The following is a 137,510-nucleotide window of genomic DNA, read 5'->3' on the forward strand; positions in this document are numbered from 1 at the left end:
AGAAATATTTTTGATGAAACTCCCCCACACTTTCATGTTGAAAAATTTCAAACCTACAGAAAAATTGCAAGAATCAGACAATGAACACCCACACGCTTTCCCTAGATTCACCAACCACTGGCATTTCCCCACATCTGCTTCATCTCTCTTTCCATGGATCGAGCACCGGCCTATAGACTGAAATGTCACTGGTTCAGTTCCCCACCAGGGCACATGCTTGGACTGCAGGCCCAGTCCCAGGCTGGGGGCCTGGGCGAGGCAGCCAATCGATGTTTCTCTCCCACATCGATGTTTTTTTCCCTCTCTTTCTCTCCCCTTTCCCCTCTCTCTAAAAATAAATGAATAAAATTTTTAAAAATACCCCCCCAAAAGAATAGGTGACTATGCCCATCAGATGTGAGGCAGTACAATAAAGAAAAAAAAATGGCTAATATGTATCTCTAAGTAACCAATCGCCATAGTAATTAGAGAAATATAAATTAAAACAACAATGAACTATTTTACTTTTTTGCTTTACTGATTAGTGAAGATTAAAAAAGAGAATACAGTCCAGTATTTTAAGGGTATAGAACAACAAGCAATTTCACACTTCATTTATAAACCTCTTCAGAGGTCAATTTGACCATCAAAAAGGCTTAAAATTTTACATATATTCCTTTGACCCAGTGATTCCACTCTTGGATGTTTATCCTAATAAAATAGCCATATGTGTGTATAAAAATGTTCAGTGCAGAATTTTAATAAAATTCATAGTATTGAAACTGTCTACAGTATCTGACAAGTGGGGTTAGAGTAAACAAATTATGGTACATCCATAGAATGGAATAATACACTTACATTATGAATGATAATGTAGACATAGTAGTACAGGAAGATGCTCATAATTTTAAATGAAGAGAAGGAACTTAAAAACAGCATGTCCAGTATGGTTCCTTTTGTGTAAATATATTTATATACACATAAAAAGGAAGTCTAGAGGGGCATTCTCCAAAATTGAGTGGGTTTTTTTGGAAAAAGATAGATTATAAATTATTTTTTCCTTCTTTTGATTTCTGTACTTTCTAAAGTATTTACAATACAAATAATAGCTACCATAAGTACAATTTTCTTTAAAATTTTTAAAAAGATCACAGTCTAGCCCTGACTAGTATGGCTCAGTGACTTGAGTGCTGGCCTGCAAACCAAAGGGTCTCTGGTTCGATTCCCAGTCAGGGCACATGCCTGGGTTGCAGGCCAAGTCCCAAGCAAGGGGTGTGCAAAAGGCAACCACACATTAATGTTTCTCTCCCTCTCTTTCTCCCTTTCTTCCCCTCTGTCTGAAACTAAACAAAATCTTTTTTTTAATTTAATAAAAAACACAGTCTAACATTCCATACTGTATCCCCTGACCCTGGAAAAATATATGACATATGATAGATCTATAAAAAAAATTTCTTGGATAAATGAATAAAGGAATCTGGTTCAACTCATGGATATAGTTGAAATTTATATTGTATGATAAAACAAACCACAGACTTACAGTCGCAAGACCTGGGTTCGAGTCCTGACTCCTGTCTTAGCTGTGTGGTTATGATTACAATTTCTTCAAAAAAATGTTTGTATGTATGTATGTATATATGTATGAATTTGTTAGAGAGGAGGGAAGAGAGGGAGAGAAACACCAATGTGCAAGAGAAACATTGATCTATAGCCTCTCGTACATCCCCATCCGGGGACCTGGCCTGCAACCCAGGCACGCGCCCTGACTAGGAATCAAACCAGGGGCTTTTTAGTTTGCGGGATGGTGTCCAACCCACTGAGCCACACCAGTAAGAGCAATCTCTTAATCTTTTAGTATCCTCATCTAGGAAATAGGAACACTAAACATACATTCCTTAGGCAATTATGAAAGCTAAGATGACATATATGAAATATTTTGTAAAATGCAAAGGCTTATATGTATATTAGGTATTATGTCTGTACAATGGGACCTATAAGCATAGAGAGGGGTTTAACTGGAGAAGGCTTCTTAGAAGACATGAAATCTCAAAGGACACGATAAATGTGGAAAGCCTACCGAGGCGCTAGGGATGTGACCAATGAGCACCGTTTGGAAAGCAAGACAAAGGTAAGCATTGGAAGGAGCATGGGTCCCCTGCTCAGGGAAGAAGGGCTTCCATTCAGTTCTGAGTACAGGTAAGGCCATGTGCCAGCTGTTGGCTGGTCAAGCAGGGAAGCCTCCTGGAAGGGGGGTTTGAATACCACACCTCTCCAGGGCAGCCCTTCAGGGCCCTGCTTCTGCTCCATAGGTGGCGGGCAGGTGTTGTGTGAGAAAACTGGGGACCAGGAAGGTAAAACTGCTTTCTCTCTTGGGCCACAGAGCAAAGCTGAACTGGCACCCAGACGTCTGATGCCCTTTCCAAACTGTAAACTGCAAAGTGCACCCAAACTGGTTATTATTTCTATCATCATTATCAGGGCTTATAACTTCATTAGTAAGCAAAGACTAAATCAATGTAATATCTGTAGTGAATGCAGCATAGAACTTGCAAAAACAAAAAAAAGCCTTTAAGGCTTTCAGATGGTGAAGATGTCTATAGAATTAACAATTAACCTGTGACAAAGGGCAAATGAGTATCTTTCAGGTGATTGGTGGCCTATCTTGCACTTTTTGCATATTCTTAGAGAGAACTAGGGATTACAGTAGCCCGTTGCCTTGGAGACTCTGAGCCGTGACCTGGTAACAACATGAACTTACCCAGCTGGCTTTGTGAAGTTCAAACAAAGCTTTCTACCCTCCAGCCTTGGATTTTTCTAATTTCTGGATTCCCTTCTCTGAGCCCCTCACTGCAGATGTTACATTCTCATTCCCCACACCTGGAAGAAGCTCCCTTCATATTCAAAGAAAGGCAGTGGCGACGTGAGGCCAACAAATGATGGAAAGAGCTTCTTCACAGGGGTTTGAATAGAAAGAGAGAGAGAGGAACGGGAGCGGGGGTGGCATCTCCAGGAAGGCCTTGCTGGAACTGCCTGCTGCCCAAGGTCCCCTCCCCAAGGCTGGACCCTCACCGGCAGCAACTGTCCCACCACGCCATGCGCCAGCCACGGGTGTTGGCCGCTTCTCCTCCACCTGCTCCACTAGCGTCTGCCCCGCCACGACGTGGTCTAGGCGAGGGGAGGGCATCCAAGCCAAAATACTGGCTATTCAGTCGTTCTTCCTGTTCCCCTGGGATACAGTCAGGACACACACCTCTGTCCCTTCTCCAGGGAAGGTACCCTAAGACCCTCAAAAATACTGAGACCCTAAAAAACACCTCTACTGCCTCCATCCCCTCACCCCCACCCCTCCTATCTCCTCTCTCACCATCCAGGGTAAAAACCAAGACCACAGGGGCAATTTCTGAGAAAGACTGCAGGATGAAAGTCAGGAAGTCCTCCTGGGGGAGGGAGAACTGGGGACTCTGGGGCAGAAGATAAGAGAGTCCCTCTCAGGAAAAACTCCGGCCCATAGACCTGGAGACTGAAGGAGGCCGAGATTCAAAAAGATAAAGTGCTTTGCCTAAGGTGCAGCAAGCTGATGGGAGAGCATGGGACTAGAGCCAGGTTTGGAGGGTGAATCCAGAGTTTGTCGCACTTCCTGTGCTGCCCTAAAGCCTTCTGACCGCTGAGATGCGCTCCCTCCTCTCCACCGTCCCATTGCACTCGCCACCGGTCTCCGCCGCCCCCTTCTCCTGCCCGCGGCACGCCAGTCATCCTGACAACAGCCCCGTCGTCCTCCGTCTGGCCGGTGAGCTGACCTTCAGGTTAAACATGGCATTGTGATCGCCAACGCTAAAGCCATGGACACCTTGGAAATCTGGAAAGTTTAAGAACAGAGAGTGAAGTGATTCTCTTTATAGGAAAGGAAGGTTCTAGGCATGGGGGGATGTCAACAGGGCTGGGAGGAAAAAGGCAAATGGGGTATGAAAAGTAACAAAGGAGCATAGCCAAGCTTGAGCCTGGGAGTTGAGGAATCAAGGGCTGAGCTGGGGTTCAAAGAAGGGAGCATTTGACTGAAGTTCCTATTCAGACAGGGCCAGGCCATTGAATGAGGAACCTCCATGGGCTGGTTGCGAGGAGGAAAGTGTTTGGATAGTAGGCTGACTGATTTGGATCTGGAGGAATCAGGAAGGAAGTGTGAACCAGGGCCCCACCGGCACCAAAGGTGTGGAGGTACTGCCCTCCATCCACAGCGGTGATGATGCCAGGGCCATGCCAGCCAACCAGGCACATGCAGCCTTTCTTCTTCAGGCTGAGAAGGAGCCAGAGTCAGGACATGAGTGGGGAGACCACCATGAAGAAAGGCCAGAGATGAGAGAAAGGTGCACATGGAACAGCACGGGAACAAGCTACAGAAAGCCTACCGTGACCCTCCAACCCACAGACACGGTCCCCTCATTGTGTTAACATGTCTTGAAGAGTCTCCCCTGCTCTCAGGTCATTCTCCATCCAGGCCACTTTTCCCTGCAAACACGTGTGCACACACCTGGTGCTGGCCTGCCTCACCCGGCGGCAATCTTGGGGCTTTGACTATAGGTCACCTGATGAGCCCTCTCAAATGTCTGCAGCATGTCCAGAAGACAACTAGGAGAAAAGGCACAGGGCAGGCCTACGCCCCCTCAGAAAGCCTGGATATCTCCCTCCCTAGGGAAGGCTCAACTCCCTTAAAACCAAGTTCTGCCGGTCCCCAGTGAAGGTGCAGTGAGAAGAGCTGGGCCGTGTTCAGGAGGGTAGAAGGGGCGTCAGTGGGCAGAAAACCAGAAGGGGCGTCATGAGAGCGCTGGGAGGAGGGCGGGATGGGAAAGCGGAGGGGAGGCAAGGGAGCAGGCTGGAGGCCAGGCTAGAGACCTGGTAAGGGAAGGAGGCCCACAGCAGGGTGAGCTCTACTCTGCGTGATCGGGACCATCCCCAAATCAAAGACTCTGAGAAGCTAGGTTACCTTTGGATGTCGAAGGTGGGCACAGGGATTCGGTCCGGACCTGAGGAGTCCAGGGTCCACTGCATACCCGCGTGGTAGGAACAGCAGCACCCCGAGCTGGCTCCTTTCCCAGGAGCGGCAGGGCATCCGTCTTGCTGCCACCACCCAATCTCTAAATTTGGACCTGCCTTTCCCTCACCTACACCATCCCACCCACTGCGTGACTCTGATCTCTCTCTGGTCGAGATCCTTCCTACCTCTGAGAGGCTGCAATGCCCTGGTCCACAGTCCTGCCAGCAACAGGGTTTCCAGCAGGATCTTGGGGCTGCTTCTACCTCTCATCCAGAAGGAGCCGCTGAGGCCCTGGGGCTGCGGAGGTGCTGACAGATGAACTGGGGGAGAAAAGAGGATATTGGAGTTCACTAATTAGTGGCCTCCGGGCATGCATTTGGTAATCCCGGTGGCCTCCAGCGGGCTGTAAGGACGAGCGCAGGACTGAGAATTTAACTAAGGGAAGGGGTTGATATGGGGAAGGGGCCACCTCTGGTCATTTATATGGTACATTCAGCACTCTGAGGGGGAAGCCCCAGCAACTGGGTCTCCTGGTAGCTGGGGATACAGGTTTTTCAGAGAGGATTCCCCCCCTACCGCTGCCTGAGAACTTTTTCTCCTCCCCATCCCCCATTGTTTAATAGCAGTTTGTCACCCTGGACACTGCATTCAAGTTGTCTGAACAGGCTGATGAAGCAGCCACTGTAATGTACTGGTATGTAACAGGACAGATAAAGTGATTACAGTAAAAGGAATGATAAATGCCATGTCTGAGAAAAGGAGATGAAAAGTAAACAACTGCAGACAGGAGAAGCGATGAGTATCTGGGAGATGAAAGACATGGAACTTGTGCATACTGTGGAATTCATGCCTTCCTTTCTCACAAAAGCAGGATCAAGGGGAATGTCACAGGTGTGCCAGTCGCTGGCACAGAGGGGCATGGGCAGGGGTTTGGCTGAGGCCTTTGTAAAGCCAAAGGAAGGGGAGATGATATTGGTGAGACGCATCCACAATCCGGAGAAAGAAAGGAACCGGAGCGCTGGAGGCGTAGAACCACCTTGATTTTTGGAGAGAATTAGAAAGGCAGGAGAATGACACTGCATCCCATTTTTTTAAGTCCATATATGAAATTTAAACATACAAATGAGACATAGGGCTATCCACTGTTCTAGTGAATACTTCCTACACACAGATGCACAAAGCTTCTTTAAACAGAAACTGCCGTAGACCATTTAGGTGTTTTATGATTACTGATTTAAGAGACAGGGTCAGGATGGGAATAACACACTGTAAGGTGAGGAAGGAAATGAGAAAATAGGATTTGATTTATAACATTTTAGTTGACGCACAATGGCAGGAATTTAGAGATGTAACAGAACCTAAAGTCAGAGGCCCCTGTGAAGTGGCAGGAAATCCTGAGGTGGGGGCAGGGGGAGGGGGTGGGGGAAGATCCCACCCCAATAGCAGGACTGAGCACTCAAGCTTCTGTTTCTCTTGCAGTTTCTGCATCCGCTCTGCTATTCGTTGGAATGTTGAATTCTAGTCTTCGATGAGGTCATTTCTGGGCCCAAAGAAAGACAGAGTAGGGGTTGGTCTGTGAAGATCTAAAGGAAGGGCCTCAGAAGAGAGTCAGGATCAAAGACCACATTGGGATTGGGGTCAGAGGTCAACAACTTCCTACAGAGATGAGTTTTGGAGCTTATAGGGGCACTGTGTCCCTGACCCTGAGGACAAGGGTTATGAAAACATTTCACATCTTAATCCCAGAGCAAAGCCAACGCTCAAATGTAAAGTTGCAGCCTGAGACCAAGACTTTATTTTTCCTGGTCCTGGCCCACGTCCCACCGCCATGACCACACTAGCCCTGTGCTCTGGGGCCCTGAGGGGAGGCCAGGCATCAAATGTCAAAGTTACCACCTGATTTTCAGTCTCAGGAGCCATCAGAGGCCCTTTCTATTCCTGGAAATATATTCTGAAAATTTCCCCAAATAGTAAACCCCTCATGACCTGAAGGAGGGATAATATTTCCTACTGAGGGAACCAAACTGAGTAGCATCTAAGAGTTGACAGCTATTCCTTGAATAAATTAATCAAGAACAAAACAATGTGATAAAGACATGAGAACAACGGGCTTGTTATACGCCTAGGTGCAACCATGGGGTCTCAAAGAATGGGGATCTTCTGTAGTTGACCTCCTACTAGCTTTGCTCGGGGATAATTTGTGAATCACCCACTGTGTCTCTGTACATGGAGTCCCTAACTTCCCCTTATAATTCCATCCCTGCAGTTTCCACCCCTTCCTGAACTATTTTTAGACATTTTTTTTTTTATCTGCATTCTAGGGCAAACAAATTTCATATATTACATACTCACTGTGGAAAGTGTTTTCCTGTCATTTGTCCTCAAAGTACTTCTGAAACTTCCTAGAAAGGTAAGACAGAGGTGTTGAGCGGAGAGAGGAGATGGTGTTTACTGTGTGGTTTAAAACCGAGATTTCCAAACTTGGCTTGCCACCAAAACCACCTGGGGAGTTTGTTTTTTAAAAACTACCCATTTCTGGGTACCACGTCCACCCCATCAGCATCAGTAGTTCTGAAGTAGAGCCCCCCCCCAAAAAAATCTATATTTTTAAAATGCTTCCCAGACGACTCTGAAGATCAGCCAAGTTTGGAAGCCACTGATTTAAGGAACAACTGGAAGATCTCCATGCCTACACTATTTGGAATCCTTCATTTCACTTAGTCACGGTGCCTGAAATTAGCATCCACTGCAGCAGATGTATTTTTGGTGAAGGAGAGGCCTCCATTAAAAGGACCAGGGCTAAGGGCACCTCAGATTCACACTTTCCTCTGAATTATACTACAAGCTGGGAATCTGGGAATTGAAAAAAGTACCTCAGAAGGAACCTGGCTCATCCCCGCCCCCAAGACCACCACTAAACCCGCAAAGCTGCTCTTGAGTGATCATCAAGCCATCTCTGGAATGCCTCCAGTGACAGGAAGCCCTCAGCTTCATCAGGTGGCCCACTCCAATGACTTGTTTGGCAGAGTTCCCTCAGCCTGGCTGTACATCAGAATCTTCAGGGTTGCTTTCAAAAAATGGATATTTCAGGGCCTTACCCCAAACCTACAACATCAGAGCTCCCACACAAAGGGCTACAATCTACTCTCCCATTGTTGTTGTTGTTGTTGTTTTTAATACTCCAAAGGCAGTTTACAGAGCCACACGGAGCACTGTTGGTTGACTATGCTGAACTTCTCTGAGATCAGAGTGGCCATTTAGAGAGAGAACAAGATGGAGATGATTTGGAGGCACGGGGCTCTCAGGAAAGGGGAACGTGGCGGGAGGTTTGAATAACCAGAGGGGGCCATGGGCGCCTGGAATGACGGAGAATGAGCACTAACATGAGGGAGCTTGGCAAAGGAGAGGAGGCCACTCAACACCCATCATTCTTTCTATGAAAAGATGCTTGGGACCTGCCTCACATGAAAGGACAGATCTTCGAGGTATGCATTTTCATGACCCTATTCTATCCTTGCCTCTTCAATCCCTGTTTTGAATGTGTGCTTTCTTGTATTTTATGTATCCTTTGTAAACTGCCTTCAACCTTTCTCAAAGGAGAGAGTAATTAAACAAACCAACCGACAAAATAAAAGAAACTCATAAGCTTAGAGACACCCTATTCTTACCTTAGCATTCTGAGGTTTGGTGAACAAAACCATATTCACCCTGCTCCGTCCTTTGCAACTGTACTCTGTTTTGACAGGTTCCCCGCCCCCCCCCCCCTTGGTAATGAAAGGTGTCACCGTCAAAGACTCACCTGGCCATGCTCACTGGGCTGAAACCAGCCGGGACTGGCAAGAAGATGGCCAGGTTACCCATGCCATAGTCCATCTGGCCTGCCACGGGAGGGGCCTGCTGGCAGGGAGAGAGGACGGCATGACGAGTGGGGGGTTACTCTAGTGTTCCCCAAGGTCCATAGGCATCAGAATCCCCCAGAATGCGTGTTAGAAATAAATGCAGGTTCCCAGGCCCAGTTACCATCTACTGGATCCACATTTGAAGAGGGGAGCCCATGGACCAACATTGTTAACAAGTACCCCCAGTGGAGGCTTCTGCACAGTAACATCTGAAAACTGCTGAACTAAATCGTAAGCTCCTTGAGCTCAGTGTCCTGATCTCCTTATGTGTGTCCCTCCACATCTAGTTTCTGCTCAAGGAAATCTTAGAATCAGAGAGCTGAGAGGAAACTTGGGGTCGCCTAGCCCGGAGCTTCTCAAACAAATTACTTGGGAATCTTGCTAAAACGCAGATTCAGACTCCGCGTAGGTCTGTGGTGGAGCTTGAGATTCTGCATTTCTAACAAATCGCTGATATCGCTGCTGCAAGGCCTGCACTTTCAGTAGCAGGGGACTAGTCCAGGGGTCAACTTTTCCTGTAAAGAGCCGGAGAGTGACTATCTTAGGCTTTGGGGGCCCTGTGAACTCAGCTATCCCTGTAACATGGAAGTAGCCATAGACGATATGTAAACACAAATGGCTGTGTTCCAATAAAACTTCATTTACAAAAACAGGCAGCAGCTGGACTGACCTGCCAGTACAGCGTGTTGATCCCTGGTCTAGCCTGTCTATCTTGATTGTTGAATGGATTCATACACAGTTATTCTGAGATGGGATCCCTTCCTCCTCGTCCCACATTCATTCAGGTGGATCCTAATTAGTGAGAGTGAAATCAAAATTCCTTGTGCGAACCCCTTCTGTTTTCTAGAACTTACCTTGTCAATCTGTCTTTCATGTGATTCTATTCCCAGCCACCACCCTGTAAAACTGACCCACCCAGCCCACGTTCACACTCAGAGCCCCAATGAAATGCCAGTGACACCCTCTTCTTCCCAGCAGCCACCTAGGAGAGCAGAGTAGGTGAGGTAATGCCACCAGGAAGAGTCTAGGGTACAAATCTATTATGTGGGGATGTCAGGGCCAGGACCAGGGGAGGGAAGGGCCTGTTGCTGGATGTTGGAGAGTTCATGTCCCCATAAGAAGGAAGAGACAGAGGTCTCTGGACATATGTCGGTAGAAAACACAGACCTTCGTCATTTCCTCAGTCCCTTGCAGGAACTGTCCCCTCCCCAGAGGCCACCCAGAGGACAGACTAAAGGTCAGTGGTACTGGTGACAAAGCAGCAGGCTATGGTTTATTAGGGCATGCTGCTGTGAGAGAAGGGAATGAAGGGGAAATTGTCATCGAACGAGCACCTACCATTTGTTGGGCACCATGATAGACACTCTGTCAGGCTGAAAAGCTCAAATACCCACAGGGGCTAGTCAGGCAGCATAAACAGGAGAAGTGGGCCAAGTGTGAGGCACTGAGGAATGGCAGGGACCAAAGCAAACTGGGCACAATCTCCATCTACAAGCATTCAAATTCAATTTCTTAAAAAAACCACTCTTCCTGCCAAGCAAAATATTCATAGGCCAACCTGACTTACCTGTCACCTCCTACAATGACATAGGTGTAAAGAGATTTCAGTCCTAGGCCTTTTATCAGCTGGTTAAAGGAGACGCGTCAAGGGGGAGAGGATGTAAAGCAGTAATGATAGTGAAGGAACAATTATCGTGGACTTTTAACACCTAGAGGTTAGATAGAGGCTGTATGATGATTCTCTTAGGCCAGTGCTTAAGCCAGTACTGCTTAAAATCTGGCGCTTGAAGATGTCACTTGGAGATGATCCCTTGGGGGTACACGGGATGAAGAGATCTTGGCAGTAGACTGGTGGGGCTCAGATGCGCTCAGAAGAAATGGGACTCCATGGTAAGATCTGGCTTTTGAAAGAGGAGAGAGGGCTGGAGGGGTCCACCGAGGCATTTAGCAATGATGACCTTTCTGGTCCCAAGGGTCAGCCCCAGAAGGCGAGGGAGGAGAACCAGGGAATAGCGCACTCCTCAACATGAGTAATGCCAGATGTGCCTTCTCCACTCAGGACCATCAGCCCCACCTCAAGGTCCCGAAGAAGGAAAAAGGCTCAGGTCACCGGGGTCCAGCTCAGATCAGAGGAAGCATATTCTTTTCTTTGTCAGGAACAGAAGAAGAATTGGGGAGACCCCTTAACCCTCCTCTATGGCAAAAGTGAACAGAGCAGAGACAGTGTGGTATAGCAAAGGGAATATCAGACTCGAGAGAGAAATTTCAGTCCAACTCCAAATGCTGGCTTAGCTATTTATTCAAACCCTTACTCGTTCCAGAAAAGACTGAAAGCAGCTTTGTTCTCTAAATGTAAATAAATAAGCAAATAAATAAGTAAATAAATACACAAAAGCAGCATTATCTAGCAATTATCAGCTGGGTATATTTGGGTAAGCTACTGTGGTTATCCTCAGTTTTCATTTTGCCATCCCCAAAAAAGAAACTGGACAATAACACCAACTTCACAGATTTTTTTTTTTTAAGGCAGTGGGTATGAAAGCACACTGTCAATTATAAAGTATTATGCAGGTGATAATTATTATTAAAATTATTTTTGGTTAATAAGATGACAACAAGGATCCAAGAAGGAGGCCTGGGAGAAGGGAGAACTGAGGTCTTTAAAAGAGAAATGGAGACTAACGAAAGAGCGAAGTAGAGGGAAAAAGAAGTTTAGGCAGAGCGCAAATGGAGGGTTAGCACCTTCCCCAGTTCCTGAACCCTTCCAGCCACTTGTACCCTGGTGGTCAGAACTGACTCACTGTAGAGTCACTGTAGGAACAAGCAGGAATAAAAAGACAAGAAGAGGACAGTAGATTGGAGGTGAGGTGGAGGGGCCCTCTGGGTTTCCAAAATTAGGGACTGTGGTCGGAGAGGGCATAGGTTGAGGTGGGGTTGGGGTCGGCATCTTTATTTGCAGTGCCACGGGGATGGGTCTGGGTCACGTGGTGTGTGGGCATGGCTTGCCCCTCCTCCTGGAAGATCTCAGCATCACATTGCCCCAGCAATAGACCAATTTGTTCAGCATTTGCTTTGCCCAAGTCCTGGGTCAGTGGGTTTGGCCTCTCTGTGATTGGCAGGACTGCCTCCTACCCAGACAACTAGAGGGAAGAGGGGACAGGGTAGACAGAAAGCCGAGGCCCCATTCACTGCAGCTGAACTGGAGGTGCGAGGGGCGGCAGTCACAGTGTTTGTACACACACCGCCCCCCGCCCGCCCCGCCCCAAGGACTTAGCCCGCACTTGGTACTCTGGGCTTATTAGTGAAAGAAGATCCGGAGGGAAGGTGGGAAGGTAGAAAGGAGGAGAAGAAGAGCAGAAACCCAAGGTGGAAGAAGTCTGGATGAGAAATGATTCTAGGAATCAGTGCAGAAGGCCAACATGAAGAAAGGTCTCAACTCCCATTTTCCAGGTTCCGGGGCCTCAGTCACATGTGGAAACCGTTTTGTGTCCGGCACGGTCCCACACTGTGGACACACTGTCCTGCCAGCCTCTTCCCCCACACAAATCTTTCTGTCACGCTGCGTCTGCTCCCAGCTGTCAGGGCTTTATCTGTGCTGCAATAACGATGAAACCAGGTGCTGTGGCCCCTCTGAGTACCACTCCCTCTGAGCCTTCTACCTGTACACTCTTCCTGATCTTTAGGCCAGCTAGTAACCTCAGGGAAGCTTCTGGAGTCCCTCTCTATATGCACTGAGACTCCCTAGCCGCTGCGTTTCCCCTGAAGAGGTTCATTACTCTTGCCCTTTGGTACAATAACCTCTTTCTCAATGGCCTGGGGCCTAGAAGTGCAGGACCAGACCCAGACCCAGACCCAGGGCAGTGAGAGTCTCTGGGCAAGATGCTCAGGGGTTCTCAGGGTCCTCCGGGCCTCAGGGTCAGCAGAGGTCAGAGGGCCTGGGGCCTATGGCTTGATCACATGCTCAACCCATCCAGTGGTCCAGTTGTCTGTGCCCCACTTGCCCCGTTTCACTCTCCTTTCAGAAGGAAGACAACAAAAGCTTCAGAACCCCAGGGGTGTGCACACTGAACCAGGTATTACAGATGAAAGCACCACAGAAATAGAAATACTGCAATCAGGATCCGAAAACAAAGTATCTGCCCTAAAGATGTTAGCCAACCTTTATTTACATTGAACAATGCACCTTTCTCATCCAGTATCTCCTTTGATACATTAACACTAAGAACAACACTGACACCTCCTTTATCAGACGATGAGATTGAGGCTCAGAAGTTGTTGGTTGCTGATAATCACACTGCTGACAGAATCGCACCCCACCCCCACCCCCGTCCAGGCTCTGACTCCGGGTTCCACGCTCACCCGAAGCACGACAAAAGTGAGGATCTATTAGATGTTTATTGAATGAATAAAGTAACTAACAAATTGGTGCGAATTAATAATCTCTCACTCACACAGTGTTCTAAGACTTGTAAAGATCGTTCCTGACATCGTCTCATTTGATCTTCACAACAGTCCTGTGACATTTTGGACTCTGATTTACAGGTGGGAAACCTGAGACATAGATTAACCAGTTTCCCCAAGGCCACACAGTACATTGAAAAGGTAAGACAAGACACCCAAGTCATTGCTGTTTAAATGTCCTCCTAAAAACTCAGAAATCTTAGAGGTGGGGGTTGGGGGTGGGGTGGGAAGTGGGTGGAGGAGGGCAAAGGGTGAAAAATTGAGAAAACTTTAATAGAATAAACATGATTTAAAAAAATAAAATAAAAAGCATAAAGCTTCTTTTTAAAAAAACCAACTCAGTACTCTTAATAATCGCTGTATCTCAGGCACATAGGTGACCCTCGGTAAATATTTGATTAATAAATAAAAGAATGAATGAGAGGCTGAAGGGAATGAATATCACATTATGAATGGGGAAAAAGACTTAAAAGCTGACGCAGTCTACAAGTAGGAGATTGTTAAGACAATTATATCTCGACCACCCTGTCCCCTTCTGCACTGGAGGTAGAATTTCTCCGCCCAACCGGCTAATTTCAGCGCGGAGGGATGGGGCCCTCCCAGGTGCCAGGGACCCTCGCACCTGTGCCTCTACTATCGCCCCCGCGGCCTCGTGGGTCTGAGCCCGGGGTTGGGGCGGGGAGCAGGTGTCTGGAGGAATGACGGCGCGTGGGGGTGCCACCCGTGGGGGGGTCGTGGGAGGAGCCCTGAGAGAAGGGGGTGAGGGCGGGAGGGGGTGGGGGATGACGGCGGCAGGAACCCCAGCAGGGAGGGGCGGGGCGGGACCGGCAAGTCCCCGCCAGGCTGCGGCGGAGCGAGCGGGGCCAGCTCTGCAGAAGGAGGCGGCTGGCTCGCAGGAACGGTCACATCCCGCTGCAGGAGCCAGCGGGGACAGCCGCACAGCCTCTCGTGCCGGGGACCCAGGCCGCCGCTCGCCCACCCACGGACTACGCCTTCGCCGCCGCCGCGAGCTCTGGGGGCCCCGCAGCCCCGCAACCCGCGCCCGCTACGCCTCCGCCCTCTGCCCGCTGCGCGGCCCCGTGCTCCCCGCCTCGCCGGGCCCGCGCCGGGATGGGGTAGGGGCAGCACGACCAGCGCGGGCGATGGGTCGCCCACTGGGCACCGAGCAGCCCCCCGAGGCCTGACCGACCGCGAGGACCGGCGGAGGTGGGTGTGGGCAGGGCAGACCCGCGCGCTGGTGATGCAGGGGCGGGGAAGGCGTGGGCAAAGGGTAGCTCTGGGGCTGCTGTGGGCCGTGGGGAGCCCGGGACAGTTGCTGCCCACTCGTGGGCTCTGGGCAGTCCTTGACCACCTCCCTCGTCTCCCCCGCCCCCCAACTCCTACCATTCTCAGGAGCCCCGCCTGGATGCCGAGCGGATGCCCCAGTGCCTCCTAGCGGACTCGGTGGGGACCATGGCTTCGCTGATGCCCCTCTCCCCGTATCTAAGCCCCACGGTTCTCCTGCTGGTCAGCTGTGACCTGGGCTTTGTCCGAGCAGGTGAGTAAAGGAGAGCAGGGTGGGGATTAACCAGAGCTAGTCTGTGGATGGAACCTGTTAACCTGTTAACATACTGGCACTCACAGACCGGCCTCCATCTCCTGTGAATGTGACAGTCACTCACCTCAGAGCCAACTCGGCCACTGTGTCCTGGGACGTCCCAGAAGGCAACATCGTCATTGGCTACTCCATTTCCCAGCAAGTATGAATCAGCCTTCTGGTCCCCTAACTTGTGTCCTTGGATCTCTGAATATTCCTTCAGTAACCTTCCTCCCCCCACCCCCAACCTCCCTCCCAGCAGTAGGAGAATCTGGGAGCTGGTGTTCCCTGCCTCAAGCCGCCCTATTCCTCTCTCTCCCTCGGAGTGCTTGGATGTGCAAGAGTCCTGGGTTGAGCCTGTGGCCTGAGACTGGGGTGAGGACGCCCTCCTTTCTCATTGTCTCCTTGCAGCGACAGAATGGCCCCGGACAGCGTGTCATCCGGGAGGTGAACACCACCACTCGAGCCTGTGCCCTCTGGGGCCTGGCCGAGGACAGCGACTACACAGTGCAGGTCAGGAGCATCGGCCTTCGGGGAGAGAGCCCCCCGGGGCCCCGGGTGCACTTTCGAACTCTCAAGGGTTCTGACCGGCTGCCTTCAAACAGCTCGAGCCCAGGTGAGGGTCTCAGCTATTCCCCAGGCCCTAAAGCTTTGCTTTCTCTGGCTTTTTATCTGGACTTTAGCCTCCTGTTTACTTCTCCAAAGCAAGCAACAGTCTAGCTTAGATGAATAGAAGGATGATTTAATCTGTTGTACTGCCAGGAAAGGAAGGAAAGCAGGTTGGCAGGCGACTCAGTATAGACAGGCTGGCAATGAATCGTTTGGAGGAAGGGCTTTTAAGCTTCCTTTTACCCAACAGAGGTTCACAGCAGCTGCAGCCTGCGTGAGCAAGTACCCGACCTGTAGCCCTCTGGGTTTTTGGCCTCTGAGCCCCTGTCCATCGACAGCTTCCCAGAGAAGGGCTACCGGGGGCAACCGTGTGATGGTCTAGACCGACTCTAATCCCCAGTATCTCCATCCCCAACACTCTGCATAGACATAGCTCTCTAGCTACTCCCCACAACGCAGGATCTGTCTCCTTCCTTTTCAGGTGACATCACAGTGGAGGGTCTGGATGGAGAGCGACCGTTACAGACGGGGGAAGTGGTCATCATTGTGGTGGTGTTGCTCATGTGGGCTGGTGAGTAAGCAGCCGGACAGGGGACCAATAATTGAGGGAACGGGGCTCCGTGAAGGTGGGAGGTGGTGAAGGTTGTTGGGAGAAAAGGGGGTGGGAGAAAGGGAGTGGGAAGACGCTTAGTTGAGAAGGACGAGCAGAAGTTTGAAGAGGAGAGGAGACTATGGGCAGCTGGAAGAGAAAGATTAAGAGGATGGTGCTTGTGCATGGGCACCAGGAACTGAAGGATTTTCTTCTCAGATTCTCTTTAAACTGGGGGTGTCTCACTGCCCTTTGAGGCCGTGTGTGGGGAGGTCGGGATCAAGGCTCAGATTGTATTGTTATGTTTCAGCTGTAATCGGGCTGTTCTGCCGTCAGTATGATATCATCAAGGACAATGACTCCAACAACAACCCCAAGGAGAAGGGCAAGGGGCCAGAGCAGAGTCCTCAGGGAAGGCCAGTGGGGACAAGACAGGTGATGTGGGGCCAGTGAGGGAGGGAAGGGTGATTTTGCCTCTAGGAGCAGCCAGGGAAAAGGGAGAAGGCCAAGGAGGGGCCAGAAAAGGGAGAATGAAAAGTTGGGATAGAAGAGGCTATTTCCTTTCTGAAATTAGAGACTCAAGCCATTTTAATTCACAGAAAAAGTCACCATCCATCAACACCATAGACGTATGAGTGAAGAAACAAAACAAGAAGAGAGATGCCCTAACAACCTGGGGATGGGGATGGGGTCAGGGAGAGCCTAAGATGATGACCTGCCCAGGACTGAAGGATCCCACAGTCTCCCCGAAGATACTGACACTCCCAGTCTCAGGCCTGGTACCCATCCTCTTTCCACTGTGAACAGGGCTAGAAGGTAGGTATGTTAGGGTCTGTGCCCCTGGACCCGGGGAGTGGCTATCAGATGGGATATGTCTTTCCACCCCCCAAGTTCAGGGGAGAATCACTTGTTCAACCCTATCCCACTAGGTCCCACATGGGGCCCCGATTTCACCTGCATCAGGACTCTCAGCATCCCCAGCTACCCCTACATTTTGCCTCTGGGTCTCAGAGAGGGGTTTCTGTGGGTACTCCCCCTTCCCCAGCAAATAAAAAAAAAGACAGACACTGCACTGCACTACTCCAATGTCTTCCATGGAGCCTCAGGTGCTCCCCCTCTTACCTGGCAGCACCCCCAGCTGCTGGTGATCTCATCCCTTGGACATTTTCCAATAAAGGTTCTTGGGCAAACCGGAGCTGACTGTATAGTATACTGTATAGTAGGCTGAAGACATTTCCCCAAGACATTCCTTCTCTCCTCTCGCTACAAGGACCCCTCATACCACTACCCACTTGACAGGAGCAAACTCTCATTTTAAGGTGTTTGCTTTGATTCTCCAGCCTGGAATGGGTGGAGAGGAGTTAGAGAGGGGTATAGAAAACTAGAGCCCTAGTTACTTTTGCTTTGTTGGGTTAGAAAGGGGGGAAGGAAAGAAGAGAATAGAAATTCTTCCTGCACCAGTGGAAACTAATGTTATGTCACATGAGAGGGCCAGTAGCCTTTTTATCTTCACATCAGCAGCCCAGCTCATCATTTATTCTTCTGACTCCTCCATCAACCCTGAGCTCATTTTCAGAAAAGGACTGAACAGTGTCTTGGGACAAATGAAAGAGCAGCTATACTTATGGATCCCTCAGTGCCACGTGCTCCTCCTGTGCATTCTTGTACCTATTCTTCCATGCCCTTGCCTTCCCTTTTGTCTCTGTCTCTGTTCTTTCAGTCAAGGTCAATGATAATTGTAAAGCATAAATGATTTTATGTTCACTCTCTGCCACTATATCCAGAGGAGGATTCTGGAAATAAAGATGAAGGGTTCAAACGCCCCTGTCAAAAGAATTATAATTTGGGCCCTCCGGCCTATTTGTTTTCTGTAAAAATAGGGGCTGTCTTCTACTCTTTCCTAAGTTCCAAGCGTGGTTGGTGCCAGTGAAATACCAGTTGACGTTTGCAGCCACTGTGGGGGCAAAGCTTCAGAACCCAGAACCTGTCTGGACAGCACATGCTCCACTTTCTGGAGTGTTACAGGTCTTCTCAGCTACAGACCTTTCCAGAGGAAGCTTGTGAATAATTCTTGTTTTCTGAATCTTGATCTCTCTGGTATGTTACAAAATTAAACCAATAATTCTGAGAGACTCCAATCCAAACAAAGGTCAAGAAGTATCTTTTCTACTTAATTGATCAAGCCCCAAACCCAAGTATCACAAGACAACCTTAACCTATCAGGTTTCTGATGAGCCAATTTCTGATTTGCCCTCTACCCTGAACCATGAAAGTATCTGGACCTAATCAGCAGTCTTTAAAACACCATTACCCAATTTGGAAACAGGTTACCTTACCTCTCGCTGGCTACTGGTTCCAAAACACTCATCTCTCAGACTGGACACATTTCTTGGGATGGGAGTGTCACAGGGTACAGTGGCATGGAGATAGGGAGGTGGGAATTGAGTATAAAGGGTGGTCGAATGTGCCAGCTCTGGATTAAACCCCAGTTCCATCCTTAACTGACTGTTAGCTTGGGCTAATGACCCCTCTAATCCTGACTCTCCTGTTATGTAAAATGATAACGCTATCCCCTTCAAAAGGTGGCTTTGAGCCCTAACTGGTTTGGCTCAATTGGTTGGGTGTCATCCCACAAAGCAAAACGTCGCCATTTCAATTCCTAGTCAGGGCAAGTGCCTGGGTTGCAGCACGTTCCCCGGTTGAGGCACATGCATTAGGCAACCAATCCACGTTTCTTTCCCTCTCTTTCTCCCTCCCGTACCCTCTCTCTAAAAAAAACAAATAAGTAAAATAAAAAAAAACAAAAACAAAAACCGGCTTTGAGAGCAAATGAGATAATGTACGTGCAACACTTTGCACAGTAAATCTGGCAGGCACATACTGAGTATTCACTCTTAGCTATCATTATTAGCCTTGTGATCCCACGCAAGTCATAGAACTGATTTGGATTCAATTCCGTCAACTGTAAAAGGTCTAGAATAGCAACTGCCCTGCTTTCCCTCGGGGCTGCTAGGATTAAAAGAATGCACTCAGCTACGCTTACGTACATCAAAGAGCGAGAAAGACTGCGATTACTCTGACGCCGGGTTTGCAGCAGAATCCTGAGCGTGGTTTGAGCTTGAGTTTGCGAGCAGCAACGGGATTGGTCAAGGAGAGGATTCATCAAGTCCTACCCAGGTCCCGCCCTCAATCTCACAGCGCCTGCGCACGTTCTGTTTGCTTCGCCGACAACCTACGTGATGACCTTGCGACGTGTGTCGCTCTCCGGTCACATCTGCGTCAGGGCGTTGCTGCGGCTGCGTGGCGGGTTGTCCAGGTAACCACGGGAGTTGTCGCTGTCTGGTGGCATCTGAGAGACAGGTATTCGTCATGCAGTTGAAGCACCTAAGAACCCTGCTGAGCCCTCAGGTGAGGAGTTGCGTGCCTTTTCCCTCCCCCGCCCTCCTTAACGTTCCAAGAAAAGTGGGGAACTGAAGTTTAACAATGTTGAGCGCCTACTGGGTGCAGAAGGCTAAAGGCTATAGCGATTCTGCTGCGTCCATAGTGTTCAGTAGGCTGGATGGACCGCTAACCACTGCAGCTTTCACTGCGTTTCACTGAGCATCAGTTTTGTACCAGGCCCCGTGCTGGGGCTAGGAGGGATCCAGAACTAGCGGTTACTGTCCTGCCTTCAAAAGGCTCGGACTAAAGGGAGAGGCGCGCACGTGAACGACGAACAGAACCTACACCGAATTAAATAAGCGTATTGAGTGCAAGCCCCCAAAGAGGGAGTGGCAGGACCGCACCGTTCGTCCCGACGGTGAAGATCTCTGAGTCAGAAGAGGCTGGGCACTGGGGGAGGAAGCCAGAGGTTGAAGGAAGGCAGGGTTTTGGAGTTAGGGAACTAGAAATCCAGTCCTAGCGCCACCACTCCTTTAAATATATAAATGACCTGATACCTCAGGCCTGAGCCCACATCGCACGGTCTCTCTCAGCGCTCGCCCTAATGGCAACCTTAGGGAATTTGGGAAGAGCCGAAGGAGGTACGATAGCATACACAAAAGAACATTGTAAGCTGAAAAACAGTGTGAAAAAACGGATAGAAAAGAGAGAACAACACTCAAAATTCAAAGAACAGAATAATACAAAGCTAATTATACTTTCTCTCATAACTGAATGTTTAATAGCATAAGTAAAGTTAGGGTTGTGGTTTAGGAAGTCAGACACTCATGGATTTAAATCTTGGTTCTGTCACTTCACAAATTGTATATGTAAACTTGAGCAAATTACTTAACCTCTGCATACCTCAGACTCCCTACCTGTAAAAGATGCATAATAATAACACCTACCTGTTCTGAGATAAAACAAGAAAATGCATATCAAACACTCATCAAAATGCCTAGTCTAGCCCTGCCCTGGGAGATTCAGTTGGTTGGAGCGCCATCCTGTACACCAGAATGTTGCAGGGTCGAACCCCGGTCATGACAACATATTTCGGTTGAGGGTTCGCTCCCCGGTTGGGGCGCGGGCGGGAGGCAACCAATGGGTGTCTCTCTCACACGTCGATGTGTCTCTCTCATTTCCTCTCTAAAATCAATCAATATATCCTCTGCTGAGTATTAAAGAAAAAAAATGCCTAGTCTATGGTAATGATAAGCACTTGTTAAAAGGATAGCTGTTATTGTTCTACTTCCTACCTCATTTAATCCTCACAACAGTCTTGTGAGGTGATATTGGGACGAAAGGAGAACTGATTGATTATAGAAATCAGGAAGGCTTAGCAAAGGATGTGGCATTAGGAGAATAGAAGGAAATTAGAACAAAAGAGAGATGTGCCCATTGCTCAGTAAACTGCCCCCTGAATCTGTAATTTAAAAATTCCTTTTCCCTAATGGAATAATTGGAAGTGAAATCTTCCTTCAGCCTTTCAAAAATAAGATGATGTCATTATGCAGGAAAGGGCCAAATGCCCAGGACTGGGGGGGAAAAAAAAAAAAAAACAATGAAGGGAGATGATTGGCAATTACTGTTGAGCCCTCAGCCTTTCTAATGTGACTTAAGAGGTGGAGAGTGAGCCCTGATCGTGCAGCTCAGTTGGTGGATGTCATCCTGCAGGGCTAAAGGTTGCAGGTTCGATTCCTGGTCAGGGCATATGCCTGGGTTGTGGACTGATCCCTGGTTGGGGGCATGTGAGAGGCATCGATGTTCCTCTCCCTCTCTTTTTCCTTCTCTTCCTCTCTCTAAAAAATAAATAAATAAAATCTTTTTTTAAGGTAACAGGCACCTTTGAAAAAAGTTGGAGGGTGATACTAGTGGTGGTATGGCTATTTTCTGACTCTGGTTTGAGGATTTTGATGAAAAAAGCCTTTTTTGAAACCTCTGACTTTAGAGATAACTGGGTTAGAATGAAAAGTAACTGTTTTAAGCCAGCTCTCCAGAGCCCAAGTAATTAATCAAACAATTGAAGCAGAAACTAAATTTTTTATTTCAAGGAGGGAAATCAGCAGAACCATAGAGGACCAGGGCTGGTGGTCGAGGGGACAGACATGCAAGAATAATTCACTGGGAGATGATCCCTTCTAACTTCGGCTTTTGTGAAGTGAATAGTGAAGGAAGAAAAAAACAGCAAGGTGCCTTGTTCATCCTGAGTCTCAAATCTGATTAGTTTACTCCCTATTTCAGAACTTGTACTGTATCTCCCTTTCCTACCAAATAAACCTGAAGTCCTAGCTCTGAAGATCCTTCTTGAACTGGCCTCAGTCTGATTTTCTTGCCTTACCTTGAGCTAAATTAAATTATTATTTCTTGACCACACTTGCTTTTGCTCATACCATTCCATCTACCTCAGAAAATTTCCCCACTCAGCTGCATTCATTCTTCAAAGCTTAATGTTGATCATGCAAACATAAATGATCTCAGGCTTCTCCAAACTATTATAGTGCTTTGTATATACCTCACTTATGGGACTTTTCTCTTTTTTTGCACCACCTTATTAGCTCCTGGGGCAGGGACCATGTTTTGCTCTTTGTCTGCCTCTCAGCCCCTGGCCAAGTGCCTTTCTCAGTAAGGTACTCAAAAAATATTAATTGAATAAATGGCTAAAGACCAAAAAACTTAGATCAATGACTTTATTTCAGTAATAGACCTAGGATATGAGAAGACAAGGCCGTTGCAGGAACACATTGATACAGTTGAAGCCTGTGACTTCTTAGTACATTTGCCTTATGCGTTTCTAGAAGCACTTTGTCATCATAGTGGATCATGGATGCATGGATCCATCAGGATGGATCATGGGCATCTCTTTGTTTAAAGGAAAACTGACAAAAGTCACACTAGAAGTAATAGAACTTGAAATGCTGTTGGCATTTTTGCCCCCTTTGCCTCTGCAGGATGGAGCTGCAAAGGTGATGTGCATGGCTTGGTCCCAGAACAATGCCAAATTTGCTGTCTGCACAGTGGACCGAGTGGTGTTGCTATATGATGAACATGGAGAGCGGAGAGATAAATTCTCCACCAAGCCTGCTGACACGAAGGTGAAGAGCACTCCCGTGTTCCTTAACCTGTCATGGGGCCCGGGGAGCCTGAGAACCTTTCCAGCCCACTTCCTAGCCGCAGGCATGGAAATGGCCTCCATTTCTCAGTATAACCCCCTCAAGCTCATTACAGTCACTCAGACACCTTTTCTTCTCTTTTCCCTTTCACATATTCTCATTCCTTTTTTTTTTTTTTTTTTTTAACTCCTAGTACGGCAGAAAGAGCTATATGGTGAAGGGCATGGCTTTTTCTCCGGATTCCACTAAAATTGCCATAGGACAGACTGACAACATCATCTATGTGTACAAGATCGGAGAAGATTGGTAAGGATAGAGATTGGGAGACGGGGGTGACTCAGAGGGGACAGGGAAGGCGGGAGGAAATGCCTCACTGGGGAGGGAGAATAGAGAGGATGGGGAGCCAGGCTGGGGGATGGGAGGCAGAGCCCGTTTTTTGCTTACCTCTGCCTGCCCAGTTGTACTGTGGTCCTGTCCTGGGAGGGATCAGTCTAAGCCACCAAGGAGGCCCTGGGAGGCCCTGGGCGGGGGGAGGGGGGAGCATTTTTGATGCTGTTCTCGAGCTACTCGGGCTCCCTCTTAGATCTCCTTTCAGAGCGCCTGCGGCATAGGAGGAAGGCGTCTGCTCTTTCTTCCCTTCCTTTAGCATTATTTGTGTCAACTTATTTATGAAAATTGTTTTTAAGGTGCTTTTTCCCTCCTTTTATTTGGCAGGGGCGACAAGAAAGTCATCTGTAACAAGTTCATTCAGACGGTAAAGTTCAGACAAGTCCCTGGGAGATTAGGAAGAACGAACATGTATCAGTATACTTGCTTATAAATGCAACCAGGAGTTGCACTTTAGAGCATCCGTATCTGACTCTTTCTACCGCAAGGATGTTGCTCCCTGGCTGCTCATCCTTATCTGAGCCCAGTTTTGTCCCCGCCTCTCCAGCCTTGTAGGCAGATGGAATGGCGGCATGTGCCAGGGTGCCCAGGAAGTTCAGATTCATGCTGTCGTCGATGTGCTAACCCACACCGAAGTGGCTACCCTTTTCCTGCTTGCTTTCTTACAGAGCGCTGTTACCTGCCTGCAGTGGCCAGCAGAGCACATCATTGTCTTCGGACTGGCTGAAGGGAAGGTAGAAGAGGGAGGAGAGCCACAGGAGAGGTTATGGGGGGAGTAATGGTTCTGGGGAGGGAAATGTGGTTAATCCTTCTTAGGGTCGAGTTGTGTACTGGGGGAGAGCGCAGAGGGCCCAGTTTTTTGTTGTTTTTTTCTTCCCTTAGGACCCGGGTGAAATTGAAAGTACCCTAACCAGACTTGTGTCCATTCTCCCATTTTCAGGTTCGTTTAGCAAACACTAAAACTAATAAGTCATCTACCATCTATGGGACAGATTCTTATGTGGTGTCACTGACAACAAAGTGAGTAAGAAGAGTGATATCCCAAGAGTTTGGAAATGGTAGGAAAAAGCTATGGGGAAGGCTGGGTTGGGAGACTATAGTATGAAAGATGGGAGGCCTGGTGGCAGGAAGTACAGGCAGGGCAGGGTTTGACAGAAAAGGGGGAATTTCTTGGCTAGACAGCATAATCTTTTTCCGTATTTCTCTCCTTTTCTTCCTTTCCCCTTTTTCAGTTGCTCCGGGAAAGGAATTCTCTCTGGCCATGCTGATGGCACTATTGTTAGGTATTTCTTTGACGACGAAGGGTCTGGAGAGTCACAGGTAGGAATAAAGGATGCTCGGGGATGGGGGCAAGGAAATCCCAAGGGCCCTCCTAGAGGAGGCTGGGCCTTAAGGAATTTTGATGGAGGTGCCGGGGAAGGAGGCCAGAGGAGTGAGACCTCAGGGACAGAGGCAGCTGGGTGTGGCCACAGAGAGGCTTTAGGTTTAGGAGGCCAGAGCTTAATGTTTATGGGAGGGGGTGAGTCAGGTGGAAGGGACCTGGAGACAAAGGGAAGTAAAAACTCTGAGAGTAATGAAAAGTGAAAATTATTCTCATTGTATGAAAAATACGTATATAAATTTATAGATGAAAGACGCTTACTCTCAAGAGGGAAAAGATGGAGGATGGAAAGAACGTTCATGTTTTACTCTAATTCTCTTTGGTTTGAATCATTTACATTTAGAATTACTTGCGTAATGATTAAATGTGTCCATCCTAAAAAGTAAAACTAAAAAGGAGCCATAGCTCCCTGTGGTTGGTTAATGTGTATGACATCTCCCTTTGGGGGACCTTATTAGATACCTATTAAATATCTCCAACACAGAAGAATTTTGAGGTTCCCTCTTGGGCACGATGTGGTCAGTACGTGTGTGCATATGTTATGTGTGTGTGAATATAAGACAGAAAGGCAATTTATGAAGTCTTCAGGATTAGGATGCGTTGGGAGTAAGAATTCTGCAGAGTACGATGATCAGAGTGAGTGTGTCTGGTGCTAGGAATGAGAGTGATTGGAGCTCTTTTTCTGTCTTAGGGGAAGTTGGTTAACCATCCATGCCCACCCTATGCCTTGGCTTGGGCTACCAACAGCATCGTGGCTGCAGGCTGTGATCGGAGGATTGTGGCCTATGGAAAGGAAGGCAACGTGCTACAAACTTTCGATTATAGCCGTGACCCGCAGGAGCGGGAGTTTACCACAGCCGCAGCGAGTCCTGGGGGCCAGTCTGTTGTGCTGGGAAGTTACGACAGGTGGGTCCTCTTTGCAGGGTCCTCTCTGCAGCCGCATCTTCTGCCTGCTTTCCCTGTGTACACCCTTTGCCTTAGTCCAGTCATCCTCAACCAGAGTGGGAGGCTGGATCAGAGTCAAGTGAATATTGAAAGAGAGTCTCAGGTTTTAATTTATGCACTTTCCTCTTCTGCCCCGTCCATTGGCAACTTGGCAGTTCCAAAATGCACATGCTCTGTTGTATCTCTGTGCCTCTCCCTGGGATTCCGCAGTGGAATTTATCTCCACTTTCTTTGTGTTCCTATTGCCCCTTTTCAGACCATTGGCTTAGTGTTTATCACATTATATTATACTTCGGTGTTTGTATCTATCTGGCTAAATTGAGGAGCCTTGAGAAGAGCGCTTATTATTCATTTTTTTTTAATTTTTTTATCTCCAGTGCCTCAGTTAGCATCTAGTACATATTATATGCTCACATTTTTTTGGTGAATGAATGAATGAATGATGGAGCAGTAGATAAACAGCTTGGATCTGGTTCCCCCTTAACCTTGGAGTGCTTTGTCAGTCCTGTCTTTCTGTCCCCTTCAATCTCATGTGTGACTCTTCCTTGTTTCTTTTTTTCTTCTCTAAGTCCTATGATTTCTCTGTTCTTTTTCCATGTTTCTCTACTGCTAATAGCTCATGTTTCCCACCAGCTGTAATTTCCTTTTGTTTTCTCCACTCCCATCACTCTTACTCCATTTTACTTTGGACCTGATATTCCCAATATTCAATATTCACTTCCTTTGAGCCTTTCTGTCCTCTCCTGCTAGATTCCCTAGCTTGTCTGTTCTCTTTTATTTCCTCCTTCTCTGATTTAGCAAGACTAATTTCCTTCAGATACCAGCCCACTTTCACTCCGTTCCCCATCCTCCATCTCTTCTAAAAGCCACGTACTTTATTTCAGACTTCGGGTGCTCAACTGGAGCCCTCGAAGAAGCATCTGGGAAGAGGCGAAGCCCAAGGAGATTGCCAACCTATACACCATCACTGCCTTGGCCTGGAAGCGGGATGGCTCACGACTCTGTGCGGTGTGTCACTCGTTAACCCCTTTCTGCGTCCGTGACATTTTCCAAACTAGGAGAAAGTCTGCCTTATCCTGAAGCACTCTCTCCTAACACTAGAGAACCTCCTTCTTCCTTTTGACCCTAGCCTAAAACTCTGACATTACAGACAGGAAAGAGAAATGCACGCTTTATTGGAGGCCAAAAGGGACAAAGAGTTGTATAAGCTGGGTTGATTCCTTCCTCACATCTCATCACTGTGCCCTTGAGCCCTGTGTCTGCTGCCTCTTTATCTGCTGGTACTTCCAAAACTACCAACTCTTTTACTGACCGCTCTTCTCTAGATGCTAGAACCTAAGTTCCAAAGGCATCTCTAGATACCTTCCCATGCCTGTGCACCATGGGTGTTACCCTTCCTGCTGTCGCTTTCCAGGGCACACTCTGTGGCGGAGTGGAGCAGTTTGACTGCTGCCTGCGAAGGAGCATCTATAAGAACAAGTTCGAGTTGACATATGTGGGACCTAGCCAGGTAAGCCACTAAAAGCCTGCCACACAAAGATCTCGCCATGGTGCATTCATCTTTGGAACACTTCCCTGCCTTCTGGCCACAGCCACGGTATCAAATTTAACCTCTGGCAGAGTTTTTCTGGTAAACAGAATGTGTTGGGGCAACGCTCTGGCAACTTTCCTGAAATAATTCTTCCAGCTTGATACAAGAAAAAGTTTAAACACCAGGCTTCAGAGATAAGGAGATTGCCACTTACACCTTCCTGGTTTAAAACTTCACTGCCTATACGATGTCAACTGGAGAAGTTGATGAGTGGGCTTACAAGGGTGAATTCTGCTGTTTTAGGGTCTCTAAACTCACTGCGTATGATGTTACAAGTTAATCTCTTAGTTTCCGTACCCACCTTTTTCTACCTTTCTCTTCCTTTTTCTTTTATTTATTTTCATTGATTCTTTCATTCTTTCATTTTGTCCAGAAACATTTATCCATTCTCTGTGGGTCAGCACTGTTAGTCATTGAGAATTCAAAGCTAATTATCTATAAAACTCTGTACCTTAATAGAGAAGATTATTCCAGCAAAGGCACAGACATTTCTATATCATAGATACAGATATAGATATAGATATACATATACATATACATATACATATAGACATAGATATAGATATTTAATAACAGTGGTAAAAGTTATCATAAAGGTTTCTGCAAAGAGCTACAGGAACATAGGAAGAGTGATTGTTTTTATCCAGTGGAACTTTCAGATTCACATGTATTTTAAGCATCAAAAGAGGTAATGTCTGGAAGCATTTCATAAATAATAAAGGCCTATGAAGAAGTGAGGTGTTATTACTAGCAGTATCCTGGGCCAGTTGAGAAACCAAGATCTCAGCCTTGTTTAGCACCATGGAGGGGGGCAAAAGGCCCAGCATGTTCACCCCTCTTTTGAGTTGGGGGACGCCTAGTGAGCTCAGACTTGTCCCCTGCCAAGGTGATTGTGAAGAACCTATCATCAGGGACCCGAGTGGTACTCAAGTCACACTATGGCTATGAGGTGGAAGAAGTGAAAATCCTGGGAAAGGAGCGATACCTGGTGGCCCACACATCAGACACACTGCTGCTGGGGGACCTGAACACTAATCGCCTTAGTGAGGTAGGAACCAAAATGGTGGGGTGGGGAATGGGGCTTCTCGAGCTGCTACTTCAGGGGAGCCGGGGTGGAAGGCAGGGGGAAGAGCTCCACTGGAAGCTCTAACATTCTGGTATCAGGGATCAAGTCTCAGGGAAGGAGGCCCTGGAGGTTCAGAATCCTGGAATGTGCATCACTACTGTTAGAGTGTTTTATGCCACCTCTTAGAAACACAGGGACGGGGCGAAATCTGACATAGCACCTCTTTTGTGTAATGTCAAAGCCTCCCCAGACTCAATTTCTCTGTCTCTACCCTTTCACTCCTACAGCTTTGTCTTGGATAGTTATCCACGTTGTTCCCTGTGTCTTCTCTTCCCTTTACAGGTAGCTTGGCAGGGATCTGGAGGCAATGAGAAATATTTTTTTGAAAATGAAAATGTGAGTAGAACTTCATTCCATCTTGATAAGCCTCCTTCCAACTCATGTGTTGGAAGGATGGCAAGTGGTGCCCTGGCCAGATAGTTCAGTTGGTTAGCGCATCGTCACAGTAAGCCAAGATTGAGAGTTCAATCCCCAGTCAGAGCACATACAAGAATCCACCGATGAATCATAAATAAGTGGAAAAACAAGTTGATGTCTCTCTCCCCCAAAATCAGTAAAAAAAATTTTTTAAATGAAGGATAGCAAGTGGCAACAGGTTGATAAAGAAGTGGAAAAATAGATAAAGAAAAATGGAGGGTGAAATAGGTAGAGGAACAGAATAGAGAGAAAAGTGGGAGTCACTTTGAACTGACCATGCACTTCCTTCTACTGCTCTGCTCTTTCGTCATACAACCTTTCCGCCATATAACACTTCCGTTCATCCCCAGGTATGCATGATCTTCAACGCTGGAGAGCTAACGTTAGTGGAATATGGGAGTAATGATTCCCTGGGTTCTGTACGGACTGAATTCATGAACCCCCATCTCATCAGGTAACCCCACACGGTTCTCTAAAATTTGAAACTCAAAAGAATTCCTCTTTGACTTCTAATTCCTGTGTCCTCAGATTAACCTGAAAACTTCTCCCTTACGGCACCTGAGTCCTTGATAAACAGCCCTACTGCCTAAGCCCATTTTGCCTTACGTCATCTTTTACGTTTCAGTGTCCGTATTAATGAGAGGCGTCAGCGAGGAATGGAAGAGAATAAGAAATTGGCTTATCTTGTTGATATTAAGACTATTGCTATAGGTAAGACCCTCTCATAACTTTAATAACAAAACAGGTGTTTATAGTTCATGTGCACATCGCAGGATTATGTGCAGTGGAGGATCCAGGAATCTGAGAGGTAATGTGTGGCCCCACCATACAGTGGACATGTGAAATCTTCAAATCCATATGTACATGTCTGCATATAGATACATTGGTACATATATAGGCCTCCCATATAATTATTCATGTTCTCTAGGTGTATATCTTAGGTCTGAAAAATTAGGAATTGGAGAGAACTATTAGCAAATTAATAAATTTTCCTGTTTAGACTTCACAGGGTCATAGACTCAAAACTGGAAGGGGACTTATTTTCTGTATATTTTGTCATTAGTAACTAGCGATGTGATGCTATTTGCATTTCACAGATGTTTTCATTTATAAATCTTATCTATTAATTTTTAATTTTTTATTATGAAATGTTTTAAGGATAGAAAAAAATTATAGAGGATAGCATTGTATCCTCTATAACAGGGGTGTCCAACCTGCGGCCCGCAGGCCGCATGCAGCCCAGGATGGCTATGAATGTGGTCCAACACAAAACTGTAAATTTACTTAAAACATTATGAGATTTTTTTTGTGATTATGTGTCACAATGTATTTAATGTGTGACCCAAGACAACTCTTCTTCTTCCAGTGTGGCCCAGAGATGCCAAAAGGTAGGACACCCTGCAAGAAGTATAGAGAGTAACATACCTATATAGTGTAGTTGTAAAGAGCAGGTCTCTGCAGTCAAACCTCCCCACTTCTCTGCTAGTGCCTGCGTGGTCTTAGGTGAGTTACTTAACCTTTCTGTGTCTTAGTTTCCTCATCCACAAAATGGGGATAAAACAGTACCTACCTCATATGAAAAGCACTTAGACTAGTGTTTGGTACATAATAAGAATTCTATCCATTAATAATACTAATATTTACTATTACTTGTGTATCCATACCCAGTTCTGTCAAACCCTAGTATTTCATTATATTTACCTTGGATCTCTTAGCTCTTCTCTTACTGACGGACACTTAAGTTGTTGATTTTCACAGTCAGTGTTTCAGTTCACAAAGATTTGTATCTAAAGTGGAATTGCTGAATCATAGAAGAGGTACATCTTTAATTTCGCTAAATATTTCCTAATTGCTCTCCAAAGAGATTGTACCAGTTTACATTCCTACCAGTAGTTAGAGTTCCCATTCTTTCACATCCTCTCCAGTACTTGAAGTTGCCTGACTTCATAATTTGGCTCAATCCGATATATGTGAAATAATACTGTTTGTGTTTTTTGTTGTTGTTGTTCATTTGTTTTTGGCTGTTTGGCTTTCTTCTCCTGTGAATTGGCAGATCACATCCCTGGCCCTTTTTTTTTTTTTTTTTTTTTTTAATCAGGCCGTCTTTTTTTCACTAGACTCTGAGGAGTTCGGTGTATGTGTACATTTATAGCCTTTGATGGTTTTTTACATTGCAGGTATTTTAACTCAGCCTGTGGCTTGCATTTACTCTCCTTTTTAGTGTCTTTTAGTGTTCAGACATTTTAAATTTTGATGTCCATTGCACCACGCTTTAATAAGTAATTTGTGATTTGTGTGGTCTTATTTAAGAATTCCTTCCTTACTCCCTTCTATATTTTAACATTTTTAAAGTTTGCTTTTCACCTGGAGTTGTTTTTATGCATAATGTGGTTAGGGATATAATTTTATTTTTTTCCTGTATGTTTAACCATTTATTGAGAGTCCATTCTGCCTGGCTGGTGTGGTCAGTGGACTGAGTGCTGGCTGGCAAACCAAAGGGCTGCCACTTTGATTCCCAGTCAGGGCACATGTCTGGGTTGCAGGCCAGGTCCCCAGTTGCGGGTATGCAAGAGGCAACCACACATTGATGTTTCTCTCCCACTCTTTCTCCCTCCCTTCCCCTCTCTCTAAAAATAAATAAAGTGTTTTTTTTTTAAAAAGTCCATTCTTTGCCTACTAATTTGTTCATGCCATCTCTCATAAATCAAGTTTCCATATACATATGGGTCTATTCTTATTTTTATATTTCATGTATTTTATATTTCATATCAGATTGCTGAGCTCAGAAATGTCTCTATAGTGGAAATAATAATATAGTCCAATGGCCAGAGTTCTAGTGTAATAATGAGCTCTGAGACTCCGGGTAAGTCACCTCTTTAGGTCTTATCTTCAATATATGCACAATAGAGTCCCTATAGCTGTCTTGTTCTATGACTCTACTTATAATTGGGGCATTAAAACAAAGCTGTATCACTTTTGCTCCTTAATCAAAGGAGAATTCATTTTTAAGTTGGCATTCCCAGTTGTAGACATTAGCTGGCATTTGGTCTTTAGCTTCTGCATATATAACAAAGGCAGGTACATTGCTCATTAATAATGTACCAATATATCAATAGAGTTGTGAATGGCTTTGGTCAAGAAACTTCCTGAAAACATCCTAGCCATCCCTGAGGGGTCTGTGTGATCACTTCTTATATTGTCTACAAGATTCAGACCAAATTCTTCATCCTCTGTCCTGACCACCTAGCTTTAGTCAGAGGTTCCTCCAATTTCATGTGGTGTGTGCCTTCACCACTGTTTGCCCCTTAGTGCTTTACACATAGGCTTGCAGACGTGCAGGTGAGTCCTTGAAACAAATCTGATCATCCAGGTCATTTTGTGCATCAGCCTTCTCTTCCTGGGGTGCTGTAACTGGGACGCATCCTGAATGTGCCCAGTGCCGCCATTCAGAGGATTTCGTGAGTGATAGAAGCCAGTCACTCCATAGTTCTGATCTGCTCTGAGACAACTCCAAGAGTGCCAGAGAAGAATCACGTTTTTTGTTGTTTTGGTTTTTAATTTATTGATTTTAAAGAGAGAGAGGAAGGGGGAGAGAAGGAAACAGAGAAAAGAGAAACATTGATTTGTTATTCCACTTATTTATGTATTCATTAGTTGCTTCATGTATGTGCTCTAACTGGAGATTGAACCCACGACCTTTGCATGTTGGGACGACACTCTAAACAACTGAGCTACCCAGTCAGGGTAGGAATCACATTTTTTGATGGGCGTGGACCTTTTGAGCTAACTACTGAGTTAAACAAAACCTTGACAGTTTTCAAAGGAACCCAGCATCTTAAGCACCTTAACAAACTTATGTTGTATCGTCCATTTGCATTCCTCACAACATACTCTAGACTGATTTAACATTCTTAAAGCCCAACCCTGATTGGAAGGCCAGGCGTTTGCAGGGTGCCTCATGCCCTGTATATGATTGTGTGGAATGTCTCCTCTTAATCCTGTCTCCTTTACTCTCTAGTGGATCTGATCGGTGGCTACAACATTGGCACCATCAGCCATGAGAGCCGTGTGGACTGGCTGGAACTTAATGAGACGGGGCGCAAGCTTCTCTTCAGGGACCGGAAACTTCGTGTGAGGAGGATTACTAAGGCCTTAGCCATTGACTGGTCCATAGAGGACGTGGTACTAGCTGCTACCAGGGCTTGTGGGGGACAGGATGGAACATAATTTCCTGGTGCTGTGCCATCAGCATAGCACAAGGCCCAGAGGAATCAACATTCTTTGTATCCGATATCACAACCCGCCCTATGTTAGCCTTAAGGAGATTGTATCACGATGGCGCCAAAGTCAACGGGAATTGAAGAGTTGGTTGGAATTTAAAGAGCCTGTGCCCTTGTGGAACGCCCTCACCCCTGCAGTCCCCCTCCGGTGCGCAGCGGACCCTTACCCCACCTGCCGCTCTGGTGCCCTTCAGCTGCGCGTGTCTGACAGCACTGCAGCCGGCTTGAGGGCAGTCTCCTCCCAGCCCCTTACTGACTCTGATTTCAGTGTGGTATCACCAAAGCATTCAGCCTAAGAGGCAAAGAGATATCTGCTGGTTTTTCATTTTATTTTTCATTGTTACATGAAAGCCACATCACAAATTTTCAGACCATTTAATGTGTCTGGTGGCTTTACTTTCGTAAACCAGGCTGGTAACTCTGGCCCAGTTATTCTAAGAATGAGTAGGGGAGGAAAGAGGGGGGGAGGGAGAAAATGTATTTAAAAAGTAAATAAATTAATTAAAAAAAAAAAAAAAAGTCTGACCTTCACCTAACTTAAACTCCTAGGATGTAGATCTTTGCTCTATATTTGACCAGTCAGAATATACCAATTCAACATAAACTTCAAGGGTTGCAGGTCAATAAGCTTTGAAATTCAGCAAGTACCAGACAGGTGGGTTAGCTCACCACGTTTCACCGTTAGGGAAGTAGTCAAGTTCCGAAGACACTGCACATGCCCTTCTAATTGTGCTATCTGCCTTTTTCTTCTTCAGCTGCATCTATACGACATTGAAAGCTGCTCTAAGACAATGATCCTCAACTTCTGCTCCTACGTGCAGTGGGTCCCAGGAAGTGATGTGCTGGTAGCTCAGAACCGAAACAGCTTGTGTGTGTGGTACAACATTGAGGCACCTGAGAGGGTCACCATGTCCCCTATAAGGGTATGTTGACACCGGGGCACCTCAGACATAGTGTCAGGCTGATTAAGTAGAGCACTGAGGAGGCTCCAGAGGGTAATTGGTTTTCTCTGCCCACCTCCCATAATCTCTGTGATGGACTTGATAAGTAAAGCCTAAGGACCAGGCCCCAAAACCATTATTGTTCAAGTTCCTGACATTATATTAGACCCTTGGAGTACGGGTCTCTATTACAGGGGCCCTGGGAATTCACCAGGTGACGGTGAGGCGCTCCCTCAGGCTAGAAGATCCCCACTGGGAGGAGCAGTTCTGTGTCACTTCCTCGTGTGCTGATTCTCTCGTGAGCCATTCAGACTTCCGGTTCCTTCTCTCAGACTGCGGATCAGACCCTGCCTTCTATCCTACCACAGCGTGCGCGCTCAAGTAACCACCCCAAACCTGGGGGACTGTGCAAACAGGGAAGGGAGGCTCCTGTGCCAGGCTGGGATGACCGGTTTGGGTGCGGGTAGAGCGCTTGGTACTTTCTGTTCTTTTTCTGTATCTCTTTTTTCTCCTTTCTTGTCTCATTTTAGGCTGATTAAGGTTGGATTTTTTGTTTGTTTGTTTTGTCCCTTTTAAGCACCGCTTTTCCACTTTCTTGCTTTGGAGGTTATACATTGTATTTCTTTAGCGATTACTCATGAAAGTTTACAAAGTACATAAATTAACGAAGTCCAAAGTTAATGAGCGCCTAACCTCCACTCCCCTGCAAACAATACAAGGACATTAAAAGGACCTTTGTTAACTTCAATTACTTCCCCTTTGTTATCCAGCATTTTAGTTCTCTTTTGTTATCCCCAAACTTAGACATCATTATTTTACACAATTTGTTTAGATTCACCGTCCTGGTGCCAGTTTCTTTGTTCACCTTTTTGCATTGCAGATCTTCCCTCCAGAGTTATTTTTCTTCTTGAAAGAAAGTCTTCTCATGATGAATGCTTTGTTTTTAAATATCTGAAAATGTTTTTATTTAGCCTTTGTTCTTTTTTTAAAAAAATGTTAATTAATTTATTTCTTAACCTGGCACACAACCCAGGCATGTGCCCTGAGCAGGAATTGAATGGGCAACCTTCTGGTTTGCAGGATAACGCTCAACCCACTATGCCGCACCAGTCAGGGCTAGCTCTCATTCTTGAAAGATATTTGGACTCAGTGCCCAGTTTTAGATTAACAGTTAATCTTCTTAGCCTTTTGCAAATATCTCCCATTGATTGACTTCCTTTGTTGTTCTGAGAAGTTTAACAGCTCTATCTGTATAGGCGATCTCTCTTTTCTCTCTGGTTGCTTTTAAAATCTTTTTCTTAGCTGTTTTGAAGTTTCACTACAATGTGCCTCAATATAATGCGCCTTTTATTTATTCTGCTTGTTATATATTCTGCTTTCTGTATTTGTGAGTACACATTTTATAGTCTTGGAAATGTTTCAGGCAATCTCTCTTCAAACATGGCTGCTTCTCTTGCATCTCTAGTCTCTCCGTCAGAATTCTAATTTGGCATATGTTATACTTATTGTCTTGTCTTTTATACTGTTTTAACTTCACTTTCTTATTTCCCTTCTCTTTCTCACTCCATGATACATTCTGGATAATTCCTTTAGGTACAACTTTCAGGTTATTAATTCACTTTCATCATCATCTAATCTGCTACTTAAACCGTCTATTGATTTTCTTTTTAACTTTAAAAATTAAAGTTTTCATAATGTTTTGTTTTTTATAATCCAAGCTGCTGACTGTTTCTGATAGTCTCTTGTTTCTTGCTTAATTTTTCATTTCATCATTTGGGCCTTTAAATGTTTTGCATTTAATTATTTTATATTCCATAATTTTTTCATAACTGATATTTCTAGTATTTGAAATCCTTGGAAGTCCAAAACTGTTGTTCATAGTTATTGTTTATTCCTTACAGTGTTTTGTTAACTTGTATTTGGTATTTTTTAAATTATGAGCCCATGTCACATTGAATCTTTTGGAATCCCAAGGACCTAAAATGTTTTCCTCTAAAGCTGACTTGCATTTGCCTCTGCAGGAATCAGGTGTTTTAGTGACCTGTGCTGCTTTTGTTGCCTTTAATGAAGAGCGGATCCCAGCTGTAATGAGGGACACTCAGACTTGGCCTCCCCACTGGGCTAGAGGACCCAAGGTTGAGCCTCCTGATGCTGTGTTTGCCTTCAGAGCAAATTCTTCCCACTTGCTCAACTTTCATATTTTCCTGCTCAGGTGTTAGCTTGCTAGCCTTTTGTTTTCTTTCCTTCTCTTTTCCTCTCTCTTGCCCTTGCTCTGGCTCGCTCTTTCTTTTTGAGGGGAAAGGATGGAAGAGGAGGTAGGAAGCATTCCTAGTGATTTCTTCAGTCGAAGTCAGCACTGCATTAAAAAGTACACCAGGTTCTCCCTGACTGGTGTGGCTTAGTGGGTTGGGCCTCATCCTACAAGCCGAAAGGTTACCAGTTTGATTCCCGGGCAGGGCACATGCCTGAGTTGTGGGCCAGGTCCCCAGTTGGGGGCATGTGAGAGGCAGCTGATGGATGTTTCTCTCCCTTCCTTCCTTTCTCTCTGAAAAACAAATAAGTAAAACCGTAAAAAAAAAAAAAAAAAAAAAAGAAAGAAACAGTATGCCAGGTTCAAGTTGTCTTTTAACAGGAGAATCCCTAAGAATACCTAGACATGGTATTGCTAGAAGCAGAAGTAGATGTCACATTTTGTCACCTTACCTTCAGGCATTAGTGGCAACATAGTTATGAGTGTACTTTAACTTAAATATAATACCATAGATAAGGAATTTTTATCTTCTTGAGGGAAACGACATGTTAAGAAAACAAGGTCACCGCGCTTCCCTCAGTGTGTGAGCACGAGGGCTGGGTGAGAGCACGTGTGTCCTGCAGTTGACTGAGTGGAAACACTGACTTGGAATTCGGGTGGGTGGGGGATTGAATTTTTACAGGGTGATGTTGTAGGTGTGGAGCGGGGCGGCGGAAAGACCGAGGTGATGGTGACCGAAGGTGTGACTGCAGTTGCCTACACACTGGACGAGGGCCTTATTGAGTTTGGAACAGCCATTGATGACGGCAACTACGCCCGGTAGGGAGCTGGGCCTCGGGCCAGCAATCCGGAATGAGTGGTAAAACTGGCCATACCTAAGCAGGGCCTGGTGATCCAGGGAGGAGAGGGGACAGAAAGGGCGAATGATTGCCCGGCCCTCTCCTCCCAACCCCATCGCCAACGTCCTTCAGTGTCTTCCTGAGCCTGGACTCACTCCCTGTGCTCTGGTTCCTTCCTTCTCCAGGGCAACAGCCTTCCTGGAGACTCTGGAAATGACCCCAGAAACGGAGGCAATGTGGAAAACCTTGAGTAAACTGGCACTAGAGGCGAGGCAGCTGCACATTGCTGAGAGGTGAGAGGGCCCGCAGGCCCGGGTGCCCAGCAGCGAGAAGGCTGGCCATATGGGTGCTTACGTGTGGGCCGCTCCTGTCCCACATTGGACCCATGCCGACAAATGCCGTAGAGCTTCCTCCTGATGCCAGCAAATGTCCTAGAGCCAGCCCTTCCATAGTACCGTTATTCCAAACATCCTCCCAACCTAGACTGTAAGAGCATGTCTTTTATTGTTTCTGCTTCCCCTTCTTGTAACTAGGTGCCCCTTCAAAGTTTTTAACACTCATACCCTGCAATCCATGCATTGATGTGTATATTCTGAGCATGGTATAGGAGTATAGCTAATAGGCCAAATTTGAGACTTCAGACTCTTAAGAGTTCAAATCTTGGCTCCATTTGCCAACTTGCATAACTTTAGAGGGATTACATAACCTTTCCAAGCCCTGGGATCTCGATTTCCTCTGTGCGAAAGGGGAATAATAATAGAATTTACCTTGAAGGACCGTAAAGGATGGCAGTGTCAGTGAAGAGTGACTGAGAGCCTCTGTGCAAAGAGCACCGACGACAGGTGTTCAGTAAATGTCAGCTGCTGCTCGTTTGGCCCGGAGTCATCCTGATCCCTCCCCGTCCCCCCGCCTTCCCCGCCATTCCCCACAGCTGGACTGTCAGCAAGTCTGAGGGACGCTGATCCAGGGTCTTCGAAACATATGTTGAATGTCTTATTTGTCCAACGCTGCTGTCTCCTCCCTAGAAATGGCCACCACCATCTCCTACCTGCAGTGCTGCAAAGCCCTTTAAGTAGTCTCACTGAGACTGTTCTTATAGCCTAGATCCATTCATCCCCTAGCAGCTGAGGTAATTTTTTAAAAACATAAATTAGATGATGTCATTTTACTTGCTCAGCATTTGCCAGCAGCTAATCTTTGTACGCAGTGGAAAACCCAGGCTTTTGGCCACGTTCTGAGGCCCTACAACGTGTGGCCTCTGCTTCCTTCTGCCAGGTACCTACTTGCCTATCAGCCTGCACCTCCGTCCTTTTGCCCTTCGAGCACGCCACGCTCGCTCCTGCCGCAGGGCCTTTACGCCAGCTGTTCCTTCTGCCTGGAATAATTTTTCCCCATCTTCCATGATGGCCTCTTTCTTGCATTCAGGTCTCAGTTCAAATGTCAGCACCTCACACAGCCCTTCTCTGACTACCAGCCGAAACGGTCCCCTCAGTTACTGTCTGTAATAGCGCACATTTTATTTTCTTTTTCATTCTCTCAAATTATCTTTTTGTTTGTTTGTTTACTAATTATTTGTTTCCACCAGGAAATAAGTCTCCTGAGAGCAAGGCACTCCTATCTCGCTCTTACTCCCTCTGTGTCTTCAGTACTAGCAAGGACAGTGCCTGACACATAATAGATGCTTAATATATACCTGCTGAGCCAACGAATTAATGGTGATCCTATAGTAATATTACTGTTACTGTTATTGCATCCATACTGTAGGTGCTTTTCTGCTTTGGGCCATGTAGCAAAAGCTCGGTTCCTGCATGAGACCAATGAGATTGCAGATCAAGTGTCTCGGGAATATGCAAGTATTATCCTCCTGATTCATTTAGTCTCTCCCGCTGAGGTTTCTCTTAGTCCTGAGCTCCATGAATGCTAGCTTTCCAGCCATGACTAATTTCCTCTACCCTGCCCACCCCACCTGCACCAAGTTGGACCATTTTAGAGTTGCTTGCCAAACCTCAAGCCTCTGAGCCCATGAGGTTTTCCAGCTTTCTAAGCCTTTTAGCTCCCACATCTCTCTGGCCTTCCTGTCTCAGCCTGCACAGGCGGAGTGGCACCTGCAGCGTGACAGGCTAACCCGAACCTCCCTTTGCCCTGCAGGGTGGAGAAGGAACAGATTTTTATCAGGTCCGAGCACGTCTAGCGATGCTGGAAAAGAACTACAAGCTGGCTGAAATGATCTTCTTGGAACAGGTATGGGAGAGGAGGGACCAGGTGGACGAGGGGGCCTGAAGCTATACAATTTGAGAAGCCGTCTTTAAGAAAAACTGCCTTGGAAGGGGCCTGTGCGAATAAGGTGCCCTGAAGCCTACGTTTCTTTTAGTTTCACAATAAATTCGCCTCTGCTTGTCTATAAGTAAATGCACGTGGGCTGGCGTCTTAGCCGGGCTGAGGAGAGCTTGCTGATTTCTGGCCCTCGCATCTTCCTGGCGTCCCTCTTCCCTCTGCCTGGTTCCCCTAGAATGCCGTTGAGGAGGCCATGGACATGTACCAGGAGCTACACCGCTGGGATGAGTGCATCGCTGTGGCTGAGGCCAAGGTATCCGTTCCGTCCTCTCCACAGTGGTCCAGAACTCGGTTCCCCAGATGTCAGAAACGTCCAGGCTGTAGGAGCTGGAACGGGTTGGGACTGGGAGCTGACACGGGAAGGAGTCAGGACCTTGGTGTCCAGGAGCATTTCCATTGCGCCAGTGGGATTGGAGAAGCATGGGAAGCAGCAGGGCGGGGAGGAGGGATGTGACCCCCCAGTTCTCTGCTGTGCGTCCAGGGGCACCCCGCCCTAGAAAAGCTGCGCCGGAGCTACTACCAGTGGCTGATGGACACACAGCAAGAAGAGCGAGCAGGTGAACTGCAGGAGAGCCAAGGGGATGGGCTAGCAGCCATCAGCCTCTACCTCAAAGCGGGGCTCCCTGCCAGAGCTGCTCGGCTGGTGCTGACCCGAGAGGACCTGCTCGCCAACACCGAGCTGGTGGAACACATCACTGCAGCCCTTATCAAGGGGGAACTCTATGAAAGGGTATGGCTGGCTTCCTGCTCCCGCCCCTCATCTGCAGGGCTCGGTGCCCCTCTCCTACCCAGGAGTCATGGAGGGCCGACTCTCTTCTTTTTGGGGCTGATGCTTGATTCTTTGTGCAGTAGGGATATCGTGGTAGTAATTTAGCCTGTGTTAGTAGGCAGGCGATCTCTTTGAGAAGATTCGAAATCCGCAGCGGGCCCTGGAGTGCTACTGTAAAGGCAGCGCCTTCATGAAAGGTACCAGCCACCACAGCCCATCCTTCGGTGTCGCGGACTCTTGCCCCAACAGCCCCCAGCACCTGTTTTGGTGCATCTGTTCAGGCTGACTGCCTTCACTTCTCCTCCATTCCTCCACTTCTCACCCACGTTCCACACTTCCTCTCCCTGTCTTACTTTTCCTGAGTCCCGTCCCTGGAAGTCCAAGCTGAGTGCCTCTCCCTCTCTGGCAGCGGTGGAGCTGGCTCGGTTGGCATTCCCAGCAGAGGTGGTGAGACTAGAGGAGGCGTGGGGGGACCACCTGGTGCAGCAGAAGCAGCTTGATGCAGCCATTAATCACTATATCGAAGCCAGGTCTGGTCTGGAGGTGCAAAGGAGACTGGGTGTCGGGCGAGGGGCGCTGGGGCGAGTGAGGGCCTCAAGGCCTAAGAGAAGAGATCTCGGAATGCAGGGTGGGGCATGCCCACGGTGTGCTTTACCTCCATCCATCTTCCTCTTGCCTCTGACATATTTATGCCTTTCCCAACTATGCCAGGTGCTCCATTAAGGCAATTGAAGCTGCCCTGGGTGCCCGCCAGTGGAAGAAGGCGATTTATATATTAGACCTACAGGATCGGAACACTGCGTCCAAATACTATCCCCGTGTGGCCCAACACTACGCATCTCTGCAGGAGTATGAGGTGAGGAAGAGCCCCTGGCTGCAGCCTGAGGCAGTCAGCACAGCGTGACGGGGAGAGAACCGGAACTGGACGTGGGGGCCACCTCAGCAGGTCCTTCCTCCTGGGGCCCCGCGGCACCGCCGCCCTGAATGGAAAGAAATGGTTCACTGACCCTATTGCGTGCCGACATGGCGCAGACCCTCCTCCTGCACCAGCGCAAGTGATTCTTCATGAATAATTCCATCTTAGTTAAAATAAAAAATCCCTTGCACTGCAGAAAGGTGAGGCCCTTTAAAACCCTCTCTGTAATGTCCTCATACTGGTTTCGGCTGGTCTTTTCTTCAAAACGGTAGAAGGCCTGAGACACCCATAGCCATGTCTTCTCCTCTGTCACGGACCGAAAACGGTACCCCAGGCTCTGCTGCAGCCCGGCTGAGGTTTGCTCTTCCCTCCCATGGACTGCTTTACCTCTGTTGCTCTGACCTTTCGCATCTGCCTCTCTCCACCAGATTGCTGAGGAACTCTACGTGAAGGGAGACCGGACAAAAGATGCAATAGACATGTACACCCAGGCTGGCCGCTGGGAGCAGGCCCACAAGGTAGAGAGGGCATGGGCGCACGGCCAGGGAATTCCGCCTCGGTGGCAGTGGTGCCGCTGTGCTTCGTCTCTGATCTCTCTCTCATTTCCATGGGTTCCCAGAAAGCTGAGAAAGTACCAAAACGTAGTCGGGGTAACTCTGCTCCGTAGCCACAGGGAAAGGTGAGGACAAAGAGACTCGTGTTCCCAACCCTGTAAGTTTGAAAAGCAGATGTTCTTAGGATTGGGGGAGCCGGGATACCACTCCTGATGTTCTAGCGACATCGGCGACTGTGTTCTCACTCCTGCTCCCAAAGCCCGGCGGGTACAGCAGGAGGCTGGCAGTGGGGACGTAGGCCCCCAGCACAGCGCATCTCTGACCCTCCTGCCTTAGTAGAATATAGTCCTTACTTTGCTTCTTACGGACTTGGAATTGCCTGAGCTGACTGGAGGGTGGCAGTCGCTGCACCCCTCTGGCTGATAGGGGAGTTCAGAGCTCCTGAGGAAACAGGCTCCTTGAGCCCCGCTTCACTGACCGCTCAGGAACTGGCACCTGAGGCTGCTCTTGCTTTGTGTGCGCAGCTGGCGACGAAGTGCATGAGACCAGAAGACGTGTCAGTGTTATACATCACCCAGGCGCAGGAGATGGAGAAGCAGGGCAAGTACCGCGAGGCTGAGAGGTGAGCAGAGACCCCCAGGCGGCATGGAGGGAGAGGGAGACGGGGTCCGAGGGTGTGGCCCGCCTGCTCAGAAGGCAGTGACAAGACTCTGAGCAGTGACTCTAGTGGCAGGAATGCGGGTCTGGAGGCCCCAAGTGTTTCCCCTGTCCCCAGGCTCTATGTGACAGTGGAGGAGCCTGATCTTGCCATTACCATGTTCAAAAAGCACAAGCTGTACGATGACATGATCCGCCTGGTAGGGAAGCACCACCCGGATCTCCTCAGTGACACACACCTACACCTGGGCAAGGTGAGCCCCTCTGTCCCTGCCCAGCTCTTCCTCAGACAAGCTCCACCCGCCCCCTCTCCACGCTGACCGCCTTCCCACAGGAGCTGGAGGCCGAAGGCCGACTACAGGAGGCCGAGTACCACTACCTCGAGGCCCAGGAATGGAAGGCAACAGTGAACATGTACCGGTCCAACGGGCTCTGGGAAGAGGCCTACCGGGTGAGGAACGCAGGCCACACGGGGGGTGCCACCTGCTCCTTTTCCACTCTCAAGTGACCGTCTAATTCTAAACTGGCCATGGGTCTCTGAAAAATGTCCCCACCTACGCACAGAATTTCTCATGCAATTTTAAGAGTTTGTGGACCACCTGAAGTCCATCCTTGGACCCTAAGCAGGTTAAGAGACCCTGAGACTTAGCCTTCTGTTGTTCTAGCCCAGGCAGCTGATCCTTGTCAAAGCTGAGGTTGGGTCAGAGATGAGAAGGGAGCAGCCCTGTGTCCCTGTGCTGGGGGGTTGCCAAGTGGCTTTGCTTTACAGGTGGCCAAGGCTCACGGAGGAGCTAATGCCCACAAACACGTGGCCTATCTGTGGGCAAAGAGCCTGGGAGGAGAGGCTGCAGTCAGACTGCTTAATAAGCTGGGACTCCTGGAAGCTGCTATTGACCATGCTGCCGACAACTGGTGAGGCGCTGAGCCTTCGCTCTGGCCCCGTGCCAGGCAGGGCCTCTGTGCGGAGAAGGAAAATTGATGTGTAACTCAAAAGTATTTCTAAATGCTGAGGCTGAGGGAAGAAATGTGGTAAGGAGGGATCCTAGAAGGACTTGACAGAGAGGCAGGAATGAATTAATAACTCTTGCCCTACACCCTGGTCTCAGAACAGTGTTTAATCTTTGGCAGTTGTAAGGATAAAAGTGGAGGGAGAATAGCATTTCAAGCTAAAATGCACTAAGCCAGTAACTTCCTTCTGGGTAACCGAAGTGTGATTCTGTTAAATGCAAAATGAGCTTCTCTTAAGCAGGTGTTACAAATGCTAGCAGTAATCCTGCATCGAGTCAGAGAGCTGAGGATAGTGTCACTCGTCTCTGAGAGGCTGTTTTTCTGCCGCCACTGTAGATGTGGCTCCAGAGGAGGTGGCGGCAGCACCACCGGGAGCCCGCCCTGCCCTGTCGTTGTGGTGCCGTGAGGCTCACTCCTCCTTCCCCTCCCTCCTGCTCCCCCCGCCCCCCAAGCTTCCACACTCGGCTGGTCTCGGGCAGCACAGGCTTTTCCACATGCGTCTGAGCCACGGTGACAGCGATGTCGCCATCACAGGGCTGCATGCCTATGTTTCTTCACATCTCTCTGTGCTTCCATATCACTTCAGTCAGTTGCCTTTAATCTTTCCCTTCCCTTCAATTCTTGCCTTTTCTGTTTTCTCTTGCACTCTCTTTCTCCTTTTCTCTCATAAAGGTATGGAGTAGGCAAACCTTATCTGCGCCTTCCCTTTCAGCTCCTTTGAATTTGCTTTTGAACTCTCGCGGCTGGCCCTCAAGCACAAAACCCCTGAGATTCACCTCAGATACGCCATGTACCTGGAGGATGAGGTATGGCTGTGACCCTGCCCCGCTGCCTTTGACCCCGGCCTTCGCCCCCCCAGCCCGCCGTGGCAGGTGCGCACACTTCGCATCTCCTGGCTGCCCGTGACGCCAGTCCCCTCGTCACGAATGGCTGCTTTCCTCTCCCTATAGGGTAAATTTGAAGAGGCTGAAGCTGAATTCATCCGGGCTGGTAAACCCAAGGAAGCAGTCCTCATGTGAGTTACCCAGCGATTCTGCAATCCTGTGCTCCCAAGCCCAGCCCCAGGACCTTTCCTCGTCATCCTCACCTTCACCTAAACCTAGTACCCATAAATGTTATACCCCTTGAATGACATGGCTGTGTGCTTTCCCACTGCTGAGGCCTCAGTCCTATCCTTAGCCTCCCCTGTGTCCCCATCTGGGAGCAGGTTTGTCCATAACCAGGACTGGGAGGCCGCTCAGCGTGTGGCCGAGGCCCACGACCCTGACAGCGTTGCTGAGGTGCTCGTGGGGCAGGCCCGGGCGGCCTTGGAGGAGAAGGACTTTCAGAAAGCGGAAGGACTGCTGCTTCGGGCCCAGAGACCAGGCCTGGCCCTCAATTACTATAAGGTGGGACACTGGACTCAGGGCCATGAGGGGCGGGTGAGGGCACACCTGAGCCCACAGCGCCCTACACGGACCACACGTACTCACAAAGATCAGGTTAGCATTGGGGAGGGGAGGGAGAGGAAGAGGAAGGAGTAAAGAGGTCTGAAGACCCAGGAATCAGGGGGCCATACCACGTGGGCAGCAGTGGGAAGCTCTCACGCCTTCCTCTACCCTCCTGGCACCTGGAACCCTGAGCAGGAGGCTGGATTGTGGAGCGATGCCCTGCGGATCTGCAAGGACTACGTGCCTGGCCAGCTGGAGGCTCTGCAGGAAGAGTATGAGCGGGAAGCGACCAAGAAGGGGGCCAGGTATGAAGCCAAGGGGCCAGGAAATGTGGGCAGGGCTGGGAGGTGGGTCATAAAGCGTGCACAGGATAGGCCATGCTGCCCACGCCCCTCTCCCGCCCGCATTCCCGTCACAAGCAGTGCCGTCTCTGCAGGGGCATGGAGGGCCTCGTGGAACAAGCCCGACAGTGGGAGCAGGCCGGAGAGTATGGCCGCGCGGTCGACTGTTACCTCAAAGTGCGGGACGCAGGAAGCAGCAGCGGCCTGGTGGAGAAGTGCTGGATGAAGGTGAGGCCGCCACGCCACTCCCGCCAGCCGCTGCCTCCCCAGGCCTCCGGCATCCCTGCTGAGACAGGCAGCTGTTGTTCTCCAGGCTTTTTGTTTTCAATCGGGTAGTAGGTGTCTGTTGAATGCTTCCTGGATGTTAGATCCAGAACCTACACAGGCTATAAAAGGGGCTGTAAGAACCCTAACAGTAAGAAATTGGGGGAACTTAGACTAACATGTGGCTCAATTAATTAATATTGTATCTGGGTGAAGTGATCACTCAGTGACCACTAAAGTGTGTGTTTCAAAGTGAAGTTCAAAGAAGGTTGAGATCTCCGTGGCCCGGAGGGGTCTGGGAGGCTTTGTGAGGGCGAATTCCTGGGCCTGGAGCGGGAGCCCGACGGAGGTCATGAAGGAAGCAGAGGCTGCCCCTCTGCCCGGCACCAGAAAAGAAGCCTCCAGCAGATTAAGCCAAGCCAATATGTTTCATCAACTCTAAGACATATAAACAGTCGCATTTAATATCTTTGAAATTGGGATACATGTACAGTTTAAGTGATGTGCCTTAGATGCATGCAAATATGGTGTTGGCAGTTACGAGTGGGCGAGATCGATCAGCCCGAGTAAAATGTTGGCACGGCGACGCCCTTGCAGAATTTCCCTTAGGTCTCTGAGGCTTTGTCATTGAACAGCCTGTGGAGGTTGGACGGGAAGGAAGTAAAAAGAAGGACTGATGATTGTTATGAGGGTTCAGTGGGTTTGAATCAGCATGTATAATATTCATTAAGCATCTGCTGTGTCTTATTCTGAGGCATTGCTTATTGCAGTCTGTGCATGACTACACCTCCTTCAGATTTGGCAGAGGATGGCTTCCTGGTGGGGACACTTTAAGTTTTGAAGGGTTTGGCAGGTAAAGAAAGACAGGCAAGAATAAGTGGGGGAAAGACCAGGAGGATTAGCATAGTCTATAGCTAAATTAGAGCACATGGAAATTAAAATCTGGTGAGGCTGTCCACATCACAGTGGACATAGAGTAAGCTTATCAAACACCTGGGTTTGTAGAATTACCAACTATTAGGGTTGGAAGGTGTCTCTAAGATCATCTAGGCCAGCACCGTCCCACAGAAATACAATGCAAGTCACACATGTAATTTAAAATTTTCTAGTAGCCACATTCAAATAAGTAAAAAGAAACAAGTAAAAATAATTATAACATTTTACCCAGCTCCATATACCTAAACTATTATTTCAACATGTAATCAGTATAAACTTGTATTGAGATAGCGTACATTCCTTTTTTTTGTACTAAATCTTTGACAGCCAGTGTGCACTTAAGCTGACAGCACATCTCAGCTGGGACGCCACACGTGACTAGTGGCTGCTGTTCTGAACAGTGCAAGTCTAGACCAACCATCACCCTTACAATGAAGAAACCGAGGCTCAGGAAGGCCCCACATAAATATTTACAAAGTGCCCTGGACTTTTAGGGTTTCTTTCTCTATGCCTTGTTACCAAGATTCTATTTGTGACAAAGAACTTGAGAAACCAGTTTGTTGAAGGTGGCAGGACCAAATGCAGTGGCCTTAAACAACAAGGAGTGTCTAAAAGAGGACAAGCCAAGAGGTGCTGGGTAGGTCCTCTGATGGACCACGAGGCAGGCTTTTCCCAGGAGGGGAAGGCAAGGGAGAGCTTAAAAGAGGAAGTTGGCAACTGGAGGGAAAAGGCAGATCAGGCTGAGGGCCCCCAGCACTATTTGTCTCTCCTACCCATTTCCCTCCTGTCCAACCATGCAGGCAGCCGAACTCTCCATCAAGTTTCTGCCTCCCCAGCGCAGTCTGGAAGTAGTTCGGGCTGTAGGGCCCCAGCTGATGGGAATTGGAAAGCACTGTGCAGTAAGTAGGGTGCTGGCGCTGAAGAGACATAGGTTCCACAGAGATGGGTGGAATGGTGACATCTACACCCAGGCAGGTGTGTGAGGTGGGCCTCTTGGCAGGCGGGGCATGCAGTTCTAGGGAAACCGAGGGAGGCGTTCACAGAGGGCACACTGCGGCGTGGAGCAGAAAGACGGCCCCCAGTCTCAGATTCCCCACCATGCAGGCTGCAGAGCTCTACCTGAACCTGGACCTAGTCAAGGAAGCCATCGATGCTTTCATGGAGGCTGAGGAGTGGAACAAGGCCAAGCGTGTGGCCAAGGAGTTAGATCCCCGGTAAGCTCACTGCCTCTCGTCACTAGGAAAGTCTTTTACTTCCTTTTGTAAAAACTAAGATTAGAGAAAGTTCTCGTGGGAAGGGTGTAACCCTGAGACCATCCGGGACCATGAAGTGCGAGATCTCTGCACATCTTCACAGGTATGAAGACTATGTGGACCAGCATTACAAGGATTTCCTCAAGAACCAGGGCAAAGTGGACTCGGTGAGACTTGTAGAGCTAGCAGGAGGCAGAACACACAGAGAGGCTCGAGATTCTTTCCCTCTTCTCCCCCTCCACGTCACCTCTCCTAACTGTCTTTTCAATTGATCACAGCTGGTGGGTGTGGATGTGGTGGCTGCTCTGGACCTGTATGTGGAGCAGGGCCAGTGGGACAAGTGCATTGAAACAGCTACCAAGCAGGTACTGCTCTCTCCCCGCAACCCCGTTCCCAGCTCTTCTGTACTCGTTCCCTGGACTCCCTACTGGCGCCAGGGCTGTATCTCCCTTTCCCTTACTTCCTCTAAAACCCAAACCCTAAAGATGCCTCATCAACATCAGACAGCTTAGTCTTCCACACTCTGAAACTGGGGCCAGAGGCCAGGCTGGGCCCGGCTTGCAGATGCCCTTTGCCCCCTAAACAAATCCAGTCTCCAGTTATCACCCCACCCTCACTGCCTGGCCCTGCTGATCCCAACCTCTCCATGCTTTCCCCCACCTCGGGGACAGAACTACAAGATTCTGCACAAGTACGTCGCTTTGTATGCAACCCACCTGATCCGAGAGGGTGGCTATGCCCAGGCACTGGCCCTGTACGTGCAACACGGAGCCCCTGCTAACCCACAGGTACCAGCTTGCTCTTTGGGATGAACGTTTGCTACAGGAAATTTGTTTTCTCCTCCTCAAGAACCACCTTCCCCTCAGGAACTGTCTTTGTTAAGGATTCTTTGATCAGTATCAAGCCCAAAGGCCCCACCCAGTCTCTTTCAAAATGTACAGCCTCTCTGGAGGTTTACCCTTTGAAGAAACACCAACCTCCCAAGCTTTTAGCTAACACAGGATCAGCCTTTCAGAAATGAACCCTGCACACACCTCTAGGGCCGTAACTCCCCTAGTGCACACCTAGTGAGTAAGTGTACACACTCTCCTATCTGGGCATCACAGCTCTCCGGAATGTTGTTAGCCCATTCATTCACACTGACTGTGCATGCACAATCACACGTCTCCCCAGGCACAGAGCCAGTTACCAGTTAGTAAGTAGTTATCTCCACCCTGGCTGGTGTGGTTTGGTTCGTTTCGTTGGGCATCGTCCTGCAAACTGGGAGGTCACCGGTTTGATTCCCATCAGGGCGCGTGCCTGGGTTCCAGGTTCAGGCCCTCCGTCCCTGGTTGAGGCACTTGTGGAAGGCAGCCGGTAGATATTTCTCTCTCTTCTCACCACCCCCACCCACCGCTAAAATCAAAAATTAAAAAAGTTATTTTCTTACTCTCCCTTCTCTTCCCTAAAAAATGACTTTCTCCATCACTGTCCTACAGTGCCCCACACACCCATTTACAGCCTGTTTTCCTCTTTGGCCCACTTGCATGGACTTTCTCCTCGAGTTTTCTCCATCCCACTCAGCTCTTCTCACCCCTCTACCTTCAGAACTTCAACATCTACAAAAGGATCTTCACCGACGTGGTGAGCGCACCTGGGACCAACAGCGCTGAGGCCTACCACACCTGGGCTGACCTCCGGGATGTCCTCTTCAACCTGGTGAGGGAGGCTGGCCTACGACAGTGACAAGGCTACTCCGCCTGTTCCTGTCCTTTACCCGCTGATGTATTGTACCTTCCTCTGTCCAGGCGGCCATCAGTTGACCACTCTATGGCCCTGCTACTCTGACCCTGACCCAGGTTATGCTCTCTGCCTGCTCTAGTGTGAAAACCTGGTGAAGTCCAGTGAGGCAAACTCTCCAGCCCATGAGGAGTTTGAGACGATGCTGCTGATCGCTCATTACTATGCCACTCGCTCTGCAGCCCAGAGTGTCAAACAGCTGGTGAGAGGGAGCCTGGAGGAGGGCTTAGTCTCATGGCTGCATCTTCAAATGCATGAAATTGAATGAATTCAAGTTCTGGATCCTTAAGCTTGGCCTACTTCTCTCCTAGCTTCTCTTCTGTTTAAATAAATCTTTAACCCTTGCTGAGATGGTTTTCTCCCTGCCTTTGATCTTAGGGCTCTATGCCCACACAGCTCTAACCCCATAATGTCTAAACATTCAGATCCCATGATTTTTGTATATACACACACACCTTTGGCTTATTCATGATAGTATTCAATATATTGCAGCGATTTTCAACCTTTTTCATCACATAAATACTAAAATTCTGTGGCACATCAAAAAATGTATTTTTTGCCAATTTGACAAAAAACAATAGGTATAATTTTGACTCATTCATACCAGATAGATATTGTTGTGTTGGCTGTTGTCATTTTTTAATTTGACAATCTAAGGGAAAAAGGGGTCAGCCCCTGACTAAATTGTCAGGTATTAGACATTTTAAAAATTCTTGTAGCTCATCGGTTGAAAATCACTGATATACTGTGTCCTTATTTCATGTATTTGATTGATAGAATTCTAGATGTGGAAGGAAATTTAGAAATAATCTATGTCCTGTGCAGATGAAAATAACCAAGACCCAGAATAGTTTGAGATCCAGAAGAGTTTAATAATGGTTGTTGATTTTCTGGTTCTGTGGCTGCCTTAGTCAAAAGGTCATTGGTCTGGTAGCTCAGTCACCAAAGGATCATAATGCTTTGACTTTAATCTGTAGGAAACTGTGGCTGCCAAGCTTTCTGTTTCACTTTTACGTCACACCCAGCTACTACCTGCAGACAAGGCCTTCTATGAAGCAGGCATTACTTCCAAGGTGAGCTGGGAGGAGGAAGGGTGGGGTTGAGGAGACAAGGAAATCAGGAGTTGGAAGGCAGACTTATCCCATCTGCTCAAGTAGGGCAAAGTCGAGTGTGGGGCTGATGTTATGAAGGGTGTTGGTTTCCTGTACCTGCCTGGATTCTTCCCCCTGTATCCTGTAAATTCAGCATCCAAGCTCCGCTGCTCGCTCCCACTTACACCTTTTCTCTGTTGCAGGCAGTTGGCTGGGAGAACATGGCATTTATCTTCCTCAACCGCTTTTTGGATCTGACCGATGTGAGTAGGGAGGCTGTGCCCAGAGGTTGGGAGGTTCTGCCTGTCCCAAGCTGTGCTTATCTCATGGCTGCTTACTCTGCCACAGGCGATCGAGGAAGGGACTCTGGATGCCCTTGACCACTCTGACTTTCAGGATACAGACATTCCCTTTGAAGTGCCACTCCCAGCCAAGCAGCACATACCGGTGAGGACACGGGATTGGAGAAGGGGAGGCTCACCAATGTGAGTGCACTGAGAAGGGAGGACACCTTAGGATGGTCCTCCCAACCCTCTGTACCGGCTACCAGTCAACCACGGCCTCAGACCTCACTGTTCCTTCAGTGAAAGTAGAAGCAGAGTAAAAAAGCTAAGGGTGTGACTGACCCCTAATTCAAGGAGGACCAGTAATGGGTGGAGAGATGACAGCTTAGCAAACCCTCCCACTTGTCACCTGCCATTTGCCCTGCCTGGCCCTGCGCGAAGCTGCTGCTCCCTGTGTCCTTCCCAGGAGGCGCAGAGAGAAGAGGTTCGAGACTGGGTGCTCACAGTCTCAATGGACCAGCGGCTAGAGCAGGTTCTGCCTCGGGATGAGCGCGGTGCCTACGAGGCTTCCCTGGTGGCAGCGAGCACTGGCGTTCGGGCACTGCCCTGCCTCATTACAGGTACAGAACCCCACGACGCCCCATATTCTGTGGTAAGTAGGAGGGGAAAACAGCAGGATCAAGAAACGACTGTACTGTGATTCAGTAAAGGATGCAGAAGACAAGAACATCCTACTTCCACCCCTAAATTAATCTTCGTTTTCCCCTCAGCCCCTCTCAAACCCCAGTTCATCTTTTTTCTTCCCCTACAGGATACCCCATTCTGAGGAATAAAATTGAATTTAAGCGGCCAGGGAAGGCAGCTAACAAGGACAACTGGAATAAGTTCCTTATGGCGATCAAGGTTAGAGCGGGAGACTTGAAGGATGGGGCAGGGAGAGCGGCGTGGAAGAAAACAACACACCACTAGAGGGGTGGGTGGGACTGTGAAGAGGGCAGGTGCAGGCCCTAAACCCGGCTGCAGATGGAGCTGATTTTCTTTACAGCAGGCATGTTTTTCTCAGCACCGATGAGTTCCTCTGACGTTCCTTCTGTTTGCTCACAGACCTCCCACAGCCCAGTGTGCCAGGATGTGCTGAAATTCATCAGTCAGTGGTGTGGCGGGCTCCCCAGCACCAGCTTTTCCTTTCAGTAACTGGCAGCGCTCAGGGAAGGATATCACGTTCCTTCCTTCATTAAACTCTTGTAACTAACAGAGACCACTGTAATCTTTGATCAAGGTCACCCTGAACACCAGCCCAGTACCCTTTCCCCTCCAAATCAGAAATCAAGTAGAAGAGTTCTTTTATTACAATGTTTATGTCATCCTAGGGGTCAGTGGAAAGCCCTGTGGACTGAGCCTTCGGATCAGCAGCACCTGCTTGACAGAAGGGGAGAGCCTGGGTCAGAGGGGCAAGCAGCAGAGCAAGGGACTAGACTCATCTCTAAGAGCAATTCCCCGCCCCTACCCTTTCCCAGGCCACAGTCCTCATGGCCAATTACCTGTCCTAAGCCCAGCTTTTCTGTGATGCCTGGCTCTCTTGATTTTGATCCAGTAGCTGCTCGCTATCCTGTCTATTACATTTAGGATTACATTCAAACTCTCTCAGTTCCTCCAGCTGCAGAAGAGGGTGGAGTTAGTACTCTGGCCCTGAATTAGTTTAGCATCTTTTCAACACAGCCAATCTGTGTTGAATGAACTGTTCCTGTTCATCTGCCTTACCTGCCCCTGTAGCCTTTCCTTCCTGAAGGGTCCCACCCCCCGGAGGGTGAGTGCTGCCACACAGCAGTAACCAGACAGAGCGGCCTCCACTGCAGACATGAGCAAAGAAGGAATCCAGAGAGCCAAGGCTGTATCCTAAAAGGTGAAGAGGAAGGATGGGAGGACTAGGAGGGAGCAGGGCAGGAGTGGCAAGTTGGGGTCCTTAAGGCTTTGGGGACTGCAAAAAAGATGAGAAGTAAACACACTCACATAGATTCTTGTGGGGTCAAAGGGGCAGTCAGCGTGTCCAGGCCCCTGATCCAGCGGTACCAAAGGATCCAGCAGTCCTGGGTGGCAGTCAGCAATGAGCCGGCGGCCACCATTGGCCACAGTGAGTGATACAGCGAGGAGGAGACCCAGGGAGCAGGCGGTGGACAACAGCAGGTTCACCAGACCTACTGCCAGCAGGGCCCAGTGCTGACAGGGTCAAAAGGTCAGGTGAACAGCCCAGGGCGGCTGACTCTCCCACCGACTGGACCCCTGGGTCTATCTGGGGCTCCACCTCCCCACCTGAAGCTGAGTCAGCCCCCGTTTCCCAGACTCAAGGTCCCCACATCAAAGCTCCAGAAATCCCCCCTCACCAGTCGTGGGCGAAGGAGATTCCTAGACGCCACGAGGGCCACAAGCCCCAAGGAAACACTCTGGAAAACACAAAGACTGAGTGAGACCCAGGCTGCTCTGCGCAGGGTACGCCGCCTGCCCACGGCCCCGCCCGCCGCACTCACCAGCAGCCCTGAGCCCACGGAGATGACATTGGCCGTGGTGTACTCGGGGGTGACGGCACCTCGGGGATTGGCCACGTGCCGCAGGACGGTGCCGTGCAGCACGGCACCCAGCAGCAGGTTCACGTGGCCCACCAGGATGAGGGCCAGGCCCACGCGCATAAGCCGCCAAGGGCCCCGGGCTGCGTCTGCGGAGCGCGGGGGAGGGGCAAACCTGAGCCCGGAGGGGAACCGGGACGACGCGTGCGGCCGCCCCAAGCTAACCGGGGGCTCGGGGCCGTGGCACGGGTTGGGGTGGGTACAGGACAACGAGGCCAAAGGGGCAAGTTACCGAATCTGCATACGCGGCAGCACCGCATCGTGTCCCTCCGCCGGCCGGGCGGCTCTACCTGGCCCGACCCGGCCCCGCCCCCGCTCGCAGCCGGCCCCGCCCACCCGCACCTGAGGCCCGGCCCCCGGCCCCCCGCGCCCCCTAGCGGGGAGACGCAAAAACACACAGGACGCTCTTAGCAAAAAGTAGATTTTTATTACAGCAGCAACTGAGGCGAATCGAATGGCCCCCTGGGCCACCACTGCAGCACCACCCTTCTCTCCCGCCCCTCCACGCCGGCGGGGCTGTAGAACTCGGCTCCCCTCGCGCCCGTGGGCCTCCTCCCCACACAGGCGGGCAGGCGCCGGCAGGTCAGCCGCTAGCCCCCCACTGGAAGGCGGCTGCTGAGAAGGCCCAGGCCCACGTCTGTGCAAAACAAGTAAACAAAGTGCAGAGGGGAGGGAGAGAAGGGGCAGGGCGAGGGTGGTGCTCACAACCGGGGAGCCCCGCAGCCCTCCTAAATAATACAGGAGAGAAGGAGCTTCACAGGGTAATACTGACTGGGGGGAGGGGCAGGAAGGCTGCGGCACGCTGGCGACAACCACAGCTCAAATCAGGGGCCTGGCCCGACTAAGCTCTAAGAGGAGACGGTGACAGCGGCTGGGTTGAGGGTGCTGTTCCTGGCGAAGTTGAACTTGTTCAGGGTCTCCTCTAGCAGGCAAGTCAGCCGGCTCTGGTCGGCCTGGTGGGGGAACGCTCGGTGAGGCGCGCGAGGGCACGACAGGCCGCCGCGCACGCACGGAGGGCAGGGCGGGCGGCTCACCTCGCTAATGAAGCCCAGCTGCACCAGCTCCGCCGCCAACTCGGGGATGTTCTCATCTGACAGAGAAACAGGAGAGCGTGAGTGCAGGGTGGGCGTGGGGGCGCACAGCCCCTCCAATAGCCCCAGCCGGGTTACCCTGGCTGGGAAAAAATGATGCAAGCAGAACCGTCAGATCCGCCCTTAAACTTTAGGGGCTGATACATTCACTGTATGTGAGTCAGTATGTTACTATCTTGGCACCTTCCCCACCCCTGAGTATGTCCCTCACAGATAAGGCTCAGACTCTCCATCCTCGGAGGGAAAGGAGAGACTCACTTGGCATCAGGTCACAGCTCAGGTGCCGGTTCAGTTTGTCCTCCAGCTTCAGCAGAAGCGTCAGCTGGAGAATAGGATAGTCAGAAAATGAGGTGCCTCTCCCCCCCACTCTGGCCACCCAACCCTATGCAACCCTGGCCCAAGCCTTACGTGGTGTTTGACTCCCTCCTCCACTGACTCAATGTTGCATTGCATCAGCACCACCTAGAGAGAGGGGACAGAGAGGATTACCAGAGTAGGGACCACTACGTGGCACAGGTGCCAGGGAGCAGGAACACATTCTTTTCTGTAAAGGACAAAGCCTTGAGATGTCCTCTTCTCCCTTCCACCATGACCATACCAACATCCACACCCACACAGCCCCACCTTGCGGGTCTCCACCTCAGCGGGTTCAGGTGTTGGAGTCTTGACGGAGGGGGGAACCACAGGTGATGTCACCTCCTCCTGCTGTGGCTGCTGGTGCCGGGGCAGCCCAAAGGCTGTCAGGGGGTAGATCCCATTCCTAAAGGGAGATTAGGCAAGTCACACGGGCTCTTACGAATGTCCCACCCCTGCTTCCTCAAGAAAGCCCTCTCACTCTTCTCACCTGACATCTTCCAGGAATTTGTCCAATTCCAGAGCTGGTGACTGAGAGTACCTGGAGGAGAGAAGAGAGAAGATGGAAGGAAGGAAACTGGCAAAATAGTAGATTGAACCACTCCCCGAGAAGAGACAGTTGACAGAATCCTCAGGATGGTAGTGACCAATCTGTCCCTTTCAGACCCCCCTGAGTTAGTTACTCACAAAGTCTGAACTGGTTCTCTTCCTGGTCCTGCAGGGATTTCAGCCAATACAGCACTGGTATCCATGTTTTTGGTGATTTCTTCCAGCGCATTCTCTGGGATCATGTCTGGAGTGTATGATGGAATGGGAAGTTATGCAGGGATAGTAATATTAATGTCATAAAAGGCACAGAGGTCCTGGGGATTAAAAATCCCTTCAGAAGTGAAAGAGGAAATGCAGCAGGCCAGTGACAGTTACAAGGCTCCAGACAGGAAGAAAATTCCTAGGAGGGCCAAGAGGACTCACGTTGGTGTCCCACAATGCAGTGGGCAGCCAGGAGTTTGAGCGAGGGCACTTCAAACAGTGCTGGGTGGAACAGAAGTTCTCTGGCCGTTGGCCTGCGAGCAGGCTCAGACTGCAGGCACTTCTGAATGAACTCCTGGAAGAGGGATCAGGGAAGTGGAGCAGGCATTTGGCAAGCAACCCCCACTGTGTTCATCTTTCTCTCTCATTATACTTAGCACAGAGCTTTGTGCATATCAGTCCTCAGCACTAGCTGAGGGAACAAGTTGCTAAATGTTATCTGAAAACCGTAAGGTATTATATAAATAAAAGGCATCATTCACTGTCCTTCTGGTTTTAATTTTCTGTTCTTCAACCACAAGCATTCTCTTTCCTTTACTGTTCAAACATTTCCTTATTTTCTACCTTTCTGCTTTATTAGCCCATTCACTGCCTGCCTACCTTTGCCAGCCCTCACCAAATTCATCTCTTCCTAAGCGTATCCACTGTGGTCAGTAACACCTACCATTTCTTTATTTCCCAAGGCTAGTACCACAATTTCCTTTCTCCACGACAATCGTTTTTTAAATGCACTGGATTTCCCTAGCGTCTTCTAAATCACCCCTTTCCCACCTCCACAGGTCCCATGATAATTAACCTTCTTTCCTCCTTTTGATCTTGAAGGTCCACAGGTGATATACCTAATCCTTCTCTTGAACACCCCATCCCAACACTGAACTGTAAACTTACTCCACACTAGCCTCAAGACGTCCCCCCCAGTCTTCCTTCATTTTTCTCCCTTTCACAATTAATCTCATGAGTTACAAACTACCTTTGTTTGGATACTCCTCTCCTGACTCTACTGCAGTCTACCTACTAACTCATAACCCTTAGATCCTTTAAATCTTAGCTTATTACTTAATGTCATTTTCCCTAACTAAAACTACAGCTGACCCTTGAACGACAGGAGTTTGAACTGCACGGGTCTACTAATACATTTTTTCCCCCCAATAAATGCCTATACCGTTTTCAATGGGTGGTTGCAGGGTAGGGGCGACAGTGCGTATTGATCTATGCTATTTTACGCAGAGGACTTGAGCATCCGGAGTTTGGTATCAGCAGGGGGTCCTGGAACCAATCCCCTGTGGATACTGAGGGACGACTCAAGTTTTTGGAGAGCCATACACAGATTTTTGACTGCACAGAGGGGTCTGACAACCCCCGCCCCCTGGAATAGCTCAAGGGTGAACTCTGTGTGCGTATATCCTCAAATGACTGATTTAATTCAAACTAATTGATTTATTTAAAAATATCAAGATGGATGCCTGAGAGTGTATACCAATTACCTGAGTTACCCATCAAATTAGTTAACCTCCATGTAGATAGACCTAAATTAACACATAATCTTTAATCCCAATATTACCCATCTTAACCCCCGAATCTGTGTAAGTAGGTACCACGTACAGAAATGTTAACTCCTTTTTTTTTTTTTTAAATCCTCACCAGAGGATATATTTACTGATTTGAGAGAGAGAAACGGAAAGAGAAACACTGATGTGAGAAAGAAACAGCTATCAATTGCCTGCCATACGCACCCCAACTGGGGATCGAACCTGCAACCACGGTATGTGCCCTGACCAGAGATCAAACCCACAACCTTTTGGTGCATAGGATGGCACTCCAACTAAATAAGCCACCCGGCCAGGGCAATTGTTCACTGCTTTTGCTAGTCCATTCTGCTTTATGTTCTCTTCCTCTTACAAGAGAGCATGGTCCCAGCAGATAGAAAGAAAGAAAAACTTAAGACATTTCAAAGTCTGTTAAGGAGCAGTGAGCCTGCTAATTCTTACCCTCTGTAATGGGTCTTCTAGAAGCTGGATGGCACTGCTGATAGCTTCCTGTGGCACATATGAGGACTCTCCATTGCCCTGAATCTCCAGCACTGCCATCTACAGTGAGGGGGAATAAAAAGTAGAGAGCTAAGAACCTCAGAGTTCCCACAACCACTCCCTCAAGACCAGTACCTTACTTGTGCTCCCTCCACTTCCCCCTTCCATCTTCTAATATGATCCCCCTTCCAGCACCACCGACCCTCCGCCCTGTGGTTTCCTCACCTCTAGTGCACACATGCCGAAGGAGTAGATGTCCACTGCTGTTGTCACATTAGTGACTTCTAAGGAAAACAGAGAAGGCTTAGGTGAGTCAGAGGACAGGAGCAGGGCATGGCAGAAATGCCTTTAAAAAACTTTTTGTAAACATGTAGAGAAGGACTAGCCTTTCAGTTATGTTACTTCTGTGGAAACCTGGGGTGAGGAAGAGGGCAGAAAAACTGGGATGCCTCACCTCCATACTCTGGTGCAAAGAAGTGTAGATTCTTCTGCTCCTCCCGACAAGTCTTCACATGATTGTTGATAGTGTCAGGAGCCACTGGGAGTAGGGGAGATACCCACAATCTGACCACCTTCGACAAAGCAGTCACACTCCAGAGAGGCCCCCAAAAACCAAATTTTCTGCTGAAGTCTCTAACCCTCAACAGGCACAAACCCTGTCTCATCAACTATAGACTCAACAGGAGCACCACCTACCTCCCCTTTCTCAGGGCTACCACTATTCACAGAAGGCCCCTAATTCAACAGCAGCAAAGGTGCCACACTAAACAGGTACACGGGGGCTTTGGGCTAGTTAAGGAGCCAGACAAGCTAAGGAAAACTTTCACTTGTGACCTGTTCATCTTCCCCCTAAATCCAGGCACATCTAATCCCTGATCACAGGAAAATGTTTGACCTAGTTTTCTTCCAACCTGCAAACAGCATATGGTAACAGGCAGCCCTTCCTAATCTAGGACAATTTGAGACTTCAGAAGCTTGGATGAAAGATAAGGATACAACCAAGCATACAGCCTCCTTCTTGCCCACCTCTGCTGATTAAAACGCAGAAATAGCTCAAAGTTGAACCAATATCCTTGAATCAGTTCTACTTTTAATCCACCAAAAATTTTAGACCCTTGCTCTATCCCCTTACCCCTCAACATTGCCTGCCACAGGGCTGAACGAGGAACAAGGGCCAGGCCCAATGTGGACTCACTCGAATCATAAACAATGACTACAAATCACAGAGAGTTTGGGAGCACAGTATGATTTAGGGAACCAGCCTGATGATGAGAGGGAATAAGAATCCAGGATGTAAGTGGCCAGCCAGGCAGAATCCACATGAAACAAGCAGGTTATGGAAGGGCAAGCACGCTGGTAGGGCAGAAGCCACGCAGGCACAATTAGGCAGGGGAGGTAAGGCAACAGGGCTTGCTCCCACGACTGCATGCACTGGGCAGCCGCAAAGGGGAGCAGAGGGAGCACAAACAGAGCCCCACATGGGGCAGAGGGAGCTCTCACCATTAGCAAAAATCCTATGAAAGACTGTTGGGAACAGAGCAGCCCGTAAGCGGGAGGGAGGAAAACAGAGAAAAGTTGTGAGCGATGGAGCAGCCAAGCCCCAGACAAATGGCCACACAAACACCACACAGACACGGCACACGGAGATGTTAGACACTGCACACAGATACACAGCAAATGAAAGCACTCACAGCAGGCACGGCCTAGGACCTCCTTTGGTAGGGTCCGGCCCCAGAGGCTCAAGTTAGTCCTTACACCCATCACTTGCCCTTTCCCAACCTCCTATCAAGATCTTTTGTATTTACCCATTACCCTCCAAAAAGGTACATGATTAGACCCTACACCCTTTCCACTAATTGACTGGCTCTCCCTATGAATCACCCCTAGAAAAGTCCTTTCTCTCACCATCAGCCCACACCTCAGAATTGTGCTCTGTTCTCCCCAACGCCTTTCATCTTACCCCCGGGGTTCCCAAAATCCCGAGGCTCCCCTGCCCAGAACCTCTCCCTCCCCTCACCAGAGCCAATCTTGATGAGTCCGTTGTGCTGGATGAAGATGGTGTCACAGGTCAGGTTCCCATGGATGATGGGGGGGTCACAGGAGTGCAGGTAGCTGTGGGGGCACTGGGCTGTTAGAGGGGCCACTGGGAAATTAAGGGCAGGGGGAACCCAAGGGTTAAGAGGAGCAAGGGCCTGGTGGTCTGCTGCTCGTCACCGCAAAAATAATCCCCACACTCCAAATCTCCATTATGCCTGATGAGTTAAACAGCTAGATAAGCACTAGGAGAAAGAGTCGGGAGACAGTATCATAGTTAGGGCATTAGGATGGACTCTTTAAAAGACCCATGGGGGCCTAGTCTCGACAGGATACGACTCAAAGAAAGTGGGGTGAGGCAGCAAAGAACAGCAGAATAGTGTTCGGAAATCTGTTTGGAGGAACTAAATCAGGCGAGACGGGAAAGACACTAACCAGATCCTACTTACCTTAGGGCAGAGAGGATTTGCGTGCACCAGCGCTTCCAAGCCTGGCAGAGAGAGTGATCACAGCTCAACAGGAATCCCCTCTCTACCCCTCTTCACGGGTCCCTCCATCCCTTCCTGGTCATCTTCATAATTAACATAACCTTTTTCAAACCCCCAAACCAGCTTAAAATGTGGCTCTCTCTCCATACCTTTTCATTCATAGTCTTGTGGTTCTTTTTGGTCTTCTTCAAAAATTGCTTAAGACTGCCAGATGACATGTATTCTGTGATAAAAATGACCTGGAGAGGCAAAGCACACAAGTAAGGGCTTATGGTAAAACTGACCCCCTACCTGGTGACATCTGCACCGTACATATATTAAATTTCAAAGCTTGGACATTTTTGTTTTTGTTTTTTAACGGTCTCTCCTTTTGTTGTTAGTACCACTTCCTTAGATTTAAGGACAGTAACAACTATTGAGCTATGGGAAGGAGGAAACAAAAGTTTACTCATTCCTGCCCTGTTTATAACCAGACTAAAGGCATAGGTGGTTGTCAAGCACCTACTCTCATCGCCACATCAGATGATTCCAGTTCTGTTTCAAGACAATCTTGTTTTAATGTCTGGATGTAAAAGGAACAATAAATGTAGCTAATCTCTTTGCAGTAAGCTCAGGAAAAAAAGTTCTTACCCTGGCCTTGTTCTCTTTAATGTCAGCCCAATACTTGTGAAACTTAACAATGTTGAGATGTTCCAACTGAATCAGATTATCAAACACAGCGCGGACCTTTTCCTGGGAGCGGGGAAGACGGTGGGATTACAGGGTTAGGAATCATTGTAATCCTGAAAAACCATTCCCTATCCCTCTCCAGAAATGATCTAACCCCAACATACTCTCCTCAGTCAGCTTCCCAACACCAAGTCCTCTCTCACAGCAGCATTCTAACACCCCACAGGCCGCATCGCCTCACCATCACCTACCTCCTGCAGCTTGTAGTTCTTGCGTTCAGAGAATTGTACCTCATTCCACACAACCTCTACGCCCTCCTCTGTATCCATGGCCAGGTATGCGCTGTCAATACCTGGTACATTCCGCTGATTCACCTGAGAAGAAATTAAAATGAAAGGTAATTAAAGTTACCTCATGAACCCTCAATTTTAATGCTCTACACGATCATCTTCTCCTAGGCTCTGACTTAAAGTTTGGTCTGTCCCTTTTAGAATTTGCCCCTCTATTTCTCACCCCTTAGAATTTACTCTCCATCTCCTTACCTCTTCTCGCCTCTTCTGCCAGCGCCCACAGGGTGATTCTTCCAAGATCTCAGACTCATCTTCACTTTCTTCTTCTTCCTCTGGGGAAGCAGCTGAGGTCGTGGAAGTAACGGGAGGTGACACTGACGTCAGGCCAGGAGCTGAGGATGAAGATTCTACTTTTGGGTCTGAGCCACTGCTGAGTACTGTCTGGGACTCTCCTTCCGACATGCTGGAACAAACACTCAGGCCTGCATTGGTTGGGGCAAGGACGGAGAAAGAAGGCAGGAAGGGTCAGGATAGATCTATAAAGAGTTAATCCTAGAAACCTCACCTGGGATTAAAAAGGAAATAAAGCACATCTCCTTTGTTTCCTTAAAATCCAAAAACAGAAATAGTCCTGTCTGAACACTGACACATTAACCACTCTCCTAGTCTAGAGAAGGGAAGCTATTTTGGTTGAAGATGATCCACCCAAGAGTGGCAAACTCAAGATTTATGGCATTATAAGCCACCCTTAGTGAAGTCCAAATGAACAGCAAAATGAGCGGCCCCATTTCTTCTCAGCAAATATTCACCCGGTAGCCTTCCCTTTGAATCCTTATCTACCCCCATTTGCCCTGGGCTCAAGAACTAAGCTACAAGCTACATGGGCACTGTTCAGAACAGATGACTCCAGACCCCAAAATGTTCCACTAACCCAGCCTGAACGCTGGACCTGTAGCACTCTTGGCCCAGTGTATCCCCCTGAAACCCCCAGCTGACTTATTCCACTAGAACTAACCTTGGCATTCACTATCCATCCCTCCTCCACACAGCAAGTGCCTGCCAGTCAACAGTGAGGACACCCTTGGGCCAGGTGACTGGGAGTGGTTAGTGACTTCATCCCTGGTGACCTCACCTTCCCTGTGATGTGAGTGTGGCAAATGAGTATTGGTTAAAAACATTTTTTTCTCATTCGCTCATTCAACAAATGTTTATTAAGCACTTACTGTGAGCCAAGCACTGGGCTAGATGCTTGAGATACAGTAGTGAATAAAATAAAAAAGATGCCCACACTCATGGAGCCACGGATTTAAGGCAGCTGTAAGACTAAGCTTCCAGCTTTTATTTCATTCACGTAGCTCAAAGGCACTATCCCCTGGAGCACTGGATCTGACACATGTACTCTTTGAAGTACAAGTAACTCAAGATACATCATTCAGCCTACCATGGCTCAAAGGCACCATCCCATGGAGCACTGGGTCAAGCATAGAGTACCCCTTTCAAGTACCAATAGTCATAGGAACAAATACTAAAGTACTATACAGTATAACTTTTTTTTTAGGGGCATGGTTACTTGAACAGAAAGAATTCTCAAGAGCTAACAGTCATTAACTTGTCCAGACAGTCATAGGACAACCAATAGAATGTTATGCCATTTCTCTGAGAACAAATGCTGTGAAGGAATTGGAACCTGTGTGTGTGGACTCAAGGGTGTGCTCTCCAGAATGAAAATGATATCCTGGAAAATATAGTTGTTTCTCTAAGACAGTTCAGAATACAGAAGCCTGTGGTCAACACCAATCTTTTGAAAAACCCTCCTTTCTAGAACTCTAGGATGCCCCCTTCTGCCCATCTCTGCCCCCAGCCTACACCATGTTTAACTCAAGTCAGGAGACTTTTATTAGATGACATTATAATAAGTACCAGAGGGTACTTATAAAGCACTACAAAGAAAATCTGGCAAGATCGTCTTTCCCTATGTTATTTGCTAGGGTCTTGACTATCATAAATTTTATTCAACCAGTCAGGAAAGCTACAATTTCCATGTGTTAGTAATCCACCAGAAAATGAGTTAAGATAATTTTCCTTCTTCTTCCCCTGAAAAGTAGCTAAGGAAATAGCAATAATGTTCATATGGGTCTACTTTCTAGAGCAGCTCTATTTTTAGAATGCATCCTGAATACAAACAGCAAAGTAAAACTTCCAGCTAGATTTCAAAAGGAAACTCTAGTGGAATTCTAATACTGGAAGCCTGTAGCCAATGTACTCTAAAGAAACCTCTGGATCCAGGACACAGACAATTAATCCACAGTAGAGGACCACCAGAAAAGCCAAACTTCCGTCAACCATAGGGATGCCCTTGGAATTGCTTGTCATCTCTCTTCCCAATCTTTCCCGAATAGGCAAAAATAAAGGCAATGCCCAAGATGCGCCCGTACTCTGCCTACTGACGAAGCAATCTTGCAACACTGGGAGTTTTGTCCAGGATGGTTCAGAGGTTTAAATAGACCACATATGTAAAAGGCCATTTACGCCCCTAAAGAGAATCTTCACGCCGCCTCCAGCCACCCCGAGATGCACAGTGTGTTCACTTCTGAGCAATGTAGGTGCATCGTCCTGCAAAGTTTTTGTCCGAGATTTGCATTTCTTCGACTGCAGTCCCTCTGCATTGCCACTCCTCGGCAACAGTTCGCATTCGCAGGCCACAGGCCTCTCGGCTGCGCTCACCGGGATCGGACTAAAGAGGGCCTCCGAGACCTACAGGACTGCGCGGTCAGATACACAACAAGCTCAAGGGAGGAATTTCACACTCCAACAGGTCGCCCTGCCAGGTGTCGGCAAGTGAATGCCGGCCCCGCAGGCAGGCCAGGGGAGCAAGAGCGGCCACCTCATCACAGGAGGGCCCAGCGGCGCAGCCAGAGGCGCAGGCCACGCCCCCGCGCCGTCGGCGCGCCGACCCCGCGAGCAGGCGCGGCCCCGACGCTGCGCTTCCGCAGGCCTCCGGGCCCGCCTCTCACCATCTCTGGGTGGACACGAAAGCCAGGACCTCGCGCCCCGCACCGGCAGAATTCCGGGCCGCCGTCGCCCCCACTCTGGGGAGGTAGCGGATGGCCCGGCAGTGACTGTGGGGCCCAGACCCGGCCCCTCGTCTCCGGCGGGCCGGGCCTGGGCCGCGGAGCAAGCAGGGCCGCCTCCAGACACCCGCCTACCGAGATCCCACCGCCCCAGGCCGCGAAGGCCGATACTTCCATCCTTTCGCCGGACCCTTCTTTCCCCCTCATTCTCCTCGACGCTCACCTCCCGACGCGGCTTCCCGCAGCCTACGCTTCAGCTCAGGTTCCGGGACCGCAGATGAGAGAGACTCCCTCACAGCTGCGCTCCGCAGCGCAACCGAACTGTGGGCCCCGCCCTCTAGGCGTCCAGACCAACAGATGGGCGGTACCGCACTGCCGTTGGGTTTCCATTGGACAAGGGGGCCGGGGGGCGGTGCCCCAGATAGACTGTCGCTCGCTGGGATCGTCTTCAACCTGGTCTCCTCCCCTTGAGCTTGTCCCGCGGAGACCTCTGCGAGTATTCGGTATTTTCGGTCTCAACTGGAGCTCTTCTCTCCGTCCACTCCAGGTGCTCCTGATGATTCCGCTGGGCGAAAGGAAGGCCCTCTCCCTGTTCTTGAAGGCGCCATGACAGTTTTTGTCCGACTGAAAGACAAAAGGAGCCAAAGACGTAGCTTCAATCCAAGAGGAGCGCCCACCCACTTTCATTATTTGGGGGCGAGACTGCGCAAAGCACCAGTATTCAGCAAACTAAAAAAACAAACCCCCAAAACCCGAACTCGTTAACACTGAAAATTAATAGTTGATACTTCGTGATTGCATAGCACTGATATTTGCCAAAACTTTGCAAAAGGTTTTCACAGACATTATCTCATTTGATACTCAAATATCATTCAATGAGATATGACAGAGGCAAAAAAAAAAAAAAAAAAAAACTGAAAGGCATTAGGCTATTTACCGAAAGTTGTTAAGAGCCAAATCTAGAATCCAAAACAGACTCATCAAGTAATGCTCCCTTGAAAAGATGTTTGGAAAGAGTTTTGATTGAGAGGAAGAGGAAAGAAAAGATTTTGGGTGAGCCCGTTGATCTGCGAAAACTAAACACGGAGCCTAAAGGATAGAACTTCACTCTGCCATTAGACACGTATTATGGAGGGAGAAGGATAAACCCATCATCAGAACTCGAGAATGTCATAATCACCAGATTTCACTGTCCTGAAGTGGAATCCCTAATCCTGTTTAACTGAGAGAAAAAAAAGGATATCTAGCAAAAGCCTCTCGTTTTCTCATCTCTTCACCTCAAAACACTTATTTTAAAACCTATCTTTCATCCTTCCTTGATTCTTTTACCTTTGAAAGAGAAGGCTCAAACACTCTTAGAAATCCAATGAAAGTTACGGACCTTGTTTTGGATTTTTTAAAAAATGCGTTTTACCCACCAAAGTTAGCATATAATTTCAGAGAGTTGAGATTAAAAATCTTTGTTCTAGCCCTGGCTGGAATAGCTCACTTGGTTAGTGTCATCAAGATACGCCAACATTGCCTGTTCAATCGCTGGTCAGGACACATATAAAAACCAACCAATAAATGCATAAACAAGTGAAACAACAAATCGATGTTTCTCTCTCTGTCCCTTTCTCTGTCTCTCTAAAAAATCAATCAAAAATTATTTTTAAAATATCTAAAAATAATCCTAATCCCTATCCTTGGAGACTGTCCCAATCTCAAAGAAAGTATGTTCCTCCTCTCTAGAGTAACTTTTTCTCCCTGTGAGTTCCAAAGCAATTGGAACACCTGGTCCGTGTGTAAAACACCCATTAAATATCAGTTGATATTATCCTTATAGTTTCCCATTCTTTCTCTGTGGGCCAAAGCATTATCACCCTTTCCCTTTCAGCTCTCTCTTTTTAAATATAGAGAGGACCCATTGGCATCCCCAAGCTGTCATTTTATTTTACACCTTTCATTCATGTTTAAAATGTTCAAACAGTGCTCTCTCTCCCCTCCTGGGAGCCGCTTGGGCATTTCCTGTCCCCTTTTTCTTTCCCCCAATCGTGTTACCTTTACCTTTCTCTCTCCTAAGCTCCAAGGGCCCCTTCTTTTGCCTCTGTAACTTGTTCCCTGAGCCCATTTCTTTTACAGCTCATTTCTTCGACCTCTGTGGCTTTCTAAATAAACTTTCTCTTATAGTCCTCGTTCACCGAAATAATTAAGACTTTGATGTATATTTCTCCAAGTTTCCTTTTCTATGTATATATTAATATATCCATATACAATTCAAATAAAAGTGAACGTACACATACTACATTATCTACTCCAATTTACTCTTTTCACTTGTTTCCATGGAAGCACATATAGCACTATTTTAATTTTTTTAACTACTATGGAGTATTCCATTGTCCAAATATGCCCATGTTTAATTAATGGCCATTGGAGTTGGGAATAACTCCAAAATGGATATTGGATATTGGAGTTATTCCCAACACATTATTATACATAAAGCTGCAATGAACATCCTGCTACATACATCTTTGTCTAATTGTGAAAATTATTTTTATGCATTCTTGAAAGTGAAATTGCTTGCTCTATCAAAGGCTAAGAATATTTTAATTTGAATAGATATTGCTAAGTACTCTTCAAATGTGTATCAAGTGATAATACCACCAAGAGTATGTTACAGTTCCTGCTCGTCAACATCCTTATCAACATTGGGAATTATCAATCTTTTCAATTTTGGTGATAAAGTTTAAAAAACTCTGCTGTTTTAATTTGCATGTATTTATTTTTTGTTTTAGTTTATTGTTGTTTTCTTTTTGTTACTTTTCTTGAATTAATTTGCATATATTTAATTAGGAATGAGGTTAAACACCTTTTAACCTTTTTTAGAGCAGTTTTAATTTTACAACAAAATTGAGAGGAAGGCAGAGATTTCTTATACTCTCCCTGCCACCACATATCCATAGCCTTCCCCAATATCAACATCTCTAACAAGAATGATGTATGTATTTTTTAAATACTGAAAAAGTTAACAGTTTACTATAATTTATTTTATTTAACAATCTAGGAAGTTGGCATCTATCAGCAGTTGCAGTGCAATTTTAGGTGCACTTGTGAATTCAGGAATCACCATGGAGCTATTAGTGTAGCAAACCTTGTAAGTAAAATACATGCACACTTTTGATAGCACAAAGTAAGGGGAATCTCTCTAAAACTGACTGACTTCATTAGTTTCTTTCTCAGCAAACTGACCTGGGCCGCTCAACATGGCTCTTGTTGTTCTCATGTTAATGCATGTTCTCTTTACAATAAATTCGTGACTATCTGAAGATATCGATTTGACATACACAGCATCAGAGCCTTCACAGGTACCATAGGTTTCCTCTTCTCCATCCGTTATGTTCTTATGAATTCTACTTCACTTCCACAGGAAGTGCAGCACTTTCTCCTCAACCCTGCAGCTAGCATACCAGGTCCCCTTGCCATAGCCCCCATTCCAGGGCCTCCCCACCACCCCCAAGAGCCTGCCCAAGAGTGATATATTTTTTACCAAGAATAAATCTACATTGACTCATCATATTCACCCAAAGTTCATAGTTTAACTATAGATTCACTCTTGGTGTTGTACATTCTATGGGTTTGGACAAACATAATGGCATATCTCCATCATTATAATACCATAGAGTACCATAGAGTATTTTTGTTGCCCTAAAAATCCTCTGTGCTCTGCTTACCCATCCTCCCAACCACTAATCTTGTTATTGTCTCTACAGTTTTGCTTTTTCCAGAATGTCTTTCCTGGCTTGATAGATCATTTATTTTTAGGGATTTATAATATTCCATTGTCTGGATGAGCTACAGTGCATCCATTCACCTACTGAAGAACATCTTGGTTGCTTCCAAGTTTAGGCAATTATAAATAGAGATTCTATAAACATTCATTTTCAGGTTTTTGGGTAGACATAAGTTTTCAACTCCTTTGGGTAAATATCAAGGAGTATAATTTCTGAATCATATATTAAGAACCTGTTTATTTTTATTAAAAACCAGTGAACTGTCTTCCAAAGTTCCTGAGCCATTTTGTATTCCCACCAGCAATGTATGAGAATTCTTGTTGTTTTATATCCTTGCCAGCATTTGTTGTTAGTGTTCTGGACTTTGGTTATTCTAAAAGATACATAGTGGCACCTTATTGTTTTAATTTCCATTTCCCTGATGACATACAATGTGGAGCATCTTTTCATTTGCTTAATTGCAATTTGTATATTTTCTCTGGTGAGGTGTCAGAGTTTGGGGCTCCTTTTTATTTATTTTAGTTTACTTTTTGACCTTTTTAAAAATTAGGTTGTTTTCTTGTTGAGTTTTAAGGGTTCTTTGTATATTCTGAATAACAGTCTTTTATCATATGTGTCTTTTGAAAATATTTTATCCCATATTTTGGTTTGTCTTCTAATTCTATTACCATTGCATTTATCAGAACAAAGTTTTTAACTTTACTGAGTCCAGGTTATCTTTCTGTTATAGGTTGTGTCTCTGGTGCCATATTTAAAACAGCATTACCATACCCAAGGTCATGTAGCTTTTCTCCTATGTTAAATTCTAATATTGCAGTTTGGCTCTTTACATTTGGGTCTATGTTCCATTTTGAGTTAACTTTTGTGAGGGGTGTAAGGTCTGTGCTTAGATTCATTTTTTACATGTGGCTATCCAGTTGTTCCAGCATCATTGTTCTCATATGTTTGTTGCCGGGTTGCATTTCCTCTTCAGTTTCTTGCCTTTGAAGTTCTTTGTGTATTTTTCACTGGGTTGATCATGTCTTTATATTGGCTTATAAGAGCTCTTTGTATATTAAAAAATCCCATTGTCTCCCCAATCTCCTACAATGTGAATCCCATCCTATCTCTATTGCTACTAAAGCTTTATTCAATTTATTTTAAACTTCTATTCCAAAAGCCCTTTCACATTCCTCCTTCTCCAGGACTTCTTTAACATCTGGTACCACAGAACAGCATGTTCATAAAACTCTTTATTTTTTATGATGCTGATTTACTTCATTTCTTTCTCAACTTATCCTAGTTTTCTCCTCTACCTTTAATTTCTATTCTTTACTCCTAGTAATGTGCCCAAAATTATATTCTTTGTTCTCTCTACACCATCCTTTAGAAAACATATCCATTGATGAGCTTTCAATGCACCGCCTGAATAATATTTATATTTATCTCTAGCACTTACGTCTTGCCCAAACTTCAAAATAATAGTGGATGCTCCACTGTCACTTCAAACTTATTTTGCCTAAAGATTTCTACCACAAGAACTAATTTATTGGGAATAAAAGCCAAATGGCTGGGTAACAGGATAGGAGGAAGTCTTTTTATATTACCATTTTTACCTTTTGGATGTTATGCCATGCGTATTTTTTATTTAAAAAAGAAACAATATTTAGCAATGCCTTAAGACCACCCATATCTATTTGTCTAATTCTAAGTGTCCCAAGTAACCTGCTGACCTCACCTCCAAGAGAACGATAGCTTGCGTTATGACATGCTGGTTGTGCAAATCTATACATTTACTAAAAATCACTGAATTCACAGTGAATGAATCTTACAGTGGTAAAATTATACTTCAAGAAAACTGTCCAGAGTCTTTCAAGATTTTGGTTTCCATAGATTAAGGCAATTGGAAAATCTGTTGTGTTTTTGCTCTAAACTTTTCTTCCTCAGTGTGAGACTCACTAATCATACATCCAATCTGATCACTCTTCTAAGGGATATGATGTGGATCCTTTCTTCAAAAAGAACTTCTTTTTGAATTGAAGGCATAGCCAAAGGAACAAAAATGTTCCTTTGCTTCAAGCTGGACATTTTACATTTTTGCAGAGCTTCAAATGAAAAGAACCCTAGATTTCTTGATAATTTTGAATTACCTGAGGTGCTTTAAAACATACATATTCTGCCCTGGCTGGTGTGGCTCAGTGGATTGAGTGCTGGCCTGTGAACCAAAGGGTCTGTGGTTCAATTCCAAGTCCAGGCACATGCCTGGGTTGCGGGAGAGGTCCCCAGTATGGGGTGCACAAGAGGCAACCACACATTGATCTTTCTCCCCAGTCTTTTTCCTCCCTTCCCCTCTTTCTAAAAATAAATAAATAAAACCTTAAAACACACACACACACACACACACACACACACACACACACACACTCCCCCAGGGTCTTCCCTGTGATCTGAACCTGCGGGGCGGGGAGGGCTTGAGTATTTGTATGTCTAAAAATCTTCCTAGGTGGTTCTGATGCAGGTAGCCTGGCCTATAACCATCACCCCAGCTCATTCCCTCTCCCTGTCTAGGAATAATTCCTTGCAACATTGCCTCATAAGTTAGGTCTCTGAACTTCATTATCTAAGTTATGAAATAAGAACATTATTTAGCTCTATACCTCTGTCATGTCTTAAGACACTGAGTCAACTTCTAAGATAAACATAATAAATAAATAGGGGCACTGGGGAATAAAAAAACAAACAGCTCACCTAAATTAAGAATTCACCTCAGATTATTTGATTTCCACAATTGCATTCAATTATGTTAAAACCAAAAAAAAATTTTAAAGATTTTATTTCATTTTAAAGAGAGGGAAAGGGAGGGAGAAAGAACAGGAAAGAAATTTCAATATGAGAGAGAAACCTCAATCAGTTGCTTCTCGTATGCACCTTGACCAGGGACTGAACCCGCAACCCAGGCATATGCCCTGATCAGGAATCGAACTGACAATCTTTCACTGTGTGGGTCGACCCCCAACCAACAGGGCAAAAAGAAATTTATTATTTATTTTGCTCTGTGTTTTACTGGCATAAAAGTAGTACTTATCTCACAGAAATATTGTGCCTTTAAAATAATTCTCAGGTATCCCTGGCTGGTGTGGCTTCATTGATTGGAGTGTCATCCCATAACCAAAAGGTTGTGGGTTTGATTCCCCTTCAGGCACATGTCTGGGGTGCAGGTTCAGCCAGTTGACATTTCGCTCTCTCCCCTTTCTTCTCCAGCTTTAAAAAGCAATGAAAAAAAATGTCCTCAGGTGAGGATAAATAAATAAATAAATAAATAAATAAATAAATAAAATACATTCTCAGGTCACCGTACAGCTTTTCCTGGGCTAAAAACCATAATATAAACTTTTTCTGTTTGGTTCCATACTGTTGATTTACCTTTGTTGCAGTAGTAAAAACAACTTTCCTAAATCTAAAATTATTTCCTGTAAAAACAGATCAGACTGTAAGGAAAGGCTTTGGAGATCCTTTGTAGCAGTAGAAAAAAACACTAGTACAAGTGCACTAGCACTTAGAGCTGTGAAATAAATACTTACTTAGTGCTGAATATGTGTCAGGCATCAGGCTAGGCAGTGGGGTAACAAATGAATATGACAAAGTTCCTGTCCTCAAAGAGTTCATATTTATTTGGGAAGATATCTGCACAAACAAAAAAGTTACAATACCCAACAAAGAAACAGAAGAAAACACAAAGCAAAACAAAAAAAGTTTTTAAAAAGTTACACATACTTAACAAGTTCAACAACAGAAGTATATATAAAGTTCCGTAAGCTGAATAGATAAGGACATGATTGACTTCTCAGTCAATAAATACCTGGGAAGGTGTGATAGGCATAATGGCCTCCAAAGATATCCATGTCTTAATCTCTGAAATTTGTCAGTGCTACCTCATATCGCAAAAGGGACTTTGCAGATGTGATTAAATTAAGGATTTCAAGACCATGAGATTGTCCTGGGTTAAGATAGGCCCTAAATGTAATCACAAGTACCCAGGAAAGAGGGAGGCAGAAGAAGATTTGACTACAGAAGTGAAAGAAATATAACCAAGGAAGCAAGAGGCTGGAGTGATGTCAAGAAATTCAGGCAGCCTCCTGAAGCTAGAAAAGGCAAGGGATGGATCTTCCCTAGAGCCCCCAGAACGAACCAGGAGGGCCGGAAACTTTAAACCAGTGAAACTGATTTTAGCCATCTGACCTCCAGAACTATAACAGTATCAATTTGTGGCACTTTATACCAAACTTGTAGTAATTTGTTACAGCAGCTACAGAAAACTAATTTGTAAGGTTTCTTGGACAACAAGAGGGATGCCTGCTTGACCTGGGTTTTAAAGCATAGAAATTCAACCAACAGTGAAGGAAGGAGAGAATAGGCCAGAGAAGCCTGAACTCTCCTTTTCTCTGACTATCCAGTCTCAGAAGATAGGAAATTGGACTATAAATCCTATGATTTCCCACTCCACGTTATGTCACTTTTAAACAGTAAGAGTTGAAGATTTCCAACTGAGGTGTTATTTTTCTTCCCTTTACCTCAAGTCTGGCTTTTCAGTTTGAAATTTAATCTTTGTTTTTACAAAGTTTCTTACTTCTGGGAGAGAAGAAGAGATTCTCCAGAGAAAACATTCTTACGAGAATAAATGAGAAGATTAAAGAAGGAATCTGATAACACTTTTTTTTTTATTTTTGGAGCAAACTTGGGGAAAAAGTGACAAAACCCTCCTCAAAAGCAAGTAATGGAACTCCTTGCCCACATTGTTTGGGACTAAGATAAACAAAATAGTGAAAATAAAAAGTTAGTAAAAACTCTAAATTGGGTATAATTGAAGAAAGACACAAAGATACATAGAATATAACGAAGAGAGAGGGATAATAAATTGAGAGGCCTAACCTATTATGAGAGTTGTAGAAGAAAATAAAGAGAATGATGATAAAACCTAAGAGATAACTTTTGCCCTGGCCAGGGAGCTTGGTTGGCAGGTTCAATACCTGGTCAGGTCACATACCTAGGTTGTGGATTTGATCCCTGGGTCCATGCATGTGAGGCAACCAATCAATGTTTCTCTCTCTCTCCCCGCCTCCCTTTCCCTCTCTCTCAGTCTCCACTTCCCTTCCTCCTCTAAAATCAATAAACATATCCTTGGATGTGGATTTTGTATCAATTTTTAAGTATTGATGAGTGACATTAGTCCTCACATTTAAAAAATAAGCTTTAAAAAGTAAGCTTTTAATACTATAAAATACACACACACACAGTGATATTTGTATAACATCAATGATAAAGAGAAAAATTGTAAAAGATACCAGAAATGGGAGAAAAAAGCAGATTACCTATGAAAAAGCCATCAGACTAATAAAAGACTTGCCTATAAACCTAGAATTCAAGAATGGGGGCAAAATACATTTGATATAGTAGAAACAATGAAGAAATTAAAAAAGAAAACAAAACACCCACACAATCTTACTGAAAGACCTATTTACAAGTAACAATTTATAAAACTGACTGGGAAACTTACACTCTGGCCATGATGATAAGAACAGGGATCGAATTTACTCTCCTGCCTTAATCATCCAGAAAACTGGACAAAATATATGAAGCAATAGTTTTCAGACATTGGATAACAGATAGCACAGGATCCCTGAGAGAAGGGAAACAAATAAAGTGTATCCTAAGAGTACCCCACCTTATTGCCTGGAAAGAGTTGGCAGGTCACTTTGTAGAGAGAGGAAACCCAAATAAAGCCTGACAATCTCAGTGCATTGAGAAGAAGAGTTTGGAGTTTAGGGAGGCCAAGGTGGCAAATAGTTTCAGGGCAGAGTACCAGAAAGGATGGAGCAACATACAGAGAGAACAATGGAACTCTGCAGAAATATCCTCTCAAGATTTTGGCTGAGCGCTGAGCTAAAACATACACATGAAGAAACTATCAAGGTTGAAGAAAGATCCATTTGAGAGGGGTAGGTTGAACAGTCGCAGAGAGAAAGCTATTTTGGCAGACAGGGTAGCAGGATTCCGCTCACAGATTTCCTCTTATTGCTATTTTTGTTACTTAGTCTCTAGCAAATTATAGAGCCAAATAATTACAAATGTGAAGTCATTTGTTACTTTGAACATGAGCCTCAGTTAAGAAAGTTTGCCCTACTGATAAATACAAAGGGCAGCAGGATTTTTCTAAGTAACAGTATGGTTCTTTTGGGCCAATCCGTCAGACTCAACTTGTATGTCCTCAGTTCTCAGCAGCCAATATGGCAAAGGAGTTCTCTTGCCAAAGGACTGTGAGGAATCCCTAAAGAATGGTTAAGTGTGCCACAGGTCCTGTCTGGAAATTCCTGTGCCTTTTGCCAGCTGCCCTTGCCCCAAACCAGTGCCGCCCTTGAACTATGCCACTACCTCCTTCAGGTTCTGCACATGGTCCCATCCCAATGGACATAGATCTGCTCACTCTATTGTGCAAAACTCAACTCATTCCAGGCTATTTAACAACACACAGAGGCACAGATGTTAAAAATAAAGAGTAGTCCACAACTGACATTGGAAGTGCCCATTCTTCAGATTCCTGATAAGGACAGAGCTGGTTCAACCTGTCCACTTCCCTCAACTGGAATCTCCAAATTATGTCACATTTTGGAATCCTAATGCTGGCAACAGGCATGGGACCAAAGAGAATCTTTCTTTTCCAGTTCAAGGTCTCCTTATTTCTACTCTAGAATGTCTGACTGAGGGACAACCTGTTCTGTAGAGGGAAAAACTCACCTCCACTTCTGCTTGCTTGATGTAATCCCAGGAGTTACTGACGCTCTCCAGGCTTGGGATAATTTGGCTTTACATAATACCACTTTGTGAGATACCAGTGATTCAGGCCAGACTGTCTGTTACCAGGGAGACCTGAGTTTGGGGGCTCCCCCTCCTTGGCTCTTGTCTTACTCACAAGAGATGAATTCAGGGCAGAGGCAACGTGTACAGTGGAAATAAGATAGCAAGTTTATTTATGAAATACACTTGAGCACAAAGCTGTAAGCCGGAGCCCAGCTAGTCTGACTGCCCTGACTATTGGGATTTTAGGGGTTTTATGCTTATAGCCAGCTTCTAGGTTCCCCCTCCTCTTCCTCTCTCCAGATCCTGGGATCAATATATAGTTTCAAAGGTTTTCTTTCCCAGATAGTGGTAACAATACATACAGGATTTCAAGGGCTCTCCTCTTCCTGCCCTATCATGGTTTTCCTTGTGATTTTTGGAACACCTGGCAATGTTATCTGACCAGGCCCAGGGCTGCTGAATTAATGAGTGAGACATGTCTCCATCTCTCTGCCTTGGTTTGCTATCAATCCTGTTTAACATGCCCACTTATGTGAGGTGTGAAGATAAGATTGGTACAAACTCTTCAGGGTGGTGCCAGTTTTGTGATCACCTGTAAGCAAACACTTGGATAAAAACATACATTTTGTTCCTAAAAACAAATAAAGATTTTAAGTGACATCCCAGTCTATATTCTCATTTAAGGGAAAGAAATTATATCTTTTCTTGCAAGGGCACATCCTGTGAAAGACACAAATTATATTACTAATAAATAAATTAACCTCAGCATCTCAGTCTGAAACATCTGAATTTTGGTTAATGGTCATTTCACAATTATCTTAGGCTAAATGTGAGTATTTATTTCTTTTTTAAAAAAACATTTGTGTTATTTATTGATTGATTTGAGAGAGAGAGAGAGAGAGAGAGAGAGAGAAACATTAATATGTTGTTCCACTTATTTATGTATTCATTGGTTGATTCTTCTATATGCCCTGACCAGGGACTGAACCCACAACCTTTGTGTATCAGGATGATGCTCCAACCAACTGACCTACCTGGCCAGGCCTAGTATTTCTTTTAAGTATGTATACAGGGCCCATTCTGGTGGTATCCCTGAGAAAAGGCAGACTGCTTCAAAATGAATTTATGTCTTGCTTTCTAGAAATATAAAACTGCAACTGACTTTTTAAAAAAGTCATTTATTGTGTCCTGTCTGATGTGGTTCAGTTGGTTGGAACATTATCCCAGACACTGAAAGGTCACAGGTTTGATTCCCAGTACATATCTAGGTTGTGGGTTTGGTCCCTGGTGTGATCAATGTTTCTCTCTCACATTGATGTTTCTCTCCCTCTCTTCCCCTTCTTCTCTCTCTATAAATAACATGTCCTCATGTAAGAATTAAAAAGAAGTCAAAGGCGGTTTTTAAAATAGCCAGCTCTCTTTTCAGATCATTTGTATCTGAATAAAGCACCCATAAAGATTTAAAATAAATAAATACAATAAGTCACTTATTGGGCACCTTTTAAAACTTATGAGTACAAAAAGGGGTATGACCTAGCCCATTACTACTTTCCCTCTCTATCTTCTGGTAACTTCAAAATATCTGTATTCTTTTAATTTAAACCTTAAATCTTGCCCCCACACTTTTCTCCCCTCCCTGGACCAATCTTTTACTTTAATCACACACAGGAAGGGATATAGTATCAAAACTGTTGAGCTTCCAAAGGTAATATTTTATGACTTAATGTCATTAGAAACAGGATGTAAAAGAAGTATATGAAGGGTCAAAAACAGAATTAGGAACCTCAGGAAAATTTGGGGTAGAGGGGAGTCTGGGAGTACCTACTTTCCAAGTTCTTTCTCATTCTCTCCTCGCTTAACATTTTCCATATGCAGGTTGGGTTTCTCAGTCTGTGTCTGTTACCCTCTGGGGGTCTTGTATTTCCAAGGCACTATGAGTCGTCTATGAGAATTTTAAAACTTTGTACTTTAAGTTTTATAATATAAGCATATTGGCATATTTTTCAATCATCTGGATTAGCATCTTATATATGTATATGTTTTTCTAGAACCTTATATTTTTATAACAATCTCATGTTTAAGTTTATAATTGAATTGGCATCACATTATACTCTGAAGCTAGCATGTAATTTTTAAGGCACTGTTGCCTGGACTGGAGTTCCTTGAATCCTTTGGAGTCTGAAGAAGTATGTCTCAGTGGATCCTAATTTCTCATGTTTGAAAAACACTGACTTAAACCACCTTCTCTTTTCTCCTTTCTCTCATGAAAGGTAACTAGAAACAGGCACATGAATGGCTAATAGAAACAGACAAAAAAAATTTTTTTTAAATGCCTAGTATTTTTCAGCTTATCTTCAGTATTTGACCAATTTGAGAGGTAAAAAAAAATATAAGTAATTTAGTGGTTTGTTTAAATAAAGCAAAGGTAATACCAGGATATAAAATTGTAAACATGTATAAGAATTGCCAAATGCTTAGAATTAGTTCTTTTCTGTCCACAACAAACCAATCCCATGCTTTTATAATGCTTGCTGTTGAATAAACTTTGTGTATATTTTAGAGAACTTCTCATTCAGGACAGCTCCTGAAGTACATTTTCAGGACCTGCTTCTTTTACTATGTTTGATTCATAAGATTTTTGAAACTCATAAAATAAAAACATTCAGGAAAATCAATCTGTGAATATGATGATTTTTTTTTTCAGTTAAAAAAATTGTTCTTGTTTCCTATCAAAGCATGAAAACTTTATGTCCTTGGAAGTGTACTGTAGTGTTTCTTGGGGGAAATGGGGATGGTGTAGGAAGGGGATAATCTTCATATTTTTTGTCTCTTGCCCCGCTGCTTTTCCATAAGCCGCCTTAGTTGTCTTCATTTCTCCTGAGACATCATTGCCCTCCCAGGGCCTGTTTTTCTTTCAGTCATATTTTCTTTCCTACTTTTTTCCTTGTCTGTTTTTCTTCCATTCTGTTTCAGGCAATCTCTCTTTCTCGCTCTCTCTCTCTCTCATTCTCTCTCTCTCTCTCTTTTTTTTGTGAGCATAATTCAATGTTATTTCCATTTCTTATTTAGCATGAGTTTATGAGTACTTAAAAGATAGTCATCTCTTGGTTGAGTAACAATACAATACAAACTTGGCACTTTCTATTCAGCTCCTCTTATCCTTAAGGCACTCTGGGAAAGTAGATATTCTGTGTCTGTTTTACAGATGAGGAACTAAGGCTGAGAGAGAATGTGTAACTTGTGAAAGACCACATTTAAGTATAATGTCAAAACTCATGCTTTTTTCTCTTAGAGAGGAAAAAAAAGGCTTATGTTCTTTTTACACAGCCTTTGTCAGAGATCTCATCCAGGTTCATGTCAGAAATCTCACGTAAGTCGCTACAGGCCTAATTAACATCTTCTACCCTCATAGTCTAACTTCAATATTTTCAATGTTTGTATATCTAGTTGTTACCTTAAACTGAACCCACCATTTTCTCCCCAAACTAAGCACCCTCCCCACCACTACACCATTTTCTATTAATGGCTCCACCAATTTTTGTCATTCAGGGTCAAAACCTTGGTGTTCATTCATTCAACAAATACCAAATACTGTTGAGCACATAAAAGAAATGTGTTAGGGATGCTGAGGTATACAACAATAAATTTTATGAGATTTCTGGACAAATGAGCCCTGGCTGGCATGGCTCAGTGGACAATGGAGTGCAACCTGGGAACCAAAAGGTTTGATTCTGGATCAGGGCACATGCCTGGGTTGCTGGCCAGGTCCCCAGTTGGGGGCATGCAAGCTGCAACTGAGCTATGTATCTCTTGCACGTCGATGTTTGTCTCCCTTTCTTCCTCCCTTCCCCTTTCACTAAATAAATTAAACATTAAAAATAAAAAAGGACAAACGGGACCCAAACTAGTGTAGGGATATTGGGAGATTTCCTAAAGGAAGCAATGACCAAGGCGGGTAGGGGTGGGCGGGAAGTTTGTTCCCTGAATTAAGGCATAGGAAGATAAAGCAGGGCTTTGGAGGAACCCAAAGATGTATTGCTCAAGTACTGAGTTGTAGTGAAAATGTTAAGTGGGAGAGATACGTTAGAATCCTTTCAAGCATGAAGGATCTGCTAAACTATGTTAAGGAATTTGAAGCCGATCTCTGAAGAGCAGGAGGAAGCCATTAGTTTTATATTTTAAAAGAATCAACCTGCTCAGTTTGGAGAATCTTTTCCCCTTCCAAGCCTGAATCTAACCTATTGCTAAGTCCTGTCGATTGCTTATTGTCTAATCTGTTCCTTCATCTTTGTTCCCACTGCCACCACCCTGATCCCAGCCCTTCTCACCTCAGGCTTAGAGTAAGAGCCCTTTAACCAGTTTTTCTCCAGACTTTCTCCCCTCAATCTACACTGCATACAAAGACTAGACTCATGGTCCTAAAATGCTAATCCAGGAAAACAGTGTAGTCCAAGTCACCCATCTTGGCACTTACGACCATCTCTATCCTATCTAACATTACTACCAAAAATCACTTTCCAATGAGGCTGGCCAGCTTCCTCAAAAATCTTCCTAAATGCACTTCACAATCTTTCCGCATCCCTGCAACCTCTTAACATTATTCCCTTCTCCTCCCCTGGCAGAATGCACTCGTGAGGCATCCTGAGGTCTCCAGCAACAGCGCGTCCTCTTCTCCTTTGATTTCTTCTCACCCAGCATAATATGTGCCAAACATTTCTGCACTGTATTAACTCGTTTTATGTCATAGATAGAGGTCTTAATTTTTTTCTTTCTAAAATGATTTTATTTATTAATTTATTTTCAGAGAGAGGGGAAGGGAGGGAGAAACAGAGAGACACCAATAAGCGAGAGAAACAGGGATTGGTTGTCTTTTTCACGCCCCAAACTGGGGACCCGGCCTGCAACCCAGGCTTGTGCCGTGATAGGGAATCGAACCAGCAACCTTTCCGTTCGCAGGCCGGTGCTCAATCCACTGAATCACGCCAGCGAGGGGTTTATTTTCATTTGTCAGAAAAGACTCTCATATTCTACTCACATAAGCCTCATAAAAGCCTGGCCACGTACTGGATACGCTCAGAACTAGTTAACTTTAACTGAACCGAATCCGGCGGGGTTTGCGGAGTCTGGGGGCGCGGTAGGAAGAGAGGGGGCTGACGCACGGGAGGACAGACTGGAAGCACCGGGTCCCACACAAAATAGCTTCGGAGAAACACGAGACAAGACAGGGTAGAGGAGCAAAGAAGAACAGCGGGTAACAGATACAAGCGACAAGCCCCCTGTGGTGTCGCGAGAAGCAGTCCGCGGCCGTTGGTGGGCGTGGCCGCGCCAGTCTCGCGGGAGCGGCCGTTGGGCGGGCCGTTGTCTCCGCGGGTGGAGCGAGTTGCTAAGGAAATGACTGCCAGCAGCGCCGGGCCGCGCCGCGCCGCGCCGGCCGGGCGGGGTCTGGAGAGGTGCCGTTTCCGCTTCCGCTCCCTCTCTTCAGCAGCCCCGTTACCGCCTCCTGGCCGGCCTCGCGCCTTTCACCGGCACCTTGCGTCGCCGCGCCGCCTGGCTCGCTATTGCCACGCGCGCCCCCGGGGCTCCCGGCTACGGCGCCGGCACGGGTCGCGCTCCGCTCGCCTGCCCCTGAGGCCGCCGGCTAGCCGCCGCCATGGGTGCCTACCTTTCCCAGCCCAACACGGTGAAATGCTCCGGGGACGGGGTCGGCGCACCACGTCTGCCGCTACCCTACGGCTTCTCCGCCATGCAAGGCTGGCGTGTCTCTATGGAGGTGACGCGGAAGGGATTCTTAGGCTGGTCGCTGGAGGGCGGGAACCCGATGGAGAAAAAGGGAGCAGGGGGATGGGGTCGTCCCTGGGGAAGGGTCCAAATAGAGAGCCTGAGTCCCCAGCGGCAGATTGGGGGGCGGCACCGAGAGCGGGCCTGAGGCCGAGAGGGAGCTGCCGGTGCTTGGGGACCCTGTGCCGGTGGCCAGCTTGGTGGTGAGGTCTTGCCATGTGGAGAGAGGCACCTTCTGCCCACTGACCGCCCTCTCCCCGTGCCTTCGCGCCATCCTTTCGTGCCAGCACTGCTCTCCAGGCTCATAAACGGTGTGAGGTTTAGCATGGGAGTAAAGATGAGAAGAGGGACAATATAGTCATTTACTTTTGCGAGGAAGAGGCGAATATATGTGTATGATTGTACTATAGATATTAAAAAAAAAAATAAGTGAGAGGCCTCTTTGGGCGAGGAGTTTGACAGTGAAAGGAAGCCCGGGCAAATAGTATGTTTCAAGTTCTTAACACCTAGTTGCCCTGGGCTCCTCACGTTTATTTCGGAGGCTAGACCTGACCTCCAAGAGTTGTCACCCGTTCGTATCCTCTTCAGGGCCTTTTATGGCCTTTGGAAAATGTGAATTATGTCCATCAGTATTACTCCTTTTTTAAAATTATGTTAGATTATTTTTTTCTCATTTGGGATTTTTCAAAAACTTAATTGTCATTTGCCTGTGCAGATGTCATAGTTTATAGTCTCCTTGATTTGCAGTCATTTCATAATTTTTTTTGGTCTTAACCTACAGAGAACGGATTTTCTTTTCTAGAAAACTTCACTCTGGGTAAAGGGGGAAAAGTCTGGATTAAAATGAGTACTATTGGGTAAAATGGTTTTGAAACTACATAGAAACTAAATAGGAAAACAGGGAACACTGTGGTAGGAAGGAAAGGGAGAAATACCCGTGTAAGATGTGTCTTTGTGAAGATTATTGTGAGATCTAGGCAGAAGGGCCAGGGAAATGCTTTAATTACTTCTGGGATCGAGGGTTTATTCACTTACTAGGTGGGCTTCAGGTAACAGCCAAATACTGTCTCCCTTGGGAATTTCCTCAAATCCCTCGCTCCTCCCTGTGGTTAGCTCTGGAATGGCAGTATAAACTTAAAGGTTTGTTCTCAGGCTCAATTATAATACCCGCAGCAGACTTTAAACAGTTCTATCATTAGGTGTAAATTTCAAGAATGGAGGGGATCCTATAGTTCATCTTATCTGTAGGGTTGGCCAAAAAATTCGTTTGGTTTTTCTGTAAGATGGCTCTAGTAGCACTTAGTTGCCTTTAACTTCATTGGAAACAATTTTGTTAGATTGTATCGTGACAGCTGTAATATCAGCATGCATTTACAAATACCTTAACAAAGTTGGTGAATTTTTGTGTAGCCATTTTAATACTGAAGGTGGAAGAAAATGTGCAACATTTTGGGCAGATTATACTTTACTATTTCAAGAAAGGTAAAAACACACCTGAAACTCAAGAAAAGATTTGTGTAGTGGATAGAGAAGGTGGTGTGACTGACTGAACTGTCAAACGTGGTTTGTAAAGTTTTGTTATGGAGATTTCTCTCTGGATGATGCTCCACGGTCAGGTAGACCAGTTGAAGTTGATAGGGATCAAATCAAGACACTGAGAACAATCAACATTATAACACACAGGCGATAGCCAACATACTAAAAAATCCAAATCAATAAAGTTATTGGTGAAAGTGAAAAATGTGTCTTTTATTTTACAGAAAAAACTAACTGCACCTTTTGGCCAACCCAGTAGTTTAGCTCCCACATTTTACAGCTCAGAAGTTGAAGCCCAGGATGAAATAGTCAGGACACTTACTAGACATTTATCATCTGTGTCAGCCTGAAGTATAACGTTCATATTTTACTGTGGTGCACAGTATTTAGCTTACTGAGTGCTTGGTGCCTGTAATTATCTGACTGTTAGAAATAACGATATAATTTCAAAAGAAAACATTTATGTAAGTCTGGGGTTTGGGTTATTTGGTTGTTTGGAGTTTGCATTTCTATGGCATTCTCTGTTAACACAAGCTCGAGGTGACTATCTCATGTCACAGGAAGGCTTTTCCTTCAGGTTTCTCATTCCATATTTTCCATTTTCCTCTCTGCTGTGGTTTTTCCATTTGTTTAGTACTCTTCTTTTTTGTTTTCCTTATGAATTGGATATTCAGTTTTCCAAGTCGTTTGCCCAGTGATTCTGTGTTTTTTGCTTTCTCTCTGCAGGGCATTTCCCTTTATTTTTGGTTTCTCCTCTGGTAATTAGAAAATGATCTTTTTTTGCATCAGGAGCTGTTTGGTTTTTAGAGATTTTGTTAGACTATTCCTCGGATCCTAATCTTCCTTTTGAGAGATAACCACTTAGGTTTTAAAATTTTTCCCGTTATGCTGTTTCTAAACTTACCTTTTTTGAATAGTTAAATACACCTAATCATATCTTCTCGAGATCCTGTGTGGGATCCTTCTCTCCTTCCTTAATACCTTTCCTTTTGGTTTTGTTTTTTGTTTTTCCCTAAAGTACAACATAGTTTTCTTTGGTATGGCAAGGAAATAAGTGTGACTTCTAGCTTCTTGAGCGAATCTTAGCTTTTCACAAAGTACACCTCTGAGTCTACCAGCTGAGTCTATTGACCTTATCTGCTTGATCCTAATGATTCAGTTGAGGTAAGGTTATCATACCAAAACACATTACAAAGGTTGCTAAAATCCTAACTCATAGATTCAGCCAAAGAAGAGAGTACTATTTTACCCCTTCTCTTGAGGCAAGGATGGAAACTGTTAATAGCTGACATTTTGCACTTTCTGCCTCTCTTTAGCCCCTCTTCCTATGTGGCATCAGGGTGTTTTGAGGAGGGGTAATCAAAATACTACAGTTGGTGTTACCTTCCTTTCTTTCTTCCCCATGGTTTGGAGGGACCCTCAAGCTGGTTGAGGTGTTATGCATTTTGGGTGTTAAGAGACAGGCTACGGAATGGTTCCTTGAGAAGTATATGTGGAAAAGCTTTTGAGTTTTTGGTGACTAATGAGAAGTCCAATATAGTCTACAAGGGATAAAGGTACTTGTAGTTTTTGGTTGTGAGATTCTCTGAAAATGACAAAATTGCTTTTTGTGGGAAGATAGAATTTTTTAAAAAAGTTTAAACTAATTATATTTGCTCTTTTTAAAAGGCAGTATCAATACCTAGAGTATAACTTTGAGTAGGCTGTCCACTCTGGTTATTAACAGTCATAGAGGGTCATCTAGAATTGAATGTAGATAATAATGTTGAGTAGAAAATTCTTTAGCTATCTGCATGACAGTTTCAGATGTATCAATGAGCAAAAATATAAAATAAGCTACTGTAAGCATGCTGTGGGATTCCACTGGAAAGAGGGCGTCTGAGGCTGAAGAGCACTTATGTCTGATCCAGAGATTAGTGTCTCATTTCTAGTGTAAAGCACTTTTTAATGAACCAGGTCAGAATTTCTTTGTCTAGGATGCAGGTAAGCAACTTTTATCAAAGGGCATGCTTTTAATTTCATTAGCATGCAGTACCTCCTCTTCACAATTCAAAGATAGTATGACATGATGTCAAAGTTCTGCCCATAAATATGGAGAAATTGTTTGCTATTATACTGCTCCTTTATAACTCCTCAAGTGACTGGCTTGAGGTCCAATCAGAACTTACTCCTCAAGATGGCAAGAATAGTTTACATCAATTAGTTGTATTGCCTAATCTCTTAGCAGTTACTACTACTTCTCCACCCCTAATCTTTTGGGTTATCATCTTGGAATTCTCCTTTGAGTGGTAAGAACTTGATTTTGAGTGTAGAAATTTAACAGATCTGATCAGTAGCTCTTCTCATTTTAAGCTGCTATTCAAATTATGCTTTCTGGAAAGCACAGATCTTTAGAAGTGAATTTAATCTGGTTCAAAAATGAAGTATATCAACTTTTAATGATATATAGTATTTGGAAATGTATATACAGGTTATTTTTTAAATAACTTTGAAATATAATTCACATGCCACATACATTTAAAGTACACATTTCTGTGGTTAATTTATTCAGAGATTTGTAACCATCATCACTATCAATTTTTGAACATTTTCATAACCTCTGAAAGAAACCTTGTAACCATTACCAAGTTACTCCCTCCTCTAACCTCTGGCAACCACTAATTTACATTATGGATTTGCCTACTCTGAGTATTTCATATAAATGGAATTATATGTCACTTTTATGTCTGTCTTTTACTAAAGATGATATTATTAAGGGTCATCCATGTTGTATCATTAATCAATCAGTACTAAATACGTTTTTATGGCTGAATAATATAATACAGTATGCCATTTTAGGGCCATTTTGTTTATCCCTCAGTTGATGGATGTTGAGTAGATTTCCACATTTTGGCTACTATGGATAATGATGCTATGAACATTAATGTACAAGTTTTTGTGTCACAATACGTTTTTATTTCTTGAGTATATACCTAGGAGTCGAATTGCTGGTTCATGTAATAACTCCATGTTATTTTGAGCTGCCTAACTATCTTCCAAAGTGGTTGTACCGAAGGTGTCAGTTTCTCCACATCCTCCTTGCACTTGTTATTATCTATCTTTTATTACAGTGCATGTGAAATGGTATGTCATTGTGGTTTTGATTTCCGTGGTGGCTAATGATGTTTGAGTATCTCTTCTTGTGCTTGTTAGCCATTTATATATCTTTGGAGAAATGGCTATTCAGATTCTTTGTCCATTTTTAATTGGGTTGTCTTTTTTTTTTTCTTTTTACTGAGATTGAATATTTTCTATATTCTGGATACAAGTCCCTTATCAGGTAGGATTTGCAAGTATTTTCTCCCATTCTGCCATTCTGCTTTCTTGTTGCAGTGCTGTGAAGCACAAAAGTTTTAAATTTTGAAGTCCAGTTTATCAAGACTTTTATAGTTTGAGCTTTTACTTTTAGGTATGTCATCCATTTTGAGTTATTTTTTGTGTATGGTGTAAGAAGGGATCTAGCTTCATGTGGATCTCTAGCTATCTCAACACCACTTGTTAAAAAGCCTCTGCCCTTTATTGAATTATCTTGACATCATTGTTGAAGATCTGTTGACCATAAACATGACAGTTTATTTCTAGACTCTTAATGCCATTCCATTGGTCTACGTACCTATTGTTATGCCTGTACCACAATGTCTTGGTTGATATAGTTTTGTGGTAAGTTTTCAAATGAGGAAGTATATGAATATCTTCCAGCTTTGTTCTTTTACTTGTTCTTTTCTGAGTCCCTTGTATTTCCATATGAGTTTTAGGATCAGCTTTTTAATTTCTGTACAAAAGGCACCTGGGATTTTGATAGGGGTGCTATTCTGTAGATCAATTGAGGAGTGTTATTACTTTAACATTATTAAGTCTGTAGTTTTGTTGTGGTACTTGCCTGGTTTTGGTATCAGGATAATACTGGCCTCATAGAATTAACTGGGAAGTGTTGCCACCTCTTCTGTATTTTGAAAGACTTTATGAAGAATTGGTATCAATTCTCTAGATACTTTGTGGAATTCACCAGTGAAGCCATCTGAGACTGGGCTTTACTTTGGTGTGGTTGAGAAGGATCTCTTGGAGGTGGTGAGACTAACTGGACTTTAAGGAAGGAGTGTAACAGACAACTGAGGTGGAGGAAAGTGGGAGAAGAAAAAGTATTAGAAGAAGGGACAGGAGGAAAGACTCTGAGGCAAGCATTCCTTCTATTGCTGGGTTGGGGTGGTCAGTGCCAAGAGTTCTGTTGAGGAATAACTATGAGAGGTAAGAGATTAGGTTATAGAAAGGGGTAGGAATGGTGTTGCATGCCTTAAATTTCCAGTAAGTTGTAGGGAATCAGTCTTATATGCAGTAGAATCCACTGAAGGTTCCAGCAATAAAATGTCATATTAGGAAGATTAATTTGGCAGCTGGATATATGCAGGTTGGATTATAAGGGGCAGATAGGAGAGGAGTTAAACTATTAAGAGTAAAATAATTCAGGAACAGAGTTACCAAGGAAAACCTAGCAGAATTTAGTGATGGAAGGTGGAAGACAGCCAGGAAATGAAGGAGGACCCACATGTGTTAGGTGTTGCCTGGAAAAGTTAAGATTTCATTGACAGAAATAAGACCTGTAGGGGAAGCTCTTATTTTTTGGAGACTGCTGAGTTCCTGTTTACATATGTTAAGTTTGAGGTAGAGAAGGGGCATCAGATAGTAATAGGCATTTGAAGTATAGAACTAAAGTTCTTCACAGAACCCGAGAGCTTTCAAGAAAGCTGACATAGTTTGTACTGTTTGATTATATACAATGGCTGGGGTGAATGAAGCCTGCAGAATGGCTCTTTTGATTGCTATTAAGATTTTTGTCTGCTTTGTGAAGTAAGATCTTAGAAGGGAAGGGCTTGAAGATCAGGAGTTTTAGGAGTTTAAGAGGAAATGTTAATCTAGAAAGAGGAGAAATACTGCTTTTGAGACAAAGTGAAGGAGAGGTTAGTTAAAGCTGGAGAAATTTTGAGGTAGAATAGGGAAGATGTGGTTAATTAAGAGTCAGTGGACTTGAACAATAAAAAAATAAAAAAAGCAAAAAAGGAATCAATGAAGAATACAGAAAAAACATGATAAATGGTAGTAGTGACCACAATTAACATGATTTCATGACATCTTATGAATACAATACTTGGTGGCTCTGATTCACAGGTAAAGGAAGCAGTTGGTCAGGTTATACAAGGTTGGATGAGGTTTTCTAGCTTCTATGAGACAGTGTTGAAATACTTGGATCTGGCTCAGAAAGGGACAGAGAGAAAGGCAAGGCTAAAGGTAGGGAGTCTGTGATCAAAGATGTAAAAGGGGAATTTGAAGTGCTTAGAGAAGATAGAACAGTTTCAAGTGATAACATAGCTTTAAAAAGCCTCACTAAGAAGTGGACAAAGTAATACCGAGTACTTCTCGGAGATGAGACCTCAGGGCAGATGAATCTTTATGGAGGGCGTAAGCATAGAGAAGAAAAATGTGAGCCAGGTGCTAAAGTTCAGAGCAGAATGTACATATTTATATGTTAAATTCTAGTTTACAAAGGACTTTGACATGTTTTGCACCATCCTCACAATAGTCCTGTGGAGATATGGGCAAGGAAGATTTTCTTATTCCATTTTATAGATAATGAAATTAACATGCAAGAGATGGTTGGCCAGGGATCATGCAGTATACGGTAGCATGGCTACTCTAGGCCAATTCATGGGTCTTAGTGTTATTATTATTCAGAATGGAATAATATTTATTGTACAAAAATTAAAAATGTAAAAAATAATTACTACTCAAAGTTTACTTTCCACTAAGTTTAATACATGATCTTGCAGACTTCTAGCATATCCATGCAGGTACTTTTTTTTCTTTCTATTACTTAATATACAGGATCTGGCAGAAGTAATGCCTGCTTGAATGTGGTTTGTAGGATAATAATATGGGTGTAATAATTTATAGTTTTGATTTGAGCATTTCACCTAAAATGTCATATAGTGTGCTTGAATGTGATATTGTTATGTTGCAGAATTACATGCTTATGATTTTGTAATAAAGATTTTGTAATAAAGAAGGAGCATTATATGTGCCAGACCCTGTATTATGAACTCATTTCCCCATTCACTTGAATTCATCATTTCTAATAGCTGCATATATTCCATTGCAGGAATGTACTGCTTGTAATCTAATCTATTCATGGACATTTAGATGGCTATGATTGTTTTATTATAAATAATGCTGCAATGGACATTCTTATACATATCTTTATACCCTTATTGCTTCGGTAAAATAGACTTTTAGAAGTTGGATTATTAGATTAAACGGTGTGCACATTTTAAATTTTGATGCATGTTACTAAATTGCCCTCCAGGAAAGCTATACTCATTTATACTCCTGTTGATAAGGAATATGAGAATATGGTTTTACTTTACTTTTACCACCACTGGATATTATTAATCTTTTTCATCCTAATTGCAGAAAAGGATGTTTTCTTGTTCTTAATGTTCATTCTTTTGATTGCTATTGAGGTTAAATATTTTTTCATATGTTCAGTGAAGCTAGATCTTCTGCTTCAAGATCATATGCTCTTTTGAGGAACAGGTGAGGAAGGCAAAAAGATGGTTTAAGTAGAGATGTATGTTAAAAAGAGACGGTACAGCTGTGATCTGGAGTGGCATTGCAAGACAGAGAAATACAGTTGATTCTCTTATTCCACTGTGAAGGAGTGGGCAGGAAGCCTGCTCCTCCCTCCCCTACCAAAAAAGTGGATTTAGTGGGACCAGTTTCTCAAATTTTAGTAATACATTTAAAAAAATATTTAATTTACTTTTGAAAAAGCTGAATATTCATGTAGTTCAGCCATGCTTCCATTCCTCTGCACTCTAGTGCCCTCCCATAGTTAACACAGTTAATTGCTTTTATTCATTTTTCTGTGTATTCTTGTAGTAGTACAGTATGGAAAGACATATTCCTACGCTTCCTCTTCTTAGACAAAAAGCTTACTAAATATATCAGTGTGCAGTTTGCTTTATTTAACAAAATACCTTGGAGATCTTCCATGGATTATTATTTTTTTTTAAGAAAGCAATACTTGTGGAACTCCAGCCTTTACTAAAAATGATTTTACTTTATTTACTTATTTTTAGAGAGAGGGGAAGAGAGGGAGAAAGAGGAAGAGAAGATACATTGTGCGAGAAATACATTGATTGGTTGCCTCTTGCATGCCCCCAGCAGGGGACCTGGCCTGCAACCCAGGCATGTGCCCTGACTAGGCATCAAACCGGCAACCTTTTGGTTTACAGGCTGGCACTCAGTCCACTGAGCCACACCTGCCAGGGCTAAAGCGATTTTAATTTAATGTTACTGAAATGTTTACAAATATAAAACTGCATATAAATTCCATGCCAACAAACCACATTACAAAAACAACAAAATTAAAGTCAGCATTAACATGACATACCATTTTTCCTGAAGCTAATTAGACATAGCATGACTTAGGTAGTGATTGCTGAAATACAGGTTTTTTCTTTCTTTCTTTCTTTCTTTCTTTCTTTTTAAGATTTCATTTATTTATTTTTAGAGAGAGGAGAAGGGAGAAAGAGAGGCAGAGAAACATCAATGTGTGGTTGCCTCTCATGCATCCCCTACTGGGGATGTGGCCCGCAACCCAGGCATGTGCCCTGATAGGAAGCAAACTGGCGACTCTTTGGTTCGCACGCCAGCGCTCAATCCACTGAGCCACATCAGCCAGGACTTGCTCTTTTTTTTTTTTATTCTCACCTGAGGACATTTTTTCATTGCTTTTAGAGAGAGGAAGGGAGAGAGAAACATCGATGCAAGAGAGAAGCATCGATTGGCCCCCTACATGCGCCTGAACTGGGAATTGAACCCACAACCTAGGTACATGCCCTGACCGGGTATTGAACCCACAACCTTTTGGTTATGGCACCATGCGCCAACCGAGCCACATAGGCCAGGGCTTGAGGTACAATTTCTAATGGGTTTAGCATGCCTGTACAACACTGTGGCCCATGCTGATTGAGTTCTCCCACTGCTTTTCTGTACTACAATCTAGTCTTCCTTCTACTTTTTCTTTATTCCATATCACTGCCATCTTCCCATATGAACTGTACCATCATTCTATATGATTTATTCACTTACTGTGTTTATTTTTTATATCCCTCACTAGAATGTAAGTTTTGTATGAAGTGTGGGGGTTTATTTTATTGACTGATATTTATTCTAAGCTCTCAGAACTCATCCTGGCACATAAGGGACACTCAAATATTTGATGAATGAATGAACAAATGAATTTTTAAGTACATTAAAGTCTGAGAGCTACTGGTAGAGGATGCGGAGAAATAGACAATCATAAAAGCAAGCAGGAGGGTGCTGAGAATGGTGGTGAGAAGAGAAGGTGGCTCAGTAATAAATCCTGGCTTGAGGAAAGGGAGACCATTGTGGCTGGCGGTAGAGTGATTGGAAGAGGGCGAAGGTGACACTCTCCAGATCCGGGGGATGTAAGAGGCAGTTGGCGATGACCACAGATAGGCCATCAAGGGCCACTTGTGGCAGCCCATTAGCTTTTGGGGCACTTTTTGTCTGGAGACAATCTGAGGGACACACAGAACTGGGTATTTTTTTGATGCTCTCCTTCCTTACCTTAACATAACTTTTTTTCCTAGACTCGTATAGTGAAGGCATAGTCTTATTTCAGGGATAACAGAAGAACACTGCACTCAGATTTCCTAACTATTAGTACAATTAGAAATTTTAAAATGTTAAGGCCTGAAAGAGGAAAGAAGCTATTACTTATACGAGGATAATCAATCAAAGTAAATAAATATTTGATTAAAACCTTTTTGTTTGTGGAGTGCACCTGAAAAGAAGGTTGGGTTGTTTTCCAAGATGGGGCAGAGTAAGCTGTGGCACCTGTTTACCTAGGTGTAACCGTCTCGGTTAAACTGTAGCTTAACCTGGAATATTAGTTTGGGTGGCAGACCATTACAAATTCCTCTTCAGGTATGCTTTGTGGTCAGGGTCAAATGATATACCTCATTCCTGGCTCGGGGTAGGAGATGGGAAGGCTGATTACTTGGGGCATTGCAAATTCCAGGTAGTACTAAACACAGCACAGTATAATAACATTACTTGTTGGGAAGATATTCTTTTGTAAATACATCCTCTGCCTACCCTGAGGTTAACTTCTTGAAGGAGTTAAAACTTTGAAGAAGGTGTTTAGATAGTGTTTTGGGTGGGGAGGGCATAGTGTACATGTATATAGTTCTACAAATTTCTAGTGCTTTCACTCAGGCTGTTTTAGGATTCTCCTAGAAACTTTTTAGATTGGTAATGCCCTCTGGTCTCATTGTACTACCTTCCCTAGCATTTTCTTCCTTGAAGTTCAGTGATTCATGGAGTGGCTCTAGAAATGACTTTAAAGATCCTTTATTCCAGTTCTTCCTGTAGTTGCCACAAATCCAAAAAGGTCAGATCTAGAGTTCCGGCAGCCAAATATTCTGCCATCTGGACTGAGATCTCCTAGGCTGAGTATGCTGGACTGCAGAGGTGGTGACCTGATTCATCTCTCTTCTCCCCTTCCTCCTTCCTTTTGTTCCTCCCCATCCCTCCCTTACTCTTCTTCCTGTCTCCCTCCCCTGTACTTTTCTTAGTTTATTGTTCCATCTTCCTTTCTTATTTGTAGGCCATGGAGGCCAGCTAGGGAAGGGTTAGTGAGATTAAGGTGTGAGTATGATCCCCATGACTTGAGGTGCACAAAGAAGAATATCCTTTGACCTTAAGAAATGCTAATTAATGCTCTTCTTTTTCCTAGGATGCTCACAATTGTATTCCTGAGCTGGACAGTGAGACAGCCATGTTTTCTGTCTACGATGGACATGGAGGTAACTTTAACAGCTCATATTGGATACATTCTCACACTCTAATTCCAGACTTTACAGGACAAGAACAGGTCCTTTTTTCTTTCACTTTCCAAGGTTCTAGTCCTCAGATACCATTTCATGCCTGGTGCTCTTTTTCTCTATTCTACCATTCTTCCTTCCCAATAGGATACTGTATTGGTTCATAATCTCACCAGGCCTAGTTGTTATCCAGGAAACCCTCTTCCTACATAAGCACTTTTTTCTCCACTGAAAACTATGCGAGTGGAAAAAAATACCCAACAACAAAGAGTATATTAATATACCCCTGAGAGAGGTGATGGTGAAATCTATTTTCTGAGTCAGAACTTCTCCAACATTATCTTTTAAATGGGTTTTGGTTGTGCTAAGATAGACATCTCTTCAACCATTAGGATTTACTCCAACATGGCATATAGATATTATATTACTTTTGGTGCTCTGGGTGACCTTACCTTTCTTCTAGGAGAGGAAGTTGCCTTGTATTGTGCCAAATATCTTCCTGATATCATCAAAGATCAGAAGGCCTACAAAGAAGGCAAGCTACAGAAGGTCTGTCTTCCCATAATGTTCACTCTTCACTTCTGTAGGCCTTCATTTGTTTTCCAGTGCTTGGCTTTTCCTTTCTCATTGCCACCCAGCTTCTTAAAGAATCCTGTGCCTAAAATGAGCTTATTCCCACTTGGGCCTTTTTAGAGCTGCCTTATCATTCCCAGGTCTCTGAACTATTTTTTATTTATATATGAGTGTCTCATAGTGTTGCGGGTCATACTCTTAATTTGCACCTCATCCTTGTGACCAGGATTCTATATGGGCGATTTATTTTATACCTGCTGTACTTCTTCCTACACTGGCATCATACTCTTTTGCTTATATGCAGGCTTTGGAAGATGCCTTCTTGGCTATTGATGCCAAACTGACCACTGAGGAAGTCATTAAGGAGCTGGCACAGATGGCAGGGCGACCCACTGAGGATGAAGATGAAAAAGAAAAAGTAGCTGATGAAGATGATGGTGAGTGTAACATCTCTTGTTTGAGAGGAAATCAACTTTTTGAAAAAGTACTGTTCTTTAGTATATATTATTTATGCATCCATTCTAAGAGAGGATACCTTCCTAGGGACCTGGAGAGTCCTCACATTAAAGAACTCTTATGTTCTTGTGCATTAGACGTTGATTATGAAAAGGAGAAAGAGAATTAACCTTTGTTGAGTGCCTACTGTTACTGTTGTAAGCATTTATATATGCATTATCTTTTGTGATTGTGATGGGGTCTTTCTGGTTCTTATTAATGTTTATGTGACCTTTTTTCAAGACTGGGGCTGTCATTAACCCTGGAGCCAGTCATTAAGCCTGGGCTGCACGCCTAGACTGGCACTGTGGGCTTCCTGGGTCCTCAGCCAGAACAGTTTCTAACTTACCAACAAAAAATGAGAGGTGATAAGGAAAATATAGTAATTACTGTTCCTTTGACTATGAAAGACAAAAGCCAAAGGATGGCAGCGAAGGGGTTTCTCTGAGACTTGATAACTGAGAGGACCCTTAGGGGTAGGAAGTGGGCGGGGGGGAAGTTGGAATGCAGTAGATCAGTGAGAGGGACTAATCCCATGAGGAGTCTGGCATGGGGGCGCTGATTTAGCCTCTTACCTGCAGTGGACAATGAGGAGGCTGCACTGCTGCATGAAGAGGCTACCATGACTATTGAAGAGCTGCTGACACGCTACGGGCAGAACTGTCACAAGGGTGCTCCCCACAGCAAATCTGGAGCTGGGACAGGCGAGGAACCAGGGTCCCAGGGCCTCAATGGGGAGGCAGGATCTGAGGACCCATCTAGGGAATCTTCTTCAGAGGAAAATGGCCCCACGGCCAAGGCCCACACAGGCCTTTCCTCCAACTCGGAACGTCCAGAGGCAGGCCACGGCGGTGAGCCTGGCACTCCCGCTGGTGAGGCTGGGCCTTCCTGTTCGTCCGCCTCCGACAAGCTGCCTCGAGTTTCTAAGTCCAAGTTCTTTGAGGACAGTGAGGATGAGTCAGATGAGGTGGAGGAGGAAGAGGAAGACAGCGAGGTAAGGGCCTGTAGGGGCACAGAGATGCTCAAGTTATAGAGAGGGCCTGTTCGGTTGCCATCCATAGCTTTTTGACATCATCCCCCACGACCCACTATATTCTAAACTTTTCTTGAATTCATTATCTCCACCAACACAGGTACCTTTAGCCCTCTTACCCCTTCCTTTGATGATAAATAGATTTAGTTCTGGCGTTTCAGAGTTTATCTCCTAGAGAGAGAACAGGAAGATGGTGGTTGTTACTTTGGATATTTGGGTATTTCCTTTTCTGGGCAACTTATTTTCTGGTTATGTTGCCTAGAAGGTGCTTTTGGCTGGCTGCCTTGGCCTTCCCCAGGGCTTTCTGCTAGGGCCTGCTGAGCCCAGTTTAGGATATCAGTTAATACCCACCCCTTCCCCCAAATTTCTCACCATGATCATATAATTGAATCTTTTAGTGTTCTGAGGACCTGTTTTCAGCAAGGCCTCTTTGTTTTGAGTAGGAGTTGGGGGAGTGGGGCAGGGGGTCATCCCAGTCTCAGTGGCCTGGGAACATCCCTCCGGCAGGAATGCAGTGAGGAAGAGGATGGCTACAGCAGCGAAGAAGCAGAGGAAGATGAGGATGACACCGAGGAGGCTGAAGAGGATGAGGAAGAGGAGGAGGAGATGATGGTCCCTGGGATGGAAGGCAAAGAGGAGGTGTGTGGGGAAGGGGAGCAGTAAGTTTAGAAAAACCAAGAGGCAGGTGTGAGTACCCCGATTCTGATTTTGGGAGAGGGGATCCCCTTGCTATCTTAGTACTAAAGTCATGGTCATGGGGGGGATTCATTCTGCAAGGGGAACTATGTTTTTGGGGTAGAATTGTCTCAGAAAAGGGAGAGAGTATGATACAGTCTCTGGAAAGATTAAGTCCATGCTCCTTGAGTTTGTTAAAGTTCTCTTGGTGGTCCTAGTGAGAGGAGAGAGCATAGGTGACTGGTCAGGGGAGCAGTGATGAGAGGCTCGTGTCCAGTAGCTCCCATGGTGCTTCCTTTTTTCCTCTTAAGCCTGGCTCTGACAGTGGTACAACAGCAGTGGTGGCTCTGATACGAGGGAAGCAGTTGATTGTAGCCAATGCAGGAGACTCTCGCTGTGTGGTGTCCGAGGCTGGCAAAGCTTTAGACATGTCCTATGACCACAAGCCGGAGGATGAAGTGGAGCTAGCACGCATCAAGAATGCCGGTGGCAAGGTCACCATGGATGGGCGAGTCAACGGGGGTCTCAACCTCTCCAGAGCCATCGGTAAGGGCTAAGGAACCATGGGAAAGACTTCTGGGGTCTTGTTCTCCGTTTCAGACTATGTAGTAGCAACCTTTAATCTTCATAGCCCTTGTACCTTTCCAAATATTTTTGTATCTACCACCTGTATCCTTAAATGTCTCTATGAGGTAGGTAAGATGAGTATCATTTCCGGATGATGAAAAAAGGAGGTTAGTTAAACAATCTAAAGTCAGGGCTGAAACTAAAAATACTAGAACTCAATTCTCGTCCACTAGATTATGGAAAGGGGGGAAAATGAATGGCAAGGCTTCAAATGCAAGTCTGTGAGAAGTGCCTAGACTACTCATTAACCAACTATTCCTTGACTTCAGGAGACCACTTCTACAAGAGGAACAAGAACTTGCCCCCTGAGGAACAGATGATTTCAGCCCTTCCTGACATCAAGGTGCTGACTCTCACTGATGACCACGAATTTATGGTCATTGCCTGTGATGGCATCTGGTGAGCACTGGCAGAATGCCTTAATTCCTTTTTTGCAGCATTTTACTTCTTGTGTAGGGCTCTGAGCTACTTTGGCTTTATCATTCTTTGAATGGCTGCATTCAGTACCTTTTCTCCAGCTGCTCTAGGAGTAGAGCCTAGGCAGACAGCTTGGTATCAAGACCCCCAAGCCTAAGGCACAGCTGAGGACAAGCTCTGTGTTAACCTTGGCTCGGGCTGTCACTTCTGTCCACACTTCTCAACTCTGCTTTGGTGGGACTAATGAAGATCCTGACTATTGTTTCTGATCCCAGGAATGTGATGAGCAGCCAGGAAGTTGTAGACTTTATTCAGTCAAAGATTAGCCAGCGTGATGAAAATGGAAAGCTTCGGTTATTGTCATCCATTGTGGAAGAGGTGAGTCCCAGGGTGGAGGAGAGTGAGTGTGTGGTCTGCATAGCCAAGGTTTTGCCTGAGACTAGAGAGCCTGGGAGTATCATTCATTAGTGACAGATGCCAAAACCTGACTAGAAAGTTCCACTTTACCTCATTTCCCTGACTGACCCATATGCTTCATGGACTAGGAAATGGACCATTTTGTAATAATTGTTGCCCATTTCCTTCTGCCACCTTGTCTGGCAGGGCCAGCTTTTCTCGTGGGACTTTAGGTTTCCAGGAAGGTGTTCAAACCCTGAAGCTGTGCTACCCCATCCCTTTTGTAGCTGCTGGATCAGTGCCTGGCACCAGACACTTCTGGGGACGGTACAGGGTGTGACAACATGACCTGCATCATCATTTGCTTCAAGCCCCGAAACACAGCAGAGCTTCCGCCAGAGAGTGGCAAGCGGAAACTGGAGGAGGTGCTTTCTACTGAGGGGGCTGAAGAAAATGGCGACAGTGACAAGAAGAAGAAGGCCAGGCGGGACTAGCGGTTTTGGTTGTCCAGACCCCTGTCCCCCTAGACTGTTTTTTGAGCCCTCTGGACCTGAGACTGAGTTTTGTCTTTTTCCTTTAGCCTTAGCAGTGGTTGTGAGCTGTGCAGGGGGAACTGGGTGGCCTCGCTCAGCCCATTCCAAAGAGGGCTCTCCCTCCACACGGCAGCCCGGGAGCCTCCACTGTTCTCCCCAGCCTCCTCCTTGCTCCTTGGGGCTCCTCACCGGTTCTGTGCCTGTGCTCTGTTGTGTTGGAGGGAAGGACTGGAGGTTCTGGTTTTTACTCTTGTGAACTTTATTTAAGGACATTCTTTTTTATTGGCGGCTCCATGGCCCCGGCCGCTTGCACCCGCTCTCTGTTGTACACTTTCAATCAACACTTTTTCAGACTAAAGGCCAAAACCTAATCACGCCCATGGTGTCCTTTTTTCTTTCCTGCCGCCCTGCCTAGGCCACCCAGGTTGCCTGGGCTTCAGACTGCTCCATCAGTGGCATCTACCTAGCCTGCGTGTGTGCGCGGCGCGGGTCCCACACGCAGGCCAGTGTCTCCGGGAGACAGGGCCCAGGTGTTTCAATTCCCTGAGTTGCTGGCAGGCTGCCTGGCGTCGCCGCTTGTCCTTACCCCTTCCTGGAGCCAGCAATAATTTCCTCGTTCCTCCCTGGAGGGTTCGGGACCTACCAGGTGGCCCTTTAACAAAACCTGGGGCTGGGCTTAAGGCTTTGCCAGCCGGTTTCGATCTGGTCTCTGATTGGCCCTCCTACTTCCTTTCGTCACAATCACTTCCTGGTCACGCTGTGAAAGCCTTGTTGCCTCCGCTCTCCGCGGACTACGCGTCCCGTGAGGCTCTGCGGTAGCGGAAGCGGAAGCGAGTACGGAGGTACCAGCTGGTCTCCGTAGGGGGGGTAGGGGGCTCCATGAATGGACGCGGCAGCGGCGGCGGGAGCGGCCTGAGCTGGGCGCCGGGGCCAGGGCCGGGGGCTGCCCGGGGCCCGCGCCGCTGTATGGGCGCGGCTCGCGGGCCCTGAGAGGAAGGGCGGGTGGTGCACCAAATTGGGAGGGGCGGGGCCGGGCGGCCGCAGGCCAGAGGAGCGTCGGGCTGGAGCCGGTCACGATGCCCCGAAGGAAGCAAAGCCACCCTCAGCCGGTGAAATGCGAAGGGGTCAAAGGTCAGGGGTCAGGGGACGCGATGGGGGGAGGAGCGGGTATGGGGTCAGTGGGGTGGGTTCAGGTCGGGGTGGAGGGGGACTCCTGAGGGATAGGTTAGGTGATCTGGACTCTCAGCTTCCTACCGAGGTCCTAAAGGAACCCGGGAGGGTCTACAGGTCTGGGCAGTACGGTCCACGAGGTCAGGGCCCCCGGATGCGAATAATGGGCATGGGTCCTGAGGGAAAGTCTACAAGTCCCCTCCCCTCTTCAGTGGATACCGAAGACTCCCTCGATGAAGGACCTGGGGCCCTAGTATTGGAAAGTGATTTGCTACTAGGCCAGGATCTGGAGTTTGAGGAGGAAGAGGAAGAGGAAGAGGAGGAAGGTGACGGCAACAGCGACCAGCTCATGGGCTTCGAGAGAGACTCTGAAGGTGGGTTTTGGGAACTTGGATAAGGATTGGTGATCGCTGGAACCCCAGCCCTTCAGGAGGCGGGGTAGGGTTTGATGCCAGTGACCACAGCACCGTTTCCTGCCACAAGCTACCGCTGGTTTAGGTTAGATTTGAGCTAGATTTCTTCACTTGCTTAATTGTCCACCCAGCTTCATTACTTTGTTGAGGTGACGTTCTGGTGCAAAGGTGGTATGAATAGGACAGTGGACAAGTCTCTGGTTAAAAGTAAATGCCCTTTTTATAACCTTGTTCCACTCCATCGGCCATTCCTTATGTGAATTTACTTCCGAAAGGTTCAGAGAAGCAACTTCTCATTCAAGCTAGTACTTAGTATATCCCTTTCACCTGCAGCATAAGCTCCTTTTGTATTTAGTCTCTACCTTCAAGTATCCTTCCACATTCCCCTCCCCTGTGATTTTAGCATTGCCCCATCCAAATTTGCTGAAAAATGTTTTTGAAAGTCAATGAAGGAACCCATGGAAAAGAATCTATCCTTTAGGTTTAGAAATGGTATTACATGTATTATTTTGTTTCTACTTCCCTCCAAATTTTGCCTCACTTGAGTTTTAATTTTATAATCAGGTCCATACTAAAAGGGACATTACTAATATAGAGCTTAGAAAAAGGTCTCAGGTCTCTGCCTGGTGTAGTTTTACTCTAACCCTAAGAATCAGTTAATGACATTATTGATTCCTTTTAATCTGTGATCCACTGTGAGCACTTAATCTTTTTCCTTGAAGTAGAATTAGGCACAGCTGTGTCTTCACTAGGTTAGTCCAGGCTCAGCAGTAGACAATTTGTAATTTTGGGGATCTTTGAAGGGAAGGGTGGAGCCAAGCAAATAGAAAGATCACAAGTGAGAAAGGGCGTTTGGAGTCAGATCCTACCCAACACTGATGTCTCTTTCCATGTCTGCCTCACCAGGAGACTCTCTGGCGGCCAGGCCTGGGCTTCCCTACGGGCTGAGTGACGACGAGTCTGGGGGTGGCCGGGCACTAAGTGCCGAGAGTGAAGTTGAGGAGCCAGCCAGGGGTCCAGGGGAGGCCAGGGGTGAGAGGCCAGGCCCAGCCTGCCAGCTGTGTGGGGGGCTGACAGGTGAGGGGCCGTGTTGTGGGTCAGGAGGGCCGGGTGGGGGGGCCCCGCTGCCCCCACGGCTACTATACTCATGCCGCCTCTGCGCCTTCGTGTCCCACTACTCGAGCCACCTGAAGCGGCACATGCAGACACACAGCGGGGAGAAGCCGTTCCGCTGTGGCCGTTGCCCCTACGCCTCAGCCCAGCTCGTCAACCTGACACGACATACCCGCACCCATACTGGCGAGAAGCCCTACCGCTGTCCCCACTGCCCCTTTGCCTGCAGCAGCCTGGGCAACCTGAGGCGGCATCAGCGCACCCATGCAGGGCCCCCCACTCCTCCCTGCCCGACCTGTGGTTTCCGCTGCTGTGCTCCTCGTCCAACCCGGCCTCCCAGTCCCACAGAGCAGGAGGGGACAGTGCCCCGGCGACCTGAAGGTAAAATGCTGGGGACCAAAGATCTAGCACACAGGTGGGTGGCCCTAAGGGTGGGTACTTGGGATTCACCAGGTCTCATTGTCCCCACAGATGCTCTGCTGCTTCCAGATTTGAGCCTCCACGTGCCGCCAGGTGGTGCCAGTTTCCTGCCGGACTGTGGGCAGCTGCGGGGTGAAGGGGAGAGCCTATGTGGGACTGGATCAGAACCACTGCCAGAGCTGCTGTTCCCTTGGACCTGCCGAAACTGTGGACAAGAGCTGGAGGAGGGGGAGGGTAGTAGGCTGGGAGCTGCCATGTGTGGGCGCTGCATGCAAGGAGAGGCTGGAGGAGGTGCTAGTGGAGGGCCCCAGGGCCCCAGTGACAAAGGCTTTGCCTGTAGCCTCTGCCCCTTTGCCACTCACTATCCCAACCACCTAGCCCGGCACATGAAGACACACAGTGGTGAGAAGCCCTTTCGCTGTGCCCGCTGTCCCTACGCCTCTGCTCATCTGGATAACCTGAAACGGCACCAGCGCGTCCACACAGGAGAGAAGCCCTACAAGTGCCCCCTCTGCCCTTATGCCTGTGGCAACCTGGCCAACCTCAAGCGTCATGGTCGCATTCACTCTGGGGACAAACCTTTTCGGTGTAGTCTTTGCAACTACAGCTGCAACCAGAGCATGAACCTCAAACGTCACATGCTGCGGCACACAGGCGAGAAGCCCTTCCGCTGTGCCACCTGCGCCTATACCACAGGCCACTGGGACAACTACAAACGCCACCAGAAAGTACATGGGCATGGTGGCACAGGAGGGCCTGGCCTCTCTGCCTCTGAAGGCTGGGCACCACCTCACAGCCCCACTTCTGTTTTGAGCTCTCGGGGTCCGACAGCCCTGGGCACCCCTGGTAGTCGGGCTGTCCACACAGACTCACCCTGAACTAGGTTCTCCCCCAGGGCCATATGGATTAGCCCTGACCTTCCTGTATGTTTTATAGAGACGGACCAGAAGTCACCTTCCCCCGCTGGCCAGGGGCTCCACACAGACTAACCTAGGCACTATATGGACCAGCCCAAACTCCATAACCTGGGGGCCCATATGGACCAGGGGGGGCCTTCCCTTGACTGATGCATTTCATGAGCTCAGCAGGAAGGGCCCTGCATTCACCTCCACTGCTCCCAGGGGCTGTGGAGAAACTGGCTGAGGGACTGCCCAGCCTCCCACCTGTTTATTTAACTTATTTCAGTGCTTTATAATAAAGGAAACACTAACAAAGCCATGTCTATGCTGAATTGGCAGTGGCAAGCACAGCTCAGTCTCACCCTTACCACAGCAGTCCCTGCTGTGATGGGGGAAGCAGGGGCAGAGAGGGAACCAGAGGTAGGCAGCAATCAGGCTGAGTTTAATGATGGGAAGCTGGGCCAGACCATACACAGACCTCTGCCCATCCCCTTGGCCCATGGCCCTGAGGAGCCAGAAGCAGCTGGGGGGAGCTGCATTTCCTCCCCAAGGCAGGTAGCCATGGTCCCGTGGACTTTTGTGCAAAATACTAAATGCTAATTTGGCATTGAGGGCCAGCAAAAGGGGATAATCCTTTGTGCAGCCAGCCCAAGGGGAAAGGGAAGGTAGGTTAGGAGGCCCCTGGCCGAGAGGAGAAAAGGGGAAGGTAGGAAGGAAAAGAACCCCCGGCTTGGGGGATACAGGCACAGGGCAAGTTTTTTTCCTCTGGGGTAGAGGGCAGACATCCTAGCACTGGAGATCACAGATCCTCATCTCCAATGCCCTCGAAGGCGAAATTGCCATGGACATCACTGGCACTGGCATCTGTGCTGGGACTGCCAATCCCTCGCAAGCTCACGGCACTCAGCTTGCTCTGTAACAAAGGCAGGGTGGGGTCAGAGGGCACAGAGGGCTGTGATCCCCTACAAACACCCACCTCACCAACCCTCGTGGGAAACTCACTGAGAGTTTGACCATGGACTCCCGGCTGGCATCAGGGGACTCCTGAGGAAGAGGCAGAGGTGTCAGGCACTTCATTGTGGGACAATGAGGCAAGGGGCCAGGGTACTGACACACTTACAAGCAGCGGTGGGGATTTCACTGCTTGCTGGCTGTCGGAGCGTCTCAGGGTGCCCCCCACCCGTCTGCGCAGCATCTGGGGAAAGAGATACAAGGCACTGATGAGGGCAGGATTGCTCCCCTTGGAATCCCCATCACTCCCCCTCCCTCACACCTGGGAAAGAAGGCAAGGGAGAGCAAGCAGAGCCTCTCTGCTGCCTGGTCCACACTTGCTTTTACCTTCCTGATGCTGCCGCCAGATTTCTTCACCATCAGTTCATCTACCATGGACTGCAAACAGATGCTCATCATGATAGCCTAGGGGAAAGAGGAGAGCTCAGCCTGACTAGAGCTGTCGTCCTGAGCCCAGCACCCCTAAGACAAGGGCTCCCACTCACATGGAGTCCTGGAAGCCCTAGACTTGGGTATCTAAGAGAGGCGGTGCAATGGGGTCCAGAGGCCTGAGGGTGGGCTCACACCTGGGGGCTGGTGATGGTGACCCATTGGAGCCGGTCCTTGCTCATGAGGTATTCAAAAGCGAGTTCCAGGCGCACCTCACCCCGGCCCCGGCCAGGGCTGCTTGTGCCTCCATTAGGCAATGGCACCTGGGAGAGGAAGGGGGATCAGGCTGCGTCCATTCTGACCAATATGCCATGCTCCCTGACCCACTGCAGCCCAGCCCATTCCTGAAGCTCAAGGCTTGACTGGCCCCCATCCTGAAGGCCTCTCCCTCCCACCCCAACTCACAGAGGAGGTGACCCGCCAGCACCGCATGCGGGTAACCCGGAAGGAGCCTTCGCGGAGTTGCTGGCCAGGCAGGCGGAGCTGGAGACTGAGCTCACTGTTGCCTGCGCTCACCACTACTGGACAGTCCTTCTCTGGGAAGTCAGCCACACAGGCATCGAAGCGCAAGTAGCCATAGTGCCGCAGTGTCTGGGCCAGCCGCAGGAACTGAAACCCAGTCGATACATGGGATGGGTCAGGAGGAAGAAGCAGGGCAGCTCAGAGAAGCAACCCCTTGGAGAGAGACAGGCAGAGCTTACCTCCTTCTTGGAGACCTTCTCTTGCAGAGATTTTAGCTGCCGGTGCTGCTCCTTGGTGACCAGGATCCACCCACGCTCAATGTCTGATACCGTCTACAGCAGAGACAAGGGCTCCCAGTCAGAGGTCCAAGGCAAAGTGTCCAGTTACCTCTATCCAGCCTGACTCCTAAGCCCCACACTTGAATGACGTCTTTGCAATGAGTCCTTGACCATTACCAGCTTACAAAGTAGGAAGAGTAGTAGATGTTGTGCCAGGTACCCTGATAGTATTCTAAGAACTCCCTCATGAACTGAGAGAAAAGACATAAAAGGAGTTTTCTTGGCAGCACAGGACACCAGAGTCATTTTCAGGGGAATGGTTCTGAGGCAGCTCCAAGCTCACCTGAGCATAAAGCAGGTTCAGGCCAACCCGGTTCTCCATGACATCGTCGTCATAGGCAGAGTCCCAATAACTGTGAGGCGAAGGAGTGGAAAGAGGTAATGGGACTAAGCTGGGGTAAGGCAGGAGGTAGAATGGAAAATAGGGGCAAAACAGGAACAATCTAGAACTACCAGACTAGTGGTGGTATGGTGGGAGGAAGCTTGTGAGGCCTGGTACAAACACCCAGTGCTATCCCCTTAACCAGATAATTCTGTCTCAATCCATGGCCCAATAATTCAATCTAGCATCCTCCCCGTCCTCCAAGCTCGGCCCTGACCTCTTTCTTAGCACAATCTTATACTCTTGACTCCGAAGGCTGGTAACGGACACATAAGGCAGCTCAAACTCTTGCAACTTTCGTACAACTACGGATTAAAGAAATAAGGAAAATGCCATGAGAGACGGAGGCACAGTCACTACCGGAAGCACAGAGAAAACAGTGAAGTACAAAAAAACTCACAAGAAAAGGCTCCATCCTCTTTTTCTCGAACTAGAAAGAGACTAAAGTATCCGATCAAGTCATCTGGGAGATCTAGCTTTGCAGCCACAGCCTTGGGGTAGAGAAAGAAGTACAGCTCATCACACTAGCTGGTTCCAGTCACCCCCACACTGGGGAGCCTAGGGTGGAGGGGTAGTACAGAACAAGCACCTCACCTCCAGGACATCCTCAGTCTGATCTGAAGTTAGCACATTGACCAGAACTTTCTGTCCATTGCTGAGCAGCACTTCCAAGGAGACCTCTTCTGTGGGGACCTGCTGTGTCTCCTGGGAATGCAAGGCACCACTCTGTTAACCCCTGCCCAACTCTCTATGTCTATGTCTGTCTGGGGTCTTCTCGGCTGCTTAATTGCAGGCTGGGTTTCCTTGATTTCACTGGTACAGCAGAAACCCCATTCCATAAAAAATGGTGCAAGGATGACTCCTCTGCAGTCACCTCATTAAAGTGACATGGCCCTACAGGAAGGGCCTTCCCTTCAATCTTGGTTCCACCCAAAGCCTCACCTGTTGTGCTCGACGCAGAAAACTATTGAAGGTTTCACTGCTCCCAAGCAAAGGGTCTTGCCGAACTGTGGGGACAAGAGAATGATATTCCAGTGACTTAGGAATCCTCCTTGGCTCCTCCCAGTTTTCTTTTTGATAAGCGCCCCCAGACTTCACTTCCTTGGCTGATGGTGGTCTGTCACATCCCCGGCTGGCCTCATCTCACTCACTGTTTGCATAAATTCTTCACCTGCCCCACCCTTGGCTGCCATCTAGTTGAGTCGAGTCTATAGAACTAGAGAAATAACTGCCAACTGAAAGCACATCAGATACAAATTAAGCTCTCTCCACTGATCTGAACTGCTGTAAGACTATAGTATTGTATTAGTATTTCTCATAGATATTAGTGCCCAAGTTGCTTTGCTAGTATCTAGAGCTTCCTTGTATGCTACTTACTTCTGCTAATTAAATACAGATCAAACAAGAGGCTTCCTGTGTCTAGAATTTAGGACCTTTGACAGAACCAGCTGCCTTTCTCTACCCATAGTCCTCAGCACAGCCAGCCTGAAGTTCCCTCCAACCACTCACCAGCTTGCATATACTTCTCTAACTGTTCTCTCCTCTGTTCTACCTCAGCAGGTGTCAAAGAGAAAAGCTTCTTTGGGGGAAATGCAGGAAGCACATTGGCCCCATACTCCTTCCGAAGCTATTTAGAGAAAGAGATACAACCCTTCATGAACATGTAGCAAACAAGAATAGGCAATCCACTTTCACAATGTTATTTTGGGCTCCTTTCCCTTCCCTCTGTCCCAGGATACCAGGGAAACAATTTCTTTGGTGCAGGTAGTGTTCCAATAAAGCTGTTCCTCTGTCTTGGATGGAAGTTCTTTCCTATCTTACTGTGTCCAAGTCAGCCCCTTCACAGTGTGGGAAGGGTTTGCATGGAACCAGGCCTGGGGCACCCCTTTATTATCCAGCAAAACTGTGTTCACTGAACCCTCACCGGAAGCAAATGGCTTTATAAGGAAAATTGATGTGCACAAAGGGTTAAGTATTAGCTAAATGTGTTCACCAAACATCTTGGAACTTACAGGGACTTTATAAATCAAGTCCATTTTTCAACTGTAGAAACTGAGGCCCAAAGAAATTATGTAACTTGTTTAGGACTGCACAACTAGTTATCAGTAGAACCAGGACTCTGAACTGAGTAAAATAGTTTGCAATGTGGTGAGAAGAACAGAGAAACATTGCAACACAGATACATTAGGATAACAGGAACAGCTAGTCACAGAACACAGAAGAAAACCGGCTAATGGTTTGTAAGAGGAGGGAAAAAAGACTTCAATTGCAGCTCAGATGACGGAAGGAATGTGCTTTGGCAACGGAAAGTGGGATGGGAGGGGAGGTCGCTTTTTCATGCACCGGGGAAAGAGAAGTGGGAAGGAGGATGTGAGTATAGGGAACAGCTATAGGGCTGACATTAAGCTTCTTAGGGAGTTCCCCGGATATGTGAAACGATAAGACAAAGTCACAAGCCCTTCCCTCTTACAGTGATTAAAGGGGAACTACAGCCCATAGGAAAGCAGTGAGGGAGAAAATGGAGATACTAATGCCCAGGTCTAGGGAAGGGCTTGAAGCTGCCTCAAGGCAGGGGTGCTAATCCCACCTGCTCGTGCAGCCCCAGGAGTTGGCTGTAGCGCACCCGACAGTGCAGGACTCCATTCACGTGAATGTTATAAGCCTGAGGACACAAAAGCAGGTAAGCATTTTAGGGTCGCGATCCCGGCGACCCCCTTGAGAACCCGGCCGTAAGTTGCCTGGCACAGCTCCACTTCGGTAACGCGCCGAGACCTTCTGAGGGTTTGTCAGTCTGTTTTTCCCAGGGCCAGGTCCCAAAGCAGAAGGACCAGTCCTGGGTAAATTCGAGCGCTCGTGTCGCAGTCTCCATTCCCAAGAGGCCAGTGGACACCCACCAGAGCAGCCGCGGCCCAGCTGGAGGAGGCGACGCGGCCCAACAAAGGGCCTACAGGAGCTGGAGCGACCTCTGGACGAAACTGAGAAGTGATATAAGGACCTAGCAAGGCCGTCGGAGATCGGCGGCCAGGCCTCGGAGGCCGCTCAGAGAGGACTCCGGCCCGTTATCCCCGCCCCTGCCCAGCACGGCTCCAGCCGCTCCTCACCACGTAGGCGGAGCCGCCGCTGTCCCCGCTGCGGGACTCGGTTTCAGGAATGGAAAAGTGCATGTTCCCTGCAGAGGGCCCGGCCAGGCACTGGACTGTGAGGGCCGCAGCGGCTCGGCACGCTCGCCTCCGCTGCTCAGCGCGTCCCCGCAGCCTCACGCGCCATTTTGGGGGCGGGGTGGGGGGGGCTGGCTGTCCGGGATCGGATGTGGGAAGGGCAGTGGGACGTCCCCTGGTGGGCGCAGCGCCCTGGCACGCTGGGAACTGTAGTCTAAAGGGCAAGGAGAGGTGGCCGGAACTGGAAGACCCAAGTGGGGTGGCCCTCATCGCCACCCGTAGGCCTGGTGGCGCGCCACTGCACGTCGGAGGTTGTAGTCGGCTTAGGGCTGAGCGCCGCAAGTGTGAGCCCGGGAGACGCTGTAGTGCTTGTGACTGCGGGGGCAGAGCCCAGGACTTAGGGTGATGGCTGCCGTGGCCGTGGCTGTTCGCAAGGGTGAGTGAAGGGCCGGGGCACACAAATAGGTCCGCCAGCCGACCGGCTCCGGGCGGCTTGTGCTGGGCCTTGAGGCCCCCTGGGCGCTGTCGTTCAGTTCTGGCGCCACGCAGGACGCTGGTCTGCCCTGCCTCGGGGGCAGCCCAGAGTTTCGGACCGGCTGGTTCCCGTGAGAAGGGTGGGTGCCCCTCCTTTTTCCCTCCCCCGCCTACCCTTTGATCCTGCCGCACACTGCGTCCCCACGCGAATCCTTGGCTACCTCCTGCCAGCCCGCGGGAGCCGTGGACATGCCGACCCATCAGCTAGCTGCGCCCGGTACGAGTCCCCTCAAACCCTCCCGGAGCCTCTCTGGGTCACTTTGTGCCCTGTTTTCTGATGCAGACTCGGGATCTGGAATGAAGGCAGAGCTTTCTCCTCGGTCTGGGGTAAGTGGGGGTGCCCTCCACAGCTGCCTGTCAAGTGCTATGCAGGAAGTTGTATTAGCTTCATTCCGCCCCAACTTCCCTCCCTGTTCCACTTTATTTCTCAGTAAAGCCAGGGGAGTTTTAGAGTTCCTACCTCTAAAATGCCCTAACGGTATGGAACTCTGACCCTGGAATAGAAGCTTCGATCCATGTAGGGTGAGAGATAGGAAGGGTTAGGGACTTTGTCTTCTGGGAATCTTGTGAGCGTCCAATAGCGTTTATTTACCTTTGGAAATGTTGGGGCAGAAGAGCAGTATTCTCTCTGTCTTAGGCAGCAGCAGGGAGGGAGATGACCCAAGAAGAGAAGCTGCAGCTGCGGAAAGAAAAGAAACAGCAGAAGAAGAAACGGAAGGAGGAAAAGGGGGCAGAACCAGAAACTGGTTCTGTTGTATCTGCAGCCCAATGTCAAGGTGCGGGAGTTTCTTTCTTTCTTTTCTTTCTCTTTCTCCCCTCCCTCCCTGGGCCCGGGTGTGGAGCTGGTAGAAGAATGTGTGGCAGAGAAGCGGGGGCAGGGCAGAGTTGGTTTGAGCAAATGAAGATTGAATAAGTTTAGGTAGATGTGGAGAGAAACTTTGTTGGTAATAAAGCATAGCTGTTACCTGCTTGGGGCATGGGCTTCTCTTTCTTTGCCTTTCATAGGCCCAACCAAAGAATTGCCAGGACCCGGCAATCAGGTGGGCACTGCTGGGGAGAAAGTTCCAGCTGGTCGGAGTAAAGCTGAACTTCGTGCTGAACGGAGAGCCAAGCAGGAGGCTGAGCGGGCCCTGAAACAGGCAAGAAAAGGCGAACAAGGAGCACCTCCTCAAGGAGGACCTCCTCCTCACTCCTGCCCCAGCACAGCTGGAGAAACCCCCTCAGGTATCTGCCTTTTACTTCAAGATCTCTGTTTGATTCTAATGCTTGTGTTAGCTCAGCCTCCCCTGTAGTAAAACAGCTCTGGTCTCCCATTCTTTGCTTTGGTTCCCAGATTTCAAAATTCTCCCCTCAGCCTCCTCCTGCCACAATTTCGTCTTCTACTCTTCCTCTCTCTTTCGCCCCTCCCTCTGTCCAGTTTTTCTTGGTGTCTCTTGTGCTGCAAAGGCAGATTTCTCAACATCACTTACAAAGTCTTGAAAACATGACCATTGTTTTTTAGGAGTGAAACGTATTCCTGAACACACTCAGGGTGATGACCCCACACTTCTGAGAAGGCTTGTTAAAAAACCAGAGCGCCAGCAGGTAGGAAGTCAGTTTGGTGTGTGGCCAGAAAGCGCCTTGGGAGATGCGATAGAGGGTGGAAAGGTGCTTGGGCAAAAGTGAGATCCTGGCAAAGGATGGGTATTTGGGTCAAAGTAGTTTCACTGTTTACTTCCTTTCCAGCTTTATCTCTTAAATTTTAAACTCTGGGCCATTGATTCTATTCGTTTATTTTGTCAAGGTTCCTACCCGAAAAGATTATGGATCCAAAGTCAGTCTCTTCTCCCACCTACCGCAGTATAGCAGACAAAACTCTCTGACTCAGTGTATGAGGTAGGGTCTTCTGTCATAACTTTGAAGTCTGAGGGATTTTAGTAATTGTATATTGAAAGTGGCTGGGAATTTGAGAGTGGATTTGTGGGAAGAGGCATGAATACAAGGCAAAAGTCTAGTGGAAATGGGGGTGTTTGTGCTAGTGAAGGAAGTTCCTTTTCATTAGGGGCAGGTGGGCAGTAAGTGCTCCAGCTCCCTTGCAAAGTGTATGACACCGCCATCCTATCAGCATTCCATCCTCTGTGATCCACCCAGCCATGGTGCGCCTCGGCCTGCAGTACTCCCAGGGCCTGATCAGTGGCTCCAATGCCCGGTGTATTGCCCTGCTTCGTGCCTTGCAGCAGGTATGCCCCCCCCTGTTCCCTCTTGTCACCTAGAGCCACCTTCCCCAGCACCACCCCAGCTTCTCTCACCCAAATTAATCTTTGGGGGAAGGAGGACATGACTCCTCCCTCAGAAAAATTTCCTCAGTGAAGCTTACCCTATCCCGATTTCAGAGACCTTTCTTAGGGTGCATTTTGTTGATCAACCTGTGTCTACTGCAGGTGATTCAGGATTACACAACACCACCCAATGAAGAACTCTCAAGGGATCTAGTCAATAAACTAAAGCCCTATTTCAGGTAAGGACGACCACTACAAGTGCACCCCTAGCTCACCTAGTCCTTTTCTTGCACCCTTTCTGTTGATCTTCTACCTTGTTTTCATCTTTCTGTTCTCCGTCTTCTTTTTAAAGACTTTTCTTTTAATGTGAAAGCTGTGTAAGTTGTGAAGAGTCGCACAAACATAAGATGTTTTTGTTTTAGCTTCCTGACTCAGTGCCGTCCCCTGTCAGCAAGCATGTACAATGCCATCAAGTTCCTTAACAAGGAGATCACGAGTATGAGCAGCTCCAAGCGGGAAGAGGAGGTGATAAGAATGAGGAATAAGCAAAGGCATGCACCTGGGGGTAGAGCGGAGAAATACATTCAGGACTCCTAGGAGGGACAGGATGGCCATTCTGCCCTGGTCAGGGATTGAGGAAGTGGTTGGGCTGACTTGTGCCACCTTTGGGTCCCCTGTAGGCACTCCCTTCCTCCTTGAGCCCATCATTATACACATATTTAAGCATCTGGCATGATCATCAGGAAGAAATGTGTCCATTTCTTGTTCTCTAAGCACCTTACTCTACTTAGGCCAAGTCAAAACTTCGAGCATCCATCGATTGGTATGTGAACGAGAAGATTGTGCTTGCAGCTAAAGCAATTTCACGCTTTGCTTATCAGAAGATCAGTAATGAAGATGTGATCCTGGTGTATGGATGGTATGGTTTAGACAGTGACTGAGAAAATTTGTATGGGAGGTGAAATGATCTGAAGAAGGGACTACCCCTTTTGCCTTTTAGGAATGAGCTGATTACTATCAGCTAGTAATATTATTACTGAATTCTCCTCTCCATTTACTCCAGCTCATCTCTGGTATCATGGATTCTTCGGGAGGCATGGGCTGAGGGCCGGCGATTTCGGGTGGTAGTGGTGGACAGCCGGCCATGGCTGGAGGGAAAGCACATGTTACGCTTTCTGGTCCGTGCTGGGGTCCCTGCTTCCTATCTGCTGATTCCTGCAGCCTCCTACGTGCTCCCAGAGGTGAGGACAGTGAAAAGGGACTCCAAAGTTGGAGTAAAAGGGTTTATTAGTATAGATATAAACCCACCTTCCAAGGGTTACGATTACTTAGAAATATTAAAATTTTGTATAGCCTTGTTTATATTCAATGTGAAAACATCTATGGCATGCTACAACAGTTTAGTCTAAAGAATATTATGCTAAACTGACAATCACCGAGAGGAAACAGGACAAGAGTAACATTAGAGTTTAGTTTTTCTGTGGGAGGTGCAGTGGGTCATTGGTCAGGTGTTTTCCAGGAGCCATCATTAAGATTTGTTAGTCATTGTAATATTGCTCTCCAGGGCAGGAGTGCGGAATCGTTTTGCATTGATCACAGATGACATTTTTTCCCCCTCTTCACTTTCCAAAATAGGTTTCTAAGGTGCTGTTGGGAGCTCATGCACTCTTGGCCAATGGATCCGTGATGTCACGGGTAGGGACAGCACAGCTGGCCCTGGTGGCACGAGCCCATAATGTGCCAGTACTCGTCTGCTGTGAAACATACAAGTTCTGTGAGCGTGTGCAAACTGATGCCTTTGTCTCTAATGAGCTAGGTAAGGGGGCCCAGGAAAGCAGAAGAGAAGGTTCTAGGGATTGAGATTTGGGTGAGGGGAGGTTGAACTACAACTTGTTTCCTAAAGGACATATATGGGTACACCTCCCATTGCAGATGACCCGGACGATCTGCTGTGTGAGCGAGGAGAACATGTGGCCCTGGCTAATTGGCAGAACCACGTGTCCCTACGGTTGTTGAATCTGGTCTATGATGTGACTCCCCCAGAGCTCGTGGATCTGGTGATCACAGAGCTTGGGATGATCCCCTGCAGTTCTGTACCTGTTGTCCTACGAGTCAAGAGTAGTGACCAGTAAGTGGGGGAACACAAGGTCAATAAACGACATACTCCCTGCACTCAGCAACTCTGCTGCCTTTGTCTCTTTTAGCGTCGCCATCACTTAGGAGTTCTGACTCTCTAACCCTTCTTAGTACCTGCTACCAACCGCAGACCTTTATGGAGACCCTCTCAAATGACAAACTCCTTGCCAGTGCTTCAGGGTCAAAGTGAAGGTCAAAGTGGAGACTAAACACTACCCCAAGTCATCAACCTTTTATCAAGCATCTAACTGCCAGCCACTGAGCTAGATACGAGGAGGAATAGGACAAATAAAGAGTCCTAAGTTTAATATTATGAATTAATATTATCTATATTAATACTTTTAGTTATATATTAACGTATTAATAAGTATTTAGTATCCTCAATGTTGAGTACTATGTCAGAAATGGTTGTAATTCCTTTCTTACCCATTTATAACACTTAATCTAACTCTGAGAAGTGAGATTTTAGAGGTAAGAAAACTGAGGCACAGAGAGCTTATTTGCGAGGGCAACACAGCTAAGGCATAGAGGTTAAGTTGCCCGGATATAACACAGTAACTAAACCAGCATATGACCTCAGGCAATCTGGATCCAGAGACCGTGCTTTTAACTTTTATGCTATCTGCCATCAAGGAACATTCATTATGGTAGATGGAGACAGTATCTACAGCATAAGATAATTTTACCAGTAGTACAGAGTTCATTGGAAACAACCAAGAATGATGCCAGGAGATCCAGTTAGGCTGGGGAAGACTTCACAGGTAACATCTGACCTAGTCCTTGCAGCATAAGGAGTTGGAAAAGAATGGAAAAGAGGAAATAGTTTGGTTACAAGACAGAAGAGACCTCGAACTGAGTAGCTAGTTCCAAAGTGCCCAGTAGTGTGGTGAGGCTAGAACTGAGGCTTCTGTGGAGTGAGGGATAAAGCTGCAAAGGTAAGGTTGGATTGGGGCCAGATTGTGAGTCTGACCATTGCGGTTAGCTTAAAAAAAGACATCCATTTTGTGTATGTATGTGTATTTTATTGAAAAATTTCAAGCAGCACAGAAGTAGAGTGACCTACACAAAGAATCCTCATCACCAGACGCAGTAATTGTCCAGATTTGCTACATTTGCTTTCTTTTATTTTCCCTTTCTTTCCTCACTGAAGTTACTTAGAGCAAATCCCAGAACATCATTTTACTCCCACAAATGGCAGCATCTCAAAAAAAAAAACATGGGAAATTTACTAAATTCTTTCCATTGTCTAATCCATAACCAAATTTCCTTGATGGTCTCAAAATGGCTTTCTAAAAAAAAAAAAAATTTTAGCCTTGGCTGGTGTGGCTCAGTGGATTGAGCACTGGCCTGCAAACCAAAGGGTCACTGGGTCATTTCCCAGTCAGGGCACACGCCTGGGTTGCGGGCCAGGCTCCCAGTTGGAGGCACTTGAGAGGCAACCACACATTGATATTTGTTTCTCCCTTCCCCTCTCTAATAAAACTTTTAAAATCTTTTAAAAAATTTCTTTAAAAAGATTTTAGTTTATGCCCTGGCCAGTGTGGCTTAGTGGACTGAGTGCTGGCCTGAGACCAAAAGGTCACTGGTTCAGTTCCCGGTCAGGGCACATGACTGGGTTGAGGGCCAAGTCTCCATTTGGAGGTGTGGGAGAGGCAGCTGACTGATGTTTCTCTCCCTTTCTCCCTCCCCCTTTCCAAAAATAAGATTTTTTAATATTAAGTAATTATATATTAACATATTAATAAGTAGTATCCTTAATATTATGTCAGAAATGGTTCTAATTCCTTCCTTACCCCATTTACAACATTTAATCTAACTCTAAAAAAAAATAAGATTTTCCTTATTTTAGAGAGAGGGGGAGTGAGAGAGAAAGAAATATCAATGTGAGAGAGAGACACCAATAGGTTGCCTCTTGTGCACCCCCAAATGGGGACCTGGCCTGCAACCCAGGTATGTATCCTGACTGGGAACCAAACCAGTGACCCTTAAGTTTGCAAGGCCAGCACTCAGTCCATTGAGCCACACCAGGCAGGGCTCAAAATAGCTTTTTACAGTTGGTTTGTATGAATCAGCATCCAAACAAACCCACACATATTTGGTTACTGTCCTAAATTCTTGTAATGAGAAGCAGTCCTCTCCACCCCTTCCTCTCATGAGATTGGCTTGTTCCAGAAACCAGATTGACTGTTTCATACTGCCTCATGTCAGAAGACAAATAATGGTTGCTTTTCCATTTTTGATGATTAGTGGGTCCAGGCACTTGGAAGTTTCCCAACAAGATTTCATCCATTGATGATTGTTGCCTGACTTGTGTTATCAGCGAATGCAAAATGGTGATTCTGTTCCTAATTCTATCATTTTTTTCCACATTACTAGCTCATAATCTATAAGAGAACTCCCTCTCATCACCTTTTTCCTCTTTGTCATCAGCTGTTATTCTGAATTACAGTTCACATTGGGAAGGCAGGATAAATGCTTGTTACCTCTTACTTGGCAGTTTTCAGGAACTGATCACTAGTTACTTCCAGTTTTGTACTAGTTGATTTTTTTGGTTTTCTATCTCTTTAAAAAGACCATTATGAACCCTCTCTTTTTTGCATTGAGCATCAAAATTAAGCAGAGGTTCAACAGAGTCAGCTCTGATCTTTACCTTTCTAGGTAAACTGGTAAAGATCAGAAGCTGAGAAACATCAGTTAAAAGATTGCCTATCAATAAAAATTACAAATGTACCTAAATTTTGGTTCCGTAATTCTAGAAATTTATGCCATCCATATAGTCACAATTTGAAGTAACTTGTAGATACCAGGTTATTTATATTAGCGTTGCTTATAATTGCAAAAGACTGGAAACCACCTAAACACCCATTAATATTTTTTTAAAGATTAATAGGAGACTAAGTTATACTGTATTCATAAAATTAAATACTAAGCAGTCATAACGAAGAATGAAGTTTTTATGTACAGAAATGGAATAATCTCCAAGGTACACTCAGTTAAAAGAAGCAAAATGCAAAGTGTGTGTATTGCTGTTTTAACTGAATGGGAGAAAGGTATATGTATTTGCATATGTGTATAAATACATAAAATATCTTGGACCTGTCATAAGAAACTGCCTGTATGGATGTGGTCTGGGACGCTGGAAACAGAGGTGGGAGTCTTCACTTCATACCCTTTGTATCTCGAATTTTTGAGTCATGTGAATATCTTATTACAAAAATAAATACAACTAATATAAAAAGATTTTGCAATTGTTAAAGTCAAAGATAGCCTAATCTGAGGCAAGATGAGTGGAGAGAAGACATATCTGTTCATTACAGAAGCATTTAAGATCTTATGGATTGGGGAACCAAGCCTCAAGATGCACCAATTTTGAGCTCTCTCTCAGAGTTGGTCCTTAACCAAGGAGCAGCCCTTAGCTTGTATTTAGGCCACTAAGTCGGGGGAGACATGGGAGACGCTTATTCCATCTTAAAACTATCTTGGCTAGCTCCTCCCATGCTTTTTAAAACGTTTCGTGTAAGCAAAGGAGTTTAATAGGTGCCATTATTTGGGAAGAAAAAGGTTTTACCCCACCCCTTCTATGTATTTGTATGTCCCGAACTATTTCGTTTGTGGAAACGCGTGAAACAGAGCTTTTAAGTGCTTCAGGAAAGAACAGAATTGATTACATTCTTTTTCATCCGCATCCCATCTCCCAGTGAGGGAGTGGGGCAAAACCAATGACAAAACCCAGAGTTCAAGCCATAGTCTCACTCGAGTGTTGTGTCCCTAGGTCAGAGTTTTTCTATTCCTGACCCATCCCAGTCCTGTCCTTTCCCCAAGCCCCCTTACACTGCATTACTGTCTCACGTCCATCCTTGACTTCACTAGTAGTTGGGTCTGCGGAAGGGTGAGGGGCGGGGATGACTGCCCCGCGGCGGAAGCCGGAGTCATCTCTTGGCGGCCTGCCGCAAGGATTCCTTTGTCTCCCAGTCTCTGTCCTCGGCTGGTCGGCGCCGGGCTTTCAGGTGAAGACTCACATCCGGCCTAGCCCTGCCCGCCACAGGCCCCGTAGTATTGCAGGAAATCCAGGATTCAGCGCTCCGGAAAAACAGCACACTCAAGTATCGCGTAGAGACCGCGCACGCGTCAATCTTACCTTCTGGACACTGCAATTCCCATAAGGCCGTGCAGCGTCCTCTGCGCCGCGAAAGTCCAGGAGCTTCTCCGCTCCGAAAGGGTTCGGGAACTCTCGCCGCACTGCATTATGGAATACATAGTGTAATAGAAAACGTCTTCGGGTACAAAGTCGCGACCAAGCTCACGTGTTTACCTTGTGCACTCGCATCGCCCGCCGGGGTGGGGCATCAATGAAGAGAAGCTACCGGATTGCGTCATAAAACCGCGACCAGACGGGCGGCGCCATCTTCGAACTTGGACTTCCGGAAGGACTTTGGTTGAGGGTGAGTGTACCGCCATGGGGTGTGCGGGGGGGGTCCCACGATTACTCCTCCTCCTTTTTCTGTAGCGCTAAGATATTGGCTCCGCTATTCCATCTCTGCACAGCATCGCGACCTCCAGCCCCTGGGCTGCTACAGAAACCATCATGCTCCCCACTTCCTTCCCCACAGCGGCAAGAGTGCATCACCCATCTCTGCTAACCAAGGGTCTTGCCTTCTTCCCCCACGCGGTGTCCGTAACACGGCATCCTGTGTCCCGGCTTCGGTGCTGCTTACATTAATTACCTCCCTCGACTCTGCGAACCTACAGTAAGTCCTCAACCTTAGGAAATTCAGGGCTGGCCTCAGGCACGGGCTCGTGGTGAAAGCTGCTCAGGCGCCCAAGAGTGAGGGAGGGCAGGTGGTCATCCCTATAGTAGTTGCGGGTCAATCTCCTCATTCGGCTGTGTCCCAGCCTCTCCCTCGCTGAGCTGCTTCTAACCCTGGGGGTTGTGCCCCGCGCGCTACAACCTCATTGGCGCAGTCAAGGGCCAGTTACGTTTCCCTGTGTAGCCCTTTAATTCCGTGGCAAGTTGGCTGTCTGCTGCGTAAGGCAGAGGTGACGACTTCGACCCCACCCAGTGATAACTCACTTTGTTAAGAGTGGTGTAGGGTATGGCCAAGCCTCTTCGCCCCAGGGGCATGTTGTTACACAAACTTCAGTCATTCCTGTGCCGCCATCACTTTTTACCATCCATTCTCACCAACTGTACTATTATTTTCTTAATAGTTTTCTTTATTTTTTAAAAGACTTTATTTTTTTATTCTTAGAGAGAGAGAGGGGAAGGGAGGGAGAAGGAGAGGAAGTTAGATGTGAGAGAAACATCCATCATTTGTCTCTTGAACTCTCCCCGACAGGGATCCAAATGGAACCCAGGCATGTGACCTGGACTGGAGCCCAACCAACTGAGCCACACTAATCAGGGCGATAGTTTTCTTTAAATTGATTTATTTTTAAAGTGTAAGTGCTTTAGTCTCCATCTAAGCAGTATAGAGGAACCCATGGGTTTCATGGGCTTGTTACAGTTTTTTTTTAAACAAGTTAATAACACAATTAGTCCAATAAAATTGTTCATTTCTGTACCACTAAAATCACCTTGCATGCCACCAGTTGTACCATAGGAACACTTTGGGAAATACTATGTTAGACCAATGAGTTTAAAGTAATTCCATGTTTGAGAAACAGTGTCATCTAATTATTTTCCTTGACTGAGGTCAGGCAGGCAACTTGGAGTATCTTGGGAACCAGACAAGTTGGGGTGCAAATGTAAAATTTTGTAAACTTTAGCACAGATTGAACATTTCTTCCTTTACTTGTGTCCAAAATTTGTATTGTGAAATCATAAATGGAAATTTACCACCATTCCCTGCTGCTTGCTGCCCTCTATATGAAGTGCATTTTTGAAAGCGATTTTTGTGCCTTGAGAAGTTAGTCATTCAATCAGCAGAGTTTAATTATTACACTTACCACGTAGCAGGTTCCGGATACAATACCGAATCAGACAGGTAAAGGATGAAACTTTCAGGGATGGTAGATATAAAATAAGTAAATACTCATATCTCTTATCATAAGAAAATTCCAGACAAACTAAAGAGCTACATATAAGATTCAAATTTAGAGAAAAAATATTAGAGGGAAGTGAAATTGGGTATGTTTTTGTTAGTGGGGTAGAAAATACCTTTTTAAGACACAGAAGAAACAGCTCATAAAGAAGAAGATTGAGAAATTTAACTCATAAAATCTAACTTCAGTTTAGGAAGAACATTATAAACAAAAAAGTAGGTACAGAGAGAAAATATTTGCAACATAAACAACAGAACTCCACAGATCAGTAAGGAAAAGAGGAATTTGCCCTGTAGAAATATGGGCAACTTGTATGTACACACAGTTCAGAAAAGACATACAGATATCCAACGTACAAAAAGAAATTAACTTCAATTATCAGATCAATGAAAATAAAGAATTCTTTTCCCCATCAGATTGGCAAAAATTAAACATTAGCAAGGGTGTGTTAAAATGGCCAGGTATAGTAAGTGGAAATATATATTGGTTTTTATTTCAGTGAATTGTATGGCAGCATCTGTTAAATTTTAAAATGTATGTACCCTTCAGCTTGGTACAGAATTCCACTTGAGATGCTCATTCTAGAAAAATAATTTCTCATTAATGAAGAGACCTATACTAGACTACGTGTTGCATTATTGTTTGTAATAGTATTATAACCCAATTGTCCTTAAGTGGAAAATACCTAAGTACACAACAATTCTATAAAACATCATATATAGTAACCAAGAAGAATGAGATAAATATATGTGTACTGATACGGAAAATCTTTAAGATATATAGTATAGAAATTCTCTTGGCTGATCTCCATTTAACTTTCTTAGGTTAACTGACATTCTTCATTTCTGTTGTAAAGCATACAGACTGATAACCATGGCACACTGAATGGTGCAAGCCACCTAGGGTTTTCTCCTATAGACCTCATCACTCTACCTCCACTAATTGAGTTAAATGCTTGCCAAGAGTCATTGCATTTGTTCCCAAATCTGTTTATATTCATTGGTTTGTCATTATGTTTATATAATTAACATTTAAATTTTAAAGAAGTTTGAACATGAATTAATCTATTAAAACTAAGTTGAAACATGGCAGATATAGAGGTGTTTTACTGTTATTCTTTATATTCTACATATATTTATAAATATTTTGTATCACCTAAAAGTTTTGTAAAACAACTTTTAAAAAAGAAAAGAAAGCAAACTATGTCAAATGTTTTAGAAACATAAAGGAGATGGCTTTGCAAACAAGCAAAAAAGCTTCCAAATAGGTGCGAGAGACGATTGTAAAAGATTGAGGAGCATTTGTAAAAAGTCTTAAAGTATCTGCAATTGAATTACTTCTCAACAAAACAGAATGTTTCAAGAAAGTAATGATAAGAGGTCTCAGTGCTGCTGAGAGGTCAAGTTAAACAAGACTGAGAATTGTCAATCGCATTAATTAATTGACAGCAATTACTGATGCCTTTTAGCTTCAGAGATGAGTTGGGGGCAATATCCTAGTTAGGAGGCAGCAGGGTAATTAAATTATAAGGACAGACAGCTCGAAAAAGTTTGATTGTGAGAGGGACGAAGAAGATGTTATTTGGAGGGGAACTAAGAGTTGAAATATAATTGTATGTGTGTTAAGGTGAGAACTATAAACATATTTAAGTGCTCTTTGGAAGGACCCCATGGAAAGGAAAAGGATAAATGAGTCTAGTTTCCATAAGATGGGGAAAAAGGCCAGAGCACCAGTGGAAGGTATGGCCTTAGAAAGTGGATGAGGGAGCAGTTCAGATGCAGGGAGGATTAGGCTACTGGACAAGCAATCTTAAGTATTTCCCATCTAATGGCTTTGGGTTTTGTTTCAGAAACCAGAGGCAAAGTCATCTGCTGAGAACCAGGGGATCAGACGTTAGAAGAGAGGAGATGGGAGCGATTAAAAGACAAAGTGTTATTGCTAGCCCTTGGGCATCTTAGATGCACGCAGTGGGGAAGATGATGATCGGTTCATCCAGGGCTCGAATTTTGCCAGACCTGTGGACCGAAAAGAAAGGAAGTTCATAATGGCAATGAGCCTGATTAAAATAAAGAAATCTAAGCTAGATTGCATGTGGTTACCATAGGGAGAGACTGGAGAGTGACTAGATATGGTTGAAGGACAGATAAAATGATAGTAGTTGAGTAACCTAGCTGTAATGATGGGAGGCTGTGATCAGATAGTGGGTGTCTTAGTGATTTTGGAGGTTAAAAGGTTTTATGTGATGACAAGGTCCAGAGTGTGACAACGGAGTGATTAGCAGTGTTTAGCTGAATGTTTCAAGCTTCAAAGACACAAGGTTTTTACAAGAGGAGAAGGACTATTTGTCAAGAAGTGGCATTGGAGAGGAATTGAGAAGACACTGATGCTACTTTCTACCCTGGGGTAAGTGGGTTATGAGAGAACAAGTAACCTCCACTTGAGAGCCTGAAAGCTAGAAATGTCATTCCTGGAAATTTACCATCTGAGATTCTGAATATGATTTAAGTCTTGCCAATCAAATGTGCTCTCAAAGAACTCCCAATTTGGACCTGAGATTATAGTGCAGGAGGGCAGGCCAGCAGGTGTGCATTTTGCTTGTGCAGATTGTGGCAGTGAAATGTTTTTGGATTTGGGAGCCAGAGAAGGATCTTCCCCATTTACTTGGTCACTTTTGGTTTGCACAGGCAACTTGGTTAATAGACCCATCATCTGGGCAGGGTCTTCTTGAATTCCGCAAGTGGGTCCCCATCATGGCATAGGAGAGGCCATGTGGTTCTTGAATCAGAAGCTGTAAAACAACTTTCCAGTTTGACAAGCCCTTATTCCTAAACTTTTTTTTCCTGCCAACCCTCTCAATGACCTATGCAGGTGATTCTCAAACCTGAGTGTGCATTAGAATCTCCTGAAGGGCTTGTGGTTATAAAAAGTGCCCTCATCCCAGAGTTTCTGATTTAGTGTATCTGGAATAGGACTGGAAATTGGAATTTTAACAAATTTTTGAGTGATGCTAAAACTGCCAATTCTGGGACCACACTTTGAGAAACACTGATGTAAACCATTTAATACCCTTTACAGGGGTCCCCAACCTCCAGGCCGCGGACCAGTACCAGTCCAGGCCTGTTAGGAACAGGGCCGCACAGCAGGAGGTGAGCTTGAATGGAATGTTCTTGAATCATCCCGAAACCATCCCTCTCAACCCCCGCTCCAATCTGGAAAAATTGTCTTCCACAATACTGGTCCCTAGTGCCAAAAAGGTTGGGGGGCTGCTGTTTTAATATATTCCTTTTAGCTTGAACTAACTAGAGAGGATTCTGTTCTATGCAACTGAATCTTGGCCAATAGAGAAGGCAGTAATCATTTTATTCACACTTTCTTTGTCCTTACCTACTTGAACTGCCGTTGATTAAAAGAAGTAGCTCTTATATTTCCTGGAGATTTTGCTTTATGTATTTTGATGCTATGTTATGTGATGTCTAAAGATTCGTGACATATCTTTTACAAGATTTGAAGTTTTATTCATTATAAAGTACTCTGTTTTTATCCCATTTAATGTTTCCCCCCTGAATTTAACTTCACTATTACGATCAAAACTCTTTTTTTCTTGTTGCTTACATTTGACTTGTATTTTTTATTTAACTTATATTTTATTGTTTATGTTATTACAGTTGTCTCAATTTTTCCTTTTTAGCCCCCCTTCACCCAGACCCCCACCACTCCCTCAGGTGATTCCCACACCATTGTCCATGCCCATGGGTCATGCATATATGTTCTTTGGTTACTATGTTCTCTGTGTGTACTTTACATCCGCATGACGATTCTGTAACAATCAATTTGTACTTAATCCTTTTTACCTTTTTCCTCATCCCCTGATCATCATCCCATCTGGCAGCCATTAAAATGTCCACTGTATCTTTAATTCTGTTTCTGTTCTGCTTGTTTATTTTGTTTTTTAGATTCAGTTGTTGATAGATATGTATTTATTGACTTTTATTGTTAATATTTTTTATTGTTTTCTTAAAGAAGTCCCTTTAACATTTCATATGATAATGGTTTGGTGATGATGAACTCCCTTACCTTTTTCTTATGTGGGAAGCGCTTTATATGTCCTTTGAGTCTAAATGATAGCTTTGCTAGGTAGAATAATCTTGGTTGTAGGTCCTTGCTTTTCATCACTTGCCAATCCCTTTTAGCCTGCAAAGTTTCTTTTCAGAAATCAGCTGACAGTCTTATGGGAACTCCCTTGTAGGTAAATAACTGCTTTTCTCTTGCTGCTTTTAAGGTTTTCCCTTTGTCTTTTTCCTTTGGCATTTTAATTATGGTGTGTCTTGGTGTAGGCCTCTCTAGGTTCATCTTGTTTGGGACTCTGTGCTTTTGGACTTGTATGTTTGTTTCCTTCACCAAGTCAGGGAAGTTTTCTGTCATTGTTTTTTCAAATACTTTTCCAATTTTTTGCTTTCTGGCACACTCATGATGCCAATGTTGATACACTTGAAGTTGTCCCAGAGGCTCCTTACACTATCTTCACTTTTTGGACTCTTGTTTCTTGTTTTGATTGGTTGTTTTTGGCTTCCTTATGTTCCAAATCACTGATTTGATTCTCAGCTTCATCCATTCTACTGTTGATTCCCTGTCAGTTTTTCTCTATTTCAATTAGTGTAGTCTTCGTTTCTGACTGGATCTTTTTTATGCTGTTGAGGTTCTTGTTAGGTTCATTGAAGATCCTTATAACCAGTGTTTTGAACTCTGCATCTGCTGGATTGCTTGTCTCCATTTTAGTTCTTTTTCTGGAGTTTTGTTCTCTTCTTTCATTGGGGCCATGTTTCCTCGGCTCCTCATTTTGGCAGCTTCCCTGCGTTTGTTTCTGTGTGTTAGGTAGAGGTGCTTTGACTCTCTTGATAGTGTGGCCTAATGTAGGTGTCCTCTAACGTCCAGTGGCACAGCCTCTCCTATCACCCAAGCTGGATACCCAGGGTGCGCCCACTGTGTGTGCTATGTCCACCCTTATTTTGTAGTTGAGACTTGATTGCTGTTGGTACATCCAAGACCAGCCACTGCCTGTGTTCTGTCTGGGGCCACCCAACATACGCTACAAAGTGATCTGGAAATGGCTGCTACTTGGGCTGAGCCTCGAGGTGCCCAGGTGGGGCCAAGCTGTGAACCAAGGCCAGCTGCTGCTAGTGCTGGGCCTGGGGCCACTTAATTAGTGTTATGGGGCTCCATGAGGCCAGATGCTGCTTGTTTGAGGGAGTTTAGGAAAATCTGAAGCATGAGCTAGGACAAACCATTTGTATGGAAAAGCACTGGAAACAGCTTGGGTGGGCCTGAAAGTTGGGTGGAACAGGGCCTCAGGGAATCACCAAGGTGTGGCAAACAGTGTGAGCCTGGTTGATAGGGTGTCAGACATGTCACAGGGCCTGCCAGGATCCGTGGGGGCGGGGCTCAGAAAAGGAATAGTGGCCTCTGCCTACATTTATGGCTGGGAAAAAGGTGCCTCCTAGTTCTCCCCCTGAGGTTGGACAATTCAGTTTCTCACCATGTGTCTCTGGTGTCTTTTAAGCTGTTGTCCTTACGCTAGAGGTCAGAGGGGGTGAGTCTGAGTAAGTCTGTGTGTGGGCCCTTTAAGGGGAACTGCCTGGAACAGCAGTTTCCATCTTCCTCCACTGGTTTTTACAGCCAGAAGTTATGGAGACTTATCTTCCTGGCCCCCGAACCCGGTCTGGGACTGCTTGTTCCGGGATATCCTTCCCAGTTTTAATCTGTCACACTTTGTGTGGGACCAGCCTGTTCGGTGTCTCTACCTCTCCTACCAGTTGTGATGTGGTTTTTTCTTTAATTCTGTATTTGTAGGACCTCCATTCAGTTTCTGGTGGTTACGAACGATGATTGTTTTGTAGTTTAGTTGTAATTTTGATGTCTTGCCCTTTATATTTTAATTAATCTTTTTACTTTCAGCTTTTTGAGTTCCTTTGTTTTAGACATCTCTCAAAAAGCATATAGTTGTTTGTTTTTTTAAATCAATCCAAATCTATCAGTGGATGAATTTATCTGATATATATTTGTTTAATTAATGTTTTATCTTGCTCTGTCATCTTAATGGGGTTGTGCATGTGTGTGTTGTGTGTGTCCTTTACTTTTAATCTTTTATATTGTATGGTTTTGTTAAAAAAATTTCTTACGGTTCTTATGGCCTACAGGGTATTTTGGAGACAATATGGTATACTGTTTTTAGGTCTATTAAACATCTAAATGGTATTAATAACATCTATATGTTTTCAATTTACCAAACGTAGAAACAAAATTAGGATACTTCTTTTTTTGTTTTAGTCCACTACAACCAGAATACTGATATTTTTTACATTGTGGGGCATTTAAAAATTTTAAGTTAGAGTCTGTATTATAGCTGTAGTTGTTTAAACTCAATGGTTGAGTTTAACCATTGGTTATTTGAACAACCATGCTTATAACCATGGTAAATAAACTATGTTATTTAAACAACCATGGTTTATTAAACAAACCATGGTTGTTCAAACTCAAATGATGTGCCACTGTTAAATGCTTACTGCCAATTTTATATCATAACTTCTCCATTAGAAAGTTCTTTATATTGATTTATCTTTCTTTGGCTAAAGTAAGGGTGCATCAGTTTTAGATTTCTAGAAACTTGTGTATTGAGAATGTCATCCTGTTGCTTTTACATGAATGACACACCAGTTAAGTAAAGAATTCTCTTGCCCTGATTGGTGTGGCTCTGTGGGTTGGGCCAACTGGTGTTTCTCTCACACATTGGTGTTTCTCTTCTCTTTCTCCCTCCCTTTCTTTCTTTCTCAAATTAAAAAAAAAAAGAAAAGAAAAAAAAAGGAAAGAAAGTTCTTGATCCTTTTAGTGTTCCTTTATCTTCTAGAATCATTTGTTTCTGAGAACTCGGAGACTGACCTGATTTTTCTCCCTCTTTGTAGGAGAAATTTGGTATTTTCACTAAGGTAATTCTTGATCTTTTTGATTCTTTATTGGTTTTTGTTTCTCTTTTACACTGTATGCCCTTTCGATCTATAGAGTCAGGTCTTTTTTTGTTTTTTTTTTCCAGGAAAGTACACTATTTTTTATTTCAGGAAATTTTTCTCTGTTAAATTTTTGTAGGGTTTTTTTGTTGTTCCCATTTTTTATCTCTCTTTAGGAACATCAGTTGTTCTAATGTTGGCTTCCTACTTTATATTTTCCATCTATGTCATCTTCAAACTAATCACGTTTATCTCTTTGCACCCTATGTGGTTTTTCTCAAACCCATCCTTCATATCATTCATTTTCTTTTCAGCAGTATAGTTTCAACATTTTGCTTCTCTGGTTTTCATTTCTATGATTTTATTCTTTTACTCAGTTTCTTTCCTTACCATTTTTTTACCTTGCCATTATCTTATCTTTATTTTGATCTCTTGTTTCCCGAATTCCACAATATCTGGGTTGTTTTTTTTTTGTTTTTTGGGTTTTTTTTTTTTTTTTGAAAATACAGCTTTTATTGGAAATTCTTTTTCTGTTTTCTGGAGTCTTTCTTTGAAAGGGTCCTTTTCACTTTTTTCCCATGTGTTTGTGTCTTTATATTTTTCCGTAGTATCTGTGCATAGGTTCCATTTAGATCCTTTTTGTTTATTACTAATTTTGAATGGAGTAGTTCTGTTCAGGGATTGCTGTTTACCAAAGAACAATGCAGGTAGATTTTCATTGACCTCTATTTACTTCGACATTGTTATATTCTATCTTTAGCACTTGATGTTCTGTTGTGTCCTTAGTACCTGAGTTAGAGTGTTGGCTATTGTTTTAGTTTATAATCCACTTAGCCTGTAGCTTCTTCAAAAGAGACAGTTGTGAACTTTAATTTCTATGACATTTCTTATGGTTCTTTTATCAGCAAACTTTTCTATTGAGGCTGGTGATTTTTTTATCTTTAAGACATACAGACCTATGGCAGGGGGCTCCCTCCTCAGATTTGAGTTATTTCTCCCCCTTTGTCACAGACAGGCAGGTTATTCTAGCCAAAAACTGTGCTCTTGCAGAGTTCTGTGTTGCTCAGGTTTTTGGTTTGGTAGTCAATGTTTTGTTTATCTCTGTCAGTTTACTTTGGTCTATGGTTGCACAGCTGATTTCCTAGGTTTGAAGAACATGAAGATTCATGACAATTTTTTAGGCTATTCTTCATTGTGGGAAAAGTTCTCAATGTAGTAGAATGTTCCTTAATTGTCTCAAAACCTACCACCTCCCCCACCCACATGAAAGATTGATGAGAGGGCACTAGAGAACTGTTTTACTAATTTTTGAATAAATCTGTTCCTTGACTAATATTCACAGGGATGGATGTTAGCTCTAGGCATTCACTGAAATGTGCTTACAAGAAATGTTATGAGCTTTAAATTAAATAATGTAAATAAATCTCTTAATACAGTGCTTGGCACATAACAAGTGTTTAATAAATGGTAGCTTTATTATTGTTTGTTTATTGTCAGTTCCACTAGCATGTAAGCTCCATGAGGGCTGGGACCTTGTCTGCCTTGCTTATTGTCCTATTATCAGTTCTTAGAACAATACCTGACATATAGAAGATATTGAATAATTACTGTTGAATGAATGAATGATCAGGGAGTTTAGGTTTCTTGTTGCAGGAGGGGGCGTGAGGGGAGGAAAGTAGAAAAATCTGAGCCAGCACAAATAGCTTTTGCCTTCTTCTCATCTGTATGTCTCTGTGTGCAGGGGCAGCCATTTTAGGGGGTGCTGATGGATACCTACGGGGTCGGCTGTGTTGCCCTGGGGGGTGCCGGCCCCGTGGGGAACATAACTGTAGTAGACTCTCCTGGACAAGAGGTGCTAAACCAACTTGATGTCAAGACTACTTCAGAAACAACCAGCACAGAGGCTTCCATAGAGATGTCTTTACCCACCCCTTTGTCTGGATTTGAGGATTCTCTTGATGAGAAAAAGTTCCTTCCAGAACAGGAAAGCCTTTCTAGACTGGAACAGCAAGGTATGTAACTTGTCCTTTCATCTTTTTCTCTCCCCGCACTTAAGTGCTTAGTTTAAGATGAAAGAGAACAGGTTGAGCTAAAACTTCTTACACACCTGGGTATGATGTAGTCTATTCTATAGAGGTTTGAGCTTTGGCCACACCTCATAGACCCGTGTTCTTCTCTACAGATCTTTCTTCAGAGATGTCAAAGGTCTCCAAGCCTAGAGCCTCAAAGCCTGGCCGGAAGAGAGGTGGTAGGACACGGAAAGGCCCCAAAGGGCCCCAACAACCTAATCCTCCAACAGCCCCTCTGGTTCCTGGTCACCTGGATCAAGCCAGCCCTCTCTCCACCCCTATGCCTAAGAAACGAGGTCGAAAGCCCAAGGCAGAGCTGCTACTGCTGAAGCTGTCAAAAGGCCTCGATCAGCCAGAGTCTCCACCTCCGAAGAGACCTCCTGAGGACTTTGAGACCCCACCTGGGGAACGACCCCGCCGCAGGGCTGCCCAAGTGTAAGGATTGCAGCACATCTTGGTGGAGGTGGCTGGGTAAAGGGATCAGGGTGGGTCAGATGTTGGGGAGGAGAAGACTATGATGAGGCATCAGGTAAGTGGGGTTGGTGTCTGGATTTGGGGACTTGAGCAATCTTCTGGCTTTTACCACAGCAACTTCAGTCTGTTGCTGACTTTGTCTAAGAGGTTTCTTTCTGCACCTTGTATCCTATCACATTTTTCACAATTTCCCGCAGGTCTTCATTGCAGTTTTACCACTGAATGTATATCAGTATATATGTGCTTTTCCTTTTTTTTTTTTGCACTCTGAGTTTTGACACCGATAGAGTGAAAAGTGCTTGGGACGTGAAATCAGAAGAAGAGGTTTAGATCCCACATATGTTATCTGAATCATCTTGGCCAAGTCAGTTAACTTTCCTGGATTTCTGTTTCTTCATCTGTCAAATGGGAAGGGGCAATTAATAGCTGCTTTACAGGGTCACAGGGAGGATCCAGTGAAAAAAGAATCAGCCAAGTGTCTGGACACTTTTCCTACAAACTAAATGGGCTCTTAGTTAAGTGTTTGTGAGTATGGCTCTGACTCTGCCCTATTCCGCAGGGCACTTCTGTATCTTCAGGAACTGGCCGAAGAGCTCTCAACAGCCCTGCCTGCTCCGGTGTCCTGTCCTGAGAGTCCCAAGATGAGCAGCCCCACCAAACCAAAGAAAACTGGGCAACTGCCAGCCTGTCAGGGGGGAGAAGAAGAGGCTGATACTGCACAAGATGAAGACTTTGTTCTGAAGGTTGAGGCTGAAGATGGAGAAGAAAGTGAGGCCCCGAGTGAGAGCTCATCTGAACCGGAGCCTGTCGTGCCCCGAAGCACCCCGCGAGGATCCACGTCAGGGGTAACTGCGTGGACAAGAAAGTGAATGGGAAAATGGTAGGGTTATTAGGGGTCAAGAGGGTGCCCAGAAGGGAAGTTTTGGCCTAGTAACTATAAGGGCCAAAAGAGGTAAAAGAAGAAAGGGACAACTTCAAATACAGTTGAGATTGCAGGGATTGAGGGTGTAAGTAAACAAGTTTATTCATTCATATATTGAGCATCTACTCTGTACTAGGAAACACAGGTGTGGATAAGAAAGAGTCCTGCCTCTCAAAGGTCAGTGTGGTAAGTGCTAGATCAGGAGTGAACAAAATGCTCTAGGCCTTTAGGGGAGGGGTGTCTTAACTGCTTAGGCTTCACAGAGTAATGATAGTTCAGCTGGGTCTTGAAAGGTAAATGGAAGTTTGTCAGAAAGATTGGTTTTCCCAGAAATTGAACATGGCTGCAGCATAAGGCCTGGGGTATAGTAGTGGAGAGATTACACTAGAGAGTATAAAAGGACTAGGATTGGTAGGAGCCAGCAAAGGTGTGTGTTGGTTTGATTGTAAAATTTACATAACTGGAAACGTTAACACTTAAAAATGTGTATTTCATTGGCTTTTAGTGCATTCACAATGTTGAGTAACTATCATCACTATCCATTTCCAAGACTTTTTCACCATCCCAATCAAAACTGTACAACATAGGTTTTTAAGCAGAAAAATAACATGGTCAGTTAGGAAAACAGGTCATATGCTCTTGATTAAATGACAGCTTCAGTGATCTAGGTGAGAGAGTGAGGGCCTGAATCAAGCAGTGAAGGAAGAGAAGGGGGGCAGGGGGCAGACTCGAGGAATACGAGAGAATTGAAGGGGCTTGGGAATTGAAGAAAAGGAAGGAGTAGGAATTTCCAGCTTAGATGGTGCTCTCATGCACTGAACCTGGGGACACAGGAAGAGCGGGGAGCGCAGGAGAGGCGAAGGTGAGAGGGGCGGGTGATGAGTTCACTTTCCGATATCCTGAGTTGGAGGTGCCTGGGGGCCATCAGCCATCCTTCTGGGGACATCTGGTTGCCATCTACAGGGTGGGGAAAAAGTAGATTTACAGTTGTTTATATGGAAAATAATACAATTAGTAGATAACGTAAGACAACTGTTTCACGTACTCACAAATGTAAACCTACTTTTGCCCCACCCTGTATATGGGACCTTCTTAAGTGCAGCATTTAAGGGAGCACGAAATCCCGCAGAAATCAAAATAAATCTTTGATACAACATTTTTAAAAATCAAAATTAACATCTCTAATGACCAAAATGCCAAATCTTAAATAAAGATAGGAGCTGTATTAACTGAATTTTCCTTTTGCCTCGGGCCCTAATACGTCTCAGCACCACTGTATGGGTCTCAAGTTTGTAGAAAAGTTGATACCTAGTAAAGTTTGAGTTTACTAAAATATAAACTTGATAAGTAGTGATGGTAGTCACACTTGATAATCAGGTATGATGATGGGACATGGGGTGAAATTACCAGCAGTGCATGTATAGCGGGTTGAGCAGAAGTCAGAAGGTCTCTGGGAAATACCGTCATGAACAAAATCTATCGGAGGAAGGAAAGCTGACAAAGGAATATGAGAAAGGTAGGAGAAATAAAGAGAGACTACTCCATAAGGCAGGAGTTTCAAAAAGTAAATGGGAGTCCTCTAAATTAAGTACACGGAGATGTCAAGGAAGATGATCAAAAAGTAGATAACAAATTTTGCAGTTTTGATGGAGGAGCAGGAGCAAAATGCAAAGAAGTCATGATTGAGACATAAATCTTTTTTAAAGTTCTGATAGGGTAAAGGTTAGAGAGGAAGTGGTACCAAGAGAAGTAAAAGCCGGGAAAGCTGTCTCCTTGGGATTTTATCCAGCCTAGAAGGTTCTCCCCCTTATACTTGCCTCATTCGATCCCCAGAAGCAGAAGCCACACTGCCGGGGCATGGCTCCCAATGGCCTACCAAATCATGTCATGGCTCCTGTTTGGAAGTGCCTGCATCTCACCAAGGACCTGTGAGGCTGGGGGCCTGGGGGCTGGGGCTGGGGGCCGGGGGTGGAGTACAAAGGATGACCTAGAAGTGGAGCTGTGGGAAGGAGGGAAGCCACTCACAGGACAGAACACTGAGGACGTTCATCATCCTGTGGACCAGAAGGTCACTAGTTCTGGTCCCGGTTAGGGCATATGCCTTGGTCGTGGGCCAGGTTCCCTGTTGGGGGCTTGTGAGAGGCAACTGATCACTGTACCTCTTACACATTGCTGTTTCTCTCCCTCTCTTTCCTCCCTTCCTCTCTTTCTAAAAATAAATAAAATCTTTAAAAATAAATAAATAAACAAATGGCTCTGCTCCAAAGACAAGAGCTGTAGAACTGCGCTATCCAATACGGCCACTAGCTGCACATGGCCATTTAAAATTAGAAGTCTAGTTTCTCGTTTGCTCTAGCCCCGTTTCAAGTGCCCAGCTAGCAGTTCATGCATTGGGCAGGTAATGGGTCACTTCCATCGTCACAGAGTTTTATTGGGCAGCACTGCTTTAGAATTTATCTCCTCCTCCATTAATGCTTCTTCCATTCCTCCAGCCGAGAACAGAAGCATTCATACTGGGAGTTTGCAGAGTGGATTCCTTTAGCCTGGAAGTGGCACTTGTTATCTGAACTGTAAGTTGAAGAGACATCTTAGAAGCCTTGGAGGGGGTGATGCCACTGGAGATGGAAGGGTGACGGAGAACTTGAGATTTATGATGGGAATCCTAGAATGGGAGAAACTCTTCCAGATTCAGGCTGTTGTTTCTTTGCCTTCCCATAGTGAGGCAGCACCCTACCTGCCCCAGGAGGAGAAGTCTCCACTGTTTTCTGTACAACGTGAGGGACTTCCTGAAGATGGCACACTCTATCGAATAAACAGGTGAAGAGGATGTCAAAGGAATTGCATTTTCTTTTTTTTTGATTCTAGGAGACAGAAATAGGACAAATAAATGTTGAAAGAGATGACAGATTGGCCCTGTTCTTCCCCTGGTGCTTGTCCAGTTGGTCCCAAGGGTCAGAGTCGTCGGTAGACCTCATCAGTACCTTCCAATTTGCAGTGCTCGTTGCTGCTTGCCAGACTGAGGGAAGCTAGGGAGACTGAGGGTCAAACCTGTTACGAGGTCTTACCTACTCAGATTGACTGGCCCTACAAAGAACGGTGTCGTAACCGGAATGCACAGCCTGATGTCTTTGATGGTGAAGGAAAGGAGGAAGATATAAAAGTTGGCTAGGAGTGTTCTCACCTGTAGACTGTTCTTGATATTCTGGCCCTTGCTTAAGCCAGTTCATACTAGCTTCTGGTAGCGCTCCCATTTTGTCCTTGTCTTTTTTTTTTTTTTTCCTTAACTTTTTTTTTTTTTAGAGCTGTTCAGGTTCACAGGAAAATTGAAAGGGACAGAGATTTCTCATATACCGCCTGTCCTCACACATGCATAGTCTCTCCCACTACCAGCGTCACCCACCAGAGATGGTGAACCTACGTCAGTTGGTGAACCTGCATTGATATATCACAGCCACTCCAAATCCATGGTTTACATTAGGATTCACTCTTGGAGTGTCCATTAAGTGGGTTTGGACAAATATCTAATAAATTGTATTTATCACTGTGGTATCACAGAGTTATTTTCACTGCTCCAAAATCCTGTGCACTCCACCTAGTCATCCCTCTTACCCCAACCTCAGGCTGTCAGTGATCTTGTGATTATCTCCGTGATTTTGTCTTTTCCAGAAGGGCATGTAGTTGGAATCATACAGTATTAGCCTTTTGAGATGGGCTTCTTTAACTTAGTAATATGCTCTTAAGGTTCTTCCATGTCTTTTCATGGTTTGATAGGTCATTTCTTCGTAGTGCAAAGTAATTGATGTATCACAGTTTATTTACCTATCCACTTGTAAAGTTATCATTGCCTTTTAGTAACTTCTTTTTCATCCCCTCTTGGACTTTCCTCTAGATTTAGTTCCATCACGGCACACCCAGAGCGCGGGGATGTGTCCTTCTTCACAGGGGGACCTCTCTGGGCTCTGGACTGGTGCCCAGTGCCAGAGGGGGCGGCGGCCTCGCAGTACGTGGCCCTTTTCTCCAGCCCTGACATGAATGAGACACATGCGCTGAGCCAGCTCCATTCGGGCCCTGGGCTGCTCCAGCTCTGGGGCCTTGGGACCTTGCAGCATGAAAGCTGGTGAGCCAGGGCTGGGCCCTTGCCACAGGAGGGCGGTGGAGGAGGGCAGCATGGTACTGGGCAGAGTCCAGGTTGGAAGGCAGGCTTGGATTGGCTTGAGATCGGGGGGGACACAGGCTCCGGCAGCTCTGGTCCCCTTCTTTCTACTCATTTCTCCCCACATGATTTCTCTCCTCAGTCCTGGCAACAGAGCTCACTTTGTCTATGGGATTGCTTCTGACCATGGCTGTGTCTGGGACCTTAAGTTCTGCCCCAGTGGAGCATGGGAACTTCCAGGCACCCCTCGGCAGGTACCTCCCAGTTGGTTTTGTAATGGCCTTAGGACTCAGAGCCGGGACTAAGAGGCCTTGGATGTTCCCAGAGTTGGAGGAACAGAGTTTGGAGGGTGGTGGATGGCGTCTTTTTCCAGCACCTCCATATCATATTTTCAGAGACCAGAACCTCAAAAGTTTTCTGAGGCTCCTGAAGGCAGCAAGCCTCAGTGCAGATCTGGTCTCACCTTCTAGGCTCCTCTCTTGCCCCGGTTGGGTCTCTTGGCTCTTGCCTGCTCAGACGGGAAGGTGCTGCTGTTCAGTCTGCCTCATCCCGAGGCCCTGCTGGCTCATCAGCCCCCAGGTGAGTAGCACAGCAAGGCGAATGGGGCTTTGTGGCGATGGCCAGAGCTTTGTAGGGCCTGGCGTCCCCTGAAATCCCCCTAGGCCCACCCTCTTGAGTAGAAAGGGTGATGACACCCTTACACAGCCGCACCTCCCATTCTGACTTCACACACTTTGTTTTTGACCTCTCTCTTCAGCAGTCTGCAGTTATTACTCTTGCAGACTTCTAACTGCATTCTTTCAGCACATTACCTTTATCTCCCCCTCTTCCCTGTTCTCCCGTGCCCTAAGGCCTCTGTCTCTTGCTGCCACAGCTGATTGGCTGTGTAAAGAGCTCCTAAAGGCCGAGGCTGACAGTGGGGCTCGTCTCCCCTGCCACACTCTCAGTCTTATCTTCAGCCTCTTCTGCCCTCGCCACCACACATGCACAGGAACACATTCCTGTTGTGAAGAGAGGGAGAAAATACAGAGTTGAAGATGAGCAAGAAGAGGAGGGTCCCAGGGAAAGGCAGCTTCTGTTTATTGAATTTATTTGTTTTTCAATTGTACTGAGTAAAGAAGGGGGCATCCAGGACTGAACCCTGAGAAAGCCCCTTTTTGGTGATCTGGTGGAGGAGTAGCTTGAGGGAATGGGAGGTGAGAATGTGAAGACAGAATGGATAGGCAGGTCTTTCAGGAAGTTTGGCTGTGGAAGGGAACAGTTACAGGGTAAAGGAAGGGTTTTGTTTGGTTGGTTTAGATAGGAGACAATAGTGCATGTTTACATGTGAATGTAAGAATGACCCGGTAGGGTGAGAGAAAGTGAATAATGGCGGAGGAAAGACAGGTAACCAAAGAGCAAAGGTGGGAGATGGAAAAGGTGGGGGATGATCAGAAGAGAGCAGAGTGGGAGAGATGAGCCATTCTGACAGGAAAGATACTCCCAGGTATAACAGGAGGAAGGAAGAAGATGGGGCAGTGAGGTGGGTTTCTGCATTTGACAGTGGGAAGGTAAGAATGTAAGGGAAAGTGTTATTTGAAAGGGTGGGGTGCTGATCTAAGACCAAGGCTAATTGGGACCTCGGTCCTCTGGATCTAGAGTATCTGTTACTTCTCTTTTCCCCTCACAGATGCAGTGAAGCCCGCCATCTATAAGGTGAGTGAGGAACCTGCTGCCTCGCCCGAGGCTCCATCTTCTAAAGCCCCCCTTACTGATTCCATGAGCCTCTTTCTAACTCTGAGAGATCTTCCTCTCCTGCTGGATTGCACACTAATTCGAGTGTTTGTTCCAGACAGTAGGGAACCCTAACCCTAGTCCCATCTCTTTGTCCCGGCAGGTACAATCTGTGGCAACCCTTCAGGTGGGGTCTATGCAACTGTCAGACCCCTCTGAGTGTGGTCAGTGCCTTAGCCTGGCCTGGATGCCCACCCGGCCCCACCACCACCTGGCTGCTGGATACTATAATGGTAAAAATACAAAACAAAATGTAGGGAGCTGTTGCTCTTTAGGTTTTCATATATGCTTGTTTTGGGTGGTTGTTTCCTTTTTGATTCAGTGCTGAGCATTACATAGTTATAAATATTCCAGCAATGTTAAAAAAATACAAAGAAAAAAGGTACTAGAATTTTTCTATTCAAAAAAATAATTGAGTAGATGAACATCATTTCATGTAGTTCTCTATGCGTATATACAGATAAAAAGAAATGGGGTCAGCCCTGGCAGGTGTGGCTCCAGCCTGTGAACCGAAATGTCCGTGGTTCAATTCCCAGTCAGGGCACATGCCTGGGTTGCCAGCCAGGTCCTCAGCTGGGGGCACGCAAGAGTCAACCAATCGATGTATCTCTTGCATATTGATACTTCTCTCCCTCTTTCTCCCTCCCTTCCCCTCTCCCTAAAAATAAATGAATATAATCTGTTTAAAAATGGGATCATACTCTAAGCTATTTTAAATTGAAAGGTATTCAATTGAATTATACTTTAATTTTATAGAAGAAAAAGACAAATGAAACTGAAAGATTAGCTGAGCTCCCAATAAATGTCTTTACCACAGAGACATTAGTTCCTTAAAAGATACTTTTAAGATTGGAAAGGAAAAATAAAAGATTATAAATAACATTAAGTAGTCGGAGATAATTAGGTTTCCATTTTTATTTTTTTTAAAGACTTTATCTATTTGGTTTTTTAGAGAGGGGGGAGAGGTGGAAGAAAGAGGGAGGAGAACATGTAAGAGAAAAAAGATCAGTTGCCTCTCGCACGCCCTCAACTGGGGACCTGGCCCACAACCCAGGCATGTGCCCTGGCTCAGAATTGATCTTTTGTTCTGCCGGCCAGCGCTCAATCCACTGAGTCACACCAGCCAGGACTAGGTTGTCATTTTTAAATGACAAGTTTATTTTTAGGACATCATCAGTGGCCTTTCTGCTCTGTAGATAAGGAAATTAGTACATTTCTTATCATCCTTCCCACCATCTCCTAATTGTGTTTCTTTTGGTGATATTATTTTTACATTGTTGAGGTACATGCAACTTGATGCTATTTTGCTATCTTAATTCCCAAAGTTATTTAATCCTTATCTTATATTGAAATGATCTCAAGTCTCTACCAGTCCTTTCATCTGCCTCCCCTTCCATTTGAATTATTTATGTTGCTTAGCTGTAAATCACTGTCAATACATTTTCTTCAAGAAGGGTTTATAGATGCTACTTTTCCTGAGTTTATGTATAAAAGGTTTTAGCTACATATATTTTCCCAAATTTTATTTATTAAATTCCATTGTTCTCTATTTTGTCTTTTATTTTTATCAAAGTTACATTTTTGATTACCTCCTTCTCTGGCACCTGGTAAGGGGTCAGCTTGTTTTGGGTCAGCCAAGTTAGTTTCTGTTTGTCTATTTGTTTTCTGCTCCTCTGTATTTTGTTGCTTTTGGCTCCTTGCCTGTTCTCTTTGTCTTAGAGCACAGTTGGCAAACATTTCTGTAAAGGGCCAGATAGTGAATATTTTATGTTATGTGGGCTGTTTGGCCATTGTTGGAACTATTCAGCTCCACCATTGTGAAGTGAAAGCTACCATACACATTAGGTAAATGAATGAATGTGGCTGTGCTCCAGTCAAATTTTATTTACCAAACAGGCGGCAGGCTGTATTTGGCCCATGGGCTATATAGTTTGCCAGCCCTGTCCTAGAGGGTTTATGTTCTTTTAAAATCCCTTTACTTTTATTTATTAATGAGTAGAGGCTACTGAGTGCAGTCAACCTACCTTTCAACTGCAGGTCCCAGACTAAAATATTAGTCGTTGCTGAGAATTGGAACTAAAAATATCAGATTGAGTCTTTAAACAATGGAGGGAATGTTGGCTAGCTAATCACGATCCCTGTCATTTCCAAGGGATCAGATCTGAGGATAGAAGATAAGAGACAGTAATTAGAGCACAGGAGAACCTGCCTTAATACCTACATGTTCTGTCCCTACCTCAGGCATGGTGGTTTTCTGGAACCTTCCCACTAACTCACCCCTGCAGCGAATACAGCTCTCCGATGGCTCCTTAAAGCTCTACCCCTTCCAGTGTTTCCTAGCCCATGACCAGGCTGTGCGTAGTCTTCAGTGGTGCAAAGCCAACAGGTTGGAATAGGAGAGCGGGGCCGGGGCGGGGGGGGGGGTGGTGGTTGAAGCTGGGACCAGAGGACTGTTCCAGGCTTGTTCAGATTTGATCTTCTCCCTCATCTTCCATTTTTCCACAGTCATTTCATAGTGTCTGCAGGGAGTGACCGGAAAATCAAATTCTGGGACCTTCGACGACCTTATGAACCAATAAACTCTATCAAGCGCTTCTTGAGTACAGAGCTGGCCTGGCTGCCCCCCTACAATGGTGTCACTGTGGCTCAGGACAACTGCTATGCCTCGTATGGCAGGGTGGAGATAGGAGAAGCTCAGGGGACAGACTCTAGGGGATGGGGTGCAGAGTGTGCCAGATTATTGTGGGGGGGTGGTGTGGGTTTCATTCACTGAGGTGGTTTAAATTTTGGAAGGACATGGGGAGAAGAAATGAATTTAATCTTAGAAAAAGGAAAGTTCTGTTTTTCTCTTATAGTTATGGACTCTGTGGAATTCATTATATTGATGCTGGTTACCTTGGTTACAAGGCCTACTTCACTGCTCCTCGAAAAGGCACTGTCTGGGTGAGCTCCTGTCTTTGAAATCTTCATTATGCAGGAAAATGATTCATTTACTCACCTAGTGGTGGCCAGAAAGAGGCAGTAGTTTTGGATAGAAGATAGGTGTATGGTAACTGTATCACCAGGGATATGGGTTATGGTAAACTCATTTTTGTTTGTGTATGTGTCTCTTCCCCCTGAGATTGCAGTTATTATCAGTTCACAGAACTGACTGCATGAGTGACTAAAATCTGTCTTTTCCTATTAGAGTCTTTCAGGATCCGACTGGCTTGGGACAATAGCCGCAGGAGATACATCTGGAGAGCTCATTGCAGCTATATTGCCTGATATGGCATTGAACCCAATAACTGTCAAGCGACCTGTAGAGCGAAGATTTGTACGTATATGAATATTTATGACAGCACCATGTCTTAGGTCCTAATCCACGACCTCCCCAATTAGTACTACAAACTAGTAGTAGAGTACAAATTAGTATTAGGTCTCCCAGCCATGATATTATCCCTGGGAGTCTTGGTACAGAGTTGCACATACTATTCCCTACCCTAGTGCATCTGAACATATGTTTAAACATACTACTTTCTTCATCTTTAAGTCTCTCCTGCCCCAAACCAATTTTATCTCTTTTACTTTTATTCTACCTTCAGTCTTTCTTTTAAAGTATGTTTTATTGATTATGCTATTACAGTTGTCCCACTTTTTTTCTCCCCTTTATCCCCCTCCATCTGGCACCCTCCTCCCTCCAGCTCCCCCCCCCCCCCCTTAGTTCATGTCCATGGGTCATACATATCAGCTCTTTGGCTCCTCCATTTCCTAGATTGTTCTTAACCTCCCCCTGTCTATTTTGTACCTACCAATTATGCTTCTTATTCCCTGTACCTTTTCCCCCATTCTTCCCCCACCCCCT

At 45.9% G+C, this 137,510-nt stretch overlaps 9 protein-coding genes and 1 pseudogene across 14 annotated transcripts in view; 6 read left to right on the plus strand and 4 right to left on the minus strand.

Moving 5' to 3' along the window:
* The first annotated feature begins 14,772 nt into the window (after positions 1 to 14,772).
* FNDC4 (fibronectin type III domain containing 4) lies at positions 14,773 to 17,406 on the plus strand. Its single transcript, XM_054566164.1, has 6 exons — positions 14,773 to 14,905; positions 14,992 to 15,107; positions 15,356 to 15,560; positions 16,035 to 16,124; positions 16,453 to 16,577; positions 16,742 to 17,406. The coding sequence occupies exons 1-6, from the start codon at positions 14,785 to 14,787 to the stop codon at positions 16,775 to 16,777; spliced, it is 693 nt and encodes a 230-aa protein (XP_054422139.1). The 5' UTR covers positions 14,773 to 14,784; the 3' UTR covers positions 16,778 to 17,406.
* A 1,991-nt stretch (positions 17,407 to 19,397) lies between these two features.
* On the plus strand, positions 19,398 to 51,659 carry IFT172 (intraflagellar transport 172). 2 transcript variants are annotated; one of them, XM_054568599.1, is made up of 48 exons: positions 19,398 to 19,550; positions 22,511 to 22,654; positions 22,866 to 22,978; positions 23,387 to 23,426; positions 23,728 to 23,793; positions 24,000 to 24,079; positions 24,292 to 24,379; positions 25,132 to 25,346; positions 26,270 to 26,393; positions 26,800 to 26,895; positions 27,863 to 28,024; positions 28,385 to 28,438; positions 28,870 to 28,973; positions 29,145 to 29,230; positions 32,538 to 32,650; positions 33,555 to 33,722; positions 36,674 to 36,810; positions 37,016 to 37,123; positions 38,595 to 38,679; positions 38,979 to 39,071; positions 39,340 to 39,417; positions 39,646 to 39,894; positions 40,052 to 40,130; positions 40,343 to 40,463; positions 40,645 to 40,789; positions 41,278 to 41,367; positions 41,928 to 42,025; positions 42,179 to 42,314; positions 42,395 to 42,511; positions 42,830 to 42,972; positions 43,781 to 43,874; positions 44,019 to 44,083; positions 44,276 to 44,456; positions 44,694 to 44,803; positions 44,935 to 45,067; positions 46,840 to 46,938; positions 47,144 to 47,253; positions 47,396 to 47,459; positions 47,571 to 47,657; positions 47,964 to 48,080; positions 48,880 to 48,990; positions 49,154 to 49,273; positions 50,049 to 50,144; positions 50,366 to 50,425; positions 50,511 to 50,609; positions 50,913 to 51,066; positions 51,258 to 51,349; positions 51,551 to 51,659. In XM_054568599.1, the coding sequence occupies exons 1-48, from the start codon at positions 19,512 to 19,514 to the stop codon at positions 51,638 to 51,640; spliced, it is 5,253 nt and encodes a 1,750-aa protein (XP_054424574.1). In that variant the 5' UTR covers positions 19,398 to 19,511; the 3' UTR covers positions 51,641 to 51,659. The 2 variants fall into 2 exon arrangements, with proteins under 2 accessions (XP_054424574.1, XP_054424578.1); XM_054568603.1 differs by lacking the exon at positions 22,511 to 22,654.
* A 128-nt stretch (positions 51,660 to 51,787) lies between these two features.
* KRTCAP3 (keratinocyte associated protein 3) lies at positions 51,788 to 53,351 on the minus strand. Its single transcript, XM_054566178.1, has 7 exons — positions 53,300 to 53,351; positions 52,972 to 53,156; positions 52,828 to 52,887; positions 52,457 to 52,663; positions 52,208 to 52,342; positions 51,988 to 52,103; positions 51,788 to 51,862 (listed from the first exon to the last, which is right to left on the minus strand). Exons 1-6 carry the CDS (start codon positions 53,325 to 53,327, stop codon positions 51,993 to 51,995), a joined length of 726 nt encoding a protein of 241 aa, XP_054422153.1. The 5' UTR covers positions 53,328 to 53,351; the 3' UTR covers positions 51,788 to 51,862; positions 51,988 to 51,992.
* Positions 53,352 to 53,495: 144 nt separating this feature from the next.
* Positions 53,496 to 64,234, minus strand: NRBP1 (nuclear receptor binding protein 1). The gene is made up of 18 exons (XM_054568605.1): positions 64,125 to 64,234; positions 61,083 to 61,312; positions 60,792 to 60,914; positions 60,502 to 60,603; positions 60,021 to 60,110; positions 59,833 to 59,873; positions 59,367 to 59,461; positions 57,804 to 57,887; positions 57,575 to 57,633; positions 57,311 to 57,409; positions 55,485 to 55,617; positions 55,200 to 55,305; positions 55,003 to 55,053; positions 54,783 to 54,918; positions 54,567 to 54,620; positions 54,417 to 54,480; positions 54,102 to 54,157; positions 53,496 to 54,020 (listed from the first exon to the last, which is right to left on the minus strand). Exons 2-18 carry the CDS (start codon positions 61,290 to 61,292, stop codon positions 53,916 to 53,918), a joined length of 1,608 nt encoding a protein of 535 aa, XP_054424580.1. The 5' UTR covers positions 61,293 to 61,312; positions 64,125 to 64,234; the 3' UTR covers positions 53,496 to 53,915.
* Positions 64,235 to 66,932: 2,698 nt separating this feature from the next.
* On the minus strand, positions 66,933 to 67,270 carry LOC129064894 (elongin-C-like; annotated as a pseudogene).
* Positions 67,271 to 79,963: 12,693 nt separating this feature from the next.
* PPM1G (protein phosphatase, Mg2+/Mn2+ dependent 1G) lies at positions 79,964 to 96,884 on the plus strand. Its single transcript, XM_054568606.1, has 10 exons — positions 79,964 to 80,275; positions 91,676 to 91,745; positions 92,227 to 92,312; positions 92,641 to 92,773; positions 93,413 to 93,825; positions 94,372 to 94,503; positions 94,851 to 95,085; positions 95,436 to 95,565; positions 95,859 to 95,961; positions 96,267 to 96,884. The coding sequence occupies exons 1-10, from the start codon at positions 80,156 to 80,158 to the stop codon at positions 96,471 to 96,473; spliced, it is 1,629 nt and encodes a 542-aa protein (XP_054424581.1). The 5' UTR covers positions 79,964 to 80,155; the 3' UTR covers positions 96,474 to 96,884.
* A 672-nt stretch (positions 96,885 to 97,556) lies between these two features.
* ZNF513 (zinc finger protein 513) lies at positions 97,557 to 100,893 on the plus strand. The gene is made up of 4 exons (XM_054568609.1): positions 97,557 to 97,643; positions 97,895 to 98,056; positions 99,002 to 99,589; positions 99,680 to 100,893. Exons 1-4 carry the CDS (start codon positions 97,589 to 97,591, stop codon positions 100,504 to 100,506), a joined length of 1,632 nt encoding a protein of 543 aa, XP_054424584.1. The 5' UTR covers positions 97,557 to 97,588; the 3' UTR covers positions 100,507 to 100,893.
* A 58-nt stretch (positions 100,894 to 100,951) lies between these two features.
* SNX17 (sorting nexin 17) lies at positions 100,952 to 106,419 on the minus strand. The gene is made up of 15 exons (XM_054568615.1): positions 106,251 to 106,419; positions 105,737 to 105,811; positions 104,659 to 104,776; positions 104,092 to 104,156; positions 103,744 to 103,854; positions 103,550 to 103,640; positions 103,367 to 103,454; positions 103,051 to 103,120; positions 102,669 to 102,761; positions 102,373 to 102,576; positions 102,105 to 102,230; positions 101,866 to 101,943; positions 101,648 to 101,722; positions 101,530 to 101,571; positions 100,952 to 101,440 (listed from the first exon to the last, which is right to left on the minus strand). Exons 1-15 carry the CDS (start codon positions 106,311 to 106,313, stop codon positions 101,327 to 101,329), a joined length of 1,413 nt encoding a protein of 470 aa, XP_054424590.1. The 5' UTR covers positions 106,314 to 106,419; the 3' UTR covers positions 100,952 to 101,326.
* Positions 106,420 to 106,567: 148 nt separating this feature from the next.
* On the plus strand, positions 106,568 to 111,273 carry EIF2B4 (eukaryotic translation initiation factor 2B subunit delta). Of its 2 annotated transcripts, XM_054568620.1 has the most exons (13): positions 106,568 to 106,743; positions 107,125 to 107,168; positions 107,479 to 107,617; positions 107,847 to 108,065; positions 108,343 to 108,425; positions 108,625 to 108,716; positions 108,946 to 109,060; positions 109,262 to 109,338; positions 109,522 to 109,624; positions 109,891 to 110,018; positions 110,163 to 110,340; positions 110,735 to 110,915; positions 111,032 to 111,273. In XM_054568620.1, exons 1-13 carry the CDS (start codon positions 106,713 to 106,715, stop codon positions 111,229 to 111,231), a joined length of 1,590 nt encoding a protein of 529 aa, XP_054424595.1. In that variant the 5' UTR covers positions 106,568 to 106,712; the 3' UTR covers positions 111,232 to 111,273. The 2 variants fall into 2 exon arrangements, with proteins under 2 accessions (XP_054424595.1, XP_054424593.1); XM_054568618.1 differs by lacking the exon at positions 106,568 to 106,743 and having other exon boundaries at positions 107,003 to 107,168.
* Positions 111,274 to 115,042: 3,769 nt separating this feature from the next.
* The window catches only part of GTF3C2 (general transcription factor IIIC subunit 2), a 24,414-nt gene continuing 1,946 nt past the window's right edge, over positions 115,043 to 137,510 (plus strand). The window contains exons 1-19 of one of the 4 annotated variants that reach the window (XM_054568623.1): positions 115,043 to 115,677; positions 115,781 to 115,983; positions 119,528 to 119,680; positions 120,353 to 120,423; positions 126,017 to 126,287; positions 126,458 to 126,779; positions 127,378 to 127,663; positions 129,574 to 129,668; positions 130,233 to 130,310; positions 130,459 to 130,557; positions 131,630 to 131,857; positions 132,036 to 132,147; positions 132,364 to 132,472; positions 133,563 to 133,588; positions 133,770 to 133,899; positions 135,908 to 136,052; positions 136,172 to 136,333; positions 136,522 to 136,609; positions 136,854 to 136,982. In XM_054568623.1, the coding sequence (XP_054424598.1) occupies positions 126,041 to 126,287; positions 126,458 to 126,779; positions 127,378 to 127,663; positions 129,574 to 129,668; positions 130,233 to 130,310; positions 130,459 to 130,557; positions 131,630 to 131,857; positions 132,036 to 132,147; positions 132,364 to 132,472; positions 133,563 to 133,588; positions 133,770 to 133,899; positions 135,908 to 136,052; positions 136,172 to 136,333; positions 136,522 to 136,609; positions 136,854 to 136,982 (2,256 nt within the window). In that variant the 5' untranslated portion in view covers positions 115,043 to 115,677; positions 115,781 to 115,983; positions 119,528 to 119,680; positions 120,353 to 120,423; positions 126,017 to 126,040. The other 3 variants (XM_054568628.1, XM_054568625.1, XM_054568631.1) reach the window with 3 other exon arrangements.

Source organism: Pteronotus mesoamericanus, unplaced genomic scaffold (genome assembly GCF_021234165.1).
Source record: "Pteronotus mesoamericanus isolate MK-2021 breed Mesoamerican mustached bat unplaced genomic scaffold, CSHL_Meso_final contig_101, whole genome shotgun sequence".
Taxonomy (NCBI): Eukaryota; Metazoa; Chordata; class Mammalia; order Chiroptera; family Mormoopidae; genus Pteronotus; species Pteronotus mesoamericanus.

What these genes read in the sequence shown, in the direction of transcription:
- FNDC4 (XM_054566164.1), top strand. Translation starts at nt 14,785, where the DNA reads ATGCCCCAGTGCCTCCTAGCGGACTCGGTGGGGACCATGGCTTCGCTG. An exon ending in CCTGGGCTTTGTCCGAGCAG is followed by an intron (nt 14,906 to 14,991) that starts GTGAGTAAAGGA and finishes TGGCACTCACAG; the next exon opens with ACCGGCCTCCATCTCCTGTG. An exon ending in GGCCAGTGGGGACAAGACAG is followed by an intron (nt 16,578 to 16,741) that starts GTGATGTGGGGC and finishes TTTAATTCACAG; the next exon opens with AAAAAGTCACCATCCATCAA.
- IFT172 (XM_054568599.1), top strand. Translation starts at nt 19,512, where the DNA reads ATGCAGTTGAAGCACCTAAGAACCCTGCTGAGCCCTCAG. An exon ending in GTAACAAGTTCATTCAGACG is followed by an intron (nt 23,427 to 23,727) that starts GTAAAGTTCAGA and finishes GCTTTCTTACAG; the next exon opens with AGCGCTGTTACCTGCCTGCA. An exon ending in AGGGGGAACTCTATGAAAGG is followed by an intron (nt 39,895 to 40,051) that starts GTATGGCTGGCT and finishes CTGTGTTAGTAG; the next exon opens with GCAGGCGATCTCTTTGAGAA.
- KRTCAP3 (XM_054566178.1), bottom strand. Translation starts at nt 53,327, where the DNA reads ATGCGGTGCTGCCGCGTATGCAGATTCG. An exon ending in CTGCCGCGTATGCAGATTCG is followed by an intron (nt 53,157 to 53,299) that starts GTAACTTGCCCC and finishes CGCGCTCCGCAG; the next exon opens with ACGCAGCCCGGGGCCCTTGG. An exon ending in CCGTGGGCTCAGGGCTGCTG is followed by an intron (nt 52,888 to 52,971) that starts GTGAGTGCGGCG and finishes TGTGTTTTCCAG; the next exon opens with AGTGTTTCCTTGGGGCTTGT.
- NRBP1 (XM_054568605.1), bottom strand. Translation starts at nt 61,292, where the DNA reads ATGTCGGAAGGAGAGTCCCAGACAGTACTCAGCAGTGGCTCAGACCCA. An exon ending in CAAATCCTCTCTGCCCTAAG is followed by an intron (nt 59,462 to 59,832) that starts GTAAGTAGGATC and finishes GTGCCCCCACAG; the next exon opens with CTACCTGCACTCCTGTGACC. An exon ending in CTGAGGTGGAGACCCGCAAG is followed by an intron (nt 54,621 to 54,782) that starts GTGGGGCTGTGT and finishes CCCTCTCTCTAG; the next exon opens with GTGGTGCTGATGCAATGCAA.
- PPM1G (XM_054568606.1), top strand. Translation starts at nt 80,156, where the DNA reads ATGGGTGCCTACCTTTCCCAGCCCAACACGGTGAAATGCTCCGGGGAC. An exon ending in TGTCTACGATGGACATGGAG is followed by an intron (nt 91,746 to 92,226) that starts GTAACTTTAACA and finishes CCTTTCTTCTAG; the next exon opens with GAGAGGAAGTTGCCTTGTAT. An exon ending in TGTCATCCATTGTGGAAGAG is followed by an intron (nt 95,962 to 96,266) that starts GTGAGTCCCAGG and finishes TCCCTTTTGTAG; the next exon opens with CTGCTGGATCAGTGCCTGGC.
- ZNF513 (XM_054568609.1), top strand. Translation starts at nt 97,589, where the DNA reads ATGCCCCGAAGGAAGCAAAGCCACCCTCAGCCGGTGAAATGCGAAGGG. An exon ending in GAAATGCGAAGGGGTCAAAG is followed by an intron (nt 97,644 to 97,894) that starts GTCAGGGGTCAG and finishes TCCCCTCTTCAG; the next exon opens with TGGATACCGAAGACTCCCTC. An exon ending in AGTGCCCCGGCGACCTGAAG is followed by an intron (nt 99,590 to 99,679) that starts GTAAAATGCTGG and finishes TTGTCCCCACAG; the next exon opens with ATGCTCTGCTGCTTCCAGAT.
- SNX17 (XM_054568615.1), bottom strand. Translation starts at nt 106,313, where the DNA reads ATGCACTTTTCCATTCCTGAAACCGAGTCCCGCAGCGGGGACAGCGGC. An exon ending in GCGGCGGCTCCGCCTACGTG is followed by an intron (nt 105,812 to 106,250) that starts GTGAGGAGCGGC and finishes TTGTGTCCTCAG; the next exon opens with GCTTATAACATTCACGTGAA. An exon ending in AGACTGAGGATGTCCTGGAG is followed by an intron (nt 103,641 to 103,743) that starts GTGAGGTGCTTG and finishes CTCTACCCCAAG; the next exon opens with GCTGTGGCTGCAAAGCTAGA.
- EIF2B4 (XM_054568618.1), top strand. Translation starts at nt 107,031, where the DNA reads ATGCCGACCCATCAGCTAGCTGCGCCCGGTACGAGTCCCCTCAAACCC. An exon ending in GCTCCAAGCGGGAAGAGGAG is followed by an intron (nt 109,625 to 109,890) that starts GTGATAAGAATG and finishes TACTCTACTTAG; the next exon opens with GCCAAGTCAAAACTTCGAGC. An exon ending in GTGATCCTGGTGTATGGATG is followed by an intron (nt 110,019 to 110,162) that starts GTATGGTTTAGA and finishes CATTTACTCCAG; the next exon opens with CTCATCTCTGGTATCATGGA.